Source organism: Oncorhynchus masou, chromosome 30 (assembly GCF_036934945.1).
Source record: "Oncorhynchus masou masou isolate Uvic2021 chromosome 30, UVic_Omas_1.1, whole genome shotgun sequence".
Classification (NCBI taxonomy): domain Eukaryota; kingdom Metazoa; phylum Chordata; class Actinopteri; order Salmoniformes; family Salmonidae; genus Oncorhynchus; species Oncorhynchus masou.
In genome coordinates this window covers 20,292,324-20,436,502 of record NC_088241.1, presented here as the reverse complement: position 1 = coordinate 20,436,502, position 144,179 = coordinate 20,292,324, and the positions used below count along the sequence as shown (strand labels likewise).

General features: G+C 41.3%; 1 protein-coding gene across 2 annotated transcripts; it reads right to left on the bottom strand.

Moving 5' to 3' along the window:
- Window positions 1-79,964: 79,964 nt before the first annotated feature.
- LOC135522298 (inactive phospholipase C-like protein 2) lies at window positions 79,965-141,395 on the bottom strand. Of its 2 annotated transcripts, none has more exons than XM_064948410.1 (7): window positions 141,308-141,395; window positions 139,997-140,447; window positions 100,134-102,617; window positions 96,186-96,389; window positions 90,620-90,695; window positions 85,761-85,870; window positions 79,965-81,934 (listed from the first exon to the last, which is right to left on the bottom strand). In XM_064948410.1, exons 2-7 carry the CDS (start codon window positions 140,243-140,245, stop codon window positions 81,728-81,730), a joined length of 3,330 nt encoding a protein of 1,109 aa, XP_064804482.1. In that variant the 5' UTR covers window positions 140,246-140,447; window positions 141,308-141,395; the 3' UTR covers window positions 79,965-81,727. The 2 variants fall into 2 exon arrangements, with proteins under 2 accessions (XP_064804482.1, XP_064804481.1); XM_064948409.1 differs by having other exon boundaries at window positions 141,037-141,375.
- Between the last annotated feature and the right edge of the window lie 2,784 nt (window positions 141,396-144,179).

Genomic DNA, 144,179 nt, shown 5'->3' with positions numbered 1-144,179 from the left:
TCACACGTGTTGTCATGGAGGTCAAGAAATGTTTGGAATTAAATGAAGGGGGTGTCAGTCAGTCTTGTATAATTTACAACGTTCCAACTATAGACGGAGTGTCATTAAAGTCCAAGATGCTGTGGTATGTACGCATGAGAGACCCTAACTCGAAACCACTTCCCGTAATCATAGGTCTCGCACGAATCTATGACTAAGAAGACAGTGTAGTGATGTGTCGTAATGCCATATGTTGAAAAATGTGAACATGTTGGATTGAATAGGACATTCCCTTACATAAATGGTGCCCCGTCTGAGAGTACCTTACAATGGTGAAAGGACATTGGTCACCTTACTATGCTATAGATTGTCGATTTCAAATGAGTTGCTTAGCATGTTAGTGACCTGAGGAAATGAAGGGGAAAAATAAAAGTTTGTGTTTTTATATCCATGTAAAATTAACATTTAATAATGAGTTCCAAATGTTAACTATGGAAAACCCAGGGGAAACGCTCTTTACTAAATAAAAGCATTCATACATTTAGAAAATAATTCTGTAATAGACAGCCCATGATTTACAAACTCATTTAAAAAAAAACATAAGCCTATATGTTAATGTTTTGTAATGCAGGAAGTTTAAAGGGGGAGGTTTGTTTGAAGACGAAAAGACATAATAATGTGAGAATGAAGGATCCGGTTTGCTGCAGCAAATTGGGTAAGAACCACTTTGGAACAAGCAGCATATGTGAATACGCTGCTCTGTGGCTCGAACAAAAAAAAGAAGAAATAAACTTGGTGTGCTTAAAGATTGTGTATCTGGTGTTTAATTACAATTCAGCCTGTGACTGTCCACAAATTCAAAACACAGAGAATACCAATTTGAATCTTTGACGCATTCTTCATTTTCTACAACCACAGTAAAGGGTTAATGGATATGTACTAGATTGCAGTACATACATTTTTGTTTTCTGCTATTGAGCTGATTGAATGTGTCTGTGTCCTTGCATTGTAAGGGTAAATGCGAGTGCATAATGGTTCAAATAGTGCATTGAGAGACATACTGTAGCTTAGGGGAATACCATTTCAATTTGGACTTAAGTCTTAACAGGAAAAATGTTTTATTCAGACAAAATAAGTAAATTGATAAAGAATAAAAACATTACGTTGCCAATGTACTTGATAACCTGTGATAATATTTTATTGCTTAACATTTTTTGAGCTTATTGTTTTATTGCATGAAAAATTGTATTTCGTGGAAAAGTTTGTAGTCATGCGCACATCCTTTACAAAAATGGCCTATCATGCACTTCAGTTAGATCTACCATAATGCAATCAGGCTGATGTAGGCTAAAAAGAGTTTGATAGTAATGATCAGTCGTTTAATTTAGGATATTTTTAGACACAGCCATTATATTAACTGCAGTCTCACAAAGTTAAATGTCTCGTAATTGGATACTGTATGCAACAGTAGATGTCCCAAAGAGAGAGGATAAAACTTGTGTTAGCAATGTTAGTAAGGTATAGGACTGTAGATTGGTTATTTTTGTCATAAACACGCACGCACGCACACACACACACACACACACACACACACACACACACACACCTTCCTGTGAGTTGCAACTCAGCGTGTATTCTGTCCTTGGAACAGAGGAAACATAGGTTACCTGAGGACATAGGTAGTGATTATTTTAAAGTAACTGTCCAGTAAAAATCTAATTTCTGAAAGTTCATAATCTGTTACCTCATACCAAAACAATATTGTCAACTCATCCTATACTCATATTTGTGACCAAAACATAAATTGGAGAAAACACACTTCCAAAACCCCACCTCAAAATGTATCTCAAATAGACATTTCATAAATGCTTGCTATTTCCTCATGCTGTAGAGCATGATGTCATCAGCGGTCTGCTTGCATTACTTTTTTAATGACTGGTATATGGCCACCACACCGTTCTGTTATTGTGGTTCACCCACACCATTTAAATAAAGAAAAGTAATAAATGTTACATACTTAATAAAACATTTTTGCAAGAAAAGATATTTCACTTATATTATAATTAATTACAGGTCATATTTCATAGAAATCTGGAAACACTGGACAGTTATTTTAAGGTTTTAAAGCATTTAGCAATTTACAACTGTACTTAAAACCTAAGGACATTCTGAATGTTTTTTTGGAAAGACGTTATATAGGTTATTAAATTTATTAACACGTTATTAATGTTTCACAATGTAAAATAAAAATAATTCCACATTTTAGAGAAAGTTAACATTGAAATAAATGTTTAAAATAGGCTGTGTAGATGGGAAAACATTTTGCTGTACCCATGACCTGTGAAATGTGCCTTCCTATCCCATAATTATCCCTTTTTTCACAACATGGCGGCTGTGTGTAGGGAGAAAGTGAACAAAAAAACATCTATTAGGCTAGTAATTGCAGCACGATTAGCAGACGTGGTGTATTTGGCATGGTTCGAGGTTTTTCCTGAGTTTGGAAGAAATACACCTACTGGTGCCTACTGATACAATAGAGCTGCTTCAGCGGTCATACATCCTGCATGTCTTCCTCTCTCGCTCTCCTTTGCTTTCTCTCTCTCCACCCACCCCCCCTGGGTCTCTCCCTCTATCAATCCTTCCCCCTCCTCTACATGTCTGGACTGGGACCAGCTGGCTTCATTAGGGGCCTCCTCCATTCCAGATCGTCTGTTTTGTCTGTTGCACATTTTTTGACTGTTTTATCTTAAGCGCTGTCCATCCCGGACCTCATTCATATTTTCTTGGCGTTTCTGCATCCGCACACTGGCTTCTAATGAAACAATTCATGTGTCCATTGTACAGTTTGTTTTTTAAATTAATCTTTGTGTCCGGCACCTTTTTTGGGATCCGCATTGTTTGCAATCATCATGAGTGAATGGATGGATTTTAATGGATTTTAATGGGTTGAGTTGGTGGATTTGTCTGCACCGATTTGAAAGAACGTTCAAATTCAAAGCAGTACCTGTTATGATGTCGATTCCTTGTTCAAGCAAGAGTAATATTATATGTGATTTATGAACTACTATAATCACAGTGCTTGTGTGATGTCAGTTGTGACATTTACAACTACAAAATTGAAGCCTACAAATGTTTTGGACTAGACAGTCTGGTCTGCAAACCACTAGCTTTGCCTGAGGCTAATACATTAACGCCACCTCATTGCCCACATTAAATATACTCAATTATTCATCCTGTTCCCCACCCTATCTCCATTATCTAAGAAAACTACAATTTCCATCAATCAATTTTGTTAGATCATTGAGACCTACTTACATCTTGAATTCACTCGTTCGGAAAAATTAAAGAACCAATGGTACACTGCACTGTCACTGCTCTTAAATCACTGTAGGGTTAGGGTGGTGGTGATGTAATTAATGGACTGGTGACAAAATTGAAACCACTGATGGCTCTGTAGATTGTAGTTCTGTTTCTTGATAGACTAAGGATGACAGGCAGATGACACTGGGAGTGGGACATCCTAAAGAGTGGCAGAGACTTGGGTACCACTCTACCACTGGCACCAGTAACCATTCCATGACCTTCCTCTCAAAGGTCAAGGTGTAGAGCATATGCACACTGAAAACGTACTGCGACCCAAAGGGGAGTTCTGAAATCACCAAATGTATGAGGAAAAGTATGATTTGATAGTATATACAGTATAAAAATATTTCAGATTTTAAATTCCATTTACTGTGACACAAGTAAATGCCAAATATATCTTGAGACATTGTTAAAAGGAACAATTGAGAATTATTGGCACCATTGTTAATAATGAGAATTGTACCACAATAATAATCTCGTCTACACTGGGTGTACAAAGTGTACAAAACATTGAGAACATCTTCATAATATTGAATTGACCCCCCCCCCTGCCCTCAGTACAGCCTCAACTCGTCAGGGCATGGACTCTACATACAATGTGTCGAAAGCATTCCACAGGGATTCTGGCCCAAATTGACTCCAATAGTTGTCCCATAGTTGTGTGAGGTTGGCTGGATGTCCTTTGGGCGGTGTACCATTCTTGATACGCACAGAACATGTTTAGCGTGAAAAACCCAACAGCGTTGCAGTTCTTGACAAAAACGGTCATATTTGGAGTTAAAAACTGAATTTCTCGGTTTAACATCTTTGCTGCAACACAAAGCTACTTTCTGAAACAATACAAAAGCAGGACTATAGCTATGCTATTTGTTTGTGTTGCTTCTTGCATGAGGTTGCCTGGTGGAATGATTTAATCTGATGCGTTATTTATGGTGTGTGATTATTTATTTATTTGATTATTTTGTAAATTATTTATCTCTTGAATTATTCATTCATCTTCATGACATGCCTTAAATTATTCATGACTTCATTTGAGATTATTGCATCTACATGCTACATTGTTGTAGTGTAGGATCGCCTTTTCACATCAAGTCAGACAAGGAAATTAAATCCACCTCTGAGGCTATTTTGTTTTGAATTGAGGAGTAGAGAAATGATCCTGTAAGGATGCTATTTACACACAATCTGTGGTCACACTGGAAAGAGATGGACACATTTGTCTTATGTACATGTTGTTATGTCCTTCTTTTAGGTCACTATTTTCTTCATTTCCTGACTAATCAAAGTTTGTGAATCCAATATAGAAATGCAGGAAGTGTAGAATGTAACTTTAATGCAGAATGTGCTTACCTTTTTAAACACCTGAGGAAAATGAATATGATAATCAGCTGGTTGTGTGTGGTATTGGGTGCCATTTTGTTGAAGGCCTGTGTCCTGTTGCTTCCTGCATTTAGATGGCTCAGAACAAAACGACAAAAGCTACGTTTTGTGATCAAGACAGCTGTCAGATAGACAGAATGTTGGGCATGCATTAATTCTCGATGCATAGAGCTTGATTCTAAATACGACATGTTAGTCCCAAACTGTCAGGTTCCCTGATGACATTTTGCTTCATATCCATTGACATCTCTGTACATGACATGCGGGATCATCACTAGCTAGCTAGCAAAGTACAAAATGAAAGAGAGTTGTCATGTTCTATTGAGAGGGAAGAGGTGCATCATCCCAGACTGATTTATGTGTAGCAGAGATAAGAGTCCCCTGACAACACACAGTAGCAACAGGATGTTCCTGTTCATCACTTCTACTCCATTGCTGGGACTGTTGTGCATACATGAAGTATAAAATGCCACTTGATGTTAACATCGTAAAACTGTCTTAACCATTTGTAACTGCTTAATTTTGGTTGAATATGTTGTCGTGTTACAGATGAATTCTCTATAGAGACATAATTCCTTGTAATATACTGTAATGGCTCACTCATTTGTCTAGAGCGCAATATGTTTAAAAAAACAACAACCTTTTCTTCTTTCTCAATCTAAATTGGTAGTCATTACTGGAATTGTTTAAGTTCAGTATGTTAAGCATTGTGAAATCAATACTTATATATTATATAAAAGCAATATATTATACAGTATGTTCAAAAGATAGAATGATATCATACTGTGTATTTGTGTGAGTTGACGAGTTCACTTAAGGTGTGGTATGTAAAATACTATAGAATATCCAAAATAACAAATAAAATGTCTTGAAAAACATCTGCCTAATGACAATTCCTCAACTCTTCTCATTTGAAACTTGAGATTGACAATAAAAAGTAGATGAAACCGTAAATCATGCAACATATTGTAAAATGTACTTCTGTCTTCTCGCGCTCTATAATGAAGCAGTCATTATGATTATTTTATAGGACTGAAGTTTTTTAAAACTACAAGAATGCATTACTCTGCATAATGAACAGATGTTGTGGCAACAAGCACATACATTATGCATAAAAAATTATTTCAATTTTGATTGTAGATGCTGATTTATTGAGACAAGTCTAGCTTACAACAGTAATGGATTTAGGATATGCTTTTGTTGTGTTATTTCCATAATTAATAATAGTGAAGCATAACATTATATATGCTTTGTATTTATAAGGATGAGAACACTTTAGCTATAATAAATAAAATGCTGCTCGCTAAACTTAAAAAACATACCAAGTTAATTATACATAAAACCTAAACCATTCTGACTGAAAAAATGCCTAGTTTTGGAAATGGTGTTGTTTTGGCTTTGCTTCCTGCTTTTCAAGGTTCGTTCTCCATTTCCGAATGTGATTAAGAGACTATGTACAATCATGTTAAATTTGACAGAAATCCCTGCAATAGCTTTAGTGGTAAGATCATGGGGCAAAGTGGGTAATCTGTCAGGTACTTATGAGAGTGTGGGTCAGTTTGCCTAGAAGAGTAGAGAAAGTGACTGATGTTCTGGTAGTACTTAAGGTCATCACTTCATCGGTGACAATTGAGGTACTGCAATAACCATTCTGTCGAGAGAGTCACAAAAAATCTTCCAGAAAGAACTTTGGGAAACAGTTCTCAGTTTTTGGTACACCCAAATGCCATGTGAAGTAGAATGAAGTTTGGCTTCACACAGTAGAATTAATGATTTGAAGGCACATAGTTGGTAAATAATTGATTCTAGCCCTGAGGATGGTTAGGAGCTGAGTAAAAGACTAATAAATCATTTGTGGTGCTGCCAGTTGTCACTTCCAATTATTTCTGGGTTTGTGATAAACTGCCGCACCTGCCAGCTGCTGGACCTGCCATCCCTTGGAGCAGAAAGGGACAACTTTGCCCAAACTTTGCACCCTTGCCTTGCCACAGGTCTCCCCAGGCTATTGCTCTTGAACTTCTAGGAGCTTGTGTCAGCTTGGTAATGTTGATCAAAAGAAAGATGCATGGTACACCTTATCCAGGAGAAGTCATCTGTGATTCCTACAGTTCGTTTAGAGACGGCTTCATTTGGTACAGTAGTATGAATTTGGGTACTCATATTGCATGTCACATTCAGTTTGGAAAACTGCTGAGCCAGTCTAATATGTCTGAGGGATATAAAAAATATTGTGGAAAATATGAAATATGTACCTATTCAGTCAGCCAGGGATGACAAGTTTTCTGAGAAAGGTTCTACTTTTCCCCACTTGATGATCCACCTACAATAATGAACCCTCAAGCGCCCTCGACAACCTAGGAGCATTCAGTCCCCCGGAGGACATCTTGCCATAGCGTGGCTCACGGAATAGTATTCCACATTCCAGATATAAAGAGAGAGAGTGATTCAAATGTTAATGAACTAGTCCTTAAAGAAGGCGACCTCCGATTTATTTGCCACCTGTGCTAGAGCGAGGCGGAATGGCCCTTGAAGTCGGGAAGTGTTGCGCAAACAGTCCTCCGCACCAGGTGCAATCAACACTCCGGGAAAGGGTCTCTGGTTGGGAAATATCCGTGTGGGAGCCGTGTATGGGATCTTATTAGGTAATGGCAGAGTAGGAGGTAATCAAGTTGAGATTGTTGTTCTTCCGAAAGGGGACAAAAGGAACCACTGGAATTGAGTAGCTGATTCTTTAAAAAAATTCAAATATGAATATATATCTGAATTGAAAGCTGGATTTATTTTTTTGGGGTACTGTGATGGATCTTATGTTGGTCTTAATTTCTTTTGTTTGCAGTTGCCCTGAAGAATTTTATTTCAACCTGTTATCTGATGAGAGAAAAATACCTTATGTATCTGAAATTATTAAGCCAAAGCTCATAATCATTGCTTCTTAAAAACAGGTCTATCACCCCCCCACTGATTAACACTTGTACATTCACATTTATTTTCACTTTACTTCAATACAACAGATTGCGTTTTGTAGCAATGTGAGAATGTGTCTAGGTGTAATAACATATGGTTAATTCTGTGCAACAGCAACACTTTGCCATTGTTAACATATCTGAGATGTGTCAAAAATGCTCATGTTTTGTCACACGTTCAAATGAAACTAATGCACAATGTAAAACAATGGATAGCATGTCAAGTGGATAATTAAAGTGCTTCTATATGAAGACACTGTGTTGCATCGTTGGATGTTTGAAGAAGACATTGTAGAGCTCATACATTCTCTTTTAAAAGATTTATAAATATGTTTTTGCCTTTGCGATCAAACCTAATTTCAGTATACTGTACCAGAAGCAAAACACTATTATTGCTGTCTGTGGACGATAGGAGAAGATCTGCTATATAATTAAATATGAAGACAATTATTTGATATAATGGAACAGTTTGACCAGAATACACATCATGTGTGCCACATTACTCCTATGAGTCAAGTAATGTTGTCTCTTTGGTTGTAATGTACAATGCTAACATTGTGTTTGACAGGTGATAAATGGAGAGTAGGAGAGCGTTAAATAGACAGTAGTGCAGTGCAGTCCATCTGTGAGGCTGAGCCAGAGATGAAAACACAGAACGTGGTAGAAACCCAGAGGAGAAGGAGCAGACTCCAACAGCATTAGCGAGAGGTGTCCCTGCCTTCACCACAGCTTTCACGCTTCACTCCTCCTCCAATGCAAATGAGAGGCAACACAAGTTATCCATTTGAGATATTGAGTTGGTATAGAGATAAAACACGCGCTTACGCACCCCGGGCATGAGAATAATCAACAAGGGACCGGCCGTCTGTTTATCTGTCACCCGCATTAGTGCAAGCAGTCGCTCGCTGCAGGTGGCATAAAATATGAAAGTGTAACCTCGTTTCGCTAACTGACCAGAGCAAACATTCCACTTGTGTGTGTCCTGGGTCGGAGAAAGTGAATGATTTATTGATGTTGTTTTTTAACAAACGGGGGGGCCTGTCCCCTGTTTACAGTGTGAAGGTCTCTGATTCTCATTCCTCTCTGTGCTCTTCCTGAGATTGGAGCTTTGACCTTGTTTTTTTTTTTTTTCATTATTTACCTTTATTTTACTAGGCAAGTCAGTTAAAACAAAATCTTATTTTCAATGATGGCCTGGGAACAGTGGGTTAACTGCCTTGTTCAGAATGACAGATTTTTACCTTGTCAGCTCGGTGATTCGATCTTGCAACCTCTTGGTTACTAGTCCAAAGCTCTAAGCACTAGGCTACCTGCCACCCCACGTTGTGACATCATTGGGGGATCATCCACTTTTTAAAGCTCATTTAGGACGCTTTCACATATCCCCTTATGATCTGGATCCTGGAGCGTTTGGTACCCTGATCCGCACTATAAAGTATGTGTGTAAAGGAACCCTGGCTGAAACGAATCCTGGACCTGCGTGAGTACGAGGTCCAATATCCAGAACCAGAGTACCAGATATCGTGGCGCGAGTCGTGTGACACTTTTTTTGCCCGTTGTTAACAAGCTAGCTCCTAACGTCATGTAGAATGTGCATCTTACTAATCGCGCCCTGAAACGCTCCAGGAAACTGAACCAGGGTTCCGAATTTCACATGTGAAAACACCCTTAAGAATAGCCTCAATTGTACTTTGAACAGTCAACCCAAAGAGGAGTTCTGAAGGGCTACTAGAACTACATGTATTCTGTCTTTTAGAGGCATAACACAATCTAATAGATGTGTAGTTCTCACAATGGCAGTGTGTCACGTGTTTGATTATTGAACAGAGTAGATGGGTCAACCAACGGGTAGATAATAGCTGACGCCCAGGTAATCATTGAATTTGTTGTCATATTGTTCCCTGTTGGCTCCTAGTGGAGCAGATAGTAAAGTGCATAATAGGCCCACAGAAAACAAACCTGTTACAGCACTATCATAAATGTATTCACTGAAGCACAAAAGTAAAAAGCACGTGAACTGATTCTGAGCAGTGCTTCTCTGACGCAGGACGTCAGCGCTTCACAGCTTGCCAGGGAAGCTGGACACGTCTGTGTGAGATGTGCTGATGATTTGGAGTGAGTGGCGGTGAAGGGGAGGGAGGGGGGTCGGCAGGCAGTTATCTGGGATCTGCGAGGAACAACAGCGTTGCTCCTATGCGCCTGCTCCCTGACACCTCTCTAATCTGATAACGGATGAGGACAGGTTGCCTTCCCTGTACCTGGCAAGTACCTTCCCAACCTGCACAGGCGGATTTCTGTGGATAAGGCCCAGTCTTGGCAAACGCCAGGATTCTCTGGAGAATAGTTAAAGGGTGATTAATCATTGTTTAGGTGCGGAATGCGCCGGGAAGAATGGGAAAGCACCATTCCACACACTCGGAAGCAATTAATCCCTGTGATCTCCTCCAGGTTTGTCTTGTAGATAAGTCAGGGTACAAAACTGTTCCTAATTCATCAACCCACTCATGCCATCCGGCATAAAACACACCATTTATTTCCAAATCATTTATAGTCCAATTTTTTTTTTTAAATAGTGACTTCGGCACATCCAAGTGTGCCTTATATTAGCTTCATATAAACGAAGTACGGTAGATTACAATGGGAATCTTGTTTTATTGTGCACATCTGGTGGAGTCACAATGCATTTTCGCATTCGCTGGCTGAATTTTTTAGTGATTGTGGCATAAATCATTTTGCTAATCAGAAACATAAGTGACGTGGAGCCATCTCCCCTGTTTGAAACAAAGGAACAACATATGGCTCAAAAAGAAGTCAGGCCTTTTATTTCCAAGGTATATAACCTGTGTGTAAATCCAACATTCATTTACTGATTTGCATTTTTCTTTAATTCTGGGATTTTTTCTCCTATCTCCTATCCTCACCGATGACTTCAATAGTGGATTAAGAAAACATATCTTCTCCGTCATTATATATTTTATTCACAACTTGAGTGCAGTTATGTTAAACATAAGACATATCCATATCTGTTTTAAGATGAATTAATTAATGTACTGTACAATACATTTTCACTTAAATGTTACAAAATCTGATCGTATAGTACCCTGTGCATAAATACATCAAACATCACAAAGCTAGTTACTCCTTTAATAAAGTGCATTGACAGACTAATCTAAAATGACACTGATATGAAGAGATAAATTCCTTTATTACAAGTGTGCCTCTTTCTGGGTCTCTGCATAGCTTCCAAAATCATATTTTCCTCTTAAAATGGGGGGGAATAGACGTGGGTGCCAATAACAGTAAAATGGCTCCTGTTTTAATTGCATCATTACATACCCAATATCAGCTGCCTGCCTGCCAATATCAATATTGCCATAGCATGGGTGGAATATAGATGACCCAGGGTATGCGTGGGTCTTCCATGAGTGCCTTCATGCCAGGCTCATCCCACTACCCACTGTGCAGGGAATGGAGCAGTAGGCTGGATTGCAGCTCGTCTTCCTAATGTCCCCCCGTATTCCCTTAATTGCTGACGGATCTTGTTTGGATTTTGATGGCAGCTCGGAATCGCTAGTTGCAACACATAGGAATTGTTAGGTCTGCTGGGAAACATCATGTTACTCTAACAGTGTGTGTGCGTGTGTGCGTGTGTGTTTGATGTTGAAAAATACTGTATACAGAGCAAGAAGGTATGTGCACGTACATAGCATACTACATGTACAGACTTTTAGTGTGTCCTGAACATGGGTCTTGAGTGCTGGAGTAGTGTACTGTATGTCATCCATGCTGCTTTAGTGTGTAGCCTACAGTGCAGCATAATGGACGATGAGAGGGCCACAGCCACAGAAGTGTTCCTTACCAACATCACCAGTGTTATAACAGAGTAGATGAGGCCTTTAGTCTCAGTCTAAGAGATTCAATGACTGTTCTAACTTTTGACTTTCCTGAGAAATACCCCCATCTGATGAAGTATTCTATTGACAGGAATGCAAAGGGGCTAATTTACAGTCTGTACAGCAACTGTGTAAATATGGGACAGTAACACAACTGTTCTGATGAAAGCAAATTGCATCTTGGAGGTCCCACCACGAAGGCACTTTACATCTTCACATTAATGCATTCAAGACCGGAGAATGAAAGATAAGATTTCTCTTTAAATATTTCATTCTAGCTTAAAACGTGGACCATAATTAGAGCTCCCTAATGGCGAGAGCATCCAGTTTGTCCGTTTTAATTAGGTTGTTGTCTACCTATTAATTATATATAATATCTTGTCATATAGTTTTGATGCTAACAGATGGCGCACAGAGCTAGCAAGGGTTAGAAGCAGGTTAGGACTTGGCATTGTGCTGTACATTATTAGTGAGAGCCATCCCTGCTCTAATCCACTCCCAATCTCAATTTCCTCACTATAAAACAATACGCTTGGAAAGTGGATTAGGCTATGTCACAATCGGTAAAATGTGAACACAACTGAGACACCTTGTCATTTTTGGAGACAAAGGTTTTTGACTTAACATCTCCCTATTTTTTTTTTTTAAGATGGAGAACAAGCTACAGTATAATATGAAAAATACTGGAATTTTGGCGCAGGTACAGCAAACTAGCGTTAACTGACTCTACCAACTTGGAGTCAAAAAAAGCAATAAGGCACGAGGGGGTGAGGTATATGGCCAACAAGGCACAACGCAACCTCCAAGATGCCTTATTGCTATTATAAACTGTTTACTAATATAAATGTTTTGTCATACCCGTGGTATACGGTCTGATAGACCACGGCTGTCAGCCAATCAGCATTCAGGGCTCAAACAACCCAGTTTATAAGTATCAATATAATATAGTCTAAAATAATATTGCGATGCCTCCAAAACTAATAAGGAGTCTCCTATAATGTTTATATTTGTGACATCTCAATTTTCTAAGTGTATTTCCTTGGTCTTTGTTTTGCTCTCAAAAGGTCAAATAGGGGGTGCTTATATTTGTCCTTTTTCACTCCATGTGCAAGTGGGTAACTTGTACAAGTGTGAAATTGAAATGTGTTTTTTTTGCATATCCCAACTCGTCTTGAGACACCCTCGGAGAGTGGGCTCACAGCCAGCAACCCTGGAGCATTTAGTGTTAAGTGCCTTGTTCAACAGATTTTCACCTAGTCGGCTCGGGGATTCGAACAAGCGACCTTTTCGGTTACTTACCCAATGCCCCTAACCTCTAAGTAACCTGCCGCTCTACTCTGAGGTGGGCCTTCAGTCGCAACCAACCGCATCTGTCTGGCTACTGAAAGTGCATTCTATAAAACTAGTTGTCCCGCCATAGGGAGCATTGAGTGATTGAATCAAATTTATTGACTCACTTTGTCCTTCAGAGAAATGTGTATTTTATTGATTTCATAGATCATTTGAATGGCTTAACTAACTGCATGTTTTTGTAAATGCCATTTTTCTTTATACTTCAGTTATTCCCGTCCATGTTTCTCTCTGACTTGACAGTGTAATAGGGCTTGAGGGATGGATAGCTTTGAACCCTTAACAATGGCTTCATAGCAATTTATTTGCTAACAATCCCCATTCTTCATAATGTGACATGACATCCCTATTAGATGCATGAAGGCCTCCTTGAGTTCACGGGATAATCTTTTTTTTTCTCTCAATGAAGGTTGAAGGTTACAGTTTGCTCCAGGAAAGATAAATGTGCATGCAAATACAAACTACTTTATAGAGCCATTTGTTCAGTCAAATTATGAATTCAGATTTCCATCTAGTTTGTCCAAGTGCTTTACCATTCACGTCTTTACCAATGACGGAAGTAACAGTTTGACGATAGTATGATAAGAATGGGACCTGTGACTGTAAAGTATCAGGAGTTGAATCATGTTGGTGTCTGGTTGTTGTTGTTGCATCTGCTTTAACTCTGGGGCTGTATATCTGGATCTGGCTGACTGTTATTGTTGTGTCTCTTGACGATGGTTCTGTGATTGATGGACAAGGTCCAGGACATCTCGATCGACAGCTGTTGATAGCTCTGAAATGGAGAGCAGCAGTCGGAGCGTAACAATGAGCTCATTGCTCTCTGGGCCTGGTTTGGTCGCCAGCTGAGAAGCGCCGGCAGAGGGGCACCTCATGAATTTCAACTGGGGCCACAAGCGTGAGCAGTGAGCACACATGGCGACTAGGAAAGAGGGAAAGAACTACTCGCTCTTCAACTACTCTCCTTACTCATCCGTCTGTTGAAAGACACAAGATTGTAGTTTGTTACGTAAAAATCATACAAACATCTGATACAGTCAATGACCAGATCCCAAGTTAAAGTCAAGACGGAGTTGGAGCCTGAGATCCCATTCAAGGAAGAAACAGTCTCCATGGTATAATGTTATAAAGACAGACACTGGAGCAGACCTTGCAATAAGCTGTTGTTCCATAGATTTCATACATATCCTCAGAGGTTAGAACCAAAGCCAAATTTGTATTCTGGTGGAGTTGATTTCTCCCCAAGCTTAATTAAGGTACATTCTAAATTGCAGTTCATCAATTGTTTTATATAATTATAAAACAAGTTGTGTTTATGTGGCAGCTGTTTATTTCTTATATTAAAAAAGAAAACATTACACTGGATGATTTGGCATCTCCGGATTTTGTGTCTTAGCTCCATATTATGGGAATTCTTGGTTTGCACAATGATTAAATGCTTAATAAAAAATTAATTGTTGTTGCCAACATCTGTATTGTAGGACTAACGGCTCACTGGAGTGTGCGAGTGTTGTAAAGTTTCCAAAACCCGTCGTTGAGAACCCTGGAAAGTTCACCGAAGAGTATGCCTTCCTCATTACCAAGCTACTTCTGCATCTGCGATTAGACGGAGAACATCTTTAATTGCTTTAAAATCTGAATGCATGATAAGAATGGATTAATTTGATTTTTCTGTTTCTACAAGTAGCAGATGGTTTATGTCTTCGTAATGCTCATGTTGTAAAATGAGATCCCCAGCTTGTCTGTGATTGGTCACTGTTAATGAAGCATACTGTGCTGATTATTGATTTAGAAAATGAGGATGACATGAGTATTGTGTGTTGCTGTAATAAATTAAAGATTATGCTTTTTTTAATAGCCGGCAGAAAAACAACTTAAATAACATAAAATATTAGATTTTCCATTCAGGTGGTCTCTGGCCCGTCAAAGTACATTTATTATTTATAAAAAATAAAAATAAAGTTTTTTATAGTTGCTGCTAACAAGCAGATGGTCGACTTGACTTATTAGTGTTTTGTGTTTCTGAATGACCGATCAGATGCATGAAATGCAATGAGCTGCTTGTCAGGAAAGAAACAATTCACAGGAGAGGGGCCGCCAAAGCTGTGTACATTTCCAATTTACTCCCCAGTTTTAAGGTTAGTCATTTTTTTGCATTACTATTGGCTGTTGCGAGAGCAGCTGTTCCACAGCCCCTTCCCTTCCGAATTACCCTCCTCACACTGACAGACAGGCAGGCAGCTGATGGGGAGACTGTGTGCATGAGGAAATCCAATTGAGCCATGGAAATAATGTTGTGTCTGACTGGCTGTCCTAGAGGATGAGCTGAAGATCGTCATTGGGTTGAAACCCAGTCGTTGTGAAGACCAAGGGGTGGTCTGGGTTAATATGGAAAGCAGGTTGCCTCTTGTTCGCCATGATTTGTGGACTTTGATCAGAGTTTGCTGGTCCTTCCACTCCATAATCTGATTTAGTGTACAAAATAAGACCTGGCAGTCTGTAACTCCCTAAAGTGTATTGCCTTGGATGGGAATTAGATGTTGAAATACAGACACTTATTCACATTACTTTTGGGGAATAGTTTTCTCTTGTTTGTGTAATTGAATTGGCAGGTAATCAGTGAGTGGCAGAGGTGTGAATCTAAGCATGTTTTTTGTTTGGAACCACTCGCTACCATGGCTCCTTAACCTTACAGTAACCCTAACACTAACCAATCACTAGCATGCTCAATACACACATATAAAATCATTTAACTATGCACAAACTCATGAGATAGTGTTGGTCAAACAATGTCTACTTCTACAAGGGTAACACCAAGGAATACTCTTCCTACAGTAGGGAACATATTATTTCAAAGCGAATCACTGCATTTGCTGACATCACTGAAAACCAAAGAAGTGCTCATCAGCCCTGTCCTCACGTAAAGGACGTCACGCTGCTTGCTTAGCGAGTACCTCTTCCTCCTGATTCGACCTCTGCCTTGCTAGCAGACGTGACCAACCTCCTGAAGTTTCTTGCCAGACGGTGCCACGTGAAAAGCTAGCAATTCGGTGGCGACACTTCAGGCTGAGGCGTAAGTTTCACACAACCCCATTAGCACAGCGACCCCAGCATTGAGCTGAGTGCAACTGTAGATCCGGGTCACAGCATCATTGTAAAGGACGTCACGCTGCTTGCTAAGCTACAGTGGTATAAAAAGTACCCAATTGTCACACTTGAGTAAAAGTAAAGATACCTTAATAGAAAATGAGTCACCCAGTAAAATACGACCTGAGTAAAAGTCTACAAGTATTTGGTTTTAAATATACTTAAGTATAAAAAGTAAATGTAATTGCTAAAATATACTTCAGTATCAAAAGTAAAAGTAAATGCTATAAATGATTTCAAATTCCTTATTTGAATCAAATCAAATTTTATTTGTCACATACACATGGTTAGCAGATGCTAATGCGAGTGTAGCGAAATGCTTGTGCTTCCAGTTCTGACAATGCAGTAATAACCAACAAGTAATCTAACTAACAATTCCAAAACTAATTTCTTATACACAGTGTAAGGGGATAAAGAATATGTACATAAAGATATGAATGAGTGATGGTGCAGAGCAGCATAGGCAAGATACAGTAGATGGTATCGAGTACAGTATATACATATGAGATGAGTATGTAAACAAAGTGGCATAGTTAAAGTGGCTAGTGATGCATGTATTACATAAGGATGCAGTAGATGATAGAGTACAGTATATACGTATACATATGAGATGAATAATGTAGGGTATGTAAACATTATATTAGGTAGCATTGTTTAAAGTGGCTAGTGATATATTTTACATCCTTTCCCATCAGTTCCCATTATTGAAGTGGCTTGAGTTGAGTCAGTGTGTTGGCAGCAGCCACTCAATGTTAGTGGTTGCTGTTTAACAGTCTGATGGCCTTGAGATAGAAGCTGTTTTTCAGTCTCTCGGTCCCAGCTTTGATGCACCTGTACTGACCTCGCCTTCTGGATGATAGCGGGGTGAACAGGCAGTGGCTCGGGTAGGTGTTGTCCTTGATGATCTTTATGGCCTTCCTGTAGCATCGGGTGGTGTAGGTGTCCTGGAGGGCAGGTAGTTTGCCCCCGGTGATACGTTGTGCAGACCTCACTACCCTCTGGAGAGCCTTACGGTTGTGGGCGGAGCAGTTGCCGTACCAGGCGGTGATACAGCCCGCCAGGATGCTCTCGATTGTGCATCTGTAGAAGTTTGTGAGTGCTTTTGGTGACAAGCCGAATTTCTTCAGCCTCCTGAGGTTGAAGAGGCGCTGCTGCGCCTTCTTCACGATGCTGTCTGTGTGAGTGGACCAATTCAGTTTGTCTGTGATGTGTATGCCGAGGAACTTAAAACTTACTACCCTCTCCACTACTGTTCCATCGATGCGGATAGGGGGGTGTTCCCTCTGCTGTTTCCTGAAGTCCACAATCATCTCCTTAGTTTTGTTGACGTTGAGTGTGAGGTTATTGTCCTGATACCACACTCCGAGGCCGTCTCGTCGTTGTTGGTAGTCAAGCCTACCACTGTTGTGTCGTCCGCAAACTTGATGATTGAGTTGGAGGCGTGCGTTGCCGCGCAGTCGTGGGTGAACAGGGAGTACAGGAGAGGGCTCAGAACGCACCCTTGTGGGGCCCCAGTGTTGAGGATCAGCGGGGTGGAGATGTTGTTGCCTACCCTCACCACCTGGGGGCGGCCCGTCAGGAAGTCCAGTACCCAGTTGCACAGGGCGGGGTCGAGACCCTATGGTGTTAAATGCCGAGCTGTAGTCGATGAACAGCATTCTCACATTTTCAGATTAGCCTTGTTTAAATCCCCAGCTACAGTGAATGCAGCCTCAGGATGTATGGATTCCAGTTTGCAAAGAGTCAAATAAAGTTCGTTCAGAGCCATCGATGTGTCTGCTTGGGGGGGAATATATACGGCTGTGATTATAATCGAAGAGAATTCTCTTGGTAGATAATGCGGTCTACATTTGATTGTGAGGAATTCTAAATCAGGTGAACAGAAGTATTTGAGTTCCTGTATGTTTCTGTGATCACACCACGTCTCGTTAGCCATAAGGCATACGCCCCAGCCCCTCTTTTTACCAGAAAGGTGTTTGTTTCTGTCTGCGCGATGCGTGGAGAAACCCGCTGGCTGCACCGCCACCGAAAGCGTCTCTCCAGTGAGCCATGTTTCCGTGAAGCAAAGAACGTTACAGTCTCTGATGTCCCTCTGGAATGCTACCCTTGCTCGGATTTCATCAACCTTGTTGTCAAGAGACTGGACATTGGCGAGAAGAATGCTAGGAAGTGGGGCACGATGTGCCCATCTACGTAGTCTGACCAGAAGACCGCCTCGTTTCCCTCTTTTACGAAGTCGTTTTATTGGGTCGCCGGCTGGGATCCATTCCGTTGTCCTGGTTGATAGGCAGAACACAGATCCGCTTCGCGAAAGTCATATTCTTGGTCGTACTGATGGTGAGTTGACGCTGATCTTATATTCAGTAGTTCTTCTCGACTGTATGTAATGAATCCTAAGATGACCTGGGGTACTAATGTAAGAAATATCACATAAAAAAAAAAACTGCATAGTTTCCTATGCACGCGAAGCGAGGCGGCCATCTCTGTCGGCGCCGGAACAGTTGACCAGACGGCACGATTTTCATTTTTTTAAATTTACGAATAGCCAGGGGTACACTCCAACACTCATACATAATTTACAAACGAAGCATTTGTGTTTAGTTAGTCTGCCAGATAAGAGGCAGTAGGGATGACCATGTGTTCTCATGATAAGTGCGTTAATTGGACCAATTTCCTGTCCTGTGAAGCATTCAAAATATAACAAGTACTTTTGGATGAATTGGGACATATATGGAAGTAAAAAGTACATTTTCTTTAGGAATGTTGTGGAGTAAAAGTTAACGTTTATATTAATATAAATAGTAAACTAAAGTACAAAAACCCCAAAAATGACTTAAGTAGTACTTCAAAGTATTTTTACTTAGTTACTTTACACCACTGCTTAGCGAGTACCACTTCCTCCTGATTCGGCTAACACAGAGGCTTGAACCCAGGACCTCTGTCTTGCTAGCTCACTTGACCACCCTCCTGTAGCGTCTTACTAGATGGCACCACACAAAAAGCTAGCAATTTGGTGGCAATGCAAGTGGGGACACTTCAGACTGAGGGATATGTTTCACACATCCCCATGTGCTACACTTGCACGCTCTTATCTTTATGGCTGTCTATATTGATATTCAGTGCAAACACTTAATGGTATCTTTATCTCTATGATGTCAGCCCTCCTTGAATAACCTGCAGTGGCGTTTTACCACCTGTTACTTATCGCTCTGTGAATCGTCACCATTCGACTCATGATTCAAACCAACAGTGGGCGCCCACAAAGTCCCTCCAGGAAAGCAGCAGCCGGCTGCGGTGCAGTGTTTGCAAAAGCCAAGGGACCGGCTTCATGGATTTTTTGCATCATTAACTATTTATGAGTTGCCACTTCATGTTATTTACACTGGACTGATGGTAATGCTATTCAGAGCTGAAACACCAGGCAGGGTCCCACTTGGGGGGTAGTAGGGTGGGGGTGGGGGGGGGGGCAGCATGTGTGACTCCTTTAAATATTGTACAGAAACACTACCTGCAGACGTGAACATGAAGTAAATGAAAAGACACTGACAGGATGAGCATTGTGGAAAGTATGTCTGCTACAGGACAAGCACATTTTCCATTTAGTTGGACTGTGGTCATTCAAACCGTCTCAAAATGACCACATCTGGTGCAATTGAGCACATGCATGCACACATGCATACTGTACACAGAGACACATAAAAAGCCGCAAGGAATTTTCAGTTGACCTGGTTTATCTTTTGTTTTAAACCACGAGTTGAATTTGTCACCAGTTTTCAGAATTTGAGTCAAAAGATGAGAAAATGTGTCACGTTCATGCAAAAGTTCAAAAATACCCCCCCCCCCCCCACTCATATTGATACATCTGTATTGAATAAGCTCTTCAGTTTGGAGTTTTCCTCTTATCTTATTTTTTAGCTCTTGAATTTAAAGGCCAAAGCACAATATGTGCCGTTAACTAGAAATTCTTCAGCACTGAAATGTGTCAAAATCATGTTCGCAACATGGCATGCAAACTGCAAATGGAACACTTGCTCAGTGTCCAATCAGACAAACAGCTGTCACACTTACTCTTACTGAAGCAGATGCTCCAGAAAAATGACTGGACTTGCAAAAATGAATGAATTCAGATTTTATTAATTATATGCCATGCCTGGCATAGTGGAAGAGTCTACCTTTTTACCTCAAATATGGACAAATGAAGAAGTATTCATGCATGTTGGTATAGATACACCAAACTGTTTGTGCCCTCTTTGAATCCAAAAGGACTATATTTGGAAGCATTGAAAGGCATTATATGTATTATGGCACTCTGTATGTGAACATATTGCCACTGTCAGCCCTTCAATGCGATGCTCCAATGTAGTGTTGGATTGAAAGACAAAACAAGGTACACCTCTCCCTCCACAGCTCCCAAGAGCTCCACTTGTTTGCCTGTTGCGTGCCAAAGTGCTACCTTTAGGGTCTCTTACAAGAGCTGTTCATTTCATGAGACTGTGTTTGTATCCTCTCTTAAAGCTGTAAAGAGCTCAGTTCCTTGAGAAGGTGATTGTTTTTGCCTCCAAAGGTGCTGGTGTGACCTCAGGTACTGTATAGTTCACGCACCTTCTCACCTGCTGATACATGTGGTCATATACACACACAGCGTATTGTCAACCCTCCTATGTTCGCCTCCACTTGCTCTCACCTGCATCCTCTCGATAGCGTTGAGCTCAGCCACAGTAAGTGCCCATGAGGGTCTTTGTGTTGGCTCATTAAGTTCTGCACTCTTGTCTGTAATTTATGCTCTTTCAACACACAGTTTCATGCTCTTAATATTGTCAGTGTTCAGCCTGCAGAGGAAAACGACAAGAGTATCGTCAGGGAAACCCCTGGTGTTATGATTTTATAATGTACAAAGAGTATAATTTGACCAATGTGATTTGGGACGTTGCAGTTTCTTACCACAAAAGCCTGAGTCATTGTACTATGACGGAGGGTCCTTAATCCAGTGTCGCTCAGGATTCCCTTTGAACTCTGCTGATTGTGGGCTAATTTTTATTAAGTAAGTGTGCCACTATTGGTGGCAGTCGCTGAAGCTTCAACGAGTCGTTGTGACAAGCAGCGCCCAAGAGCTTAAATTACCAACTCCCTGTACTACCATGACTATAATTAGCCCCAAATTAACAAGAAATGTTTTCTTTGGTGAAATTATTCTGAACATTTATTTCACTTGTCAGGGGCTTAGATCAAATTGTTGTTTTAATGTACGATTTAGCAATCAACGGCAAAGAATTTTGCTGTTTCACTTACAGATGAGTGTATGCATGGGTTTATTCCCCTTTAAGTGTTCCATCTTTTTTGTCTGTAGTCAAATTATTTGATTTGTTAGATCCATTGTGTCATACTGTAGCAGTTACTTCCAGATAATATAGTCATTAGGAAAGGATTGTAAACATCTTCAACTACAATATGGATGTAAACCGTGTGAACGTCCAATGATCATCCAAGGCAGGCACAGTATCGGAAGCAACTCTCTTTAAGTATTGCCAATTCCATGGCCTCCTCTGATGTATGTAATAACACTTTGGTTTGCCACAGCAAGTGCCTTCGGATAAGGGTTTCACATATTATACGACACAAAACATACTAGAAAAAATGTACTACTAGTAGCTTGTGCAGAACATTGTCAAATTGCATGACATAGATGCTCTGGGATAGGCTTAGGCAAATATGACATCAAATAGAATGTGGATCCATATATAGTCTTCAACCCCCAAACATTTAACATTTAACATTTTTATTAGATGCTCAGTGACAGTCTATTGGGATTGTATCGGCCTATTGATTGAAAATAAAAATGAATCCCATGTCGATTAATTTCGTGACAAATCCAACCAATTGATTGCAGATGAATTCATTGAAGATGACATTGTCTTTGGTTGAAACACAATGGAAGTTTGTCACTTTAGTGGCAGCCGTTATTAAAAGAGCAGTAACCTGAGGGGACTAAGTAATGTGGTTGTTACACTCTAAATGCAGACCGTGTGTTAATATACAACAAGACGGAAAAATACAGCTCCAATTTTGATTTTTTAGATTGACGTGCAGATAAAGCTGATACAGTATAATACAGTGATGGTATGACAATCTTGATGTTTGTTTCATGGAGATGAATCATTTCAAATCCTTTTATCATTGACACCTCACAGAGCATTTAGGTTATGCTCTTGTTAATCCTGTTGAATATTTTTGTGATTTTTGTTTTCTCGTACTTGTCTATATTTGTCTTGGAAATAGGCTACTGAATATTTATCCCTGACGAATTACAATATGGCTTAAATCTCATAATGTGATTAAAATTCTTAAATGTTTTCTGTCTGTAACGTTCTTTAGCCTATTTGGTATTATTGCGTTAGTTGTATTGACAACTATTGTTTTGATTAAGATGATTATGCGATTTGATATTGTATTGATACAACACGATTGTGTGATCATTGTACAGGCCAATTTATATTGTAGATCCAATGTCCCATTAATTTAGTATTTGAGAACACTGAAGTCAGACTGTACATGAGGTCATATCCTCACAGAGAGGTCAATCAACAAGGGCAGTCCTCTTGATAGTACTGCAACACAGTAAACCAAGCTACACAGTACAGTGCTTTTATCAAGATGCTTGAATAAAACACTCTATATAAATGTATCCTCAAGGTAGGCGCATTGTGCCAGAAACCAAAATGTTGCTGGTTTGAAACCCGGAGCCAACCATATGAAAAATGTGTCACTGTGTCCTTAAAGGGAAACTCCACTCAAAAACAATCTTTTGGTATTTATTTTCATTAGGTCACTGTTGATATAGTCCCAAAATGTTTTGGATATTAAGAAGTCAGGTTTTCAAGATATTGGACTTTCAAGAAGCAAAGTATCACTGGGGGGGGGATATTACATACATATTTTCCTGAATGCACATGCTATATCTTAGACCGTATCTTCCACTGAATGTGAGAGGGTGAAACTGCAGATGTGCTTTGATGGTGTTGTGCGTTGAGGCAACATTGAAGCCTCACATTATTGTAAACACTACACATGAACACAGCACCATGTCCTTTAGTAGGTACGGTACTTTAAAACTGATCTCAGGCTTGATATGTTTCCCGGTATATCAACCTTGGCAACACTTTGGTACTGTAGGGCATTGGGCTCCGCCTGTGCAGGTTTGGGTCACAGGGGGGAGAGAACCGTGCTGGCCTGGTGAGCATTATTACGTTTTCGGTGACATGAATTATGATAGATTATTGGTCAATAATTTAACATGTGTGTTAGATGGACTATATTTACAAGACCACCTGATGTTGCCTGAATAGAGGTTACACTATATGAAGTAAATAAATAATACCTCTCTTTTAGGCTGTGCTTTAATACCATTAAATATTCAGCTATTTGGATGATTAAATTCACTGCTAAATTACAGCTTCCCTGTTGATAGGACTAGGTGGAGAGGTGGTCGGTGTGTGCTGGGATGGGAAACTGGCCAGAAGTGAAGTAATGCACACACGCACTCACACACGCATGCACCCGCACATACGCACGCGCACACTCTCTTTCTCTCTCTCTCTCTCTCTCTCTCTCTCTCTCTCTCTCTCTCTCTCTCTCTCTCTCTTTCTCTCTCACACACACACAGACACACACACGCATACGCCCACCATCCGGGTGGCATATGCCAGAATAGACTGGTTACCTGATGATACTGTATGCATCAGTTGGCACATCTAGAATAAATGCAAAACTATATTAACCCATGGTGGGCATGTTTAAATTGAGATTATTCACTGAATTGATCGCTTTCAGTCTCACAATACAGGAATTGTTTTATTTTGTATTAATCATATGATAGTAACACATCCACCTTTTTTAGACCATAATATGCAGTGTGATGATCATACTGTCCAGGGAAAGAAAAGGCAATGCTTCAAGACCTGATTCAGCTCCAACTCTATACATATTTTGTCTACCTGAAAGATTTGCCTTGGTGTTGATATTTAGCACAACAATGATTACCAACAATATTTTGGCATCTCGCCTCTGATTCCAGAATTGGTAACCAAAATGAGAAATGGTGCAATTAGAGGGGTTCACATACATTATTTAGCTCTCATTAGCTTCCTGTGACATTGCAGGCTCTGGACCAATGAAAAGTGTTGGCCGGGCTTAGGCAATTAGTACAATTAGCGGTGTCGGATTTGGCGTTGGTTCAGGACACATGGCCCGGAAGATACCAGCCTGGTGTCACTTGTGTAATTTGTAACTTTGCATGGGAAATAATGGGTTTGAAAAATCACTGCTGGTAGAGATCTGTCAACGTATTATTCTGTGCAACAAGGGTTGTATCTCGGGGTACAGGTTTCCTACAGGTTCCTGGATGGTGAGAGGGTGGTGGAGAGTGGCCATTTTGACTGTGATGATGAGGAATAGGGACAGCAGTCCAACCAAGTGGTAATTAGCAGTCTGGGTTGTGTTTGTTTTCGTTAACGTGTGTTTATGCTGATAAAGTTGGACTTGCCAAAAAGTCCCAGTCCCACGTTGGTGCCCACTCAAGCTGTTCTGCGTTCTACTTCAGGAATGATGGGAAGTCTTGCTCAGTGCTACTGGTCACACTCGTAGTGTTTGTGTTAATCAGGGATTACTAGACATGTTACAGTAAATACCCTTGTTTTCTTAAATAAATAACAGACTGATCTTTATGTACAGATGTAGGATCTTAATTTGAGCCAGTTTGCTACAGCAGGAAAATAGTCCAGCAGCAAGAGGAAATGTGAATTATTATGTGGATTCTAGTTAATGGACATTTTGTGTTGGGATTGATACATTTTTCATTCGCGCAAATCAAGTCTGACATTTTAAAGTGGAAATTACAAACTTGAGAAGCATTTTTAAAACTGGAATACATTACAAGTTTGTATTTCCTGCACATATTCTCAGAAACAAAAGAGGGATCAAATTAAGATCCTATACATGTTCAGTGATAAAGCATGTCTAGCAATCATAACCAGTCGTGAAAAGTCTCATTAGGTTTACCGTTTTTAAATAGTCCACCATAAGTCATATTACTATGTTATTCCAGATCTCGGTCATGAAGTTCACATCCTGCTTCAAATGATTAGGTCCAGATTCAATACAAACTCATGACTGAACATTATTTAAGAGCTCTGTTGTCATTATCAGTTGGGGGAAAAAGAGCGAACAAGCAAACAAAGTAAACAGGTGTTGTGTACTTTAGAAAAAGCTAAAGCTAACATGTTCCAGAATAGCGAGGCATAATTATACTGTGCTGGATTATGGAAAACATTTTGCATGTTAATTAAGCCAGGTATGTTCATTGATTTTCTGTTATAATACTTCAATTCTCCATTAATAATTCATATTTCTTCCAGCCCTTCCATTTTTCACACACCTGGGTTGTTGTTGATTTGAATTAAGTGGGTTTAAGATGTTTCCTATAGCAGTGACATTGCAGGGGATGGCTATTAACTACATTATGTAAAATAACTTTTGACAGTTTTGACACCCACATTATTATTATTATTTGTCATTTATAAATGGAACATGACACAAGTGACTTGTTCTTCACATTCACAGATTAGGGGGAAATTGAACAACACTTCACAATATTAGTTCTAATACTTCAGAGGGTCATCGGCATCATATGGTTCAGAGAAACTAGAAAGCTCGAGCCAAAAATGTTTTTGTTTTTTTAATTTCATTTTTCAGGTTTCTGAAAAGAGGAGACAAGTTATTTCTTCTCTACCAACCTCACTTCTAGAACTCCAAACTAGTAAATCAAATCAAATCAATGTTATTTGTTACATGATCCGAATACAACAGGTTTAGACCTCACAGTGAAATGCTTACTTACAAGTCCTTAACCAACAATGCAGTTTTAAGAAAAATAAGTGTAAAGTGTATTTACTGAAATAAACTGAAGTAAAACATAAATGCATAAAAATTATTTCTAGGAAGACAAACGTCAAATTAGACAAAACTATCAGTTTGTGTTTTTTGGCATGCTCTTGAATGCAGGTGTTTGAACGATCCCTGCTTGTCCATTTCATCTTTTAACCCTATGTTTAACAAGATAGACTCTCGTCCTCACAGCCTAGGAACCATGTCCTCGTGCTGTCAAGCTAAAGGACTATATCCCTCAAGGAGCCAACCTGTGAAACAATGATGGAACAAACAAGCAAACAAACCAACAACAACGGCCACAGCCGCAATCAAGTTTGTCCTTGAATTTCCACACCTGTGCGCGTGGAACATGGCAAGGCCATTTGTGAATTGGAGGAATGCGACATGTTTGTCCAGCGTCAAATCTGCGTGTGTTTATCCCCTCGTTTTTCCCAGCATTGTTTGTCTTCTCTTTGTGGTGCAGAAACGCTCAAATTGCATTTCTCAGATGTTTGTTCCCTGGAGGTGTGCGCTTGGCGGCAGGTGTCTGCGGGAAAGAGAAAGAGGGGGAGAGAAAGAGGAACAGAGAGAGAGCGAGAAAGATCTCCCACTCACTCCCCACAACAGGGTTTGAATTTATGCTGAGATGCTTCATACATCTGCCATAGATGCTCCTTAGCAATGTAAATGCATGCTGATGATCTTGCATTTCCAATGTGGCACTCTTACAGGCCTAGAACGTTAATTGTTTAGCAGGAGGAGAGAAACTACTAAAAATACTGTTTTGTAAGTGCAACTTCTAGTGCAATACTAGCATATGTTGCTTCCAGGTGCACGTTCTTTCTCAGTCTTAATTCAAGATACTTAAGATAACAGCTATAGATAACACCAGGGACATTTACACCACCAAATGCAGCAGAAACCACCTCCATTATTAACCAGATTCTCAATTCAATTAGCTAACCTTGACCTGAGCTTTATTGTATTCCTAGCAAAGAGCATTACAATACATTGCTGTCAACTCCTATCCTTTGAGCGGTCCCTCTGCAGGCTCTGAATAGCATATAATAGATATTGAACTGTAAATTTGAATTGAAAGCCCGGGTCATTGTGCCTCATTGACTTTAGACCACAAAAGCCAAATGATGTCTTAGTTGAGAGAAATATATCAAAGGATATCAACAATTATGAGTCATAAACACGCCTGGAAACGTGCCTGGCGGGCGTATAGCAGCAGGAATTAGCATGTTGAGCTGATAAATATGCATGTAAAGACGCTCCCAGAGGAATAACATGCGTGTGATTGATAGCTTTGGAATTGAAGGATGTGTAAATTCCTTTTATTCTGGGGTTGTGTTGTTGTACTGCCGAAATACATCTCACTTGTTAAAAGTTTTACCAACTTTATAATCCTTAATGCCACATCTGTTTTCTGTCTTTATAGCGCCTGTAAAACGTCATTAAATTATTACCACCAGCTGGCCTCATTGCACAATAACCTCACTTATCTGTTATTCTCCAGGAATACTTTTGATTTATAGACCCTCTTAGAATAAATGATATTTTATACATATGTATATATAAATAAACAAGGGGAAATGTGTTCTCTTAAATAATTCATGAGTTTTACTTTGAATAAGTTACTTGGTAGAAGTTTGAGTTGAGTTTGTATGGAAGATTTGATGCTAGATTCACCCTATGTGCATGATGGACTGAGCATGTGTCTAATAGTGATGTATAAATATTTGCAGTGCATTGCAGTGCATTTGCTGTGACATGCATTCAAATGGATATACATGTAGAATACAGTATGTGAAAATTAGCATTTTGTTCTTAAGGAACAAGTATGTATTTTTTTAAACTATATTGTAGAAGGTCAAATGCAAAATACCTATTCAATTTGGAATAAACATTATTTCCAGAATATTCCTAAATGCACTTTACTGTGGATTGTATAGTATTAGGATTTAGATTTGGATGTCTTTATTTTACTCATCTAACTCCTTTAAATTAAAAGTGTTATAAAGTTTTTAAAATGATATAAGATTTCAAGCTCTTTGTATCATCACAACTCAAATCAAACTCTCCTAAGCATTTCCCCTCTGAAGTATTCCAGCACCCCCTAATGTCAATATGACGTTATAGAAATGAAATGAGAAAGCATGTCCAAATAGAATATATTTCAACACCATTTACATTAAAACACCCCATTGCTTTATAATCTATAGCCAACATTGTACAAAACCGTTTTTACATAATTGTAGGGAAAGGAATCAGTTCAACTTTGGCAATCTTTGTGATTATGGGGGTGCAGATAAACATGCAGAAAAGCCCTGGAGTAGCAATAAAAGTTGTTTGTATAGCTGCTATACAGTCTGTTTATTTCTACCTACACACATTGGAGGTAATGATATATTATTGCTCAAGGTTAAGGGAGCGTCAACCTGCGTGTCCTTTGAGCACGGTCCTCTTGGGTTTCTGCTTCATAAGAGCTAAACTACAAGGAGGAAAAGCAACCATGTAAAGATGAATCAGACCTGTCATTTCATTGAGGTGTTATTTTTGCATTTTGTATTGTTATTTCTATTTTCTATATTTGTATCTTTATTACAGTTTTCTTTAAAGTATATGATCTTATAGTGTTGCTTAGTGTGAGGTCATTTAAAAAAAAAGCTATATATCAGCCATCAGAATCACATATTCAATTAATAGTGAATCCAGACACCTTGGCACTCTGCTGATTCATTGTATATTTTTCTGTCAACCAGGATGTTTGATTTAAAAAATTAAAAAAATACTGGTCACAACAACAAAACACATTTTGGCAGAAAGAATTCTAATTATAAAGGAGAACACACACACACACACACACACACACACACACACACACACACACACACACACACACACACACACACACACACACACACACACACACACACACACACACACCTATAACATCAGTCTGTAGCTGGGATTAGAGGAGACCATGGGCTTGGCCAGGTTTCCATGACAGAGGCAGTGTGTTTGTGGGTTTAAATAGGCTCTTTTTTCACACCCTGCTGTTTCCCCATGATAATTTCACATCCATATTCTTGCGTTTAGGCATGAAACCCTCAGAAGTTAATTCTTTGTGTTTGTAGTGTATGAGACTGCACATTGGGGTTGAGAAACACTCTACTATGGGTTCTCTGTAGTATGGCACACATAGTGCAAACCAATAATCCCACTGAGAGAGGTTAAAAAACATTACCGCCAATTTGTTCTCCAACCGTCCTCTGATTTGGCATTTTGTTGTATCATTTAGATAATTGATTTGATCTGTTATACATTTGGATGTGCATTGATGAAGAAGTAATAGTTATTAAAGTTGTTGTAAAGTCGGCCCATCTACAAACCAATGGGCCTTATTGCCTGTAGACACGCAACCTGATCTCAGAGCATTTCGTATTATTCTGTATACAAATCCGAGACACTCCATTTTGTATGATCTGTTACGATTTACAATTTGTATTATATGTTCCGAATTTGCAAAACGTACAATATGGTACAAATTCGCAAAACGTATGGTATTTTACGAATTCTAGCTAGGTGGCTAACTGATGCTAGCTGGGGTTAAGGTTAGGGTTAAGTTTAGGAGTTAGGCTAAATAGTTAGGGTTAGTGTTAGCTAAAAGGTTTAAGGTTAGGGTTAAGGAAAGGGTTAGCTAAAATGGTTAAGGTTAGGGTTAGGGTAAACTAACATGCTAAGTTGTTGCATAGTAGTTAAAAAGTAGTAAGTAGTTGGAACGTTTCTAATTCTCAAAAATGCCTAAGTTGTCCGGGATGAGATTCGAACTTGCAACCTTTGCGTCGCTAGACGTTTGTGTTATACGCCCACCCACCTTTCGTTTTTGCCTTATAACTTCTTAGGGCTAGGCCCCTTTTTTTCTCAATTTCCTCCTGAATGACATGCCCAAAGTAAACTGCCTGTTGTGCAGGCCCTGAAGCCAGGATATTCATATAATTGGTACCATTGCAAAGAAAACACTTTGAAATTTGTAGAAATGTTAAAATAATGTAGGAGAATAAAACACAAAATCCCCCCAAAAAACAACCAGATTACTTTTTGGAGAGACCATCCTCTTAGAATGGCAATTCGCTCCCTGGATGCAATGACTATAGCTTCCACAGGGTGTCAGCAGTCTATGTTCAAGGTTTCAGACTTGTTACTTCAAAAACTAATAAGAAATATCAGTTTTAGTACAGGGACACAGTCTTGGAAATTCGTGTTTGTGCGCCATGAAGACAGGACGCACCTGCTAAAATCATTTTCCTATTGAACATACTTCTTTCTGTAGGAAATATTATAGTTTGATTACATCTGAGAAGTAAATATAATTGTATTTTGACTTGTTGAAACAAAGTTTAGGGGTAGATTTTCGGATTCCTTTCTCTGCATGTTAAACGAGTGGATTACTCAAAACGATGGTGCCAACTAAACTGACTTTTTGGGATATAAAGAAGGATTTTATCTAACAAAACGACACTACATGTTATCGCTGGGACCCTTTGGATGAGAAATCGAGAAAGATTTTCAAAAAGTAAGTGAATATTTAATTGTTATTTGTGAATGTATGAAACCTGTGCCGGTGGATAAATATTTTTATGTGGGGCGCCGTACACAAACAATCGCATGGCATGTTTTCGCTGTAATGATGACAATTTTTTTGAATTGCGCGCCCTCCAGTTTCACCGGAAGTTGTCCTGCTAGCGGGACGCCTAGCCCTAAGGGTTAAGTAACCATCTGTCTATGTAACCATACCAAACGTAACATATCATACTAATTGAAGTGTTCCAGATGTACATTTACTATGTTACGTCTAGTCTTTGAGACCAGGCTGGTAGACCGCATAGTGTGAATCCCTTCCCTTTAATTTGTTCCAATAAAACAACTATTGTTCATAAAATGTTCTTGTCGGTATAAAATGCATTGGCTCCATAAAGGTGGGTTCTGTCCCTGTGCGGCCGACACATGACACAAAACCCTCGTTCACGACCCTACTTGATACCCGCTCTCACTCCTACTATGGTCTGGTAGTTGTCTTCTCTCCACTCACACAGAGGAACAGCCATTCTCTGTGTACATGTGTTTGTTTTTCCCGAGCGGTAAACACACTCATTTGGTGAGAGTAGCACAGCGTCTGATTTCCCATGGGGCCCCTGGGGCCCGTTAGCACTACCTGTCAGCACACCTGAGCTCCTCTCCTCTGCATTACCCAGCAGTATTGCTGACTCCACCGCCTGTGCTCACACAGGGGGGCTGTATGGTGCTGTTCAGTTTTTACTGAATGCTGAATTGGGGAGTAAGTTGTTCTTAGTGACCAAAAATATGCAACATGAACTCCGACCTGTGAGAGGCAGCAATACGCAACACAGCATCTAGTCTGCCGGAAAGCCACAAAAAGAAGAATAAGGGTAAGTTATTCTGAGAATATTTCTACAATGTTCAGTAATTATCATGAAGATGTCGTTTATGTCCACTACACTGTATGCGAATATGCAGGATTTTGACATTCTGAGGCTAGTCAATGGATGTGTAAAGACATAGGCTATAGAGTATTATGCTGTCACATGCAGTGTTCATACAGTGGCAAACGGAGTGTTTGATGTTCCCTCTGAGCATTGCCTACTTACTTATCATGACATCTCCTGCCACTGCCAGCATTTCACAACTATGTGTAGCATTGTCATCTATTTTTAGGGGCAAAATGTCACAACATAACCAAGACTTTGATTTGTGAAAGAACATGGCGTTTACTACACCCAACACGTCCTTGAACCAACTCTATAGGCCTAATTTACAAATTAAGAGAAATAGATCTTTTCAATGCATCAAATCTCTGAGAGGTGGAATATTTTGAGATAATGTTGTGGTCTAGCATATTTTTTTCTATTCGACTTAACTTGCCCTTTTGATGGTTAAACTGATACTCATTATTTGCACAAACCACTCTTGAAAGGTATAACAGATTCAGCGTGAAAACATCCCCTCTAAGGTATTTTACAAGGGCTTGAGGAAGAGTTAATCTGGTAGCTCAGATGTTCTTTTACAGTGGTGCAGAACAGGTCAAATGCTGTAGATTATCATAATCAGATTGTGTCATATCTCTGAGCAGATTCAGAACTTTCCCACAATACAGCTGTCATATCACTCAGGTCTGGTTTATCTCATTAATCCATGTCACCTACACTTATCTTCAACTGTCTAAACAGCACAGCCTTTGTTTATGGCTTCAATAGTTACTGTGTCAGGAAGAGGTCACTGTTTGAGGGTTGACTGTACACACAAACAGGACAGGTTGTGAATGGATGAACATGCTACTCTCTAATTACAGTATCATACATATTAGTATATTCATACTGCACCAAAATGTGAACAGATCTTTGGCCGTGAGAATTATGAGTAAAAATGTATCTTTCCGCTTGGTTTCAACTGTTGTGCAAGACAAGTCCACGGAGTGGCTTCATAGAACATTGCAGCGAGAAGAAAAGAGTACCTCGCCCACAAAGACCCAACTTCTCAGTTTAGAAACTAGAGCGTGACTGCAACATTTGAATATGAAATAGCAGCAGATTTTGTTTCAGACACCTTGTACTGTGTGCAAACAAAGCCACCAATTCTTCCGGAGAAAGGGAGAGAATTTAAAGCGGCCCTTTGTCGTTGTTCAGAACAGTGTTGTCTTTGTTTCCACTTGTCTCCTTTTCGGGAGAGAATGGGATGAAATATTTTTAAACAGTAATTACCTGGCTGGGATCCGGCAGAGAGGGATTAATGGGTGATTGTGGTGCATCAGGTTCTGCACCGTTTGTTAGAAGGTAAGAAGAGGGAAACTGTGTGTACAGCAACAATCAAGGAACTGACGATTTCTGGTGTAACCGTCTTTTCTGTATCCAAGCACAAGTCTCACGCCAAGTCCGTCACAAATGAACAAGACCGATTTAGCCCCCGCCTCCCTCCAAATCCATTTGGAAGATGATTCTGTTTTTCCACATCCTGTTTTTTGTGTGCTATTTTTACCTTCATTGTTTATGCCTGTTTGTCTCACAACTTGTTTCAGAGTACACAAATGTGAAATCATGCCTCTGTATTTTTTCAAGAACCCTGTTTGGGTATATGTTACGCTCCTCGTTAGGAAAATGACCGGACCAATGTACGGCATGGTAGGCGTACATTTTCTTTATTAATGTTCCTCCAAAAACCAATAAACAACACAACGAAAGTAAACCTTTGTAGTGCTAAAACAAAAACGAAAGCGCACAGTTCTGTAAGGCTGAGAAACTAAGAAAGAAAATAATAAGGGACTCTAAGGTCAGGACGTGACAGTACCCCCCCCCCCAAAAAAGGTGCGGACTCTGGCCGCAGGGGAAGGTCCGGGTGGGCATCGACTCTCGGTGGGGGCTCTTGTGCGGGACGCAGACCCCGACCCGCTTTAGGCTCCCCCCACTTTGGTGGCGCCTCCGGTGCAGGGATCGTCGCCGGGCCCTCCGGACCGTAGATCATCGCCAGAGGCTCTAGACCGTAGACCGCCGCTGGGGGCTCTGGACCGCAGACCGCTGCTGGAGGCTCGGGACCGCAGATCGCCGCTGGAGGCTCTGGACCGCGGACCGTCGCTGGATACTCCGGACTGGTGACCGTCGCTGGAGGCTCAGTGCCATGGATCATCACTGGAGGCTTCATGCCATGGATCATCACTACTGGAGGCTTCGTGCCATGGAGCATCACTGGGGGCTTCGGACCATGGATCACCACTTGAGGCTTCATACGTGGAGCCAGAACAGGTCTCACTGGACTGAGGAGACGTACTGGAAGCCTGGTGCGGGGAGCTTCCACAACACATCCTGGCTGGATACCCACTCCAGCTCGGTGAGTGTGGAGAGCTGGCACGGGACACACTGGGCTATGTAGGCGCACTGGAGGCATAGTGCGTAGAGCCGGCACAAGATATGCTGGGCCATGGAGGTGCACTGGAGGTCTGGAGCGCAAAGCTGGCACAACGCGTCCTGGCTGAATCCCCCCTGTAGCAAGGCAAGTGCGGGGAGCTGGAACAGACCAAACTGGGGATACCATGCGTAGAGCTGGCGTAGGATATCCTGGACCGAAGAGACGCAGGAGCGCTGAGCCTGCACAATCCGTTCTGGATGAATGCCCACTCTAGCACGGCAACTGTGGGGAGCTGGAACAGAGTGCACCAGGAATGAATGCGTACTGGAGACTAGAGGTCGCCCGATTAATCGGAATGGCCGATTTCAAGTTTTCATAACAATCGGAAATCTGTATTTTTGGACGCCGATGTGCCGATTTTTTATTTTTTTATATACCTTTATTTAACTAGGCAAGTCAGATAAGAACACATTCTTATTTTCAAAGACGGCCTAGGAACGGTGGGTTAACTGCCTCGTTCAGGGGCAGAACAACAGATTTTCACCTTGTCAGCTCGGGGGATCCAATCTTGCAACCTTACATTTAACTAGCCCAACGCAATAATGACCTGCCTCTCTCTCGTTGCCCTCCACAAGGAGACTGCCTGTTACGCGAATGCAGTAAGCCAAGGTAAGTTGCTAGCTAGCATTAAATTTATCTTACAAAAACAATCAATCATAATCACTAGTTAACTACACATGTTTGATGATATTACTAGATATTATCTAGCGTGTCCTGCGTTGCATATAATCTGACTGAGCATACAAGCATACACGTATCTAAGTATCTGACTGAGCGGTGGTAGGCAGAAGCAGGTGTGTAAACATTCATTCAAACAGCACTTTCTTGCATTTTGCCAGCAGCTCTTCGTTATGCGTCAAGCATTGCGCTGTTTATGACTTCAAGCCTATCAACTCCCGAGATGAGGCTGGTGTAACCGGAGTGAAATGGCTAGCTAGTTACCGCGCACTAATAGAGTTTCCAACGTCACTCGCTCTGAGCCTTCTAGTAGTTGTTCACCTTGCTCTACATGGGTAACGCTGCTTCGATGGTGGCTGTTGTCGTTGTGTTGCTGGTTCGAGCCCAGGGAGGAGCGAGGAGAGGGACGGAAGCTATACTGTTACACTGGCAATACTAAAGTGCCTATAAGAACATCCAATAGTCAAAGGTTAATAAAATACAAATGGTATGGAGGGAAATAGTCCTATAATTCCTATAATAACTACAACCTAAAACTTCTTACATGGGAATATTGAAGACTCATGTTAAAGGGAACCACCAGCTTTCATATGTTCTCATGTTCTAAGCAAGGAACTGAAATGTTAGCTTTCTTATATGGCACATATTGCACTTTTCCAACACATTGTTTTTGCATTATTTAAACCGAATTGAACATGTTTCATTATTTACTTGAAGCTAAATTGATTTTATTGATGTATTATATTAAGTTAAAATAAGAGTTCATTCAGTATTGTTGTAATTGTCATTATTACAAATAAATAAATAATCGGCTGATTAATCGGTATCGGCTTTTTTGGTCCGCCAATAATCGGTATCGGTATCTGCGTTGAAAATCATAATCGGTCGACCTCTACTGGAGACACCGTGTGTATCACTGCATAACACAGTGCCTGACCAGTCACACGCTCCCCACGGTAAGCACGGGGGGTTGGCTCAGGTCTAAACCCTACCTCCACCAATCTCCCCATGTGCTTCCGTCGTTGCCTTGACTCCTCGTATCATTGCCGTTCCTCTTTCGCTGCCTCCGCCTACTTCCATGGCAGGGTCTCGTCCCCTGCCATTACCTCCTCCCAGGTCCAGGTTGTCCTCCACTCCCTTGTCTCCCGGGCCCAGGATCCCTGTTCCTCCTGGCCACACTGCTTGGTTTTTTGGTGGTGGGATCTTCTGTTATGCTCCTCATTTGGAGAATGAGGCTATATACATTGTCAATGTGCGGGGGCACTGGTTAGTTTATGTAATTGAGGTAATATGTACATGTAGGTAGAGTTATTAAAGTGGCTATGCATGGATAATAACAGAGAGTAGCAGCAACGTAAAAGAGGGGGGGATGCAAATATTCTGGGTAGCCATTTGATTAGATGTTCAGGAGTTTGATGGCTTGGGGTAGAAGTTTTTTAGAAGCTTCTTGGACCTAGACTTGGCGCTCCGGTACCGCTTGCCGTGCGATAGCAGAGAGAAAAGTCTATGACTAGGGTGGTTGGAGTCTTTGACAATTTTTAGGGCCTTCCTCTGACACCGCCTGGTATAGAGGTCCTGGATGGCAAGCTTGGCCCCAGTGATGTACTGGTCCGTTCGCACTACCATATGTAGTGCCTTGCGGTCAGAGCCTGAGCAGTTGACATACCAGGCAGTGATGCAACCCGTCAGGATGCTCTCGATGGTGCAGCTGTAGAACCTTTTGAGTATCTGAGGACCCATGCCACATCTTTTCATTCTCCTGAGGGGGAACAGGTTTTGTTGTGCCCTCTTCACGACTGTCTTGGTGTGCATGGACCATGTTTGTTGGTGATGTGTACGCCAAGGAACTTGAAGCTCTCAACCTGCTCCACTGCAGCCCCGTCGATGAGAATGGGGGCGTGCTCGGTCCTCCTTTTCCTGTAGTCAACAATCATCTCCTTTGCCTTGATCACGTTGAGGGAGAGGTTGTTGTCCTTGCACCACACTGTCAGGTCTCTGACCTCCCTATAGGCTGTCTCGTCGTTGTTGGTGATCAAGTCTAGCACTGATGTGTCATCAGCAAACTTAATGATGCTGTTGGAGTTGTGCCTGGTTGTGCAGTCTTGAGTGAACAGGGAGTACAGGAGGGGACTGAGCACGCAGGATATACGTGCTTTTAGTTCGTCCACTTTATTATACAGTGATTGTACGTTGGCCAATAGTACCGATGGCAAAGACAGATTAGCCACTCGTCACTGGATCCTCACAAGGCACCCCGATCTCCTTTCGCGAATCCTCAGTCTCTTTCTCCTGAAGGATGGGGATGAGGGCCTCTTGTCTTGAGTAAATCCCTCTCGTCCGACTCATTCAAGAAAAATACTTTGTCCTATTCAAGGTGAGTTATCACTGTTCTGATGTCCAGAAGCTCTTTTTGATCATAAGAGACTGTAGCATCAACATTATGTAGAAAATAAGTTACAAACAATGCAAAAAACTAACAAAATAGCACGGTTGGTTAAGAGCCCATAAAACAGCAGCCATCCCCTCCGGCCCCATCTTGAAAAGACAAATACTTTTTCCTTCAGTGTTTGGTGGGCCAAGCTTAAAGGACACAATTTTTAACATGTGGGTTGTTATTATGAAGTATTCAGTGGTGTCCTGCACAGTTTTAGTGTAATTCTATGATTTCATATCTATTGACTGTTTAGTGATGAGCAAAACGGTCATTTTCAGTCATTTTCAGCAATCTACTGTATATAACCCCTCTCTAGTTTTCGGATCATATTGGAACTCCCTGCTATGTTGCTCTGGTTGTCTTTGTCTAATAACATTGTCAATATTTTAAATATATGCTCAAAAAACTATGGAATGATATTTATAGTCAGCTTCCTCTAATTCCTCTAACAGGGCTATTACTTATGACATAATAAGGAATATATTTAGACTAAGCTTCATCTGGGCTCTAGGAAGAGTGTTGGTGGTTCCAAACTTCTTCCATTTAAGAATTATGGTGGCCACTGTGTTCTTGAGATCCTTCAATGCTGTGGAAATGTTTTGGTACCCTTCCCCAGATCTGTGCCTCGACACAATCTTGTCTCGGAGTTCTACCAACAATTCCTTCGACCTCATGGCTTGGTTTTTGCTCTGACCTTATATAGACATGTGTGCCTTTCCAAATCATATCCAATCAATTGAATGTACCACAGGTGGACTCCAATCAAGTTATAGAAACATCTCATGTATGATCAATGGAAACAGGATGCACCTGAGCTCAATTTTCTCATAGCAGAGGATCTATAATACTTATGTAAATAAGGTATTTCTGTTTTTAATTTCTAATAGATGTGCAAAAATAAAAATAAACTGTTTTCGCTTTGTCATTATGGGGTATTGTGTGTAGACTGATGAGAATAAAAATATATATATATTTTTAGAATAAGGCTATAACGTAACAAAAGGCTGAAAAAGTCAATGGGTCTGAATACTTTCCAAATTAACTGTATACTGTAATGAAACAGGCAGGGAGCACGGCTCGAACCCTTAACCCTCTGGCCTGAAGGCCATCGCGCCATCAACTGTAGCACAAAAGCATGCTCAAGTGGCAGAGTCGATATCCGCGCTTATAAACTAGGGTCGCAACAATACTAACAGCATAATAATTGGTTATAACGTGCTGAGATTGTCCTTTAAGTTGTTGAAGAACACTGCTAATCCACATGATAAAAGAGCTCGCTAAGACCTGTTTTTCGAAATGTCTCTCAGCTCTGTACTGTAAGGCATTTAGAAGTACAGGGAATGAAAAGTCATGCTGATGCCAGAAGAAGAGGTGCTCTCACAGATGGTGTGTGATTCAGACAGTGAGTACTGTTACATGCACACAATACGATTTGTGAATAGTCAGATTAATATACATTTGATTTAAACATTTACATGCTTTGCAAGAGGAACGATTTCACTAGTAATCCTATTTACATGAACACATCTGAAATTAGGCTACCTGATGGGACTTTGATAAATGCAGAAAATCACCAGTCAAAATAAACGTTCTACCACAGCGAACATGTCATTTTTATGAAGCATATTTAAGGTCATATTAACATCCAGCTCATCTTTCAACACTAATTTTCTTTACTTATCCGTAATGTGTACAGTATTTATTGTCTGTTTGTTGACTGTGACCGTCAACCAGATCATGATTATGAACCAATGGAGGCTTCCTCAAAATGATACATCCAGAAGTGTTTTTTCTACTCTGTCATTTGGGAAATGTTCTCCCTGTGAGTGTTGTCTCTGTAAGTTTTTGATAAAGTGACTACCTGTTTGGAAACGAGGGCCATGGAATTCCTTTTCTTCTGCGTGACTTTCATCACTTCTGTTCATCTAGCTGCAGTTTTGTGAAATTGTTCCTCAAAATGAGCATACTTCAATGTTCAGGTGAACTTTCTCTTCATGTGCAGCATCTACAAGCTAATGAATCAAAACGGATAATCACTTTATAGTGGGAAATGTCACAGTTTGAAACATCAGTGGTTGTCTTGGCAGAGCTTCAATAGACTAAACAAAGCACGGAGACAGAGAAAATCAAAGCACATATGTTTGGACAGTTTTGATTGTTATAGAATTGTTTTGTCTAGTCTTTGAACAGAGACAGGGAAAATGTCAAGGTTGTTTTACGCTTTGTGAATTTGGTTTAATTGCCCACCTTTTCAGTGAAGCTGTTCTATGTAGGTTCATGACATTAGTTTGTATTGCAAGTTGAGTAACAAGGAAATGAGTAACACTTAGTATTGCAGGCCTAATACCAGACTTAATCATGTGGAATGAAGACGTTAAATAGCCCTCAACTGATTGTTACTGTTAGTTTGCAAGACGAGGACAGTCTTAAGACAGGACAAAGGATTCACCACAATATCACATACCTTTTACTTTTTGGCATATTTTAACATTTCACTACATTTTCTATTTTACCCTAGCTTCCCTTTTAAAGGCTTGAAAGAAAGTTTCACTCTGCTTTCTGCCAATAAAGGTCTGTTTAAAAAAAAAAATCATTACAGAAGCGACATAAATAAACTTGATTTATAGTAGGCCATAAAGCAAGCAGTGCATCCCATAACCCGCCACTGCAATCTACACTCTAATTACAACTCCAATCATAAAAGATCAGAAGAAAATGTAATATAAACAAAACTTCACATAAAGTAAGCAATATTGTAATGATGAACACAGATGGAACGATGCCTTTAAAGTTGTTTTTAAATTTACCGGTAGATATCACAGATTATTATAGAAAATTGTCAGAAGTGTTGATGTAACTAATTATGATGGAAATTCAAATTTGGGAAAATACATTGTTGTTTTTCTCTGGTGCCACTTTCTTTAACCAGTGTACATGTCAACACGTGAAACAATTAGATGAGTAAGATTAAGACAATTAGAAATATATACTGAACAAAAATATAAACGCAACATGCAACAATTCCAAAGATCTTACTGAGTTACAGTTCATATAAGGAAATCAGTCAGTTTAAATAAATAAATTAGGTGCTAATCTATGGAATTTACATGGCTGGGCAGGGGTGCAGCAATGGGTGGGCCTATGAGGGCATAGGCCCACCCACTTGGGAGCCAGTACCATAAAATACGGCACATTTTAGAGTGGCCTTTTATTGTCCCCCTGCAAAAGGTGCACTTGTGTAATGATCATGCTGTTTAATGAGCATCTTGATATGCCACACCTGTCAGGTGGATGGATAATCTTGGCTAAAAAGAAATGCTCACTAACGCCATTTGGGCGTATGGAACATTTCGGGGATCTTTTATTTCAGCTCATGAAACATGGGACCGACATGTGACAGTGCAATTCTTTTGTGTGAAAGGGCTAGTCAATTATTTTACACGTTCACTGATAAGATAGTAATGCAGACTGGAGTCATCATTTGTTTAACCCTTGAAATGAAGTGAAGTCGACATTAATGTACTCTTTGGCAGATGCAGGGTACAGATCGAATACAACAATCCCACTACTTTTCACTGCCAGTGGAACCAGTTCTTTCCAGATAAAGAAGTCTCATCAGAGGGGTAATCAGACACAGCGTTACATGGGAATTCAACATGGATATCTGCCATTAGGATCGCAAATCAACAACAACAACCAGCAGACAAATGAAGGAGAACAAAAAAAGATGTGCAGATAGAGGAAGTGTTTACCTTCTGTGTTGTGTCTAATCCTGTTGAGAGGTGTAAAATACCTACCTTATCCACCACCTTACAAAGTGCCATTCAGTCACTCTCTGGTACAAACTCAAGCAAAACAAGATGGCTTCCTACACCTCCCCGTTAATGACAATGTCAAAATAGGTTGTACAAGTCTATACCTTGCCATGTAGATTAAATGCAATTAAATTAGCAACAATACAAACACATATAAACATGTCAATGATGCATTGTAGTAATTCATTTTTAAACAGTTATTTACTGGTTGGTTATCTACTTAGGTACAAAAAAAAGCATAGCTGTCTTCATATCCACAAGCATTTTTTGATCAAGTTGAACAAAATTCTTCCCCTTTATCCGTCCTCAATTATAGGAGAATTATTAGCATCTGTTATATGGACATCAGGATAAGTAACACACACTTAATGGCCTCTTCATGTGGAAAATGTACAATTAACCAGATATAGGATGTATATCTAAGGCACAGTGATGCCGAAACGTTGGTAAATACTCAATAAATCACTGGGAGTTTACATATGGAGTGTGCGACTCTCTTTATTCTGATACTCCGAATTTCATCCAACATCCATTTATTTTGATGTTTACTACAGCAAAGTTTTTTTTTTTTTATTTTTTTTTACCTTTATTTAACTAGGCAAGTCAGTTAAGAACAAATTCTTATTTTCAATGACGGCCTAGGAACAGTGGGTTAACTGCCTGTTCAGGGGCAGAACGACAGATTTGTACCTTGTCAGCTCGGGGATTCAAACTTGCAACCTTTCGGTTCCTGGCCCAACGCTCTAACCACTAGGCGACCTGCACCATGAAACAGCCTCAAGAGACCCTCTCAATCTGAAGAGAAAACATTAATGTGTGGTGTTCAGTATATCCTGGAGTGAATGACACTGGAAATATTGTTTGTTGACTCTACAAATACTGAACTGGACATCACAAATGATGAGCTGCACACATGCATGCACACACACACACACGCATACTTACACATACACACACACAATAATGCACAAACCCTTGCTGACATCATATCGTCATGCTCTCCAGCACTCCGCAGGTAGCTGTCTCAGACATCCTTCCAATACAGAGCCATAGATCATTTCTAAGATTCAAAAGTTACTGTTGACCGACCGCCTTCTTGGCTGAGAAATACACACAGGGTGTGTGTGGGGTTTTATCGACAAAGCCACCATCTGGTGTCAATGCTTTAGTCATTCACCATGACCAATTGTGTTATTGGAGTATTGAATAATTAGTGGGTTGATCATGACTACACAAAGCATGCATTTCCACTGTCTTAGCTGTTTTGAAAGAGGTCAAAGCCAGTGGGAATATTCACGTGACAAGTATAAAAATAGATTAGATAGAAGGTTAACAATCATTCATCCACGTCTGATTGTTTGTCAACCAAATTGATTGAACCAGGCTTTCTAGACCATGTTTGATTGCTATATCACATAGAGGGATATGTAGCTTTCAGACAGAATATTCTCTTTACTGGACTGAAGGACTGCTCTAAATGAGTTCTTAGCTACAGTATGACTCACATACTGTTCTGGGCATTGAAGGATGTTTTATTAATGAACTCTGCACTTTGTTTCAGGTTAAATTCAGCCTGAAACGATAAGGAACTATCTTTAAAACCACCCACTGCCACACCATCAAGGTAGAATGAACTAAATGGTATTTTATGTAGAAAACTTCTGTCTAGTGGACGTCAGCATGCATTTTGCCAAAATCATGAGTAGTTTGTCGGTTGTGAGTAGATTTGACAGTTTGTGGTTTACACAAGTGAGATATTGGTAGACAATTGCACCCTCCCAACTTCTCAAGAATGTCACCTCTTTTGAGGGCTTGAGCTTCAAACCCCCCCCCCCCATTTGCACAAAGACCCCCCTCATATTTCACAAAGACCCCCTCATATTTCACAAAAACCCCCCTCATATTGCACAAAGACCCCCCTCATATTGCACAAAGACCCCCTCATATTTCACAAAGACCCCCTCATATTGCACAAAGACCCCCTCATATTTCACAAAGACCCCCTCATATTGCACAAAGACCCCCCTCATATTGCACTTTAACTGTTAGTTAAAAAAATGCATTTAGACAGGAAGTAAATGGACGTTTTAGATTTGTATGTTGGCCACGTCTGCAAAAACAAGGCAGGTACAGGTGACATCCAGAGTGAAACTGAATCACATTACAGAATACTGTCCCTGGTTTAGGTGGACATTTCTGTTGGATTCCATTTATCTTTCAAACATTCTTTTGTATTAGCAGCAAAATTGTAATCTCCTGATCCTGTCGACTCCAAATGATGGTGTGGGAAGCTGAAGAATAAGTATTACATATAAGAACTAATGAAACACCTCAATAACAAGTTCACAATGGCATGTGGAGGAATTCATTTGACGGGCGTTACGAGTTATTTTGGTAAACGCGTTTGTCCTTTAGCTTGTGTACGGGCTGTGTTATATTCCTGTCATGGGGCCTTATGCTCCACAGGGAGTATGAAAGAGGAGAAGAAGTGACTGAGTAACATTCCTGTCATGTACGCCTCTTTTTCATTCCACCACATTATTTTGAATAGTGAGTTGAATTGCTGCGTCTATGGACTGTTATCTTGTCATCCGTATTTGACAGCTTCTCTGACTCCAAGGCTGAGGGTTTTATTGTAGTTTGAGCCTCTCATTGAAATGATTTATGTGGATGGCACAGATGTTGTTCAGATCCTGCTTTTTCATTCAATTACTGAATCCATCTTGCTGTTTTAATGATCCTATGAAAAGCCCATATCCCTCCTCTTCGACTCCTCTCTTCAGCCCGTATTAAGGCCCCTGATGGCATGGCAATGTTGTTATCAGGTGCTTCTATGTTGCTCAGAAGTGAGTCGACTAAGGTTGGAGGATTTGGAATAAAACTATTAAAGGTGCAATATGCAGAAATCAATCTGCCATTTCCTGGTTGCTAAAATTCTAATAGTTCACCTAATTCTCATAACAAGCAAAGTATAGTGTAGAGAATCATTGTACCATCCAAACCACTGTGAAATAACCACAAATATTGTATTTTTAGCTGTTTGAAGCTGGTGTACAACACCGAAAGTAACAGACACAAAAAGGAAATGTAAGAATGGAATACATCGAAATATTTCACATACAGTAGAACAGATCTACTGCTTCTTAGACTTGCTTTCAATGAGAATGAAACAGATATATAAGTCACATTTCTACAGTATGCAAATTTGGTCGGGTCACCCAAAAGGTTACATATTGCAGCTTTAAAGAAATTATACCTGTCTTATTATACACGGGTTAATGACAATAATGTCATTTTTATCTGTTATAAATTGTATTAATGGTAAATCAGTGCAGTTGCTTTGTTGCAGGATTTGTTCAACCGTATGTAACATTAATAGACCTCTATAGGCCTACTCTTTTTCTTGCTTGAAGTGTAAATTATATGATTTTTGTAAATAATTTCTAAGGTTAAAAACATAGTTTTGAAGGCTAAAGACAAGTTATCTCTCCTCACTTGTGTAAAAGCATTTCGCTACACTCGCATTAACATCTGCTAACCATGTGTATGTGACAAATAAAATTTGATTTGATTTAAAAAATTCTAGCATTTTTGAAACAGCATTTGGACTCTCTTGTCTGTCAACAGGTTTACGAGTGTTTGTTGGCATAACAAATGCACTGCCTCCCTCAGTTCTCTAAGCAGTGCAATACTCTCCTGTGAAGATCTCTCCTCCTGGTCCTTGGGGTATCAGATTCCAAGCAGAAACTAGCTACCTGCTTCCTTTTCTCTGGGAGTTTTTGTTTTTCTCTCTTAAGTGGCAGAGCTCTCCACGGTTCCAGGAGACCTCATGCATTTTTATTGCCATCTGGAAAATTCCAACAGGTCTTAACAAGAGGACTCGCTGTAAAAACTGCTTACCGTAAAGCTGTCATTTGACTGGCCGAGACCCTGTATGAGAGAGAGAGGATAAAAAGCATAGGTTAAAATAGTTTGAATCTCCTAATAATCTCACAGAGAGAGAAATGATGTGTTTGAATGTCACACCACAGCAGATAATCCACTAAGTACCCCTCTTCCTCCTTCCCTCTTCCTCCCCAAGAGCACCAGAGTTTGATGAGTCGTCCCAGACGCTAGTTGACATTTTGTCCCCATTCTGAACTGGATGCTGCATGAAAAATGCAGTCAAGCAAGGAGCCAGGAGGAATACCCAGTCCCCCAGTGTGTGTCTCTCTGTGGGGAGTGCAAGGTGAGCAGAACTTGAGCTTGTCATGGCTCCATGCTCCTGACAAACATAAGTAGATGCTAATGGCAAAATCGTGACAGAGCAGAGTCCCACCACCATATGGCTAATTGCCACAACAATATCTTCTGTGTTATTAATCACGTTTTCATAGCGTGCCATGATAATTGGAATAATTAGAGAGGGAGAAGGCACTGGGATGCCTCTGCGACAATGTCCCCTGCTCGCCAAAAACAGACCTGCAAAATACACTATGTCACTTTTCCCCTTACCCTTAACCTTGTCTTCCCTGGGCCCTTCTTATTCCCCTTCCCCTTCTTCATCTTATTGTCTTTCCCTCCTCTATTCCACCTACCTCTATCCTTCCTTCCTTCTCTCTTTCCATCTCCTCCCTTCCTCCTCTTCCTCCTCTTTTATCTCACTAATCGCTCTCGAGTCCCCCATATCCCCGTGTTGTTTACAGTTTTGCTGTGAGGAATGGAGGGAGTAATTAATGAATACAGTTCCTTGCCTGTCAGAAGGACCTTGGTTGCTAACTTGCTGCTAGCTGTGGGCTGTGGTGCGGGCATCTCCGGTAGCTGAATGAGGCCACATGTCCCACACATAGACAATGGAGGAGATACTTTTAACCCTTTCTGGTCCAGTACACTGCTGTCACATTTGTTCAGGATGTGCCCTTGTATGTTTGTGGTGGTAATAAAAGGCCTGTGAATCTCAATGGTTTATTCTAAAGACATTAGTATCTCAGACTGGCCGTATATAGGCCATGATTAATAGTGCAAAGAAACATTCAGATCCTTGAGGTAATGACACTGTAAATCTCTCAATGTTTGTGCAGGAGCAGCCTCAATGTCTCTGCTACTCAAACGGCCATTTAAATGCCTAACTTTATTGATTCTGACAGTGAGTCAATCAATAGGACATCTGTAGCATTACAGCTCTATTCCCGTCCTTGATGGATACTTCTGCCAAAATAACCGGAGAGAGATCCAACTTTTTCCGTTCACTCGTAATGAAGACATCTTCCCTTGACCTGCACAACCTATGTCTGGAAATAATGAGAGGAGGGTTAGGATAGATAGAAAAAGATCAACAGAGAGAGGGGAGGGAGAGATAGAAGAGCTGCGGGAGAGAGAGAGAGAGACTGTTACAGAAGAGTGAAGTCATGGGTAAAAGGAGCAATAAGCCACAGGAAGATAGAGAGCATCTGCCATTATAATGTTCTGTAGGAGAGGTCAGGCAGAGATAGAGAATACAGTACTGCTGTCTACAGTGGATACAATTATGAGGAAATGATTTAACCATTGTTTGTTGTCAAAGTTATTACCAAATCACATAGTTTGATACTCGGATGAGAGCAACAAATGAGTGCACAGTATGTTTTCCATTTGTATGTATCTACTCTCTAAGAGAGTTAACCCTCTGAAGCCATTCTTTTTAAACTCATCCTGCAAGGCACTGATTTAGGATTACGTTTGACTGAAAAAGTAGTTTTGGCTCCACGTTCACTGTTGTCTCTAATCACTTGAGGTCTCGTTAATGACTTGACTCTTCATTTCAATGAGTCCCATCCCCAAGGCCTCTTGTTAACACCATTCACATCTTGCTCAATATCTCTTATCAACACTTCAAACCATGCTGCCAAAGCCCTATTTTTTGCTCCCGTCGTCTGAAGGGGAAAAACCCACTGCAGTTTGTCGGTGACATGATCTGTTTATGATTGACTAACGGAGGTGTGGATTATGCAGAATAAGCAGAAAGAGGGTGTAACACACAGCTGGAGGGAGGGGCCAGTGCTACTTTTCTCTCCCCTCACTGTTGTATCAGACTGTAAATGTCAAAGCAGCTGCTTCTCTGACCATAAACCAGAGAGCTGGGCCCTTAATTATTTCTCTGTAGAGCGGGAAAAATCCCCAAAAAGACCTCCCCTGGGAGAGGGTTAGTGCTATCTGGGATCCTTTGTGCATCCCTACCTTAACCACTACCCTAACCTTAACCCTTACCGTAACCATTTTAAATGTAAACTTTAATCTGTGATGCTTGCATTTTTGTATACAACATATTTTGTTACATGTTCTGTAGTTTGATAAGATTGAATGTTTATCCATTAATAGCATATCAAAACACATAGGTTAAAAGATCTTGAATAATCTCACTGTAAAAGCTTCAACCAATAGGGATATTCACATGTTCAAGGCTGGACAGTGAGTTGTAGCTCTGAGAGTACATGGGAAGGCTTTCCGTCTGCTGTTGAGTGTCAGCTCTGGGAGCTCGGCCTGTGTGTTCACCATACAGATAGCAGCTCTTCTCTATAGAGGTGAGCTCTAGGTGCCTCCCCATATTAGTTTGCTTTCCACTTAATGAGGCAGCGGAGCATGAAGGTCCAAGCACTGCTAAATGCTGTGTTCATTAAACCAATGGTGCTTAATGATGACGGTAAAGACAGCCACGACCTGCTCTGCTCACACCTACTGGGGACTGCCATTATGGTTACCGCCAGCCAGCTGGAGGACAACATGGGAGGGTAGAACACCCTGGGAGTATAGGCTGCCACGGAGGGACATTTAGCTGGGATAAATGACCACTCTGGCAATGGTAGTGTTTTTCATATAGAGATATGGTACAGTTGTTTGGGGAAATAATGGATATTCGTTTTAAGTTATTGTTTTGAGTTTATTTGAGTAACTTTAAGGGGGATAATTTGAGGCGTGTTTGAGGCATTTCATAGACACTTGCAGGATTTCAAATTGCTTTCGAATATTTTCTGGTTAAGCAGTTGTCATCATAGAATGTAATATTTGTGCCTTTTTAAGGGCAGTGTAATATCGAGTGACATCAATATGTACGTTGTGCCATGTTGCTGGCTAAAATAAATAACATGCTTACCCAGCTCTGCATCCACAACCACCTGCACTATACCCTGTTTAGTTCCGTGGGCTGGTGACCTTCTTACTTGTAAAATAAAGTTACTCTGTGACAAAGTGCAGAAAGCCATCGGGAACAAAAATATCCTCTTTCCAGTAGTGTTCCATCTTAGCCCACTCTGTATTTTGCTTGGAAGAGTGTGGACATTGGAGTCTGTGGACTGCATCAGTGCCCACACACTGCCAGCCATCACCACGGGCTATGTGCTTCATGCAGATCCCAAAGGACACACTAATGTATCCAAATATATTTACAACAGATGTTGCATTTTATTTTTCATGATAAAAACCCATTTTTGAAAATGTACTTCATAATGGGTATTGTAGGTTATTTTGTGTGCGTGAGGGTGTGTGAGGGTCTTCAAGTATAGCGAGCGAAGTACCCCACCTACTGGTGGTAAATTGCACTTAACTTTTTTCTGTTAATACCAAGACTTTTCTTATATTGATGGCCCTGATTTGAAATTAAATCGATCAAACAATTTTTGAATGAGCTGTGTGCCTGTGTGCCTAGTTTACCTACTATGTGAACTGTCATCATGCCATCTGGAATGTTGATCCTGCAAATTAAACTGTTATCAGGTGATGTTGAATTTCATAGGCCTATCCCACTGGTGTTCATGAGTAACATGTTCTTTGACACAAATCAAGAAAATATGTGATTAAATCAATGTGTTCAATTTATGTTATTAAATCAAATTAAGCATTTTGCTATTTTGAAATTGGATTAAATCTGAATCAGATAAAACAACTATTCTGTACAGGAACATACTGGGTCTGAGTAGTAAGTAAAGCCTCCAACTTCACACCTTTGAGTAAGTAGTTCAAGGACTTTGACGAAGAACACTTTTCACAGGTCTCCATCAAACTCCTACGCCGGTATGTGTGCTTGTGCATTCTATCACTTGTGTTCTAATCACCTGAGTCAGACTTGGATGATTAGACAACGGGAGAGAAGAGTGGGATACGAGGGGGAAAAAATAAACAAAGGACGCATGGAGAGTGAGAGAAAGAGGGGGAGGATTAGGTGAGGAAGAGGGCAAGTAGCGCTCTCATGGAGCCTGATGTGGCTAGAGAGACAGAGAGAGAGGCAGAGTGAAGGAGAGCAATGCTGGCTAAGTGAGCCCTTTATAAATGAAAGCAGATGCCTGGCATTATGAATTTGTTTGTGTCGCAGATGGAGCGTACAATGATGATCGTGATCGCTCACTCACAAGCCCTCGACTTGTACATGTTTCCCCCCTCTGAAACACAAAAAGAATCATCCCGGAATACAAGCGAGCAGGGCGATAAGGAGGAGGACCTTTCAAACGAGTGATTAGTGAGCCTAACAAGGCCCTTCTTAACGAAGAGGGGAGAGAAACACTTCACGTCTTTTCCCCTCCTTTTCCTTCCTCCTCTGCTTTTTTAAAGCCTGAGCATTGATTGATCTTGGCGTTGGTGCTCAGTGATTGATTGGATTGCCTGCGGAACATCATCCCGCTAACTCTGCGAAAGGGGAGTTTGTCAGTGCCATTGATCTTGTTGTAAAATGAAATGTTCCATTTCCAGTGCATTTTATTGTTAAATGCAGTTCATTAGCTACACAGAGATATATCACCAGTCTTCTCCAGGCTAGAGAGCGCCATGCAGATAGAAAGGAGTGTTCACTGTCTCATCAGTGATGCCTTGGTTTCTCTAAAGAGGGTTGAACTGAGGTAAGGATGAAAGAGGAAGAAGAGTGATTTAAAGTCAACTGATCCTGGGTTCAAAACAACAGGGTACTTGGGATTTTGAATGGTCATCCAACTCGGAATTCCAAGTCAGAAACATTTTTCTAGAGCTTTTACTTTCTGACCTGAAGATCACTGACGTCATGATATGAGCTAACTTTTTCCCCGAGTTCCAAGTTGTCTTAAAAGCACCATTTGGTACAACATTGCTGCAACTTCCTCGAAATACCCAACATTCTGCTTCTCAAAGTTCGTACAACTGAAAAATTACATTTTACAACGCATATAACTGTGGCGTTTACAATTGTCCTTGCATAATATGGGTCTCTCTCTGTCTCTATCTCTCAAACGCAGGCACGCACGCACACACACACACACACACACACACACACACACACACACACACACACACAACATTCACAGCCCAATTAAAAGCTGTCATTTGAAGAAATCTTGGGTGTCCTAGGCTTCCTGTCTCACCAGATGTTATTGTGCACCTGCAGGCTACAGTGCTACTCTCTCTCTCTCTTCTTCTCTTCTCTCTTTCTGCACTTCATCCTAACTGTGAATAGTCTTTTTAGTATAGTTGGCCCTCTGGGGACCGGCTGGCACTCGCAGACACATCAAGGATAAAGCTGCACCTCTGTTTGCCCCTGTCAAACAGTCTGTGTGCAGGGACAATTACAAAAACAAACTTTCCCCTCACATGGAGCCACTGGGTTTCCACAGAAGTACAGGCATAATGCAAGTTATGAAAAGCAACCACTTGTTGATTTAATTAGTAGGCAGGCCTTCTCTGGAATGTGTGTGTGTGTGTGTGTGTGTGTGTGTGTGTGTGTGTGTGTGTGTGTGTGTGTGTGTGTGTGTGTGTGTGTGTGTGTGTGTGTGTGTGTGTGTGTGTGTGTGTGTGTGTGTGTGTGTAATACAACTTTGGAGTGTGCTTATATTTGTTCAATTTCACATATGTACAAGTGTACCTGCTGTCCTGTGTGCGTGCATGCGCACCTATGCACATGCATTGAGAGCTTACACACGTGTGTGTTGTGTGTGTGCGTGTGTGTGGAAGCCACTTTTGTGCTGACTTTGACAGTAATTGATGTGATCAAGTCTTCAAAAGATTGCAGGACTGTTATAGACACATGCACTTGTTAATAATCTAATTTCAGAATGTTGTGCATGTTTTGTAACTTATCAAAACTCGGTGTAATTGACATGGGTAATTAGCAAGCTGCTATTGTTGGACAGACTGTGCTTGAGCTGTACCACCTATATTAGTTCTGATGTACACAACCACCCACACTTATTAACTAACACATTAGTGTACAGTACATTCCAGTTATTATAGTGCTTTACACTGTCTTAGCTTAGTGTAGATGCAATTTGACATTTAAGATGTAAGAGCCATAATTTAGGCCTACCACTAAAATGCCGTATAATGTACACGGTAAAATATCACAGTATTTAAATAAGAGCCTGCGGTTTAATTTGATTAGAAAAGGGACACATTGGAAATATCTTGCCTTCCACACTTAGTTTTGGTGATGTCTTGCAGTACCGCGCGTCGTCAGCCATAACAAATAGTACACATTGTCACAGACGTAGCCAGCTCCTCATAGGGCTACACGGGAGCCTAACATTGCGCTCATCCATATTCATCCCTTGGAATTGGGGATGGTGACATATGGTTGGTACTCTTGTACATCCCCCCCTGAACGAGAGACACAAATTTGAAATTGGATTTAACACTTGAATTCCCCGTTGACCAGCACGGCTGACACAATTACCATCCTGGAGATGCCACACACACAGGCCTAATCCAATTAGAACACAACCACTGTGTGTGTGCGTGCGTGTGTGTATTTGTGTGCATTTGTGTGTGTGATTAAGAGAGATGGAGAGTCTGGTACTGGTACTAATCGTTCTGATTGTGGGCTGGTCAAATCACTCTCCCAAGTGAGCCATCCTTCGTCTATCTTTATTTTCCTCTCTCTCTCTCTCTCTCTCTCTCTCTCTCTCTCTCTCTTTCTTTCTCTGTCTCTCTCTCTGTCTCTCTCTGTCTCTGTCTCTCTCTCTGTCTCTCTTGTCTTTCTCTCTCTCTTTCTCTCTCTTTCTTTCTCTCTCTATTTCTCTTTCTCTCTCTTTCTTTCTCTCTCTTTCTCTCTCTTTCTTTCTTTCTCTCTTTCTTTCTCTCTCTCTCTCTCTTTCTCTCTTTCTCTCACTGTCTCTCTCTCTCTCTCTCTCTCTCTCTCTCTCTCTTGTCTTTCTCTCTTTCTCTCTCTTTCTTTCTCTCTCTCTATTTCTCTTTCTCTCTCTTTCTTTCTCTCTCTTTCTCTCTCTTTCTTTCTCTTTCTTTCTCTCTCTTTCTCTCTTTCTCTCACTGTCTCTCTCTCTCTGTCTCTCTTTCTCTGTCTCTCTTTCCCCTATTCTCTTTCATTCTTATCTATTCTGTTCTTAATCTTATATAGTGTGGCACTTTGGTTTCCCCATGCAATGGAACTTTAGCAATTTCTCACTGATAAGAATCAATTACTTTAAATGATCAATGTACCGCTACTTCATAAACAGAACCAATGCAAGAATGAGTGCCATGTGTCTACAGGGCAGTAGATGGAGATATATGCTATATCTCATCCATTTATCTCTGTCTAGCTCCTGTTACACGTGATTCTATCATGGAACAGACGGAACCATAAACATCACATGTTGTGGACAGTCTCACCAAGTGTTTGCACAACGCATGTACCTACAGTACCAGTCAAAGGTTTGGACATACCTACTCATTAAAATGGTCTGACTGTGAAGTGGACATACTCGGTATTCATATCCCGAAATAAAAAAATATCTCACTATAATACATTTTAATAGAAATTTAGCAAAAATAGATAAGATCTTGTTACTATTGACACACCCTGATCTGTTTCACCTGTCTTGTGCTTGTCTCCACCTCCCTCCAGGTGTTGCTTATTTTCCCCATTATCCCCTGTGAATTTATTTATTTATGTTGTTTTTTTTACCCCCAATTTCATGGTATCCAATTGGTAGTTACAGTCTTGTCCCTTCGCTGCAACTCACGTACAAACTCGGGAGAGGCAAAGGTTGAGAGCCGTGTGTCCTCTGAAAGCCGCACTGCTTCTTGACCTGGAAGCCAAGCCCGCTTAACCCGGAAGCCAGGCGCACCAATGTGTTGGAGGAAACACCGTACACCTGGTGACCGTGTCAGCGTGCATGTGCCCGGTCCTTCACGGGAGTTGCTGGAGCGCGATGGGACAAGGAATTCCCAGCTGGCCAAACCCTCACGATGCTGGGCCAATTGTGTGCTGCCTCATGGGTCTCCCGGTTGCATCCAGCTGCGACAGAGCCTGGACTGGAACCAGGATCTCTAGTGGCACAGCTAGCACTGCGATGCACTGTCTTAGACCACTGCGTCACTCGGGAAGCCACCTGTGCAGTTATACCTGTGTTTTCTGTTTGTTTGTTGCCAGTACGTCTTGTCTCGTCAAGCCTACCAGGGTATTTTTCCCATACTCCTGTTTCTCTCGAGCCCTGCCTGCCATTCTATACCGGTCTGACACTGCCCTGGATTACTGACCTCTGACCCTGAGCCTGCCTGCCGTTCTGCACCTTTCTGACTCTGCCCTGGATTACTGACCTCTGCCTGCTCTGACCCTGAGCCTGCCTGCCGTTCCCCACCTTTCTGACTCTGCCCTGGATTACCCGACCTCTGTCTGCCCTTGAGCTGTTGTCTGCCTGACCCCTGTTTTGTTAATAAACATCTGTGATTTGAACTGTCTGCATCTGGGTCTTATCCTGAGGTCTGATAACTATGGAAAGGAAAATACCTGTCTATTTGTGGAAAAATCACCCTGATTAACTCTTTAGTCATATCCCAGTTTACCTATTTGTGTATGGCCTTGCCTACACCTATTATTCAATTTTATTTGGAGCGGCAAGCCAGACAAAATTAAATGGGCCTATTTATATAATGAATATGAATTCAGAGGGCAGAAATGATTAAATATTAAAACATTAGACCTCTCACTAAAGGCTTCAGTCATAAAAATGTTATACTTACATCTGAACAGGTTCTCGTGCAGATTAGTAAGAATGTCTAACCCCTCACTTTATTTAGACTACAACCTCTCACTTTCGGTTATTTGAAAATGAAATATAGCTATTTTTGTTCACACCACCAGCCAGGATATTGGATCTGATTCCATAGGCCGACCCAAAACAACGTCGCCGCAGAAGAGGTAGACGAAGCAGCCTCTTAATCAGACTTCGAAGGCGTGCACACCACCATCCGCTTCCAAGTATTTAACTCGCCAATGTCCAGTCTCTAGATAACAAGGTAGACGAAATTGGGGCAAAGGTTGCTTTCCAGAGAGAAATCCGGCATTGTAACATTCTCTGTTTCACGGAAACATGGCTCTCTCAGGATATGTTGCCGGAGTCTGTACAGCTCCCGGGAATCTTTATGCGTCGTGCCCGACAGAAATGAACAGCTCTCTGGGAAGAAGGGCGGGGGTGTACGCTTCATGATTAACGACTCATGGTGTAATCTTAACAACATACAGAAAGTCAAGTCCTTTTGTTCACCTGACCTAGAATTCCTTCCAATCAAAAGCCGACCATATTATTATTGTTGTTTTTTAATTTAACCTTTATTTAACTAGGCAAGTCAGTTAAGAACAAATTATTATTTACAATGACAGTCTACCAAAAGGCCTTCTGTTGGGACGGGGGCCTGGGATTTTAAAAATTATTACAATCTAAATATAGGACAAAAACACATCACAAGAGAGACACAACACTACATAATGAGAGACCTAAGACAACAACATAGCAAGGCAGCAACACATGACAACACAACATGGTAGCAACACAACATGGTAGCAGCAAAAAACATGGTACAAACATTATTGGGCAAAGTCAACAGCACAAAGGTCAAGAAGGTAGAGACAACAATACATCATACAAAGTAGCCACAACTGTCAGTGTTGTGTGAGAGTGTCCATGATTGAGTCTTTGAATGAAGAGATTGAGATAAAACTGTCCAGTTTGAATGTTTGTTGCAGCTCGTTCCAGTCGCTAGCTGCAGAGAACTGAAAAGAGGAGTGACCCAAAATAATTAAAATTATCTCCCAAGAGAATTCTTGTCAGTCATTATCACAGCCTTGTATATCCCTCCTCAAGCCAATACCACGACGTCCCTCAAGGAACTTCACTGGACTCTATGCAAACTGGAAACCATATATCCTGAGGCTGCATTTATTGTAGCCGGGGATTTTAACAAAGCAAATTTGAGAACAGGACTACGTAAATTTTATCAGCATATTGATTGTAGCACTCGTGTCAGCAATACACTGGATCACTGCTATTCTAACTTCCGCAATGCATACAAGGCCCTCCCCCGCCCTCCCTTCAGCAAATCCGACCACGACTCCATTTTGCTCCTACCGTTCTATATGCAGAAATTCAAACAGGATGTACCCATGACTAGAACAATTCAACGCTGGTCTGACCAATCGGAACCCATGCGTCAAGATTGTTTTGATCACGTGGACTGGGAAATGTTCCGGGCAGCCTCTGAGAATAACATTGATTTATACGCTGTTTCGGTGAGTGAGTTTATAAGGAAGTTCATTGGAGATGTTGTACCCACTGTGATTAAGGAAACCTACCCTAACCAGAAACTGTGGATAGATTGCGGCATTTGCGCAAAATTGAAAGCTTGAAACACTGCTTTTAACCATGGAAAGATGACTGGGAATATGGCCGAATATAAACAGTGTAGTTATTCCCTCCGCAAGGCAATCAAACAAGCAAAATGTTGGTATAGGGACAAAGTGGAGTCGTAATTCAACGGCTCAGATACGAGACGTATGTGGCAGGGTCGACAGGCAATTACGGAACTACAAGAAGAAAACCAACCACGTCACAGACACCGACGTCTTGTTTCCAGACAAACTAAACACTTTTGCCCGCTTTGAGGATAATACAGTGCCACCGATGCTACCAAGGACTAACCCTCGCAAGGCTGCCGGCCCAGACAGCATCCCTAGTTGTATCCTCAGAGCATGCGCAGACCAGCTGGCTGGTGTGTTTACGGACATATTCAATTTCTCCCTATCCCAGTCTGCTGTCCCCACATGCTTCAAGATGGCCACCATTGTTCCTGTACCCAAGAAGGAAAAGATAACTGAGCTAAATGACTATCGCCCCGTAGCACTCACTTCTGTCATCATGAAGTGCTTTGAGAGACTTGTCAAGAATCAAATCAAAGTTTTAAAAATTAAATCACCTCTACCTTACCTGCCAACCAAGACTCACTTCAATTTACTTACTTACTTACGCCCCAATAGGTCCACAGACAATGCAATCACCATCACACTGCACACTGCCCTATCTCCTCTGGACAAGAGGAATAACTATGTAAGAATGCTATTCATCAACTACAGCTCAGCATTCAAAACCATAGTACCCTCCAAGCTCATAATTAAGCTTGAGGCCCTGGGTCTCAACCCCACCCTGTGCAATTGGGTCCTGGACTTCCTGACGGGCCGCACCCAGGTGGTGAAGGTAGGAGACAACATCACTTCGCTGATCCTCAACAGTGGGGCCCCACAAGGGTGCATACTCAGCCCCCTCCTGTACTCCCTGTTCACCCATATGACTGCGTGGCCATGCACGCCTCCAACTCAATCATCAAGTTTGCAGACGACACAACAGTAGTGGGCTTGATTACCAATAACGACAAGACAGTCTACAGGGAGGAGGTGAGGGCACTCACAGTGTGGTGTCAAGAAAACAACCTCTCACTCAACATCAACATAACAAAGGAGATGATTGTGGACTTCAGAAAACAGCAGAGGGAGAACCCCGAATCCACATTGACAGGACAGCAGTGGAGAAGGTGTAAAGTTTTAAGTTTCTCGACAGGATGCTCTCAATTGTGCATCTGTAAAAGTTTCTGAATAGGGTAGGTTTTAATAGTCACAGTGGGTACAACATATCCAATGTAACAGCGCCTCTTCAACCTCAGGAGGCTGGAGAAATTTGGCTTGTCATCTAAAACCCTCACAAACTTTTACAGATGCACAATTGAGAGCATCCTGTCGGGCTGTATCACCGCCTGGTACGGAAACTGCACCGCCTGCAACCGCAAGGCTCTCCAGTGGGTGGTGCGGTCTGCACAATGCAAACTACCTGCCGTCCAGGACATTTACAGCACCCGATGTCACTGGAAGGCCAAAAAGATAATCAAGGGCAACAACCACCCGAGCGTCTGCCTGTTCACCCTTCTACCATCCAGAAGGCGAGGTCATTACAGGTACATCAAAGCTGGGACTGAGAGACTGAAAAACAGCTTCTATCTCAAGGCCATCAGTGTGTTTTTAGTTATTTTTATTTTTTATTTCACCTTTATTTAACCAGGTAGGCAAGTTGAGAACAAGTTCTCATTTACAATTGCGACCTGGCCAAGATAAAGCGAAGCAGTTCGACACTTTTACTCCATGTGTAACTCGGTGTATAACAAACATACAGTCAATAATACAGTATAAACAAGTCTATATACGATGTGAGCAAATGAGGTGAGATAAGGGAGGTAAAGGCAAAAAGGCCATGGTGGCAAAGTAAATACAATATAGCAAGTAAAACACTGGAATGGTAGATTTGCAGTGGAAGAATGTGCAAAGTAGAAATAACAAAATGGGGTGCAAAGGAGCAAAATAAATAAATAAATACAGTAGGGAAAGAGGTAGTTGTTTGGGCTGTTAAACGGCTGTCACGGTTTTCTGTAGGTGAAAGAGAGTCGGACCAAAATGTGGGTGTCTATTGCGATCCATGTTTAATAAAACTGAAGAAACACGAATCAATACAAAAAACAATAAACGTAATGAAAACCGAAACAGCCTAATACTGGTGCAAACTAACACACGACAGACCTAAGGACAAAAGGACAGGAAAAGGAACAATCACCCACAAAACCCAACACCAAACAGGCTACCTAAATATGGTTCCCAATCAGAGACAATGACTAACACCTGCCTCTGATTGAGAACCATATCAGGCCAAACACAGAAACAGACAAACTAGACACACAACATAGAATGCCCACTCAGATCACACCCTGACCAAACAAGACATATAAACATACAAAGCAAACTATGGTCAGGGTGTGACAATGGCCATACAGACTCGAAATCATTGGACACTTTAATAAATGGATCACTAGTCACTTTAATAATGCCACTTTAATTTTTACATTCTTGCATTTCTCATCTCATATGTATATACTGTATTATATACCATCTATTGCATCTTGCCTTGCCGCTCGGTCATCGCTCATCCATATATTTATATGTACAAATTCATCCCTTTATTTAGCTTTGTGTGTATTAGGTAGTTATTGTGGAATTGTTAGATTACTTGTTAGATATTACTGCACTGTCGGAACTAGAAGCACACGCATTTCGCTACACTAGCATTAATATCTGCTACCCATGTGTATGTGACCAATAACATTTGATTTTTATCAAAATCCAGAAAATGGCATTGTTTGATTTTTAAGTAATTAATTTGCATTTTATTGCATGACATAAGTATTTGATACATCAGAAAAGCAGAACTTAATATTTGGTACAGAAACCTTTGTTTGCAATTACATACTTTTCCTGTAGTTCCTGACCAGGTTTTCACATACTGCAGTAGGGATTTTGGCCCACTCCATACAGACCTTCTCCAGATCCTTCAGGTTTCTGGCTGTCGCTGGGCAATACGGACTTTCAGCTCCCTCCAAAGATTTTCTATTGGGTTCAGGTCTGGAGACTGGCTAGGCCACTCCAGGACCTTGAGATGCTTCTTATGGAGCCAGTCCTTAGTTGCCCTGGCTGTGTGTTTCGGGTCGTTGTCATGCTGGAAGACCCAGCCACGACCCATCTTCAATACTCTTACTGAGGGAAGGAAGTTGTTGGCCAAGATCTCAAGATACATGACCCCATCCATCCATTCTCCCCTCAATACGGTGCAGTCGTCCTGTTCCCTTTGCAGAAAAGCATCCCCAAAGAATGATGTTTCCACCTCCATGCTTCATGGTTGGGATGTGTTCTTGGGGTTGTACTCATCCTTCTTCTTCCTCCAAACACGGCGAGTGGAGTTTAGACCAAAGAGCTCTATTTTTGTCTCATCAGACCACGTGACCTTCTCCCATTCCTCCTCTGGATCATCCAGATGGTCATTGGGAAACTTCAGACGGGCCTGGACATGCGCTGGCTTGAGCAGGGGGACCTTGAGTGCACTGCAGGATTTTAATCCATGACGGCATTGTGTGTTACTAATGGTTTTCTTTGAGACTGTGGTCCCAGCTCTCTTCAGGTCATTGACCAGGTCCTGCCGTGCAGTTCTGGGCTGATCCCTCACCTTCCTCATGATCATTGATGCTCCACGAGGTTTAGATCTTGCATGGAGCCCCAGACCGAGGGTGATTGACCGTCATCTTGAACTACTTCCATTTTCGAATAATTGCGCCAACAGTTGTTGCCTTCTCACCAAGCTGCTTGCCTATTGTCCTGTAGCCCATCCCAGCCTTGTGCAGGTCTACAATTGTATCCCTGATGTCCTTACACAGCACCCTTGGCCATTTTGGAGAGGTTGGAGTCTGTTTGATTGAGTGTGTGGACAGGTGTCTTTTATACAGGTAACGAGTTCAAACAGGTGCAGTTAATACAGGTAATGAGCTGAGAACAGGAGGGCTTCTTAACCTCTAGTGTCGAGCAATCCAGTATCCGGGAGCGTAATCATAGCCTCAAGCTCATTAGCATAACGCAACGTTAACTATTCATGAAAATCGCAAATTAAATTAAATAAATATATTGGCTCACAAGCTTATTAGCCTTTTGTTAACAACACTGTCATCTCAGATGTTCAAAATATGCTTTTCAACCATAGCTACACAAGCATTTGTGTAAGAGTATTGATAGCTAGCATAGCATTAAGCCTAGCATTTAGCAGGGAACATTTTCACAAAAACAAGAAAAGCATTCAAATAAAATAATTTACCTTTGAAGAACTTTGAATGTTTTCAATGAGGATACTCTCAGTTAGATAGCAAATGTTCAGTTTTTCCAAAAAGATTATTTGAGTAGGAGAAATCGCTCCGTTTTGTTCATCACTTTTAGCTAAGAAAAAACCCTGAACATTCAGTCATTACAACACCAAACTTTTTTCCAAATTAACTCCATAATATCGACAGAAAAGTGGCAAACGTTGTTTAGAATCAATCCTCAAGGTGTTTTTCACATATCTATTTGATGATAAATCATTCGTGGCAGTTGCTTTTCTCCTCTGAACCTAATGGAAAAGTGGACGCAGCTGGAAATTGCGCAATAATTTCGACGGAGGACCCCAAGCGGACACCTGGTAAATGTAGTCTCTTATGGTCAATCTTCCAATGATATGCCTACAAATACGTCACAATGCTGCAGACACCTTGGGGAAACGACAGAAAGTGTAGGCTCATTCCTGGCGCATTCACAGCCATATAAGGAGACATTGGAACACAGCGCATTCAAAATCTGGGGCATTTCCTGTATGAAATGTCATCTTGGTTTCGCCTGTAACATTTGTTCTGGGGCACTCACAGACAATATCTTTGCATATATATATAATATCTTTGTTTTGGAAACGTCAGAGTGTTTTCTTTCCAAAGCTGTCAATTATATGCATAGTCGAGCATCTTTTTGTGTCAAAATATCTTGTTTAAAACGGGAACGTTTTTTTATCCAAAAATTAAAAGAGCGCCCCCTATATTGAAGAAGTTAAAGAAAAACTAACAGGTCTGTGAGAGCCGGAATTCTTACTGGTTGGTGGGTGATCAAATACTTATGTCATGCAATAAAATGCTAATTAATTACTTTAAAATCATACAATGTGATTTTCTGGATTTTTGTTTTAGATTCAGTCTCTGACAGTTGAAGTGTACCTATGGTAAAAATTACAGACCTCTACATGCTTTGTAAGTAAGAAAACCTGCAAAGACCGTAGAGGGAGTATACGTGACAGGTACTTTTCATATTTAGCTTGTTTTTTGTCATATGTTCAGGAATGGCTAAAGAATTGCAACATTTACGGAGTTAACTCTGCAAATAGCACTGCTGGGTGATTTGAAAAGTTGCAGTCAATCGATCACTAATATCTTCTTAGGGCTGCAATCCAATTAACGGGATGATATGACAACAGCCAGTGAAGGTGCAGGGCACCAAATTCAAAACAACAGAAATCTCATAATTAAAATTCCTCAAACATACATGTATCTTATACCGTTTTAAAGGTAATCTTGTTGTTAATCCGATTTCAAATAGGCTTTACAGCGAAAGCACCACAAACAATTATGTTAGGTCACCACCAAGCCACAGAAAAACACAGCAATTTTTCCAGCCAAAGAGAGGAGTCACAAAAAGCACAAATAGAGATTAAATTAATCACTAACCTTTGATGATCTTCATCAGATAACACTCATAGGACTTCATGTTACACAATACATGTTTGTTTTGTTTGATAAAGTTCATATTTATATAAAAAAAAAAATCTGAGTTTACATTGGCGCGTTACGTTCACTAGTTCCAAAAACATCCAGTGATTTTTCATAGCCACATCGATTCAACAGAAATACTCATCATAAATGTAGATGATAATACAAGTTATACACATAGAATTATAGATATACCTCTCCTTAATGCAACCGCTGTGTCAGATTCTTTTTTTAATTACGGAAAAAGCAAACCATGCGATAATCTGAGACGGCGCTTAGAAAATAAATACGATTTTCCGCCATGTTGGAGTCAACAGAAACCAGAAATCACATTATAAATATTCACTTACCTTTGATGATTTCATCAGAATGCACTCCCAGGAATCCTAGTTCCACAATAAATGCTTGATTTTTTCGATAATGTCCATTATTTATGTCCAAGTAGCTACTTTTGTTAGCGCGTTAGGTGCACATTTCCAAACGCTCGTGCAGGTCCAGCCGAACGTCGGACAAAAACTTCCAAAAGTTATATTACAGGTCGAAGAAACATTTCAAACGAAGTATAGAATCAATCTTTAGGGTGTTGTCATCATAAATCTTCAATAAAGTTCCAACCGGAGAATTCCTTTGTGTCTAGAGAAGCAATGGAACGCATGTCGATATCATGTGAAATGCGTGTGACCAGGGTATGGCTCTCTGCCAGTAACCTGACTCATTCAGCTCTTATTCAGGCCCACAACACAGTAGAAGCCTCATTCAAGTTTCTAAAGACGGCTGACTTCTAGTGGAAGCAACTTCATCCATATACCACTGTGAATTCAATAGGGCCTGGGTTGAAAATCGACCAACCTCAGATTTCTCACTTCCTGTTTGGATTTCTTCTCAGGTTTTTGCTTGCCATATGAGTTATGTTATACTCACAGACATCATTCAAACAGTTTTAGAAACTTCAGAGAGTTTTCTATCCAATAATAATAATAATATGCATATATTAGCAACTGAGACTGAGGAGCAGGCCGTTTACTCTGGGCACCTTTCATCCAAGCTACTCAATACTGCACCTGCAGCCATAAGAAGTAAGATCTTAAGATCTTTAATTTACAATTTGTAGGAACTATGAGAATAGAAAGGTTCAGAACCTTTGTGAAACATCACAGCACAGTTGAAAATAGAAAACCTGGATGGTCTTCAGAGATAGATGGGATGGGACAAAAAACAAAAGACAACTATTTTAAAATATACTGTCTAGGGAAAATGTATATAGTATGTACAGTATAAGCTGGAAGTAGAAGTCAAATGTTGTCCGTTAGTTTACTCCAATTCGACCATGAAGGCCTGATTCACGCAGTCTCTGAACAGTCGATGCTGATATGTGATTGTTACTTGAACTCTGAAGCATTTATTTGGGCTGCAATCTGAGGTGCAGTTAACTAATGAACTTATCCTCTGCAGCAGAGGTAACTCTGGTCTTCCTTTCCTGTGGTGGTCCTCATGAGAGCCAGTTTCATCATAGCACTTGATGGTTTTTGCGACTGCACTTGAAGTAACTTTGAAAGTCCTTGAAATGTTCCGCATAGACTGACCTCCATGTCTTAAAGTAATGATGGACTGTCATTTCTCTGCTTATTTGAGCTGTTCTTGCCATAATATGGACTTGGTCTTTTACCAAATAGGGCTATCCTCTGTATAACACCCATACCTTGTCACAACTGATTCGCTCAAACGCATTAAGAAGGAAATTAATTCTACAAACAAACTTTTAACAGGGCACACCTGTTAATTGAAATGCATTCCAGGTGACTACCTAATGAAGCTGAGAATACCAAGAGTGTGCAACGCTGTCATCAAGGCAATGGGTGGCTACTTATATATAAAATATACACTGCTCACAAAAATAAAGGGAACACTAAAATAACACATCCTAGATCTGAATGAATGAAATATTCTTATTAAATACTTCTTTCTTTACATAGTTGAATGTGCTGACAACAAAATCACACAAAAATGATCAATGGAAATCAAATTTATCAACCCATGGAGGTCTGGATTTGGAGTCACACTCAAAATTAAAGTGGAAAACCACACTACAGGCTGATCCAACTTTGATGTAATGTCCTTAAAACAAGTCAAAATGAGGCTCAGTAGTGTGTGTGGCCTCCACGTGCCTGTATGACCTCCCTACAACGCCCGGGCATGCTCCTGATGAGGTGGCGGATGGTCTCCTGAGGGATCTCCTCCCAGACCTGGACTAAAGCATCCGCCAACTCCTGGACAGTCTGTGGTGCAACGTGGCGTAGGTGGATGGAGCGAGACATGATGTCCCAGATGTGCTCAATTGGATTCAGGTCTGGGGAACGGGCGGGCCAGTCCATAGCATCAATGCCTTCCTCTTGCAGGAACTGCTGACACACTCCAGCCACATGAGGTCTAGCAATGTCTTGCATTAGGAAGAACCCAGGGCCAACCGCACCAGTACATGGTCTCACAAGGGGTCTGAGGATCTCATCTCGGTACCTAATGGCAGTCAGGCTACCTCTGGCGAGCACATGGAGGGCTATGCGGCCCCCCAAAGAAATGCCACCCCACACCATGACTGACCCACCACCAAACCGGTCATGCTGGAGGATGTTGCAGGCAGCAGAATGTTCTCCATGGCATCTCCAGACTGTGTCACGTCTGTCACATGTACTCAGTGTGAACCTGCTTTCATCTGTGAAGAGCACAGGGTGCCAGTGGAGAATTTGCCAATCTTGGTGTTCTCTGGCAAATGCCAAACGTCCTGCACGGTGTTGGGCTGTAAGCACAACCCCCACCTGTGGACGTTGGGCCCTCATACCACCCTCCATGCTCTGGACACTACGCTGACAGACACAGCAAACCTTCTTGCCACAGCTTGCATTGATGTGCCATCATGGATGAGCTGCACTACCTGAGCCACTTGTGTGGGTTGTAGACTCCGTCTCATGCTACCACTAGAGTGAAAGCACCGCCAGCATTCAAAAGTGACCAAAACATCAGCCAGGAAGCATAGGAACTGAGAAGTGGTCGGTCTGTGGTTATCACCTGCAGAACTATAATTTCCACCTGTTGTCTATTCCATTTGCACAACAGCATGTGAAATTTATTGTCAATCAGTCTTGCTTCCTAAGTGGACAGTTTGATTTCACAGAAGTGTGATTGACTTGGAGTTACATTGTGTTGTTTAAGTGTTCCCTTTATTTATTTTTTTTGTGCAGTGTATTTTAATGGCTTAAGGACAACAAAGTCAAGGTATTGGAGTGGCCATCACAAAGCCCTGACCTCTATCCTCCAACTGTATATCCACAGTAAAACCAGTCCGCAATCAACATAACCTGAAAGACCTCTCAGCAAGGAAGAAGCCACTGCTCCAAAACCGCCATAAAAAACCCAGACACATGGGGACAAAGATCGTACTTGTTGGAGAAATGTCCTCTGGTCTGATGAAACAAAAATATAACTGTTTGGCCATAATGACCATTGTTATGTTTGGAGGAAAAAGGGGGAGGCTTGCAACCCGAAGAACACCATCCCAACCGTGAAACACAGGGGTGGCAGCGTCATGTTGTGGGGGTGTTTTGCTGCAGGAGAGACTGGTGCACTTCACAAAATAGATGGCATCATGAGGTAGGGAAAATGATGTGGATATATTGAAGCAAATCTCAAGGTATCAGTCAGGAAGTTAAAGCTGGGTTGCAAATGTGTCTTCCAAATGGACAATGACCCCAAGCATACTCCCAAAGTTGTGGCAAAAAGACTTAAGGACAACAAAGTCAAGGTATTGGAGTGGCCATCACAAAGCCCTGATCTCAATCCTATGAAAAGTTTGTGGGCAGAATTGAAAAAGCATGTGTGAGCAAGAAGGCCTACAAACCTGACTCAGTTACACCAGCTCTGTCAGGAGGAATGGGCCAGAATTCACCCAATTTATTGTGGGAAGCTTGTGGAAGGCTACCCGGAACATTTGACCCAAGTTAAACAATCTAAAGGCAATGCTACCAAATACTAATTGAGTGTATGTAAACTTCTGACCCACTGGGAATGTAATGAAAGAAATAAAAGATGAAATAAATCATTCTCTACTATTATTCTGACATTTCACATTCTTAAAATAAAGTGGTGATCCTAACTGACCTAAGACAGGGATTTATTTACTCTAATTAAATGTCAGGAATTGTGAAAAACTGAGTTTAAATGTATTTGGCTAAGGTGTATCCTAAAAAAATATATATGGGGGATTGGAAAGGATGCAGACGATTACATTGATGGACGTTACAATCTATCTGTAATATTGAAGTTGACCCACCAGAACAGCTGAAACTGGGTATTTCTGTCTGTAATAAAGCCCTTTTGTGGGGAAAAACAAATTCTGCTAATGCCGTCCCAGCCTATGCCCTCTCCCAGGCCCACCTATGGCTGCACCTCTGCCCAATCATGTAAAATCCATTGATTAGGGCATAAGTCATTTATTTAAACTGACTGATTTCCTTATATGAACTGTAACTCAGTAAAATCTTTGAAATTGTTGCATGTTGAGTTAATATTCTTGTTCAATATAAATATGCTAGCTTGAAACAAACTAGTTTTTACTTGATATGAGATTGTGCTGCTTGTGAGATCTGCCTCTTACTAACAAACAGTCGAATTGCCCAATTCTTTGTCCCTAACAGGGAAAGACACACATGACAGATCCATCTCAAAAGTATCCTCATACCGGTATTCAAGTCTCCCCGCCCAGCGCCCACAACCAATGGCCACTGCATGCAAGTCAGACGAGTGCACTCTTGGGGCTGGAGGGCAGGGATGGGGAATTTTCAAAGATTCAGAAGCTTATGAAATTAACTAGTTTAATGTGCAATTCATTACCTTTAAAATAAAAACATTTAGGAGACTCAAAATCAAATGAAAAAGTAATTCATCAAATAAAATCCACCGAGCTGCGAGGGCCCTTTTTCGTAAGAGGGCCAAAGGGCACTGACTGAGCCCTATCTGTGCATGTGCCTGGTATTGAGCTAATACGAGCCGCCCCAGTCCACCTGATACCTGAGACAGAGGTAATACAGCCCGCATTACATCACCTTACCAGTTATAATGGGTCTGCTTGTTTGGGTTCTTTCCCTACCTGTATGTATGTCTGATGAAGGGGATGCAGCTCAGTGTGTGTGAGTACTGCGAGGCAGGTATTAGCACTGACAGATCGCACCGTTAATTGCTAATTGTGTTTCTCATTAGGTGCAGGGGTGACAGGTGTTGTTAGTGTGTTGTGTGTTGTTTTCCGGCGCTCTCTCATGACTTGTGCTATCTCCCCCCGTGCTCCACCGCTGATCCACACGCTAATGGCTCCCCCGAGATCTGCCATCAGCCCCTGCCCTGGGCTCGATGCAGCGAGAGGTCGACTTTAGATACACTGTAACAGCCGTACATGAGGTCGCAGTGGGATGTGGTTTCCTGTATTACTTTGTTTGTCAGTCTTCACATATAGACTCAATATATTTTTTTGAGTAAAGTAATATATACATATTAACATTTGAACTATGGTTCATGGAAGCATATTGGTTCTTAACTGTATACTTGACATTGACAATGCTCTCTTTCCTTTTTCTCCTGATACTTATACTTATTCAAAGAATACAACACCAACCAACTGTACTCAATGGTACATAGTGGTCACTTGGTTGCTTGCTTCAATGAATCCCGAATAAAACAGTATTTTGTCACACACAATCAGAATGATTTACTATGGAGATAAATCCTGTTCTCTTTACCTTTGACATCACAAGAAAGAGAGTTCTAATGTGCATACGATGTGAGGGTTTCAAATGAGTATTAGAAAGGGGGTTCCCCAAGGCCCCAATTTAGGGCCTGTTTTGTTCAGCATTCATCTAAATGATATCGGCAAGGCTGTGAAATACCATTTCACTGCAGAACCTATGACATTCTATAAAATGTGCGTTGAGGACAATAACATGTTTGAGTTTCCATGTTTCGTTCCCTGACATTACACAAATTGTGTTCCCTGATGTTCCTACGATGTCCCAAACTGTTTTAAAATAGTAAATAAATCGGCATGGCAGAAACATCCATGCCTTCTTCTACATTATCTTCCTGGATGCAACTGGCTTTAGCTCTGAGGTCCTGGCCTAACCACATGGCTGAATCAGTGGGTCAGTGGTGGCAGTGATAGTTTGTCTAATAGAATATCCTGGGTTGATTGTTTTGGTGATTGGTAATTATTATTGTTGCTGAGACCCTGGTGTCCCCGTTTACCTCTCCCTGCTCCTCTGGTGAGCTGTGTTTTCACGGGCTACTAATTACAACCTGAGGCTCTGTCCCCACACGGCCAGAGTCTGAGACGTCCCCCCCAGTGTCACCTCTGTGTCCCCCACCACTGCCATTAGCCGCACTTTACAGCCAGTATTAGCCCAGATATTAGCGCCTCGCCGGCCCACCTGCTGCCCTTATGGGACGCTCTCATTGGACCCCTATGTGGGTCTGTTCTGTGCTATTGGGGAATGGGGACTATCGGGGCACATTGCGTTAATAATAATAATGGCCCCCCAGGCACTATCCCAGTCCCTACGTACACAATCCCGCTAACGAAGTGTCTCAGTCAGGGTCCTGTGCGCCAATAGGCCCTTCCCCAGGGAACGGCATGTCTCATCCACACAATGCACAATAGCGCCAACCCCTCATCCCCTGATCCCCTCCTGCTTTGTTAGATTGACTCTTCCTCACCCCCACCCCACCTCCTTCTCTCTCTTTCTATGCTCGTTGGTCTTCCTTTGATGTCACCTGAGTAGGTTACTCTTGACTTTGTCTCTGTAGTAGACACTCCCTCCATTTCTCCCTTGCTCCCCTTATGAGAGTGACTCCAGGGAGACCCCCCCCCCCCACCTCCTTTGTCGTGAGATCACTCTGCCCCTCTGGGTATTTTTATTTTCCTGTTCACACAGCAGATCCATCCAGTGCCAATTACCTCATCATTTCCACCAACTAATTCATCAGCCTCAGCAGTGTGGCCTTCTTTCTTGCCACTGCAAATTCATTTTAAGATATATGATTTAGTGTTATATTTCCATAGAAATGTAAAGAGCATTTTTTTATTGTTTACTTACCTCGTGTTTACTTTTGATTAAAAATGCTCAATGGACAGGACAAACATCTTGTTATATTGCCCAAGCCGAAAAGTGTTTAACTAAGCTTTTGAGGTCGACATCAAGTGTTCTGATTAAAAATCTTATGCAAAAATTGAATTTATATATACTGAAGAAAAATATCAGTGCAACATGCAACAATTTCAAAGATTTTACTGAGTTACAGTCAATTGAAATGAATTAATTAGGCTCTAATCTATCAATTCCGCATGACTGAGTACCAATATGCATCTGTTGGTCACAGAAACCTTCAAAAAAAGGTAGGGAAGTTGATCATTAAACCAGTCAGTATCTAGTGTCACCACCATTTTCCTGATGCAGCGCGACACATCTCCTTCGCATAGAGATGATCAGGCTGTTGATTGTAGCCTTGTGGAATGGCGTCCAACTCCTCTTCAATGGCTGTGCGAAGTTTCTGGATATTTACGGGAACTGGAACATTCTGTCGTACACGTCAATTCAGAGCATCCCAACATGCTCATTGGGTGACATGTCTGTTGAGTATGCCTGCCAGAGAAGAACTGGGAAATTTTCAGCTTCCAGGAATTGTGTACAGATCCTTGCAACATGGGACCGTGCATTATGATGCTGAAATATGATGTGATGGCGGCAGATGAATGGCATGACAATGGGCCTCAGATCTCATCACGGTATCTCTGCATTCAAATTGCCATCGATAAAATGCTATTGTGTTCGTTGTCAGTAGCTTATGCCTGCCCATACCACAACCTCACTGCCTCCACGGGGCACTCTGTTCACAGCATTGACATCAGCAAACCTCTCACTCACATGTCTGCCATCTGCCTGGTACAGCTGAAACCAGGATTAATCAGTGAAGAGGACACCTCTCCAGCATGCCAGTGGCCATCAAAGGTGAGCATTTGCCCACTGAAGTTGGTTACGATGCCGAACTTCAGTCAGGTCAAGACCCTGGTGAGGACGACAAGCACACAGATGAGCTTCCCTGGTGGATTGATTATCTTGGCAAAGGAGAAATGCTCACTGAAAGGGATGTGAACAAATTTGTGCACAAAATTTGAGAGAAATACTTTTTTTTGTGTATGGAAAATGTCCGGGATCTTTTATTTCACACCTTATGAAAAATAGAATAAAGTGCCCGTGCCAACTCCTTTCAGTAAAACCATGAATATCTGTGATAAAGGAACAACCTCTACTGTACTTCAAATAAGCCATACTGTTAAAGCTGTGACAGGTGTTAACAATAGAACAGTACCATGGATCTCTGAGAGGTTTTCCTGGAGTGCCACAACGCCACTCACTCTTTGATCCCCCCTGGAGGCTTGAACAGGCGTCAGTAGAGGCTGGTACGGTGCACAGATCTGATTGAGTATGACAGTAGATCCCTGAACAAGGCTGAAGTGTCCAGACACATCTTTGTCCCCATCACACAGACCGATGTGTCGAGTAGATTTAAGTTATCTACTGCGTGTCTATACAACTTCAATCTAATCGGATATGTCACGCATGTCATACTCAAACTCTCAATGAGGTGACCTGGCAGTACACGACAAAAGAGTCTGCGATATGACTTGTGTAACATTGTTCTCACACCTATATGTGGTGTGGATAGACATAAACAGCTACCGTACTACCAGTGAAATGTTTATGTTTGGATATAACACCATTACATACTGTAGTGGAGAACTTTTTTCAAATATAATCTCTAGCTTTGTCTTGACACTATCGCATTGGTCTTTTTCTAATGATAAGGGGAGGATTTCACAGTAAATTGCATTTTAAGTTGTTTCTGTCACTTTATTTGGATAGTCCCATATAGAATATGCCACATAGATCTACAGATGGTCACACTATCAACAAACTATCTGTTGATAAGCAAATGCTCGCTAAGGTTATGGTTCGGGTTAGGGTTAGAATAAGGGTAAAGGTTCTAGTTAGGGCTAGGGTTAGGCTAAGGGTTAAGTTTAGGGTTAGGATAAGGGTCAAGGTTAGGGCTAGCGTTCGTGGATAGTTAGTTGAAATGTTGTTGACAGTTATTGAACATCTACTTACCATCTACTTGGGACTATCCAAATAAAGTGTTACTGTTGTTTCTTTTAACAGACGTTCAAGCTATCTATACTGTGATTGATATAGAATTTGTCCATAATAATGTTTCACTGCCATTCTGCTCCTAGTTTACTCCTTGCCATTCATCGTGTCACTTCATCACTTAAATAGCCAATAATCTGTGCAACACAACAACAGTCTATTTAGATCTTCTCTTTCTTCTGGCAAATACTATTTAAACAACCTGGTAAACATGTCTGTCTTAATTCATTATTCTCCTCCCCATCATGATCAAGCCTCTCGATTTAATGAGGCAAATAGATATTTCTGCAGTGATTGTCTCTCTCCCTCAAAGTATTAAGACTATTAAATGGACACATCTGTTTTTAATTAGGAGCTAAAGTCACCTCGACGCTGCCTTCCATTTTAATGTACTTTGAGCAGTGATTCCATCATGCCCCCTCCCCCCTGGCAAACAATGCAGTGTTTCTCTGCGGCTCTCTGTAAACAATGGCCTAAAATTAGATAAGTAAGGAAGGATGAAACAATTCTACTGGCATACAAGAGACACTGCAGTGCACAGAAAGGTCTATCCTGCTCATTCATTTGATTGTCGGGTTATGTCCAACAGTATAATGATGTACATTAGATAATTGTCCCATCCTTCTATATGTAATTATAGACAATAGCATCTCAGGGATTTGTCGATAGAGAGAGTAGGCAATAGCTGTTTCGGTTTGGTTCCTGTTGCTAAATCAAATCAAAGTTGATTGATCACGTAAACAGTTTTGCAGATGTTATCGCAGGTGCAGCGGAATGCTTGTGTCTCTAGGTTCTATGTGGCCTAATAGCACCTTGGACGTTTGCGTCAGAGATTTATAGGCACAAATATCAATACATTTTGTTTTGTGGCCTTACAAATAATGCCAACATATCAGTGATCCTCAAGATGCAAAAGCATCTGCTGATCATTTGGTACTCCTATAGGGTTGCACTACCCCTCCAGTAGTGTAACCCTGTAGGGGTACCATGATAAAGGTTAGTCGATGAAGCATGATGTTGGTTTTTGAACATGAGGCATGTGTGCATACGGCTGCAAGCAGTCAGATCCTCACTGAAGGGAAAGGTGGTGCATTGTGGGATGCTGCTTTTGGTTAGTTGAGGAGGGAAGCAAGCAGTTGTGAGACTCTGGGAGGCAGCCCTCAGAGCCAGGTCCCTGTAGAATAACCCATAATTGGAAGGCAGAACTCATGAGCACCTTCTGTGTAGGGATGCTCCGGCCCTTGATTTAGCTCCACCTGCCACCTAGTGGAGTAGAGGAGCTTTTGTGAGAGAGACTGTTGTAGCTCAGGCTTTTACGTTTTAACCAGTGCATACAGTATATGAAAGCTAGTATCTCAGGTCTTGTGCACTAGATATTAGTCTGGCCATTTTGAGTAACTGAAACTAATTGTTTGTCCTTTTGAAAGGCTTTGTTGGTGAGGTGTTCTTGATTATTTTCATTAAAAGGCATGTATTATTTATGTGGAACACATGCTGTGTAATTGTTGGGGGTCTGAGTTCAATGGGCTAATAGACAGGCTGAATCCTGCATACACTATAACAGATACAGGTGTGTTGTAAGAATTTGAATTACAAGTGGGCCTGTTGTGTATGCAGGCAGAGAAATAATTATCTGCAGGGCAAATCATGTTTCTTTTAGAGTCTTTCACAGAGGAACCAAAATTATGCTGTTTTTTCTGAGATAGCATCCAAACAATATAAGATGCCTTATGTGCTCTTTATAGAGGAACAACATGTGAATATATAACCCACACATCCATAACTGACATCCCAGTCAGTATGCAACTGTCCCCCTGTATGGATGTCTTAACCTTCAGTTTATCATATTCCCTTGTGACAACATTATGCCTGCAGTACCACCTACGGCCACTGAGGGTCAATACAACACCTCTTATTGAAACGTTCTTACGAGGAATGTGGAGAGCATTGATTATTACCTTAAACATCACAGGCACATGACAAGGATTTGGTACTACCAAACATGTTCTAGTTTGGAAAGTACAGCTGTTTTAATTGTTTAGTTGTGTCCCACATTTTCGTATGTTTGTTTTGGTAGGCTACTATACACTGAATGTACAAAAAATTAGGAACACCTTCCTAATATTGAGTTGCACCCCTTTTGCCCTCGTCAGGGCATGGACTCTGCAAGGTGTCGAAAGCATTCCACAGGGAAGCTGACCCATGTTGACTCCAATGCGTCCCACAGTTGTGTCAAGTTGGCTGGATGTCCTTTGGGTGGTGGATCATCCTTTATACACATAGGAAACTGTTGCGAGTGGAAAACAAACAGCAGCTTTGCAGTTCTAACCAGACTCAAATCAGTGCACCTGGCTTCCCTCACTAACTTTAAACATCAGCTATCTGAGCAGCTAACCGATTGCTGCAGCTGTACATAGTCCATCTGTAAATTGCCCACCTCATCCCCATATTGTTTTTATTTACATTTCTGCTCTTTTGCACACCAGTATCTCTACTTGCACATCATCATCTGCTCATCTATCACTCCAGTATTAATCTGCTAAATTGTAATTACTTCGCTACTATGGCCTATTTATTGCCTTACCTCCTCACGCCATTTGCTCACAATGTATAGACTTTTGACTGTACGCTTGTTTATTCCATGTGTAACTCTGTTGTTGTTTGTGTCGCACTGCTTTGCTTTATCTTGGTCAGGTCGCAGTTTATAAATGAGAACTTGTTCTAAACTAGCTTGTCTGGTTATATAAAGGTGAAATAAAATTAAGTGGATTTAACAGGTGACATCAATCAGGGATCGTAGCTTTCACCTGGTTAGTCTGTCATGGAAAGAGCAGTGTTCCTAATTTTGTGTACACTAATTTTATATGCCATGGGTGGGTTGTAAAGTGGTAGCCTAATGTGATCTAGGCCCTTTCTCTCAAAGTAACTTTGATCCTTCCCCTAAACACCCTGACCCACACTCCTTTTCACATTTGTAAAAGCATTCATGGCCACATAAGAAATCTATATCCAGTGAATTTCTTTTTGATCACTCAAAAGCTTTCACAAGTCCTTTAAAATGTCTATTTTTGACTCAAGCCAAGTCACTTTGAGACTAATCATTGAACGATCTGAGGCCTAAGAGGAAGAGAGTCGGTCATGTCTAAGGATGACACTCTCACAGTTCTCAGAGATCCAGTCAAGGAGAGATAATGATATTTATGAAAGAAAGTAGAAGTATTGGTGTGTTTTCAACCTCCACTCCATCTAGCCTGGAATACAAACTGGAATACCCTGTTTCACTTCAACAGTTTAGATTCCAGGCTATGTTATAATAAATAATTGATTAGATGTATATAGCACTTTCTACCAACTGAGGTACTCAAAGTGCTTTACATAGTAAGAGAGAAACTCCACCACCAATGTACAACAACCATGTTTGTGCCTTAATGCTCACCACACAGCAGCTGGAGAGGAGTGACATATGTTAATTAGGAATGAGGGGGATGATTAGGTGGCCATGATGGAATGAGGACAGGTTAGGAATTTAGCCGTGACATCGGGGTTAATACCCCTACTCTTACGATTAGTGCCATTGGATTTTTAATGACCACAGAGTTCCATCTGAAAGACTGCACCCTACGCAGGGCAATGTCCCCTTCACTACCCTGGGGCATTGGGATCTCCTTAGACCAGAGGGAAGAGTGCCCCTGCTGGCCCTCCAACACCACATCCAGCAGCATCTGGTCTTCCATCCAGGGAGCGATCAGAACCGACCCTGCTTAGCTTCAGAGGTAAATCAGCAGTGGGATGCAGGGGTGGTATGCTGCTGGTAAATGTGTCCTATTGAAACAATAGATCATAAACCAGACAGGAACCAGCTGCTTTAGCAATTACGTTAATATTCTTCCTCACGATTATTGGTTCACCCACCATTCTAATCAAGTAAGGAACAAGACTATCACAAACGGTAACTGACACTGTAGGTAATTTCCCTCTGGTTTGATTGAGAACAGAAGAACAATGTACTATACAGAAATAAAGTGTTATGACATTTTCATAGCACTTTATGTTTCTTTTAGAGTCTTTCACAGAGGAACCAAAATTATGCTGTTTTTTCTGAGATAGCATCCAAACAATATAAGATGCCTTATGTGCTCTTTATAGAGGAACAACATGTGAATATATAACCCACACATCCATAACTGACATCCCAGTCAGTATGCAACTGTCCCCCTGTATGGATGTCTTAACCTTCAGTTTATCATATTCCCTTGTGACAACATTATGCCTGCAGTACCACCTACGGCCACTGAGGGTCAATACAACACCTCTTATTGAAACGTTCTTACGAGGAACGTGGAGAGCATTGATTATTACCTTAAACATCACAGGCACATGACAAGGATTTGGTACTACCAAACATGTTCTAGTTTGGAAAGTACAGCTGTTTTAATTGTTTAGTTGTGTCCCACATTTTCGTATGTTTGTTTTGGTAGGCTACTATACACTGAATGTACAAAAAATTAGGAACACCTTCCTAATATTGAGTTGCACCCCTTTTGCCCTCGTCAGGGCATGGACTCTGCAAGGTGTCGAAAGCATTCCACAGGGAAGCTGACCCATGTTGACTCCAATGCGTCCCACAGTTGTGTCAAGTTGGCTGGATGTCCTTTGGGTGGTGGATCATTCTTTATACACACAGGAAACTGTTGCGCGTGGAAAACAAACAGCAGCTTTGCAGTTCTAACCAGACTCAAATCAGTGCACCTGGCTTCCCTCACTAACTTTAAACATCAGCTATCTGAGCAGCTAACCGATTGCTGCAGCTGTACATAGTCCATCTGTAAATTGCCCACCTCATCCCCATATTGTTTTTATTTACATTTCTGCTCTTTTGCACACCAGTATCTCTACTTGCACATCATCATCTGCTCATCTATCACTCCAGTATTAATCTGCTAAATTGTAATTACTTCGCTACTATGGCCTATTTATTGCCTTACCTCCTCACGCCATTTGCTCACAATGTATAGACTTTTGACTGTACGCTTGTTTATTCCATGTGTAACTCTGTTGTTGTTTGTGTCGCACTGCTTTGCTTTATCTTGGTCAGGTCGCAGTTTATAAATGAGAACTTGTTCTAAACTAGCTTGTCTGGTTATATAAAGGTGAAATAAAATTAAGTGGATTTAACAGGTGACATCAATCAGGGATCGTAGCTTTCACCTGGTTAGTCTGTCATGGAAAGAGCAGTGTTCCTAATTTTTGTACACTAATTTTATATGCCATGGGTGGGTTGTAAAGTGGTAGCCTAATGTGATCTAGGCCCTTTCTCTCAAAGTAACTTTGATCCTTCCCCTAAACACCCTGACCCCTTTTCACATTTGTAAAAGCATTCATGGCCACATAAGAAATCTATATCCAGTGAATTTCTTTTTGATCACTCAAAAGCTTTCACAAGTCCTTTAAAATGTCTATTTTTGACTCAAGCCAAGTCACTTTGAGACTAATCATTGAACGATCTGAGGCCTAAGAGGAAGAGAGTCGGTCATGTCTAAGGATGACACTCTCACAGTTCTCAGAGATCCAGTCAAGGAGAGATAATGATATTTATGAAAGAAAGTAGAAGTATTGGTGTGTTTTCAACCTCCACTCCATCTAGCCTGGAATACAAACTGGAATACCCTGTTTCACTTCAACAGTTTAGATTCCAGGCTATGTTATAATAAATAATTGATTAGATGTATATTTTCTACCAACTGAGGTACTCAAAGTGCTTTACATAGTAAGAGAGAAACTCCACCACCAATGTACAACAACCATGTTTGTGCCTTAATGCTCACCACACAGCAGCTGGAGAGGAGTGACATATGTTAATTAGGAATGAGGGGGATGATTAGGTGGCCATGATGGAATGAGGACAGGTTAGGAATTTAGCCGTGACATCGGGGTTAATACCCCTACTCTTACGATTAGTGCCATTGGATTTTTAATGACCACAGAGTTCCATCTGAAAGACTGCACCCTACGCAGGGCAATGTCCCCTTCACTACCCTGGGGCATTGGGATCTCCTTAGACCAGAGGGAAGAGTGCCCCTGCTGGCCCTCCAACACCACATCCAGCAGCATCTGGTCTTCCATCCAGGGAGCGATCAGAACCGACCCTGCTTAGCTTCAGAGGTAAATCAGCAGTGGGATGCAGGGGTGGTATGCTGCTGGTAAATGTGTCCTATTGAAACAATAGATCATAAACCAGACAGGAACCAGCTGCTTTAGCAATTACGTTAATATTCTTCCTCACGATTATTGGTTCACCCACCATTCTAATCAAGTAAGGAACAAGACTATCACAAACGGTAACTGACACTGTAGGTAATTTCCCTCTGGTTTGATTGAGAACAGAAGAACAATGTACTATACAGAAATAAAGTGTTATGACATTTTCATAGCACTTTATTTCTGTATAATACATTGTTCTTCATCTCTGTGATGAACAAGTCTAGCTGTTACAGAAGTTACGTGAGGAGGATCAGGTGGTTCATCACGTCCCGGGTTCAAATCCCAGGTTACTGCTTTTGCCCAAGGCAGAAGGATGAATGACTTCACCACCCCATCAAACCATTACATCAACTGTCGTCATGCTTTGTCCTGTACGTTTGCATTGTCCTCTGAGAATGTGGCGTTATGTGGAAGTCAAAAACAGAACACAGTTGCAGTTTGTTAGGGAGCAGGTAAGGGAAGCCAGGCCTAACAGCACTGCACCAGCCACCAGCCCACACGGAGGCACGATGTTCATTGGCAAGAATAAGTAGTTCTTGTGTCGTGCCATGATAAAACTGGAGTTCGTGCAGCAGTGTGACAGTGAAAGGAAGACCAGTCAACGCTGGATCCTTTGTCAAGGTTCTGCTAGGTTAGTTACCAAAAAGATGCACAGTATTCCTCTGACAGATTTTAGGGTCAAGATGGTAGCTTGGATAGGTAGTCTGACATGGCATCGCCACTTCCCCAGGTATCTCATTTGTATGTTGATATGTAAATACATGACTGTTTTATGATCAGTGTGTATGGTACACATTGGTCGACGTGGCGAGACAACTTCATCTGTGAGACAGACAGCATGAGAACATTGGGTGGTCAAGCTAACAAGGAGAGCTGTTCCCTGGACATGCCAGCCACTAGCTAAACTGATAAGCAGCTAGCGATCTACACATCTCTTTTTTTGGAGGCAGAAAAAGACTCTCGGTGTTAGCATTAGCTCTGGGAGAGCTCTATTTATCTGTTTGTGGGCCTATTTCTCTGAACTCTTTCTAGTCTTGAGGCTTATGCCCCCGGGCATGATTGCGGTGGTTAGTCTGCAGAGAGGCGCATAGCACTGAGTGCTCTGGATGACCAACACAGGCTTTCTACAAAGGGGACCGTCGATCGAGAGCAATACGCTCTGGGACGTGCAGTTTAGTGAGAGCATGAATTATTCACCGTGAAAAGATAGTATCTTTCTAATACAGGGCTACTGTTTGTTCCTCTGGTTATTCCTAGAGAACGTTGCACAGAAGCCTGACCCATAAATCAGTTATGGATCAAAAGTCTCTTTTCTCTGTGGGTTAATAAATGTAATTTATCTTGCTCATAACAGTGGCAGAATAGGAGTTTTGAGTGAGCATTGCAAAGGGATGAACGTGGATCGATGGGAGCAGAGCAGAGCTGAGAGAAGGTACTGGCTGACTTTGGCTCCATAGCCTTAGCTCAGTCCAAGGCATCTCCAGGCCATCACGCCATGGCATGCCGGCCGGATGTAGCTCCCGAGAATGAGGCCTGGTCCACAGCTAGACTAATGGCCTCCACTGCTTCATCACAAAGACCACAGGGAGAATCGCTTCTCAGGCCAGATCAGCGACCAGAGGATTGCACGTACAAGTGCATCTCGGGCCAGCTCACAAGTCTATAGTAGTCTACAGTGCCTTGCAAGCACAACTGCATAAACAAAACAAACACATACAGCATGAGAGGCTGTCTGTCCTAAAGCAAACGTTGGCCAATGCATCACCCACTAAATATCTTAACTTTAGACCTTTCACAATGTTACAAAGCAGATCTATTCCAAACGTTCAGATTTATTTATGGGGAATGTGTCCTCACTGGTTGTTGACGTGATCTGCGAGGCCCTGTCTTGTCTGTGGTGCGACTGACACTAACCAGACACTGTCCAGGGCATCCAGAATAGCATTTGAATGGAATCCATTCCCCTCTCTTCTTTGAGATTGTTTAACAGTAAAGTTTGTATTAGTTTATAAACAGGTTGCCTTGTTTTCAGGTAGTCATAAAAAATAAAAATAAACATTATACCCAGATAGATGGTGCAGCTGAACTGACATTATTCCCAATTCTCCATATGAGGACTGTATGTATTATTTATAAAAATGTATGACAAAAATACTGTTCAAAAGGTTCATCCTCAACACCACCGGGGGAAACACACTACCTGCCCTCCAGGATCATCAAGGACCTCAGCCACCCGAGCCACGGCCTGTTCACCCCACTACTATCTGGAAGGCAGAGACCGTATAGGTGCATCAAAGCTGGGACAGAGAATGAGAATCCGCTTCTATTTCCAGGCCATCAGACGGTTAAACGTTCACCACTAGCTGGCCTCTGCCCAGTACCATGCCCTGAACCTTAGCCATGGTTCTAACCGGGTACCACCCCGTACTCTACCCTGCATCTTAGAGACTGCTGCCCTATGTACATACTGTAGTCATTAAACACTGGTCACTTGAATGTCTACATACTGTTTTACCCACATATATATATACTGTATTCTAGTCATGGCTTATCCTATAGAATGTCTTTTTAATGATTTTTTTCTGGAGTGTTTTTTTTATTGCAAGGTATTACTGCACATCTGCAAATCTGTGTACGCGACCAATAAACTTTGCTTTGATCTATTCTAAATGCTAGTTTGTGGTGCTGTACTCTGGTTTGACTTACAGGGGACAATCTTTCTGCTTTTCTAAGAACATGTCCTGGGGCCTTTGTCCTGTGATGTGTTGGGGTGCTTGTTTTTCTGTGCCGACCAGTGACCACAATGCAGTGGTCTATCAGGGAAATAAAGTGGAAACAAACAGTGACAAAAAAATAAGAATTGTGTCTGTTTTTCTGGGTTATCAGCTGTGCGTGCAGGTCTGTGTGTATCTGAGAACATGTGCCAGACACGCCTGTGGTTCGCTAGATATCCCTAGGCTCTTTCCACTCCTATCAGCACACTAAACGAATCTATGGAGATCCTTCAGTTCCTCCAGCAGCTCCATGCGATGCCTGGGATATCTAGAACCTGAAGTCTCTGTCTGCCCTTGAACAGTAATAGCATTAATACAACAGAAAACAGCACACTGTAGAATGTTAATGAATGTTCATTCAGTCGGTCATTGAATCTGACACCAGACACCAGAAACGATCTAACGTGGTTTATTCTGAAGGTTTCAGGAATTAACAGAAAAGCAAAACCTGTATTTTTTTCTTCTTTTTCTCTCCATCGGTAAAAATGGTTAACAACAGTTATAAATACAACAACTGTCACAGCACTGAAGTTTGTGAATTACTTTTTGTCCCAGTGTGGGCCCAGTTAAAACACTGGTGGGTGAGATCCAGAGGTGGTGGTGGGTGGCTAAAGTTGACCAGGAGCAACGCTGTTTCAGCACTGTGGAGAGAATGACCAAAATACAAACTAGAAGCAACTGGTGGGCAAAAGCAGGTTAAGACGGATGGATGCGAGGAAGAGCAGCTCTTTCCTCACCATCCATCCCTTTTGTTGACTGATTTGTAGCAATGAGGCACAGTCATATATGAAACTGTATTCATGAATAGGGTACTAGTTTGTTACCAGGACGGGTTGAGAAGCTATTATTACTTTGTACACCTTACTCAAGCCTCTCACATGGAATGGTGAAATGATACCAAAACGTAGACCTAACAAGTTATTCTCTCCATGGTTCCTTCCCTAAGCAGTTGCTGGTTGTGTTTAAGACTCGACTGCCACCCTTTGGACCACACACTGAGGTTGAAAGTCTTTATCAGTCCCTCGTCTCGACAAAGGAACTCTCCAGTGAGAAAGTGTAAAGGACACCACAATTTCACATCTGTACAGACAAATAAAATAGTTATTTTTCATGGACGAGCCATTTCCTTTACAAAATAAATCTTATTTCTCAAGAATACAATAATAAAATGAAGCACGCTGCAAAAAAAGGAACAGAACTCCATATATAAACATACTATTTTGGCAGACAAGAACAAGTTAATTATTGTAAACAGCTCTCGCCTCCCTTTTCTTCTTTCCTTCTCTCCATTGTTCCTGTTTCCTATTACATTCACAGCTCTAATTTCTGGTTGGTCAGAAACCCGTAAATTGTACTTAAGAAATCATTGGACCCTTTAGAGCGGCTCTCCTAGGGTCAGACCCTGGGGTCTGCCTGTAAATAAGTGCACTCTCTCAACAGTAGGTCACGGCTTTAAGACTGTCCCGTGGCTGCAAGTTCACTTGACCCTCCTAGTTGACCTGCAACATCTTGCTGTTGGACGTTGAGGTGGGCAGGAGGGGTTAAGGGCTTTTTGTGTGGTACCTGGTTAAGCAAAGGGAGGTTTGAGTGAGACTGGGGTGGGAATGGAATGGTTGTATACGACACTGGAATAAGAATAGTTGTGTGGCAACGGCACTAGAACAGGTATACTGTAGTAAGGTTTGAGTGGGACTGGAGTGGGAATGGAATGGTTGTATACGGCACTAGAACAGGTATACTGTAGTCAGGTTTGAGTGGGACTGGAGTGGGAATGGAATGGTTGTATACGGCACTAGAACAGGTATACTGTAGTCAGGTTTGAGTGGGACTGGAGTGGGAATGGAATGGTTGTATACGGCACTAGAACAGGTATACTGTAGTCAGGTTTGAGTGGGAATGGAATGGTTGTATACGGCACTAGAACAGGTATACTGTAGTCAGGTTTGAGTGGGAATGGAATGGTTGTATACGGCACTAGAACAGGTATACTGTAATTAGGTTTGAGTGGGACTGGAGTGGGAATGGAATGGTTGTATACGGCACTAGAACAGGTATACTGTAATTAGGTTTGTGTGGGACTGCGGTAAGGAGATTTATGTATGCCACTAGGGTAGGGCAAGGGGCTTGGAGGTATGTAGGGTTTAGGGCGTAAGCCTTCAGTTGTCCTCCTCAGAGAGCTCGTCCTCCCCCGTGGCTTTCTCAGGGATGGCGTCCAGGCTGCGTGGTCGGGCCCTGGACTCGGAGCCCGCCGTGCTCCCTGAAGGCCCGTCCTTACTGAGGTTACATGTGAGGGCGGCATAGTGGATCTGCTTCAGGCTCTCCTGGACCTCACTCTTTGCGTGCTTCAGCAGGTCCGCCTGGCCCTGGAGGGGAGGAAGGGACATGACAGGAATGGCAATATAGAGACAATGGAGCATGTATTAACAATGTTAATCTCCAGTTTAAACAGAAAGACACAGGGTGAAACCAATTGTACCTTCAAAAAGGTCACGAAGCGAGAGAGTAGTGTGGTACTAACTGTTTAATCTTAGTTGTACGCGGTCAGACATTGGAGTCCTACACCTCCCCAATACCCACGGAGCGTAACCGCTGCTTCTGTGTATAATGAATTATGCAGCGTAGCCAAACACTCACCAGGCACCAACTCAATTTCCCAGGGACCATGTATAAATGATGAGCCCAAACGCTCATGAGGTGAGCATGCAATTAACGCATGCAAATATCACAAATAAATATGCGGTAGGTCATTCCTCGATAATTACCCCTTGCATTGACACAGGGATTAAATGAACGGCATGAAGACAAATACATCAGACAGTGTGTGCAATCTAACTAGCTCAGACATAGGCTCTTATTCCACCATGCTGCAGCTGAAAAACAAATGTCAATTTAAACCTAGCTACCTTATGTCCCTTCTGTAAACAAACTCAAATAGTTTTTTCTTTATTTAGTGAAGCTCAACTGCATGGTGGAATCATAATCTCTGAAGTGTTTGCTCTGAAGTTGTTTCTTGAATTTAAATTCACTGCTTATGTCGGTCCTCAAAACAAACATTAAGTTAAACCTCTTACATGTAACTAAATGTAATCGAAAATGTAATCATCGTAATCCCCAAAAGTAATTATTTATCATGAGATAAACAATAACTAGTAATGCGGCATACTACAAGGTTAAACTCTCACTTTTCTAGTAAAAATAGTTATAAATTGCAGAGGTGTAGTCACTATTGAGGACACAAGTTTAATTACACAGATCATATTTTGATTATTTCCTATTCAACAAAACTGTATGTATAAGGCTTGAAATTACATTTTTTCAAATCCATTAAGATTTCACCTTAGAACTGTAAAATACATATTTGTATATTTACTGTTAGAGAAAATGTAGTGTTAGAAAAGTTTCTAAAGGTCTCTCGATCAAAACATCGGCCCCATCGCTTTGAACATCTCTCGGAGCTCTAGCTTCACTTCCTGAACCTGTTAGGAACTCGCCTTTCATCTCATTTTAATATTCTCCATCTACGACAAACAAAGTATTTGTAAATCTATTAATTATTTTAGAAATATTACATAAGTATTCAGACCCTTTACTCAGTACTTTCTTGAAGCACATTTGGCAGCAATTACAGTCGAGTCTTCTTGGGTATGACACTACAAGCTTGGCACACCTGTATTTTGGGAGTTTCTCCCATTCTTCTCTGCAGATCCTCTCAAGCTCTGTGAGGTTGGATGGGAAGCGTTGCTGCACAGCTATTTTCAGGTCTCTCCAGAGATGTTAGATTGGCTTCAAGTCAGGGCTCTGGCTGGGCCACTCAAGGACATTCAGAGTCTTGTCCCGAAGACACTCCTGCATTGTCTTGGCTGTGTGCTTAGGGTTGTTGTCCTGTTGGAAGGTGAACTTTCGTTAAGGAACTCTCTGTACTTTGCTCCATTCCTCTGCCTCGATCCTGACTAGTCTCCCAGTCCTTGTCGCTGAAAAACTCCCCCACCGCATTATGCTGCCACCACCACACTTCACCATAGGGATGGTGCCAGGTTTCCTTCGGACGTGACCCTTGGCATTCAAGCCAAAGAGTTCAATCTTGGTTTCATCAGACCATTGAATCTTGTTTCTCATGGTCTGAGAGTCTTTAAGGGCCTTTTGGCAAACGGGCTGTCATGTGCCTTTTATTGAGGAGTGGTTTCCGTCTGGCCACTCTACCATAAAGGCCTGATTGGTGGAGAGCTGCAGAGATGATTGTCCTTCTGGAAGGTTCTCCCATCTCCACAGACGAACTCTAGAGCTCTGTCAGAGTGACCATCAGGTTCTTGGTCACCTCCCTGACCAAGGCCCTTCCCTGATTGCTCAGTTTAGCCGGGCGGTTCCGGCTCAGTTTGGCCGGGTGGTTGGTGGTTCCAAACTTTTTATTTTATTTTTATTTCACCTTTATTTAACCAGGTAGGCTAGTTGAGAACAAGTTCTCATTTGCAACTGGCTACCTGGCCAAGATAAAGCATAGCAATGTGAACAGACAACAACACAGAGTTACACATGGAGTAAACAATTAACAAGTCAATAACACAGTAGAATAAAAAATAAAAAAGAGTCTACATGCAAAAGGCATGAGGAGGGAGGCGAATTACAATTTTGCAGATTAACACTGGAGTGATAAATGATCAGATGGTCATGTGCAGGTAGAGATATTGGTGTGCAAAAGAGCAGAAAAGTAAATAAATATAAACAGTATGGGGAAGAGGTAGGTAAAATTGGGTGGGCTATTTACCGATAGACTATGTACAGCTGCAGTGATCGTTTAGCTGCTCAGATAGATGTTTGAAGTTGGTGAGGGAGATAAAAGTCTCCAACTTCAGCGATTTTTGCAATTCGTTCCAGTCACAGGCAGCAGAGAACTGGAACGAAAGGCGGCCAAATGAGGTGTTGGCTTTAGGGATGATCAGTGAGATACACCTGCTGGAGCGCGTGCTACGGGTGGGTGTTGCCATCGTGACCAGTGAAATGAGATAAGGCGGAGCTTTACCTAGCATGGACTTGTAGATGACCTGGAGCCAGTGGGTCTGGCGACGAATATGTAGCGAGGGCCAGCCGACTCGAGCATACAGGTCGCAGTGGTGGGTGGTATAAGATGCTTTAGTAACAAAACGGATGGCACTGTGATAAACTGCATCCAGTTTGCTGAGTAGAGTGTTGGAAGTTATTTTGTAGATGACATCGCCAAAGTTGAGGATCGGTAGGATAGTCAGTTTTACTAGGGTAAGTTTGGCGGCGTGAGTGAAGGAGGCTTTGTTGCGGAATAGAAAGCCGACTCTAGATTTGATTTTAGATTGGAGATGTTTGATATGAGTCTGGAAGAAGAGTTTACAGTCTAGCCAGACACCTAGGTACTTATAGATATCCACATATTCTAGGTCGGAACCATCCAGGGTGGTGAACTTCTTCCATTTAAGAATGATGCGAGGCCACTGTGTTTTTAGGGACCTTCAATGCTGCAGAAATCGTTCAGTACCCTTCCCCAGATCTGTGCCTCGACACAATCCTGTATCAGAGCTCCACGGACAATTCCTTCGATGTCATGGCTTGGTTTTTGCTCTGACATGCACCGTCAACTGTGGGACCTTATATAGACAGGTGTGTCTTTCCAAATCATGTCCAATCAATTGAATTTAGCACAAGTAGACTTCAATCAAGGTGTAGAAACATCTCTAGGATGATGAATGGAAACAGGATGCACCTGAGCTCAATTTTGAGTCTCATAGCAAAGAGTCTGAATACTTACAAAAATAAGGTATCTGTTTTTTGCTATTAATACATTTTCAAAATATTTCTAAAAACCTGTTTTCGCTTTGTCATTATGGGGTATTGTGTGTAGATTGCTGACGAATGTGAATAAAGTCAAGGGGTCTGCATACTTTCCGAGGCCACTGTAGGCTAATTCAATGGTAGGACTGTTGCAAGTAGTGTCAGATTTCACATCCTGCTTCATACAGGCAGAAGAGACATACTTCCTGTGTCAGAATCAGGGCTACCACTCAATGCAAGCCATTTTGATCTACGGTGTCCACAGATCGATTTATACGTGATGGTTTTAAACGGTTTATTGGTAGCTAAAATAGATTAAACAAAAGCTAAAAACTGTCACAAAGAAAAGATTGCAGAAACAAATTACTCAAACTAGGTGGTCATTATCCTTACCTTGAGGATGGTTATGTTCCAGGTGAAGCTCTCCACAGCCTTGGCCAGCTTCCTGCCCTTCAGGCCCTCCTTTACCGCCATGTCATGGAGGTTCTCATGGAACGCCATCGCTGGGGAGAGAGGGGTCAGGGGAGGGGACATGAGTTTTACGCTCTGTATTCACACACATTTGTCACAGAGGCTAGCATTGACGTACAATGCATTTATATGCTAGTTTTGCATGAAATGCCAATTGGGGTTAGGCAAGTGTCAGCACTATGAGAAAAGTCTTAAGTTAAGGCCTACGCACATTTGGTTTCATTCTTGACGTGTGAGACAATGATAAAATACCAACACACTTTAGATGATCATACGTTAAGTATTCATTTCGGATTCAACCATCAGCCCGTCAGTTTTGTATGTTTGTCTCTCAGTGTACATAGAAATTACACCAGCCTGAAAACAGCTGCCCAGCAGACAACATGAGGAAGGAAGCAAAGCCGGTGAGGTCAAGATGGAGTGAGAGACATATTCTTGAGAGCATGAGAGAAAGAGAGAGCAAGACTAGCATGGGCAGGGCAGACAGACACGACATCCCCTCACTCTGGATTAGCTTCAAGGTGCTGAGCAGAGGAGGGACTTGTCTCCCGAGGAGCTCCCTTCCTCTCCTTCCCCTCTTCCCTCCTCTCTCTCGGACTGCGTGCTGCTCTCCAATAGGATACACAGACGAACATTGCTGTGTGTTTCATTTGAGTCACGTTGCAGTGGAGTCCACAACATCAGAGCAACAGCTGAGGGTCTGGCCTTAAGGTGCTCTGTAACGGGAGCTTGGTATACTACTGATAGTAGTCACCAGACTCAGCTGATGGCAGACACACACACACACACAAACAAACACAAGCTGAAACGGTAGGACTGAGCATGCTCAGATCTATCACGGCGCTCTATCAGCTCTGGGTTAGTTCCCAGCCCTGTTAGCGTTGTTTCCATGGCAACACCTAATACCATACATTTGAGATATACGGTGGGTGTGGGTTGGATGGATGGATGTTGAGGAGATTCTGAGGTCTGTGATATTGGCACTCCAGCAGTTATCACATAGCTGACCTAGTTGAAGAGTCTAGACAGAAAATGTCCCAATTTTTTTTCACAAATTAGGCCCTGGTTGAGGCTATTATTGTATGCGTAGGGCATAGACTTTTTTTTGGGACCATACACAGTGCTAATAATCTGTTCCTCCCAGCCATTTTGAATTTGTGCACTGTGAAACATCTGAATGATTCCGGAATGATTATCCCCCACCCTCAGGTGTTGTGCTGCTGTAACTACAGTCACTACTGTTGTACTCATGAAGCATGACTGTGCTGGAAAGACACACACAGACACACAAACTCTCAGCAGGGGTTGCTTAGCAACGCAGTGTAGAGTTGGGGGGGGCGACTAATTCTGTAATTCTGAGCAAACCCTTTCAAACTCAATTCCCTGCAAGCGTATGCTCGCTGACAGAGACTGTATAGAGCCACCAAAAGGTTCTCAGTCACCTTTGACAGTCCATAACCGAGCGGCAGGTAGGAAAGGGGTTTTCCGTGGCCAATAACAATACAACAGGGATTAGCTTCTTTATGATGGTGGTGATGGTGTAATCTTCTCCCTCGTCTGCCTGCAGCTCAATAACTCAGCATAATGAACTTGGACCAGAGTGCCCAGTCATAGGAAATATTCATGAAACTGTTTCCCCAACCTGTATTGTAGCCTAGGCTACAATGTTTACTAGCTTTATTAATAATGGATTGAATCGCAAAAGCAACACATTGATCGAGTGTCCCCAATCCTCCTGAATAGATGATGCATTTGACCCTGTAGAATAATCACCTACGGCATTTAATGGCCATTACTGTAATGGTGTTTTTCCATTCATCTTATGTTCCACATTTTCTCTTTAGCTTGTTTTTTTTAGGCAGTTTGTAAAAGTTAACCTAGGTGGGACCTGTTATAAGCATTACTCTGTCCAGACTATGTGTATTTTGGGGTTCAGCTAGTGAATTGTCCCAGATGTTATTTGGTACCCGTGTGAGTGTCAAGTATTGCATTTGATCTGTGCGCTTTAGACAGTAAGTCTAAAGGTGCGGCAGGATAGCCTAGTGGTTAGAGCATTGGGCTAGTAACCGAAAGGTTGCAAGTTTGAATCCCCGAGCTGACAAGGAAAAAATCTGTCGTTCTGCCCATGAACAAGGCAGTTAACCCACTAGGCCATCATTGAAATTAAGACTTTGTTCTCAACTGACTTGCCTAGTTAAATAAAGATTTTTTTATTTTATAAGTACTGAGCTTTGTTTATTGTTACCCAGAGGGTCTTTTGAGGTGGTTTGCACTCTGAGCAGTTATGATGGATTACTCCGAACTCCAGTAGCTTTTTGCTAGAATGTTCTGCTCACTGTCCGGAGGGAATACAGTTTGTATTGACCCATTTTCCACTCACACTCACAGCTGACAATTACGTATCGATGATAATACAACATCTGGTGTGTCCTATTTTGCAAAATGTCAGTGGTTGAATCCAGCCCAGTAGATTTGATATGGTGCCTGGTAGTGACCTGCCTTTGGCAGCTAATGTTGAAGCCCATGTTTAACTTGATTAGTTGTCTTGAGATCCCATATTAAGTAAAGAAATAATACAAATACTTATGAAGCATTTCCTAGCTTCAGTAGCCTATCGCTCAACTGAGTGGCCTAGTTAGGTACATTTTAGGGATGTGAATTTGAAAGAATTTCTGTGTTTGAGTACTCATGGAAATAATTGAGTACTCGCATGTTAGCGTGAAATGGGGCTGAAGGCAAAAAAGTTTGCGCTATGCTGGTTGTTCTGATACAGAACTGAAAACCAAACTTAACACATTTTTCACTGCACTTGACATACTTCAAAAGAATACACACACCTTACTCGAGTTTGAAATTGTCCGTGCTTATAAATGTAACCAACTAAATAGTTGCATTTGTGAATTTCGAGTACTTGTATTCGAATAATTAGTAAACAAATGCAAACCTTAAGTCGAGTACTGTGTACGTGTGCCCATCCCTAGTTACTTTTAGGTTCATTTTTCATAGACATTTCAAAGATTAGAGGCAAATAGCCATACATTGAAAAAGTGTGATGGTTTCATAGCAACTTTGAAGAGGAATGCTTTCAGACTATGGACACAATATACTGTAATACTATAGATCTAGTGAACACCAGAAAGTGAACCATCTGAGCACAATTCCGTATCACCCTGCTGCCGAGAGAAATAGTTGTTTTTGTTGTCCCTTTCATCACCATTCCTTTCGGCAGTTCACATCTTAACTCTCAGACTACCAATGGCTAATGTCTCGGGCAGCAGCTTGAAGGTAGGTCCTGTAGTTGTTGTGATGAATACTAAGAGGAGACGATGGCGAGAAGCCGTTGATTTGCGACGCACACCTCAGTTAAAAAGACACACTCCTCCACCCCCCTGATGAGCCAAGACAATAGACTATGAATATTTGATATGTCATCCATCTGGAAACCAATAAATCCCAGCCCCCTGGAATGACGGCCTGTTTTTCCTCACTCGGCGCTCCAAGCAAGTTACTCCATGATAAATGAAACATCTACAATGCTTAGATGGAAAACATTGCTGAAATACGCTGCATTAGATTAAAGACACAGACATCTAAATGATCCTGTCATTGAATATGATTTGATTTGTACTGTAGTAAATCTACAGGTCAATTTTATGCTGCTTTTTAAAGCACACAATTTGGTTTTGAAGAGTTTGAACCACTAGAGCTCTTTCTGGAAATATCTACCTTGTTGAGTTCTCCTCATAATGGGGGAAGGAAGAGAGAGTGAACATTGACAGCTTCTCAAGCCAAGACTCTCCCACCTTGGAGCGAGGGGTGGGATCTCTGCCAGCTGCCAATCACACTATCAAGGCTCCAAGATCCTCCCGATCCCCCACGCCCCAGAGCAGACTGGATTAACACTGCCCCTGCCCAGTGAGTCAACACATTATGCAGGGCCAGAAGGCTATTCTCAGAGACTCACCAAAGGAGTGGGATAAACAGTGCTAATAGCACAGATATCATAAAATTGCAAGAGCAAACAAGCTGCAATATTCATATCAAAGTGCAAACGCAGAATTATCCTAACAATGAGATGAATTATTTTCCAATTAATTGCTCATACAATCCCGTTCATTTTGTTATAAAATGGGATTGATCTCGTTCTGCAGGTCTTGTAGCGGTGCGGTTCCTGGTGGAAACCAGGCATAAAGGGACTGCTGCCGCCAGCCACTCTTTGATGTTGTTCTGTTCAGAACCTGGGTGTTTAACACCTCAGCTGCAACCCTCCTAATTAGAGGAGCAGCGAGGCCGACGCCGTGAGAATCATCAAAAACCAGGCAGAACCAAAGCAGCGTTTCAAAGCATCCGGGTCACAGAAATGAGCATGAATCAAATGTTAATAACTTTTATGTAACAGGGCCGGCATAAATCAGTCCCTCTTTTTTGTTAGCTGCCGCTCTCCATGGCAGACTTCAGAGAGGGGGGATGATTGTACATGAAAGGAAGAAGGGAAGATCTGAGGGACAGTGGATCTTTGCAGAGAAATGGGCTTTTCATGTTAAACGCTCTTTATTCAGCTCTATCCCTCTCGAGTGTTGGGCCAGTAACCAGAAGGTAAAAATCTGTCGTTCTGCCCCTGAGCAACACAGCTAACCTACTGTTCCCAGGATGCCAAAGACGTGGACGTCGATTAAGGCAGCCCCCCTGCACCTCTCTGATTCAGTTAAATGCGGAAGACACATTTCAGTTGAATACATTCAGTTGGACATATGACTAAGTATCCCCTTTCCCTTTCTTACCTGCTTTCTGGGTTAGCAGTATACGGTCGTAGACTCCCTCAGAGTTCTCCAGCAGAGTCTTGCTGGTCTGGATCATCTGTCAGGAGAGGAGAAAACAGTCCATTTGAACCTCTTTATTCCCTTTACAGCAGCCTGGCATCCTGCGGTGGTGAGCAATCTTCATTTTGCGAAGTATGTATCCAGTGCGGGGGAGAAAGCAGCCTAGGCCCTTATTACAGAGACAGAGGGCCAAGCAGCGGGAGTTGTGCTGAGGCACGGTAAAAACAGAGGAAGGGGAGTGTATCAGAGCATGTTATTGAAAGTTGCAAGACAACTAGGGTATTACAGTAATTGCATGTTACCGTTATAAAAAGTCCTGTTTCAGAGTTGGTCTGAAAACACATGATTTCAAGAGTAGGTTTTTATTGTTTATTACAGCAATCTGTTGTAAATAGGAGAGGCCTTGTTCAGAGGCGTAACACAGCCTTATCTGTGGCATTACAGCTGGGTAGCGGACCGCTAAATGTAGCTCCCTGCCTTAATTGAGTGCACACACTTCTGACCTCCATGACTTAGTTGAAATTGTCATGGTGGCTCTGATCACAGATAGAGGCCCATTTCCACTTCTTATGCCTGACCAAAAAATAACCACCCCAAAATACATCCCTGGTACATCGGGGGTATTTCGGGAGGTTCATGATGCGTGTGTTTACTGTCACTGTAAATACCCACTGCACGACCCAGGAGCCATACACACGGGTACGACCATCTGGATCTTTCTCCCTTCTTACCGCCTCTCAGAGTGCAATTAATATGATCATCTGAAGGAAATGATGTATCATCTAAAATTAGAATAGGTTTCTTAATGCGATTCTGGGGCGAGATGACAGTTACGGCAGCCTTCCGTTTCAATTAGTGCCACGGGTGCTGGGCTTCATGTTCGCTGCTCTGGCGTAATTGACTTGTACATTCCCTTAGTGACTTCAGAGCACTGCAAGGTCACATAATAAAAGCAGGTCCTTGTTCCATTGCCAAGGCAGACCGTGCAGGGGGCTTGGGGTGGTTAGAGTGGGCAGCTGTTTCAGCAGAGCTCCAGTTGCCAAGTCAATCTCTGACGGGCAGCCGGTGACCCAACAACATGCCCCCACCCCCCGAGATCGATGCCTGTTGCGGTGCCAGTTTTCCAACCAGTGAGAAAGAGGAGAGTACCTACTTAGGAGCATTGAGAGCAATGTGACTGGAGCTAAGGGGATCAGCAGCACTGTGACTGTGTGTCTGTGGCAGCCTGTCCATGGTGGACTGCTGGGCTGGGCGTTCCACTTCAGGCAGTGAAGAGAGATATGAAGGTTTCAAACAGAGACTCCAGCCCTCTAAACCCAAAAGGGGACATTAGGTAATAAAGATATTAGAAAATGTTCTTTGGTGATACATCATTTGAAAATTAGGAGTGACTTACAAAATTAGTTGAAAGCACTGACAATTAATAATATGGCCTATATATTTATTGAGGTGGGCATCAAACCTAGTTTTATGAGGGCAACCCAGAGCATTCCTACAGTCTGTGATGAGTGTAACACGTCGTGACTAAGCTGAGGGAGGCGGGCGTGGTGTGTGAGGGAGGAGGGGGGCTGTTTGTGACAGTCCACAGCTGCAGTAACAAGGCTGGAGGCTGTCAGGCACACTGATTACTTTACTAATGGGTGAAGAAATTACAGCCTTGGTGACAGACACAGCAACATGGGGAGGTATTTATAGTGGATTGAGAGGTAAGCAGCTGAACTGAACGCTGGCTTTGCTCGCTAAATACTAGCTATGGTGATTTGTGTATTTTGTGGTGCTACTGGGAGTGTTTTACAAGGCTTCAAAATGGTAATGGTTATCATAAACAAACTACTACTTTGTAAAACATTGGTACTTCCCTACATTTTTTCTAGTAAAATCTACACAATACATTTACAACACGAAGAACAGCACTTTCAATTAAGACAATTTCTGCAGAGGAGCACTTTGAAGATACTGGAAGAGTCCACATTTACTTTTCATCTGCAAACAAAACCAGTTGAAGTCTGAAGTTTACATACACCTTAGCCAAATACATTTAAACACTGTTTTTCACAATTGCTGACCTTTAATCCTAGTAAAATTCCCTGTCTTAGGTCAGTTAGGATCACCACTTTATTTTAAGAATTTGAAATGTCTGAATAATAGGAGAGAGAATGATTTTTTTAAGCTTTTATTTCTTTCATCGCATTCCCAGTGGGTCAGAAGTTTACATACACTCAATTAGTATTTGGTATATTGTGTAACTTGGTCAAACGTTTTGGGTAGCCTTCCATAAGCTTCCCACAATAAGTTGGGTGAATTTTGTCCCATTCCTCCTGACAGAGCTGGTGTAACTGAGTCAAGTTTGTAAGCCTCCTTGCTTGCACATGCTTTTTCAGTTCTGCCCATAAATGTTCTATAGGATTCAGGTCGGGGCTTTGTGATGGCCACTTCAATACCTTGACTGTTGTCCTTGAGCCATTTTGCCACAACTTTGCTTGCAAGTATGCTTGGTGTCCTTGTCCATTTGGAAGACCTATTTGCGACAAAGATTTAACTTCCTGACTGAAGTCTTGAGATGTTGCTTCACTATACCTACATAATTTCCCTCCTCATGATGTCATCTATTTTGTGAAGTGCACCAGTCCCTCCTGCAGAAAAGCACCCCCACAACATGATGCTGCCACCCCCATGCTTCACAGTTGGGATGGTGTTCTTCGGCTTGCAAGCCACCCCCTAACGATGGTCATTATGGCCAAACAGTTCTATTTTCTCAGACCAGAGGACTTCTCCAAAAAGTACAATCTTTGTCCACATGTGCAGTTGCAAACCGTAGTCTGGCTTTTTATTGTGGTTTTGGAGCAGTGACTTCTTCCTTGCTGAGTGGCCTTTCAGGTTCTGTCGATATAGGATTAGTTTTACTGTGGCTATAGATACTTTTGTACCGGTTTCCTCCAGCATCTTCACAAAGTCCTTTGCTGTTGTTCTGGGATTGATTTTCACTTTTCACCCCAAAGTATGTTCATCTCTAGGAGACAGAATGTGTCTCTTTTCCTGAGTGGTATGACGGCTGCATAATCTCATGGTGTTTAATCTTGCGTACTATTGTTTGTACAGATGAACGTGGTACCTTCAGGCATTTGGACATGGCTCCCAAGGATGAATCAGACTTGTGGAGGTCTTCAATTATTTTTCTGAGATTTATTTTGATTTTCCATGATGCCAGGCAGAGGCACTGAGTTAAGGTAGGCCTTGAAATACATTCACAGGTACTCCAATCTCCAATTGCCTCAAATGAGGTCAAATAGCCAATCAGAAGCTTCTAAAGCCATGGCATCATTTTCTGTAATTTTCCAAGCTGTTTAAAGGCACAGTCAACTTAGTGTATGTAAACTTCTGACCCACTGGAATTGGGATACACTGAATAATAAGTGAAATAATCTGTCTGTAAACAATTGTTGGAAAATTTACTTGTGTCACGCACAAAGTAGATGTCATAACAGACTTGCCAAAACTATAGTTTGTTAACAAGACTTTTGTGGAGTGGTTGAAAAACGAGTTTCAATGACTCCAACCTAAGTGTATGTAAACTTCCGATTTCAACAGTATTTACTTAGTCGGCTTGTTGTTGTGTATTCTATGCAAGATAAATATTCCTCACAAGGCGCATTCAAGTTATGAGTGCCAAAGGGAGGGAAACCTGCATTCTGACAAGCAGTCAATGCACAACAATTCTTAATTCAATCGTGGGGGAAAATAACCATTTTAAATAGCATTTGTTAAAAAAAAAAAAGAGGTGGATCCCAGCTTTCCATTCATACTTATTTCTCTACTCCTAAATATGCTGAACTGCACCATTTTAAACCAAGAGTTTTTAGCAGCGGCATGGTTGAGCACGTTACTGCTCTGCAATTCACCTTGAGTGCATAGGGAGAGTGGACCTAAACGTAACACGGGTCAATTGTAAGGGTAACTTGGGGTAAAACACTTCCCTACCTCATCATTTTTGGGAGTGATGAGACAGATTACATATTTAGTTGAGCAAGAGGAGTGGCAACCAGGGAAAGTGTTGGAGGGGGGAAAAATGGTACATGAAGTGGTTTCTGTGAGAAGTACAGGCAAGGGGCGTGTCAGCATAATGTATTTATTCCTTATGGATGTCCTTTTAAAATGTCACCCAAACTGAGCTTCTCAGTCCTTCTACATAAAATGTATCCGGGGGACGACGACACACGACTGGATCTTCGTTCACTTCACATTTTCCTGAGGACACATTGAATAACTCATGATCCAAACTTTACTGACGTCTGTCCATGACTCTCAATGAGTGGGACACTTTTGAGTAGAATTACGCAAGACTCATTTGTTCTCAGGTTAGTTAGCACATTACCTTCATGCTCTGTGTGGGGGTTCTAAAGTCAAGAGAAAGACATTATGAATACATTAGGTAAATGACATGCAATGCTATGCTAATGGTGTACTAATGCAGTCTGTGGCCTTTGACCTGTGTTTCTACAGTGGATAATAAGCTTCACCAATACTTCTCCAGGATTTATGCTTTGTACACGGCAAACATGTCTGACACAAAAAACAGCTGGTGTCAAATAGAAATATCAAAAGTATGAATATTTTAAAGCGTATTCAATACATATTCAGAGCAAATAGGCTACAGATTTGAGAATGAAATATCAGATGTCCCTTTTTCCATGGCCACGTTGGATAATCTAGCAGAGCTTTCAAGTTGTTGTTAACTTGCGCTCTGTATTGTAGCATATACATTAGATAAGTAATGAAACATTCAAAATGGGGATGAAGGGCATTCTATAACACTCTTGTACTATTAAGGTACATTGATTACGGTGAGGTGTAAGGCGTAATAGGTCTGTATTGAAATAGCCTCAATGACGCATTATAAACTGGGTGTTCAGCCCTGAATGCTGAATGGCCGACAGCCGTGGTATATGAGACCATATACAATGGGTATGACAAAACACATATTTTTACTGCTCTAATTACATTGGTAACCCGTTTATAATAGCAATAAGGCACCTCGGGGGTTTGTGGTATATGGCCAATATACCACGGCTAATGGCTGTATCCAGGCACTCCGCGATGTGTCGTACATAAGAACAGCCCTGAGCCATGGTATACTGGCCATATATAATTAAGGCCCGAGGGGTTGAAATATAACTTCAGTCCTTTGTCAACATTGATTAAATTACTTGATTAAAACAACTCTTCCCCTGCCCTATTACCTAACCCTCTTAACCCCATGTTACCATTCAAATCCCACTAAACCCTCCTCTTGACTTGATTAGAATCAAACTAATGTTCTAGGTGTTTTGAGGTTGTTTTTACAATCAGCACATTAGTGGTGGTCTTAATGAGAATGGCTTTTATTAAGATTAAAATATGCAGTAAGATCCCGGATTTCAAGTCCTGGTTCTAAAAAAGAATGTCCTTGTTCAACTAAACTTGTAAAACAAAGAAGAAGAAAAAAGAAAAAAACATGATACTGTTCAAACAAAAGACTTCCTGTACTCACCATGTCATAGGTGGTGACCACCTTCTTCAGGACATCTGGTAGCTGGCCCTGGGGCTCCATGGTGGGGTACTGGTCCTTGAGGTTGAACACCAGGAGGGGGTTGTTGTCAGCCCCTGTCAGCCGGGAGGACAGGGCCAGGATGCACTGCTTCAGGTTGGCCACCGCCGAGAGGCCACATAGTTCCTTGAAGGGCACTATGGCATTCTGCAAAGGATCATGAAAGCTTGGGTTGGTGTCCTGATGATGAACTAAAGACTAAGCATTTTGTTGTATTGAAGACAAAGAACACTGGACAAAGTGGAAGATGAAAGCTTGAGTTGGTTTCTATAATGGACAAGATGCAGCATATTGTACTGCAGACTAGGGATGTCACAAATTAAACAATTTTGTTAAAACAATAAGAAAAATTTATCGAATTCCATGTGAATTCACAATGCAGATGCGCTGCGGCCAGCAACGGTTTGGGAGTCCCTTTCAGATGGTTAAGCATTGCACCTGTACTGCCATTAATGTACCGGAATTCCACCACGCAATGTTTGCATTTCCTTCTCAAAGTATTGCCATACAGAACTTTGCTGCTCTCGCCTTTCTCTGCCATTTCTCCAACTGTTAACGATGATGACGTAGTGGTGGAAAGTAGACTTCAAAATAATTGATTCCTCGACTCCCATTTCTGAGTGTCAAGAGTCCATTCCTCTAGGAATTGACTTCTAAGATTTTGTATTTTTAGAACGGAGGAGACTAGTTTCTATACTTCTGAAAACAATCAAACACTTGCATCTTTCATAGCTAGCTAGCGAGGGATGGAGAGAGAGGGGGGGAGGGCACAGTATAGGCAGGTCGACCAACAGGCAGACAGCCTAGTTCACGGTTCTGACTTTATCTATCAGCAATCAAAAGCTCTCTCGCAATGCAATGCTGTATCTCACAATGTCTGGGCCTGCAATGTCTCGCAATTTGAGTAAAGCAGGGCCTATCATCAATGAATACGCTAGGATATAGAGATGAGAGAGATGCAACACGTCACTCTCACACAGTATCGGCACATATGCATGGGTTCGCTTCACGCTGTTTACTTTCTGGATCTACATAAAAATAAATAAAAAATTCGGTTAGGATCCCAATTTCTTTAACATTTAAAACGTCCACACCCCTATTGCAGATAAAGTTTCAAAACCGTATTAGCCTCAAAGATACTGGGGCATGAATGACAAGTGAATTATTACGGTTCAGAGTTCCTGTTTGTTTTCATTTCAGTTTGGTTTTAGTCATTTAAGATAAAGCTCACTGCCGTGACAGTTCACTTGAGTAATTATCTCATTAAGCTGGTTCATTTAATTCATTATGACTGAAGATCAGTGATTAGATGATTCCTAATGTTTTCAATGATCTATCATAGAAAATAACTGAGCTCTTAAGTTACCTAAGTTAATGTGGCCTATGTAGTTACTAATAAACAGGCTAGAAGCAGAAGTACAAGTACAGAGAAACACCCTGTGATAGGAAGTAGTTAAGAGTACTTGTTACCTTCAAGGACCTTTGTTGGTTTTTGTTAGTCATTCGATAACACACACACACACACCACACACACACACTTCCTGTGAAAGGCCCAATTTAAACAGCGTGTAAACAACCGGGAGGACAAACAGCACAGAGAGAACGCCCAAGATGTGTTAGTCTCAGGGCCAGTGGCCTGTTATCCATAATGACTACAATGTAAACAGAATGACCAAAATAAACCCTAATACACAATGCATAATGCACCACAAAAGACCAACCACAGAGTGGGGAAACAATAGAGTATGCGACTTCCTTCTGACACATTGCTCTGTATTGCTTCAGTGGGAAAAAGATGGCGAAGATCAGAAAAGACCAGCTATTTGAAGTAGACTAGCTCATGCGGGGCCTAGTGGAAAGCTAGTGAGCACACAGGAATGCACAAAAGCAGATGGATCATCTGAACAGGCAAATTGTCATGTGGGTACTGGGTAAGAATAGCCTACTGTTCATCTTCTGGTCGATATCTTTCTGTTATGTCCTGTCTCAACCAATAAAAGACTGATCATTGCTCCTAACAGCTTACTGAGTGCAAATTTAAAGTAAAACACCATATCCGTTTTTTGCTCTTTTAAAAATAGGTGACGCACTAGTCTCGTTTCCACTCCAATTTAACATAATTTGTGGTAATCTGTCCCTTAGACTGCATACAGTAATCTCCTTCTAGAAATATTACTGACAAGCCCATAAGCGCCACAGTGATGTATTACATAACACGTTTTCCATTTGATATATTAGAAGGTATGCTCATAAGCCACTACCTGGATATCTGAATATCAACCCCAGGCCTCAGTGCTCCAGTGGGGATGTCACCAGACTGCCTCTGAGCTTCGAAGTCTCCTTGAGTCTGTCTCGACTGTTGTGCAATACACATGGATTAGAGCAAATCTGATTAAATCAAGCCTGGTCGTTTTGTTTCCTCTTGCCAAAAGGGGCTTTCTTTTTAGATGCTACACAGCCTTTGTAGTAAATCTTGCTGTGATCCCCGCTTGACTCTAGGGGTCAGTGTTCATATTCTAACAAAAACATGCCCGTGTAGGCGGATGAGTAAATAAACTTGATTCAAAACGACTCATCCAAGACTTTATTAAAGCATGCACATTCGCCCCAAAATATTACTTAATATAGGCTAGCCTGGCCAATATAAACTGGGCATAAATTGGTGATGTTTTTACAAGTCAATCCTTAGGGATGGATCGAAATTGACAGAATGGTTACCCAGGCCTAGCTGTTTGACAGACTAAATTAGGCTGTAGGCTGCTATAGCCATAGATTTGTCAGTCAATTCCTCCACCCATCATGCATTCTTTAAATATCCTACCCAGTGTCAGTGAAGGGCTGTTAAATTAAAACCAACACTCAAATCAAGAGGGTATACCATAGGCCTACCTTTTGTTTAAAAATGGCAACAATCACAGGCCTACCTCTTGTTAGCGTAAGATTATGAAGAAAATAAAATGGGATCCGATTATGTAAAGTGATCTATAACAGCGTTTTGGTCCGCAATGTTTTATGCTAGAAACAAGCTGTAAAGTACCCAGGAAAGACACGACTCCGATGGATCCTTTCTTTGACATTAAGAGGCTGAGCTACAACCTTCTATAGCCGATGAGACAAAACAGATTTTGGTTGGGAGATTAAATCTAATTCTGTCACTATCAGTTGATTAAGCTGTTCACTGTGTACAATAGAAGATGTTTAAACCCAGACAGCCTTTAGGGAAACACTTCTGACCATCTCTCGTTGGGTTAAACCAAGGGAAAAAAGTGGCCAGCAGATAAAGCTTACCTTTGAAAGCGTCGGTACTCTGTCTGGGGTGGAAAGGTAGGCCTAACCTTTAAAAGAACCAATGCTCAGATTCCCAATCATTTGCAAACACGGACAGCAACGTTGCAAACCAGACACACTGATTTGGCATTGGATAAATATGATAAGATGAACACATAAGCTATCTCCCAGTCCATTCTTAGCCTGTAATTTGTGTGGTATTAAAAAAAGATATCAATGTGCATGACATTTTAATAAAAAAATGTTGTTTCCCCCCCCTCGGACCTGCAAGAGAGAGATCTTTCTATCCCTACTGTTGTCCATGGTGGTCTGCCAACCTATAACCTTCTGGCCCGCAGGCCTGTGCGCTATAAAGAATTCCTGCGTTGCAATGCAATGCTCTGGTCTGTCCAAGACATGAGGGTAAACGGTAGACGTGTTCTCTGCTATCCACTTTGCTTTAATTATTATTTTGGGTATAGGGGAGGGTCACTTATTTTTATAATTTATTTTGAGGGATTAGGTAAAATATATTTTGCTTAAGGGAGGGCCATCCAGTTTCATTTCAGATGGGTCTGATTTTCTCCATGTAACCCTTATTACAAATAATGTTCAATCCCTTACCTGCATGTTTTCTCTGAGGTCGGTGGCTTCCCTCAGTGGCAGTATGGCTGTCTTGAAGATGTCGTCCACAGCCTTGATGACCAGCACCCTCATGGTGGCATACTCCCGACATCTCTTGCCCTTACGCACAGACAGTCCCCTCTTGTGAGGCTTGCCCCCGCCCCTTCGGTTGGTGATGGCCACATGGACAAACAGCCAGGCGTGGGGAAGGACTTCTCCCGTTAGCGATTGTAACGGTGTGTGCCGGAATCCCGGCTGGAGACACTCGAAGGGGATTGTGTACTGGCCGATGAACTCGTCGCCAATGTAGTCATCATCAAGCACCACAAAACGCACCATGGCCAGCTCAGGTAGATTTATCTGAAACTCAAAGCTTTCGTCAAACAGTGGGTTCTCCCCATTCTGATTGACAGTTTTAGTCCTTTGCTCTGCACAATCAGCAGGGATGCCATGGATCTCCACATAGACGTAAGGGTCAACAACATCTCCTTTGGCGCCTGAGCCTTTTGGTTTGGGGAAGTTTTGTCCACTTATGATCTTTATGTGCAAGAGCTGAGGAGACACACCAGGCACTGAGTCTTTAGTGTTGGCACTGAAATATGACACCTGCTCCCTCATTATGGCTGGTCGCAGCACATAACCACAGTTCCCATTCTGACGGAACCAGCCAATGTTTAGGTCCATCATCAGGCCGGGGGTCTGGTAGTTCATTGCCACGATCTGGCAACCACACTTCCAGAAGTCCTGAGGGTTCATGTTACTGGAGTCAATCCGCATTGGGCTGGGATAGACTCTCGCCAATAATTTCTTGTTGTAGTTAACAAAGTCGCCTGGGAATTCACTGGCACAGCGACTGGCAAAGACCTCATTGAACGAGCAAAGTTCCCAGTGCCTCTGGCTTTGGAAAGCTGTTGGGAAGTCTTTGAACGCAATCGATTTACACAACGTTACCAGATCAGAGAGGTCCTTAGACAGCTGGAACTTTTTTAGTGGTATGCTCTGTTGTTCGTCGGCTTCAATGTTCATTCTTTGGGACATCTCAGCCCCCTCATCCTCATCAGTCACTTCGCCCTCCGAGCCGATGCAGATCGCGCCCAGCTTCTTCCCCTTCAGCAGGATTTTACACTTGAGGTCAAAGGGTGAGGGCAGGTAGCTGTCCTCAGATGAGGGTGGATTCATGTGAATCTTATCACCAAGAATCTTTTTCAAGTGCTGAAACATGACCCTCTGCTGCTTTAAAGAGCAGTGGTTCTCCAGACACAATATCAGGGGAAAGTCAGATGCAACAAAGGCATATTTGTTGATGACGTCACAGACACTGCGGAAGACTATCTGCGAAGTCATTGTGTGGCCAGTGTAAATGACAGGCTCATTATCTGGTCCATCCCAGACATCTAGTTCTACACTACGACAGCCCATCTTGAGGGCACGGATGTACCCTGTAACGTCAGAGGGGCCTCTAAACTGATCCTCGATCAGGTATGTGTTGTGGGAAGCGTTGATGTAATAGTGGGACAGGGGCTGGTTCATGTCCTGACATACTGTTTTTTGTTCAGGGTCAAAGATGTGGCACTCTGGCGACATGAGATAATTGGTAAACCCATCAAGGGAGAGCCAGCCCTTGAGCTGCCCCTCTTTGGAAGGTTCATAGCTCTGAATGACCTCCAGACTGGTGTCTTCACTTACTTGTGCCATACCCTGCTCAGCCTCCAGAAACATAGTTAAGTCCTTGGTATCTAGAAATTCCTTGTTGCTAGAGAACTGGACAAGAAGGAAATACATTTCTGGTCTTGTGCAAAGGTCATGAAAGACTTCAATGAACTCCTCCTTAGTCACACCACATCCCACCTTATCTTTAGATTTGTGAAACTCCTTGAACTTGAGTTCAATCTTAATGTTTTTGAGACCAGGGTTTAGGTTTTTAATTAGCTGCACAGCAGCACATAGACTGATGTGCTTGCTGTTGTTGGCATCAGCCTCCTCAAAGAGGTCACCGAGCCAGGAGGAGCGCATGTTGTTCTGGTTGCTTTCAATCATATTCAAGGTGTGTTTCCCATAGGATATCAGGTATCTAAGCCCGGTCACCCATATGTTGGCCATATCGGCAGAGTTTGCAACCAAGTCCAAAGACTCATAGTTTTCACCATAGATGATTGAGAAGGCACAGTCCTCTGATATCTGATCATATATTCCGTTGGTCCTAAACGTTTCTGTGTTTTTCCCTGTCCGCACCTCTTTGATGGACTTGACATCAATTTTGGCTTTCTCTGACTCTTTTTTGGAGGGTTCCCACCTTAGAGACTGCATGTCGGCGTCCAGGAGGAAGTAGCGGTGGTAAACGCGGGAGTTGGAGCGGACCTTCTTCAGTTCCGAGCCGTCCACCATGGCGTTGATGCAGTCGCTCGCACTGCTGATCTTCTTCTCAGTGGGCATGCTGCTGAACGAAACCGTCTTCTTCCTCTCTCTGCGCTGCCTCGAGCCATCCTAAGGAAGAGAAAAGCAAAAACCTGAATACCTGATCTGTAAACCAGTGGAAAATAAGTACATCACTTTAGATTTAGAGGTAAAAAAGAGGAGCTGAATACTCTTTCAATCACTTCTCTGAGCAGAAAGAAAAATATTTGATTTGAGATATACTTACTATAGGCCAACTGAAAACATGGGAGTGGGGTTATTCTAGACTCTGTATGACTAAGCATTTGCACGTGTCTGCATATTGAAATGGGTTGATTATTTCACTGAAATATTTTTAACGCCTTAGCAGTCCTTGGTGATTGGAGCTGCCTAATGTCAGTGTTTGACGTCTAACTGCATTATCGTGAGCATTGCTTTTCAGAGAGAAAACAGTTTACTCAATTAATCGCTATAAAACAGTATTTTACCTCTCAGGCATAACCCCTGAGGAACTATGTATTCATTAATTAAGCACCGTTTCAGATGACCAAAAATACACTGATATCATTTCTTAAAAATAGCCATGAGGAGCTTTGTGAAGTATAAAACATAATGTTCAAATATTGGGCATAATGCAGTGCTATGGCAGCCTGCTAATTCTCTTTGTCCATGTTGCTGCTGGTGATGGCAGGCCTTTATGGTCTAGAGGTCCTCAATGTTTCCTTTTCAGCCCTACCTCTCAGAGCCCAGAGGGAGAGAACTATCGAACTAAACTTGGCTCAAGAGAAAATTACAACATTTCTGCGTACAGTAAAACCTTGACTCTGTGGAAGCAAGTCACACTCAAATCAAAGAGGAAGAGGCCAGTATATGGGACATAATCAGTTGTGCTTAGGGAGCAGGTATGGGGATATTAAATCATTTCACTATACGAATAGTATCATTATTTTTGCCATTTAGTTGGATATTCTAAATACATGTGCACATTTTTAACATGAGCACTGCTGCTGCGCGAGGGAGAGAGGCTCAAACAACCTTTTATTGGTTGTGTACACAGATTGGCAGATGTTATCGTAGGTGCAGTGAAATGCTTGTGTTTCTAGCTCCAACAGTGCAGCAATATGTAGCAATAAAAAATAAAAGACAATCCAGAAAAATAAAGATATATTAGAACGCAATGTCAGAGACTGGAATATTAGAGACGGGAGATGAGAGAAAGAGACATCTTGGCTAATTTAGCTAGCCAAGACTAGCTAACTTGTAGCAGCCACAATGTTATTTATCATCCCATACAACATTACCCGTCTTGACTGGAGCAGCCTAGAGAAGCTATAGCTAGCTAGGCTAAATGCTGCGCTTTCTCCCCAACCCCATTCAGATAAAACAATAGCCTACCTGTTGGTTGCTTGTTGTAGCCTACTCCTTTTCATTTTGCTAACTTTTAATTCCATAATTGTATTCCATCTGGCATTGGATTAGTGAACACTCACTCCATTTGCTACATATTGAGCCTTCGTTGCCACTTCGAATGCCCCACTGTGTGTGTTTGGTGTGTGTGAGTATTATATATATATATATATATATATGAATCAGTCGTCCTGGTCCCGTTGCAGAAAAACAGCCCCAAAGCATGGATGTTTCTACCCCCATGCTTCACAGTAGGTATGGTGTTCTTTGGATGCAACTCAGCCTTTATATATATATATATATATATATATATATTATATATATATGAAGGCTGAGTTGCATCCAAAGAACACCATATATATATACACACACACAAAAAAAAAATTTAAATTGTATTTTATTATTGTAATTATATATTTTGATTATTTTTTTTAAACCTGTCACATCTGTGAATGTGGAACGTGTTTTGTTGGTTGATTGAAAAACAACTTAATACAACTTTAAATATAAAAAGAGCCTAGTGTTGATTTTGTTATAACACTAGAGGTTTGGACACCAAATCTATTATACTATAAGATTTAGCTAAATAAGAATCACAGCCTGTGAGTACACTACAGATGTCATAGCCTACAAACAATAGTAGGCAAGGTCACATATTTTCTTTAGTACGGTATATGAAAGTGTTGACCCGTCTGACGCTGTGGTTCTCCGCCCTGGTGAAAGAATAGCAACAAGCATCCTGACATGTTATCTATTCTAGTCAGCTACTTCCTGCCCCTCGCTCTTAGACTTGAGGTTCAAATGAGAAAAAGGAAAACCACAGTAAGCCATGATTGCACTTTAAAAAATACAGACAAGCCTCTGCAGGCAGCGCTAGAGCTTTTCTTTCATTCTATAGTCTGCAGTTGTACACAGAGGGTTAAAAAAGGTGCAACTCAAAAAGTATTTCATATTCAAAACAGTGCTGGACGAAATGTTCAGAGATCTAGGACTACACCACAGAGAAATTAAAAGATCCTCCAATACACTCTATAGGTCTACATCTTAATTGTATGATCGGATTCCAAAACGTAAGCCATTGCAAAAATGTTTGGGTGGTATGGTCCATAGATTGTGGCATATGTATCTTCTACCTTTGAGAAAGCTTCAGTATTCATATGAATAAGTGGCTATTGTGATGAAGAACTGCTGGTGAGCTATTTTGTTTAACACCATTACTGGCAGAGGTCTAAACTTCACTGTCACCCCCAATCGTCTGGTCTTGTAGAAAAATGACTGCAGAGAAAACTGTCCAACAAGAAATCAGCACATCTTTAAAAGCTACACATGAGCACATATTTACACGTTAGACATTGCATAACAGCTCATCATAGCGGTTTTAACTTTTTATGGATAGGGGTCTGTATTCGGAAGTTTGGATGACTGAGGTGCCCAAAGTAAACTGCCTGTTACTCAGTCCCAGAAGCTAGGATATGCATATGGTAGTATTGGATAGAAAACTCTAAAGTTTCTAAAACTGTTAAAACGATGTCTGAGTATAACCGAACTGATTTGGCAGGCGAAACCCAAAGGACAATCCATCCAGGAAATCATTTTTTTTAAGTCATTCAACTTTCCAATGCTTTTCTATGGGAAAGCCTAATTATTAGTACCCAGATTGCAGTTCCTATGGCTTCCACTATATGTCAAGTCTTTAGAAATTGTTCTGTTGTTTTGGTGTTGTTGAAAAATGAAGTATTCTTATTCTTTCTAAGTGTCCCTCAGAAAGACTCTAGAATTGTGGTGCGCGTGAATGACTGCGCGGTCCTCGTTTTTATCCGGGATTGAAACAGTTTATTCCGTCTTAAATGTTATCGATTATTTACATATTAGGGTACCGGAGGTTGTATTAGAAACATTGTTTGAAATGTTTGGACCAAGTTTACAGGTTACTTTTTACATTCCTTTGTAGGCATGTATTAACATGTGTATTTCTGAATCAAACGCGCCAAATAAAATACATTTTTGGGATATAAAGAAGGTCCTTATCGAACAAAACGACCTTTCATTGTGGAACTGGGACATTTGAGATTGCAAGAAGATGAAGAGCTTCAAAGGTAAGCGATTTATTATTTCTGACTTTCGTGATGCATCTGCTTGGTTGGAAAATGTTTGTGACGCGCTCCGGTGAGGGCGCGCCCTTGGTAATTTATCTCCGGTATTGAATATACTATTTTCAGTCTTAAATTGTATCATTTATTTACATATTAGGGTACCTGAGGATTGATTAGGAATGTTGTTTAACATGTTTGGACCAAGTTTATTGGTAACGTTTGGGATTCATTTTGTATGCACTTTGAACGGAGGGGAAATCGGTGGATTATTGAATGAAGCGTGCCAAATAAACTTAGTTTTTTGGGTTATAAAGGACTTTATCGAACAAAAAGGACAATTTGTTATGTAACAGGGACCCTTGTGATTGCAACCAAATGATGGTCTTCAAAAAGGTAAGGGATTTATTTTATCGCCATTTCTGACTTTCATGATGCGTCTGCTTGGTTGGAAAATGTTTTTAATGCCTTTGTATGCTGGGCGCTGTCCCCAGATAAATCGCATGGTGTGCTTTCCCCGTAAAGCCTTTTTGAAATCTGACAACACGGCTGGATTAGCAAGAAGTTAAGCTTTAAATGATGTATGACACTTGTATTTTCATGAAAGTTTAATATTACAATTTCTTTCATTTGAATTTGGCGCTCTGCAATTTCACCGGATGTTGTCTAGGTGAGACGCTAACGTCCCAATGATCCGTAAGAAGTTAACAAAGCCAGTCAGTGAGAAATTAGCTGAAAGGTTGTTGTTTTTTTTTTTAATTGCCCAGTCATTCTAAATTAGACTTGGCTCTGTGCGTTAAAAAAAAGGACTGTTGCATCACTATTTGTTTCAAAACGCCAAATTCTAGATTGAGGAGCGCGCTATAAAAATATTGGCCAACACTGCATTAGATAGAAACAAACTCATCCACAAGTGTCTGTTGTTGTTAAGGAAAAAAACATTAATACAGTAGATTAGCACGTTATTTTCTTTGCCGATTTTATATTGATACTGTGACTCCAAGTATCGATTTGTAACGACAGCGATCGCTAGTCAGGTGTACCTGCCCCAACACTCTGGGAACTAGCTATAGGACGATAAATACCAATCCTTTTCATTGTTTTAAAATGGTGAGCCAACATGTTTTGAGTACTTTTACCTCTCACGGCTTTCTATTGTCCCTCTGCAGCAGACATGTAGTGAGCAATGTGTTTGGAACAGTAAATCACAATAAAATCACAGTATCGAATTGCAACACATAGAATTGTGATACATAGGTGCCGATACGATATGTGTTGCGATTCTAAGTATTGTGATAATATCTAATCATGAGGTCCCTGGAAATTCCCAGCCCTTGCTAGGAGAAACATTTTGTTCATGTGGAGACACTCTTTAAAATGTTACTTGTGCATTCAATTATTTTTGGCATTTTCAGGAAATGCCTTTAAATAGCAAGTCGGTTAAGAACAAATTCTTACTTACAATGATGGCCTACCCCAGCCAAACCCTAACGACGTTGAGCCAATTATGAGCTGCCCTATGAGACTCCCAATCATGGCCGGTTGTGATACAGCCTGGAATCGAACCAGGTTCTGTAGTGAAGCCTCTAGCCCTGAGATACATGCCTTTGACCAATGCGCCACTTGGGAGCCCCAAGACATCTTTTATTCTTTCTAGGAGCGGAACCCCTCGACAACATTCCGCTGAAAAGGCAGCGCGCAAAATTCAAAAATATGTTTTAGAAATATGTAACTTTCACACATTAAGTCCAATACAGCAAATGAAAGATAAACATCTTGATAATCTACCCATCATGTCCGATTTATAAAATGCTTTACAGAGAAAGCACAACATATGATTATGTTAGGTCATAGCCAAGTCTAAAAAAAAAAGCAGCCATTTTTCCAGCCAAAAGATAGGAGTCACAAAAATCTGAAATATAGATCAACTTAATCATTAACCTTTGATGATCTTCATCAGATGACACTCATAGGATATCATGTTAAACAATGCATATATGTTTTGTTCGATAATGTGTATATTTATATCTGTCACGTTCTGACCATCGTTCGTGTGTGTTTTCCTTGTTTTAGTGTTGGTCAGGACGTGAGCTGGGTGGGCATTCTATGTTGTGTGTCTGGTTTGTCTATTTCTATGTTTGGCCTGATATGGTTCTCAATCAGAGGCAGGTGTTAGTCATTGTCTCTGATTGGGAACCATATTTTGGTAGCCTGTTTTGTGTTGGGTTTTGTGGGTGATTGTTCCTGTCTTTGTGGCACCAGATAGGACTGTTTTGGTTTTTCACGTTACTTGTTTTGTAGATTGTTGTACTTTCATCTTTATTAAAGATGCACAAAACTAACCACGCTGCATTTTGGTCTGCCTCACTTTCCCCAGAAGAAAACCATTACAATATCCAAAAATCTGAGTTTACATTGGCACATTACGTGCAGTAATGTTTTGATTCCAAAACATCCGGTGATTTTGCAGAAATACTCATAATAACCATTGATAAAAGATACAACTGTTATTCACATAATTAAAAGGTAGACTTCTACTTAATGCAACTGCTGTCAGATTTTTTAAAAACATTACGGAAAAAGCATAATCTGAGAACGGCGCGCTGAACCCAAAACAGAATGGCAGAGGAATATCCGCCATTTTGGAGTCAACAAAGTTAGAAATAACACCATAAATATTCACTTACCTTCGATCTTCAAATCAGAAAGAAGGCACTCCCAGGAATCCCAGTTCGACAATAAATTACTGATTTGTTCCATAAAGTTTCATCATTTATGTCCAAATAGCCACTTGTTGTTAGCGTGTTCAGCCCAGTAATCCATCGTCATGAGGCGCAGGCACTTCATCCAGAGAAAAACTCAAAATGTTCCGTTACAGTCCTTTAGAAACATGTCAAACGATGTATGGAATCAATCTTTAGGATGTTTTAACATAAAACATCAATAAAGTTCCAACCGGAGAATTCCTTTATCTTCAGAAAGGCACTGGAACGAGAGGTAACTCTGTCGGGAGCGCGTCATGAGACCAAGGCACTCTGCCAGACCACTGACTCAGAGGTCTCATGAGCCCCTCCTTTATAGTAGAATCCTCATTCAAGTTTCTAAAGACTTTTGACATCTAGTGGAAGCCGTAGGAAGTGCAACTTTATCCATATCTCAATGTGTATTCGGTAGGCCAAGCTTTGAAAAACTACAAACCTCAGGTGTCCCACTTCCTGGTTGGATTTTTCTCAGGTTTTCACCTGCCATATGAGTTTGGTTATACTCACTGACATCATTCAAACAGTTTCAGAAACTTCAGTGTTTTCTATCCAATACTAATAATAATATGCATATATTAGCATCTGGGACAGAGTAGAAGGCAGTTCACTCTGGGCCCGCTATTCATCCAAAAGTGAAAATGCTGCCCCTATCCCAAAAAGGTTAAGGAAAGGACCTGCCTGGTGTGTTCCTTGTTCTTCATGATGCTCTCTGCGCTTTTAACGGACCTCTGAGACTATCACAGTGCAGGTGCATTTATACGGAGACTTGATTACACACAGGTGGATTGTATTTATCATCATTAGTCATTTAGGTCAACATTGGATCATTCAGCGATCCTCACTGAACTTCTGGAGAGAGTTTGCTGCACTGAAAGTAAAGGGGCTGAATAATTTTGCACGCCCAATTTTTCAGTTTTTGATTTGTTAAAAAAGTTTGAAATATCCAATAAATGTCGTTCCACTTCATGATTGTGTCCCACTTGTTGTTGATTCTTCACAAACAAATACAGTTTTATATCTTTATGTTTGAAGCCTGAAATGTGGCAAAATGTCGCAAAGTTCAAGGGGGCCGAATACTTTCACAAGGCACTGTATATCCTGAAAATACAATTCTGTGTCTTATGTCATGGCCAAAGTCAGGAGGGTGTTTTTAGTTACTTACACATGATTTCATTAAGGCTCAAAATTATCCTGAAAGAGAAACATTTCTTGAAACTAAAAGGAAACAGAATCCTCAAGAACATAATTGTTAGTGATGATAACCACAACCATACAATCTCCAACGTTTTAATTTAGCCTACTTGCTCAGCAGAGATACTTACTTTTTTGCTTTATTAGCAGCATACTGGTACACAATCCATTTCATTAATAGATTTTATTTCTGAAGTAACACAAAATCTGTGTTTTGTTGTTCGACGATGATGCTGTATCCAGACAATCCCAGGTGTCTGCTGAGCTGCTGTCGTAATTAAGAATGACACAGGCCCAATTATCATCATGCATAGGCCTGCGTTGGCAAAGCCTGATTTCCTTTGCAAATGTGTAGGCCAAATACATAGGCAGGCCAGATTCTGCAAAGGTCTTCACCTGGAGTTCCAGTCATTTTGTACATAGGTATTTCTGGGTAAAGTAAAACCAGAGACATGATGTTTGATAAATGTAATAACATAGGCCTAGCTAAACCTGTGCAGGGCTTAGTGGCGTGGGGAGATTTGGAGAGTATTTGTCTCCCCGCATTACATTTAAGTGTGTTTGGCTGCAAAAAACTCCCATAGAATTCTGAATTCCCTAATAGACTGAAACCCCCTTTACTGGTTCAATGAGCAGTTCAGGACAGTCTGTACATCTGAAGTAATCACAGGGGACCCATTACAGTTCAGACCATGCGCATTGTATAGAGCTAGCAGTTGAGCATCACACAAGAGACCAACCACAACTGCTGCATAATGCGATCATCAATATTAGTCTACATCTATGCTAGGCTAAATAGTATTGAATAATCAACACCGATATTTGACTTTTATAAAACGTTTTAATCATTCAAATGATAATGTTACCAAGCGACATTCAACAGCAATAAACTCCAGAAGAGCAGATAGGTTGGCAGCTAAATGTGTAACCTGAAATCCTATTATAGCATAAAGGGGATATTGCTCATACTTTTGTCCCTTATCAGGCTCTCGTCTCAATAACATCAAACGCTCAAAAGGGAAAAGAGCATTGGCTTTGACATCTGAGCCTGAGACATCTGGACCAGACTGTATTTCCCCCCGATTATAACGTGAAGAAGCCTCCCTATGTGGAGAAGGCTCGTGCCCCCACTCTGTGACTGCATCCTCATCTACCACTCTGACCTCCAAACACCAGGGTTCATTCACATCCACAGAGCAGACAGACCATCACATGTTAAAGAGCACATCTGAAAACAGCCATTAGGAGTCAGCCATGCTGGCTTAGGTTTTACTATATATAAGAGGGGGATTTAGATGCATTAATAGGCTCGGAGTCACAGCAAATATCAGATATGTTCATGGTAGGCTATTTCCAGCATTGATCACATTGGCAAACAGTGCTTTCAAGAATATTTCATATGTAGGAACATGGTGGGTGTTGGATGTAGGAAAAGCCTGTTTTAGGAGGGACATATGGGCCGATGCTTAAAATACAGGACTTTCAATCCCCAGCTGGGATGTGGCTGTTATACCACTGAGGAACCTGACAAATGTCCAGCTGTTCATGCTGTAATTCAGTATCAGACCTCAGAGTCAAATCAACCATAAAATAAATAACTAACTAGCATGGGAGCCATAGAGTAGATTTCCTGAATTGTGTGCCCCTGAATTGACGTTAATTAGCTTAAAAACCCTGTTTTGAAGCTAAAGCCATGGTCTTTAAGAAATGAATATTGCAATGTCTGCTTAAGCGCCAGGATCAGGTGTCTCGCTCAAAATTGAGGGCTTAGTTAGTGTCTAGTCCCTGTAAGAAACTAGACCCCATTTGCAAATGTTCATGCAAAATGCATGCTTTTAGTGTTAAGGAAAGTTATTGAGGGTGAAATGAATCAGAATCAGCTTCATTCACCATGTACATTTGATTGTACGGGAATTTGACTCTGAAATTGTGCTGTGCAGTTACAGATAGACAAAAACATTTGAGGTAATAAAGCTAGAATCCTTCATTTTTCTAGGAGCACATTGACCATACATACACATCCCAACCAGAAGTCATGATTACAGGTAACATCCGAGGTAAAGGCCAGAGCTGCCTCTTTCAAGGAGTGGGACTCTAATCCGGACGCTTAAAAGAAATTGTGCTTATCCCTCCAACGAACAATCAAACAGGCAAAACGTCAATACAGAACTAAAATTGAATCCTACTACACCAGCTCTGAAGTAATAAAAACTGTTCTCTCTGCTACCGCATGGCAAGCGGTACCAATGCACCAAGTCTGGAACCAACATGACCCGAAACAGCTTCTACTCCGAAGACATAAGACTGCAAAATAGTTAATAAACTTAACAAAAAAAAAATCAACATCCTCTCACTGTCAACTTCTTCTATTTTCAGAAGAACTTAACATGTTGAATCTTATGTTCATTCAAATATTTCCACAACAGACATAAACTAAACAAGTTCCACAGACATGTGACTAACAGAAATGGAATAATGTGTCCCTGAACAAAGGGGGGGTTCAAAATCAAAAGTAGCAGTCAGTATCTGGTGTGGCCACCAGCTGCATTAAGTACTGCAGTGCATCTCCTCCTTGTGGACTGCACCAGATTTCCCAGTTCTGGCTGTGAGATGTTACCCCAGTCTTCCACCAAGGCACCGCTGGCCATGGCAGAACACTGACATTCCTGTCTTGCAGGAAATCACGCACACAACGAGCAGTATGGCTGGTGGCATTGTCATGCCGGAGGGTCATGTCAGGATGAGCTTGCAGGGAGGGTACCACATGAGGGAGGAGGATGACTTCCCTGTAATGCATAGCGTTGAGATTGCCTGCAATGACAACAAGCTCAGTCCGATGATGCTATGACACACCGCCCCAGACCATGACGGACCCTCCACCTCCAAATCAATCCCACTCCAGAGTACAAGCCTCGGTGTAACGCTCATTTCAATGACGATAAAGGCGAATCTGACCATCACTCCTGGTGAGACAAAACCACGACTCGTCAGTGAAGAGCACTTTTTGCCAGTCCTGTCTGGTCCAGCAACAGTGGGTTTGTGCCCATAGGCAACGTTGTTACAGGTGATGTCTGGTGAGGACCCGCCTCTCTCAGCCTATTGCGGAAAGTCAGAGCACTGATTTAGGGATTGTGTGTTCCTGGTGTAACTCGGGCAGTTGTTGTTGCCATCCTGTACCTGTCCCGCAGGTGTGATGTTCTGATGTATCGATCCTGTGCAGCTGTTGTTACACGTGGTCTGCCACTGCGAGGACAATCAGCTGTCCGTCCTGTCTTCCCGTAGCACTGTCTTCAGCATCTCACAGTACAGACATAGCAATTTATTGCCCAGGCCACATCTGCAGTCCTCATGCCTTCTTGCAGCATGCCTAAGGCAGGTTCACACAGATGACTTTGGGAATCTTTCTTTTGGTGTTTTTCAGAGTCAGTAGAAAGGCCTCTTTAGTGTACTAAGTTTTCATAACTGTGACCTTAATTGCCTACTGTCTGTAAGCTGTTAGTGTCTTAATGACCGTTCCACAGGTGCATGTTCATTATTTATGGTTCATTGAACAAAGCATGAGAAACGGTGTTTAAACCCTTTACAATTAATATCTGTGAAGTTATTTGGATATTACAAATTATCTTTGAAAGACAGGGTCCTTAAAAATGGACATTTCTTTTTTTGCTGAGTTCATATACAGGGCATTCAAAAAGTACTCAGACCCCTTGACTTTCCACTTTGTTTTTTTCCTCAGAAATCTACACAATACACCATAATGACAAAGCAAAAAAAGAAATCTGAAATCACACATTTACATAAGTTTTCAAAACCTTTATTCAGTACTTTGTCAAAGCACCTTTGGCAGCAATTATCCTCAAGTCTTCTTGGGGATGACGTTAAAAACTTGGAATACCTGTATATAACACCTGGGGGGAAATGGTGACATGAAGTGGTTTCTGTGAGAAGTACAGGCAGGGGGCATGTTACCACATGTGCCATGAGACCCCAAGTTAACATACAGTGGGGCAAAAAAGTATTTAGTCAGTCACCAATTGTGCAGGTTTTCCCACTTAAAAAGATGAGAGAGGCCTGTAATTTTCATCATAGGTACACTTCAACTATGACAGACAAAATGAGAAAAAAAAATCCAGAAAATCACATTGTAGGATTTTTAATGAATTTATTTGCAAATTATGGTGGAAAATAAGTATTTGGTCACCTACAAACAAGCAATATTTCTGGCTCTCACAGACCTGTAACTTCTTCTTTAAGAGGCTCCTCTGTCCTCCACTCGTTACCTGTATTAATGGCACCTGTTTGAACTTGTTATCAGTATAAAAGACACCTGTCCACAACCTCAAACAGTCACACTCCAAGCTCCACTATGGCCAAGACCAAAGAGCTGTCAAAGGACACCAGAAACAAAATTGTAGACCTGCACCAGGCTGGGAAGACTGAATCTGCAATAGGTAAGCAGCTTGGTTTGAAGAAATCAACTGTGGGAGCAATTAGGAAATGGAAGACATACAAGACCACTGATAATCTCCCTCGATCTGGGGCTCCCAGAACCACACGGGGGGACCTAGTGAATGACCTGCAGAGAGCTGGGACCAAAGTAACAAAGCCTACCATCAGCAAGGGCATTGAAGATGAAACGTGGCTGGGTCTTTCAGCATGACAATGATCCCAAACACACCGCCCGGGCAACGAAGGAGTGGCTTCGTAAGAAGCATTTCAAGGTCCTGGAGTGGCCTAGCCAGTCTCCAGATCTCAACACCATAGAAAAATGGGGTTGAAAGTCTGTGTTGCCCAGCAACAGCCCCAAAACACCATTGCTCTAGAGGAGATCTGCATGGAGGAATGGCCCAAAATACCAGCAACAGTGTGTGAAAACCTTGTCAAATGTTTTCTGTAAGTCTTCACCTCTGTTATATACCCTTTGTTGGCAATGACAAAGTATTGAGATACACACTTGTTATTGACCAAATACTTATTTTCCACCATAATTTGCAAATAAATTCATTAAAAAATCCTACAACGTGATTTTCTGGATTTTTTTTCTCATTTTGTCTGTCATAGTTGAAGTGTACCTATGATGAAAATTACAGGCCTCTCTCATCTTTTTAAGTGGGAGAACTTGCACAATTGGTGGCTGACTAAATACTTTTTTGCCCCACTGTAACATGTAGGCCTACATTATATTCACTGTGTATATACAAGTTTTTTTGGGGGGACATAAAATGAATCAATAGGATACTAAATAGTTTAAAAGATGGCATAAATACAGATCGGCAACCCCAGCCTAGTTATTTATAGATGTGCTTAATTTTAAGAAGTTATATGCCCACTTTAGTTGTGATACAAACCTTCTCAAAACATATAGGCCTATACTACGAGGTGTGCGACTATGATTCGACAAAGTCGCACAAAAAAAGGAAAAGAAAAGGCATTGTTTCTTGCCTTATGCTGGGCATCATTCAGTGATAATATATAATTCACAAATGATAGTCTGATGGGTGACAATATTAGCCTATTCTTAATTTAATATTGTCTTTACATATACTTAATAATTTGTGTGAACTTTGTTTTGATTTAGAATGGACCATGAAATCATGCACCTGTCTCGAAACAGGGGCAGCGGAAGAAATACATGTAATCTATTAAATAGCAAATAGAGAATGCTTTTCGCCATGGGTCATTTTCATGCCAGGCAGGTAGGCTATACTCCTGTTGTAAAGGTAAGCAATGTGCTTAATATTAGGAAAGTGGAGAAAATAGTAGGCCTAGCCTATGGAAAGCTGATTGGATCCTCTTTTTAAGTAGAGGCCATCACTCTGTTCTCACACAATTGTATAGCCTATAGAAACGTTGCACAACATAAGCTTATGAAGTGTTTGATTAGATTTTCAATTACATTTGCATTGATGTCAGAGTTATTAGAGGGACAAGAGTGCTGAGTACCAGGCAGTTAGCAAGTTTGGTAGGCTACTAATGATAATCAGCAGCATCAGAGCTTGGAGAAGCCTAATTACCACGACTAAACGGTCACGTAGAATTTGACTGCCTTCATGACTCGTACAGTCACCGCATCAGCCCCAACTACAGGTGGTAATGCTTATTGCTATTAGCATACCTGATAATATGGACCATGCGTAGGCTATATGTATGGTCCAATATGTTAAAATAATTGTAACAAAAACTAAATACGTAATTGGAATAATTTCTAGAGGAGGAAATTATATTTTAAATGTGTCAGCATCATTTTATTTTTCATTCATTTTGGAATAGAATGTCCTGTTAAAAAGTCCTTAAAGTATCCTATAAAAATTATCTGGAGGGGATACCGGAACCCCAAAACCAGGGGGTGAGGGGCGTGGTGAATAAAACAGATGGAATGTATTTTCATCACCTGCTAAGTCAACAGATCAAGATTTCGCCAGTAAAATGACATCATTGCACCAATGTTGTTTGACGCAAAAGCATACAGCTCTTGTACACCATCAGCCCAGTATAGCTGGAAGCCTGGTATATCCACAGCAGCTTCAGGTGTGTAGTCATTTAGCCAAGATTCAGTGAAGCAGAAAGCAGAAGTCCTTTTTTGTTCTAATCAGAAGTTGTAGCATGTTGATTTTGAGGTGAGTGAATGCACATTGGAGAGGAAATGACCTAGGAGCAGGGAACAGGAGACCTCGCCTTCTCCCTGGCGCATCTCCCCCTCTTTCTCCAAAGCACAGTCGCATAGCCTCAGTTAGAAATCCGACTCATGGTCTGGGGTTTCCAGCAGTATATCGTCGGATGAGGACAGAATCTCAGGACAAAAAACACCTGGTAACTTGTCCCTAATATTCAGTATCTCAACCTGGGTGAAAGAAATTGCAATCCAAAAAGTGAACTAACACAAACACACGAGCAGCTCCAAAGCCCTGGTGGCTTTCTCACTGGGTGCCTCACACACATGACAAAGCATGTGGTAATTGTTGTGGTAATTATTTTGGCCTGGTTCTTTTCTACTGCAGTATTCAGATTGCCATTTCAATTAGTTCACAGCTACTTCAAAAACATTGACTATAGAGATACATAAATTCACATGTGGACTGGAGAGTGTTCTAAGACGAAGCAATTACCAACACCAGTGAATTGGGCCATTCCTACTACACCAGTGTTTCCCAAACTCTATCCTCGGGACCCCATGGGGGTGCACGTTTGTTTTTTTGCCCTAGCACTACACCATTGATTCAAATAATCAAAGCTTGATGATTATTTGAATCAGCCATGTAGTGCTAGGGCAAAAAAAAATGTAAATACTGAGCTTTAGGAAAGCAGAATGACAAAGGGCCAAGCTGGGTTACCAATCAGACAGGCATTACAAAACAGAGACAGAAGAGAACTGCTGCAGCTGCAGGATGTCGATAGAGCCCCTGAAGCTACCCAAATCCACATTGATTGATTTAGCTGCAGTCAATCCCTGATGCACTCCTCACACAGTGTGATTTGAGTGATGCAATCAATGCATACACCACTAGTCTGTGAGGAAGCTAAGCACTTTCACAGCTAGTCTAGCAAGAGTCCTTTAATCCAGGTTTATTTTTCCACATTAGAAAAAATGTCCCCGCCCCAAATCAGAGAAAATCCTGTGACCCACCAGGAAACTTTGGCGACCACCTGTGGGGGGGGGAGACCCATATAAGGGCTTGACATTAACTACTTTAGATACTTGTCCTTTGGATGACTGATTTCGTACTTGTCAACAAGAAGTCTGTAACACCATTTTTACATCACTGTATGATGTAAGAAATCACTTTACAAAATGAAATCAATTACTATATTTCTTAACATAGAGAACCAGATAAAAATGTAGGCTACTCTGCATATTGGCTTCTTTGCATATTCCAGCCTGTCTCAAAACAGAACACAACCCTTTTAAGACTCTTAGATGGTTGGCTACTCTTGGTAGCCTATAAAATATTGCAATATTACTTTTTATGCCTTATAAAATAAGTTCCTCCATGGCTCGAAATTGGAAGCGATAAAAAAAAATGTATTTGGTTCAAAACCGGCTTTAGGGATAGTTCAGGGAGGACAGATCGTTTAGCTTAACATTTTTTTTATTTTTTTTTATTTTTTCATATTATAAGCTCAACAGTGCACACACATGGCTGTAGGCGACACGCAAATGTTCCAAAATGCAATTCGAGGGAAATCGCCATTCTCAAAAGCTATGACTAGGATTATGCCTTTGGCTGCTGGACAATAAAACAAAATGGATTTTTTTTAACAGAACATGAGAAAAATGCTGGTTTCAATAGCATGTTGTTAACCTCTTGCGCACGGAACCCGGTAGCGGGCTGAAATTCCACAACATGCGGTGATCGCTACATAAAGTCATATTAAACATTCATGAAAATACAAGTGTCTCACATGTATCGAAAGCCTAGAATCTTACTAATCCAACTGCGTTGTCAGATTTAAAAAAGGATTTACTGCGAAAGAATGCGATTATCTGAGGATAGAGCCCCATAAAAAATAAAACTATTTCAACCAGCACAGGCTAACAAAATCAAACTGCATTAAAATAAATCGTTTAACTTTGACGATCTTCGTCTGTTTGCAATCCCAATGCTCATTGTTACACAATGAATGATCTTTTGTTTGATAAAACCTGTTTTTCTAGCCTAACAAAAACATTTTGTGAACCGCTTGTGTCGTGAATTCCGTCTCATTCCATTTGACGACACATTCGAGGCTAAATACCCACACAAAACATGACTGCAATCAACTGGTTTGTTTGTAACACAATCAAACCTGATGGGACATTTCGAGGGACGTATTGACTGAAAGAAACCGATTTGAAGACAACAAGTAATGACATCACTGTGCACCAATGATATGACCACTGTTTCATTGATTGACTGTATTTTAACCCAATGACCACTGATCGTCTTGAAATCTAGCTGGGTAGATAGCCAATGAGCTGAGGTAAACGGCAATATGCAATGGTTATGTGTTGGAAGACCAACCCATGTAGTAAACTCCGGCGTAAAGAGTCATTCGCTATTGAAGTTTTATACCGGAAGGAGCTACTCATATTACGCACAGCATTGTTTGGTAAACGGGCAGATTCAGCTGTTAATATATCAATCAGTATGGCGACTAAGTCAGGGAAAGCTAAATCGAAGTCTAGATATACAGGTGTACACACAATTTTAGAAGATATTGATCGGAAAAGTGAGACAGAGATAGTAGGACGATTCATTTAGCGATTCCCAAGTGGAGGAATATATTTTGAACGGAGAGGACAAGTTCTCCTCATGCTAATGCCCTTTTTTGCAATTAATAATATAAAATATGTAATTTTTTTAAATTTTAGAAGCAATATATAAAAATGTAATGTTATGAAATGTGAGATGCGTGTGTCTGCCGCCCCACCCCAACCCACATGAAATAGCCTATTTGAGGCTGTTGAGGGGAGGGCAGGCCCACAACAATGGCCAAAGTGAAATGGAGTCAGTAGATCTAGCTGGTCTGTCATAATATAATAGAGACAGTAGATCTAGCAGGTCTATAATAATATATTCAACCTTATGTTCCCTGTACTCATATATATATATAAATAATACCTGTTGATACCCACTTTACAGCAGAAAGAGACTGCTATGGCACCTGGCATCAGCAGCACAATATTGTGTAGAGCTTTGGCAAAGTGGGCCGGGTTATATCCTTCCTGTTTGGCCCTGTCCGGGGGTCACATCGGATGGGGCCACAGTGTCTCCTGACCCCTCCTGTCTCAGCCTCCAGTATTTATGCTGCAGTAGTTTGTGTCGGGGGGGGGGGGCTAGGGTCAGTTTGTAATATCTGGAGTACTTCTTCTGTCTTATCCGGTATCCTGTATCCTGTGTGAATTTAAGTATGCTCTCTCTAATTCTCTCGGAGGAGGAGGACCAGAGCCATAGGACCATGCGTCAGGACTACCTGGCATGATGACTCCTTGCCGTCCCCAGTCCACCTGGCCTTGCTGCTGTTCCAGTTTCAACTGTTCTGCCTGCGGCTATGGAACCCTAAACTTTTCATATTTACTCGAGGTGTTGTCCTGTTGCATCCTCTACAACTACTGTGATTATTATTATTTGACCCTGCTGGTCATCTATGAACGTTTGAAAATCTCGGCCATGTTCTGTTATAATCTCCACCCGGCACAGCCAGAAGAGGACTGGCCACCCCTCATAGCCTGGTTCCTCTCTAGGTTTCTTCATAGAAAGGCCAAAACCTAGGGAGTTTTTCCTAGCCACCGTGCTTCTACACCTGCATTGCTTGCTGTTTGGGGTTTTAGGCTGGGTTTCTGTACAGCACTTTGAGATATTAGCTGATGTACGAAGGGCTATATAAATACATTTGATTTGATAGAGGACTGTTGCCCTCATGTTTTTCACTGAACGTTTGTTTTATCTTGTTCGTTTTAAAGATGATGATACCACAATAACAATTAAAAAAAGTGTTTTTTTTTCATTGTATTATCTAAACCAGATCTATTGTGTCATGTTCTCCTACATTCAATTCACATTTACACAAACTTCAGTGTTTTCTTTCAAATGGTACCAAGAATATGCATATCCTTGGTTCTGTGCCTGAGCTACAGGCAGTTAGATTTGGGTATGTATTCAGGCGGAAATTGAAAAAAGTAGGGGGTAGCGCTAAGAGGTTAAAACTTCTTATGGCTTGAATCCCGCTAACGGGATCGATATGACAACAGCCAGTGAAAGTGCAGGGCGCCAAATTCTCAGAATCTCATAATTAAAATTCTTCAAACATAGAAGTATTTTACACCATTTTAAAGATAAACTTGTTATTAATCCCACCACAGTGTTTGATTTCAAAAAGGCTTTGCAATGAAAGCACACCAAACGATAATGTTAGGTCTAAACCTAGTCACAGAAAAACACAGCCATTTTTCCAGCCATTTAGAGGAGTCACAAAAAGTAGAAAGAGATAAAATGAATCACTAACCTTTGATGATCTTCATCAGATGACACTCATAGGACTTCATGTTACATAATACATGTTTTGTTCGATAAAGTTCATATTTATATACAAAAATCTGAGTTTACATTGGCGCGTTAATGTTTAGTAGTTCCAAAACATCCGGTGACTTTGCACAGAGCCACATCAATTTACAGAAATACTCATAATAAGCATTGATAAAAGATACAACTATTATGCATGGATTATAGATACACTTCTCCTTAATGCAAACGCTGTGTCAGATTTCAAAAAAGCTTTACCGAAAAAGCACACCATGCAATAATCTGAGTACAGCGCTCAGACAACAAATCAAGCCATACAGATATCTGCCAAGTTGTGGAGTCAGAAGTCAGACATAACATTATAAATATTCACTTACCTTTGATGATCATCAGAATGCACTCCCAGGAATCCCAGTTCCACAATACATGTTTGATTTGTTCGATAAAGTCCATAATTTATGTCCAAATACCTCCTTTTTGTTCACACGTTTAGTCAGGGAATCCAAATTCATGACGCGCGAGCAGATGAAAAGTCAAAATGTTCCATTACAGTCCGTAGAAACATGTCAAACAATGTATAGAATCAATCTTTAGGATGTTTATCATAAATCTTATACAATAATAATATAATGTTGGAACAATAATGTTCCAACCAGAGAATTCCTTTGTCTTCAGAAATGCAATGGAACTCAAGCTAACTCTCACGTGAACGTGCGTGGTCAGCTCATGCCACTCTGCCAGACCACTGACTCAATCCCCTCTCATTCCCCCTCCTTTACAGTAGAAGCATCAAACAAGGTTCTAAAGACTGTTGACATCTAGTGGAAGCCTTAGGAAGTGCAATTTGACCCCATAGACACTGTATATTCGATAGGCAAAGAGTTGAAAAACTACAAACCTCAGATTTCCCACTTCCTGGTTGGATTTTTTCTCAGGTTTTTGCCTGCCATATGAGTTCTGTTATACTCACAGACATTATTCAAACAGTTTTAAAAACCTTTGAGTGTTTTCTATCCAAATCTACCAATAATATGCGTATATTAGCAACTGGGCCTGAGTAGCAGGCAGTTTACTCTGGGCACCTTATTCATCCAAGCTACTCAATACTGCCCCCAGCCATAGGAAGTTAAGGGTTTATAAAATAATACCTTCAACATTTATAAAAAAGATTGAATTGTAGCTACGCTACTTTGAAATAAGGTAATACATGCTTCATAAAATGACATAAAACAACCAGGTTTTAAACATTTATGATTAATAGTTTTAAAATGCTGACCACCTCCGCTCAGATTCAAGTTGTCCTGGACAAGAGGACAACCGTTAATGTGGAGCCCTGCCCTAATTGGGAACCTCTGCTTTAATCTGACCTGAACCAGATTTGTTTTAGACTATAATGTGATTTGAGAAACAATAGCCAATACTGTAAATGAAAGATAGACCTATGTGCAATATCAGGGATAACATTGCTTTATGATGGGAAAGTGACCACTTCTGTTTTTTCAATGGTCTTCAAGCGAAAAATACATACAAATGAGATATGAAATCAAAAATCTTTATAAAATGCATTGGGTAGAAGTAAATTAATCCACAAATATAAATTCATATACACATCTCAAATGACCATGTTTTCATTAATTTGATTATATAATCTTAAATCCCATTCAAAACAGTATGGGACTGGATCCAGGAAGTAAGGCAACATGTGCAGTCATCGTATTGCATAGGTCCAAACCCGTGCTAGCAGATAGCGCAATGACGAAGTCTATGGGTAACGCTAGTTAGCATTGGCTCACGAAACTGCCTCCAACTTCCTTCATACTGGACAGACAAAAATGGTACCCACAATTCATCTGACTCTTACCAAAATATCACTTTAAAGAAGCAAGCAGCAATAAATCATAGGTGTCGTGTCACACAATTTACATCCATGAAGGAGAGTGAGCAGCTTCAATATAGTTCAGCATCTAATGAGGCATCTTTAATGAGACTAGCCTAACTCATCCTGCTGGAAGGCTTCTTAAGACCACAGTATTGCATTGTGAATAAAATTAGGCCCTACTGCTTAGTTTTTGCCATGGGTATCAAGATGCCCAAAGCCTGCATAAACTTTGTGATTACGGTTTTGCTAATTTATCGGCTGCATAGCTGGAAGAGCCCAAAGGTCAAACAGGAGAAGAGAACGGTGCTGAGGCAGAGGAAATGTGGTCAGGTCAAAGAAATCCATATGCCAATCATGAACAAATTAGGATGTGAGAAGAGAAATCTTGTGAGATCAATAAATTGTACTAAAGTTCTACAGTACAATGCCAATGCGTTGTGACAGTGACTGTCTTTCTAGCGTTCAATCACAGATCAAAAGATGCCGGCCGTGTTTGAGATCGATTAGCCTTCATTGCAGTCAGTGACTGCAGACTGAGAAAAATGTACGCTATCGAACAGTTGTCATATCCTGTGCCAACTCTTGAAGATGTATGGCAGGGGTCAGTAACAGGCGTCCCGTGGACCAAAACCAGCCTGTGGGTGATTCCCCCCATCCAAAGATTTTTGTCAAAAAAAAAAAAATTGTAAAGACTAATATCACCAAGGAATTCAGTTTTTCTGCAAAAAAATATACTTAAATCACCAGGAATTCAGTTAAAATGTATATCAAGTATTCCCACAAATAAAAAGACATGTGATCGTGTCAATATAAAATCAGGTACAAAACTGTTTTCAAATACAATATATTTTTGGGCTTACTACTTGTGGTCAATTTTGCAGTGTACAAATAATTATGTTCCGGACCCCCGAACATCCGCTCTAACAAAAATCAGACCGCAGCTGAATCTAGTTGTCTATTCCCTACCACTATACAATTCAAAAACGGACTTGGGTTTAAAGTGAACAGCTGCTAAGATCTGTTAATAATTGAAGGTGTCAGAAATGTGTATACCTGCGTTATGGTGCTCTTATGCACTTCCCTTCAATTAATGTTGGTCTACTATGAACATTACCCTGGTAAAGCCACTTGAGTACTGCCAAGTCATCTGTGGTCCCACTAAAATAACAGGTTATAGCCAGTAGCTCTCCGTCAAGTCCCCAGCCCTGTAAATGAGTGACACCTGAGTGGATGAATGAATAAATGATACTGGTACATGGGGGATGGACAGTCTTCCAGTGGTGTGTATTCAGACTTCCCCAAAAAATTACCAAGAAAGAAAACATACCAAAAAATGTATATTTGTTTTTCATAATTTTCCATCAAATCACAATAGGTTGAATACATCTCATCTGAGAAAGCATCCAAGCAAGTGAAACAGCGCACCTCTGTCTCCATGTGTAGGCCATCTGATGCGGTCTTGTCCAAAAGAGTATGACGCAGCCCGTAGCTTTGAATGCCAGGGAAGCCAGCAAGTATTTGGTCTCTCTTTATAAAAATAGTATAAAATAATAGCTAATCAGCGTCAGCTCAACTGTGAATGGTCCTGGCGCACCCCAAAAAAATACAATTAAATAAATACGTGTCAAACCTATCAAATCGCATTGAGAGCAAACGTCATTGACAGAAACAACTTGAATTGTTGCATCTCATTGTGTTGTCCTCCGGTGGCAAGCAAACTAAAATTGTCCCTTTCCTAAATTAGCCATGGAGATAAGGATTTGGACATGTGGTTTAACTTCATTCTCCGCACTGGTCAATGCTTATAACGGCGATTCTAATCCAACCATTAATTCATACATTGTGCCCCTGGCCTGAGAGGATGGAAGTTCAATATGAAGCTAGATGTAGAACGCTAATGTTAACTAGCTAACATTACCCATGAAAGGAAGTTAGGCAAGCGAGCAAGCATTTTATTCAGGTAGCCTAGGACCACAAAAAAAATAAAAGAGTGTATTGTATGACAGAGTGATAGACTGTTTCAAATCAAATTTTATTTGTCACATACACATGGTTAGCAGATGTTAATGCGAGTGTAGCGAAATGCTTGTGCTTCCAGTTCCGACAATGCAGTAATAACCAACAAGTAATCTAACTAACATTTCCAAAACTAATATCTTATACACAGTGTAAGGGGATAAAGAATATGTACATAAAGATATGAATGAGTGATGGTGCAGAGCAGCATAGGCAAGATACCATCTACTGTATCGTGTACAGTATATGCATATGAGATGAGTATGTAAACAAAGTGGCATAGTTAAAGTGGCTAGTGATACATGTATTACATAAGGATGCAGTAGATGATAGGGTACAGTATATACGTATACATGAGATGAATAATGTAGGGTATGTAAACATTATATTAGGTAGCATTGTTTAAAGTGGCTAGTGATATATTTTACATCCTTTCCCATCAATTCCCATTATTGAAGTGGCTGGAGTTGAGTCAGTGTGTTGGCAGCAGCCACTCAATGTTAGTGGTTGCTGTTTAACAGTCTGATGGCCTTGAGATAGAAGCTGTTTTTCAGTCTCTCGGTCCCAGCTTTAATGCACCTGTACTGACCTCGCCTTCTGGATGATAGCGGGGTGAACAGGCAGTGGCTCGGGTAGGTGTTGTCCTTGATGATCTTTATAGCCTTCCTGTAACATCGGGTGGTGTAGGTGTCCTGGAGGGCAGGTAGTTTGCCCCCGGTGATACGTTGTGCAGACCTTACTACCCTCTGGAGAGCCTTACGGTTGTGGGCGGAGCAGTTGCCGTACCAGGCGGTGATACAGCCCGCCAGGATGCTCTCGATTGTGCATCTGTAGAAGTTTGAGTGTTTTTGGTGACAAGCCGAATTTCTTCAGCCTCCTGAGGTTGAAGAGGCGCTGCTGCGCCTTCTTCACGATGCTGTCTGTGTGAGTGGAACAATTTAGTTTGTCTGTGATGTGTATGCCGAGGAACTTAAAACTTACTACCCTCTCCACTACTGTTCCATCGATGTGGATAGGGGGTGTTCCCTCTGCTGTTTCCTGAAGTCCACAATCATCTCCTTAGTTTTGTTGACGTTGAGTGTGAGGTTATTGTCCTGACACCACACTCCGAGGGCCCTCACCTCCTCCCTGTAGGCCGTCTCGTCGTTGTTGGTAATCAAGCCTACCACTGTTGTGTCGTCCGCAAACTTGATGATTGAGTTAGAGGCGTGCGTTGCCGCGCAGTCGTGGGTGAACAGGGAGTACAGGAGAGGGCTCAGAACGCACCCTTGTGGGGCCCCAGTGTTGAGGATCAGCGGGGTGATGTTGTTGCCTACCCTAACCACCTGGGGGCGACCCGTCAGGAAGTCCAGTTTCACAGGGCGGGGTCGAGACCCAGGGTCTCGAGCTTGATGACGAGCTTGGAGGGTACTATGGTGTTAAATGCCGAGCTGTAGTCGATGAACAGCATTCTCACATAGGTATTCCTCTTGTCCAGATGGGTTAGGGCAGTGTGCAGTGTGGTTGAGATTGCGTTGTCTGGACCTATTTGGGCGGTAAGCAAATTGGAGTGGGTCTAAGGTGTCAGGTAGGGTGGAGGTGATATGGTCCTTGACTAGTCTCTCAAAGCACTTCATGATGACGGAAGTGAGTGCTACGGGGCGGTAGTAGTTTAGCTCAGTTACCTTAGCTTTCTTGGGAACAGGAACAATGGTGGCCCTCTTGAAGCATGTGGGAACAGCAGACTGGTATAGGGATTGATTGAATATGTCCGTAAACACACCAGCCAGCTGGTCTGCGCATGCTCTGAGGGCGCGGCTGGGGATGCAGTCTGGGCCTGCAGCCTTGCGAGGGTTAACACGTTTAAATGTTTTACTCACCTCGGCTGCAGTGAAGGAGAGACCGCATGTTTCCATTGCAGGCCGTGTCAGTGGCACTGTATTGTCCTCAAAGTGGGCAAAAAAGTTATTTAGTCTGCCTGGGAGCAAGACATCCTGGTTCGTGACTGAGCTGGATTTCATCTTGTAGTCCGTGATTGACTGTAGACCCTGCCACATACCTCTTGTGTCTGAGCCGTTGAATTGAGATTCTACTTTGTCTCTATACTGACGCTTAGCTTGTTTGATAGCCTTACGGAGGGAATAGCTGCACTGTTTGTATTCGGTCATGTTACCAGTCACCTTGCTCTGATTAAAAGCAGTGGTTCGCACTCATCAACATGAATGAGGAGGATGGCATTGGCCTTTCTCTTCAAATAGGGCGAGTCAACATGTTCTCTCTACTTGCACGAACGCACATGCACACAGAAATCAGAACCGTGGACAGCCATATCATATTAGCTTACGTTGATTGGACTAAATCTTTTTTGGTAGTCACTGTATTAGACTAAGCATACTGTAGGTGATTTGATGATGATGAAGTTGAAATGGTGCGGGAATAGTGGAGGCAGCTCCTGTTTTCTTTGTGACTTGCGCCAACTCTCCATGGTTCTAAATCAATAGTTGTTTAGTGGCCCGAAAATGTCAGAAACATTACTTTGCTTGACCATGCTGTAGGTCATGTAACTGTCAGTTACAGTGGGGCAAAACAGTATTTAGTCAGCCACCAATTGTGCAAGTTCTCCCACTTAAAAAGACGAGAGGCCTGTCATTTTCATCATAGGTACACTTCAACTATGACAGACAAAATGAGAAAAAAAATGCAGAAAATCACATTAGGATTTTTAATGAATTTATTTGCAAATTATGGTGGAAAATAAGTATTTGGACACCTACAAACAAGCAAGATTTCTGGCTCTCACAGACCTGTAACTTATTCTTTAAGAGGCTCCTCTGTCCTCCACTCGTTACCTGTATTAATTGCACCTGTTTGAACTTGTTATCAGTATAAAAGACACCTGTCCACAACCTCAAACAGTCACACTCCAAGCTCCACTATGGCCAAGACCAAAGAGCTGTCAAAGGACACCAGAAACAAAATTGTAGACCTGCACCAAGCTGGGAATACTGAATCTGCAATAGGTAAGCAGCTTGATTTGAAGAAATCAACCGTGGGAGCAATTATTAGGAAATGGAAGACATACAAGACCACTGAAAATCTCCCTCGATCTGGGGTTCCATGCAAGATCTCACCCCGTGGGGTCAAAATGATCACAAGAACGGTGAGCAAAAATCCCAGAACCACACAGGGGGACTTAGTGAATGACCTGCAGAGAGCTGGGACCAAAGTAACAAAGCCTACCATCAGTAACACACTACGCCGCCAGGGACTCAAATCCTGCAGTGCTAGACGTGTCCCCCTGCTTAAACCAGTACACGTCCAGGCCCTGTCTGAAGTTTGCTAGAGAGCATTTGGATGATCCAGAAGAAGATTGGGAGAATGTCATATAGTCAGATGAAACCAAAATATTACTTTTTGGTAAAAACTCAACTCGTTATGTTTGGAGGACAAAGAATGCTGAGTTGCATCCAAAGAGCACCATACCAACTGTGAAGCATGGGGGTAGAAACATCATGCTTTGGGGCTGTTTTTCTGCAAAGGGACCAGGATGACTGATCCATGTAAAGGAAAGAATGAATGGGGCCATGTATCGTGAGATTTTGAGTGAAAACCTCCTTCCATCAGCAAGGGCATTGAAGATGAAACATGGCTGGGTCTTTCAGCATGACAATGATCCCAAACACACCGCCCGGGCAACAAAGGTGTGGCTTCGTAAGAAGCATTTCAAGGTCCTGGAGTGGCCTCGCCAGTCTCCAGATCTCAACCCCATAGAAAATCTTTGGAGGGAGTTGAAAGTCCGTGTTGCCCAGCAACAGCCCCAAAACATCACTGCTCTAGAGGAGATCTGCATGGAGGAATGTGAAAACCTTGTGAAGACTTACAGAAAACATTTGACCTCTGTCATTGCCAACATTGTTATATACCCTAAGTATTGAAATAAACTTTTGTTATTGACCAAATACTTATTTTCTACCATAATTTGCAAATAAATTCATTAAAAAGCCTACAATGTGATTTTCTGGATTTCTCTCTCTCATTTTGTCTGTCATAGTTGAAGTGTACCTATGATGAAAATTACAGGCCTCATCTTTTTAAGTAGCACAATTGGTGGCTGACTAAATACTTTTTTGCCCCACTGTATATACAATATGCTTTGTGGACTTCACTCGACAGAGGTTGCTGTCCGTTGGTTTGATGAAAGAAAGGTGTGGTTGAATTTATTCTGCTACTGTCTTCTTATTGCCTCTGCCTTTAGGTATATTTGTCACAGTTGCAAGGCCTATGAAGTAACAGGTTAAAGAGCAAACAACGCAATTACCAAAACACATAGGTTGTAATATAGCTTTTTTTCTGGCTTCCCCTGTGATTTTACCCACGCACCACTACTGCTCCTCTGACCTATGACCAAGTAGCTTAGCATGAAAATGGGTTGGTGTTCAAACTTTTTATGTCCTACACATATTTTCCGGCTTTTCACTGACAGCAAATGTTGCGCAGCATACTAGGCTAAGATGCCTAGGCTCTCTCCTTTTAACCGAGGCAGAATATTGCCGTAGTGCTTAATTTCTAACATTCTTGCAGCCATTTATATAACATGGTGAAATATTAATTACAAAAAAATATGACAAATAGTGATGCACAGTACATGTGACAATTATGTATGCCTACATGCATCCGATGGCCGATTACTGAAACCATAATATAGCCTACCCAATGATAAGTAATTACAGGATAAACGAGGCGAGGCATTGCTCCCGCAATCCATTTGCTCCATGTTCCCTTCATAGCTCTTAGGGTTGACTCCATTAAGTTGACTGGTCAATTGTTTGGTCGATGGTCGACCAACAGCCTAAGATTTTTTTAGTCGAGCAGTGGCAAATATTTAAAAAAAAGTGTATGGCACACGAGGCAGCCGTCTGATTCACGCCCGTCTGAGTGGACTAATCCATTGCAGAGGCCGCAGGGATGGCACACCAGTATCACCAGTAGTACATTTACCAATTAGTTCCCATTATTTCTAAAAATCTACAATGTTTTTTGGTTAAGGTCATTTCTGTTTATGCATTCAATATATTATTACTACAGTCTTACCATTGTCATTGTAGGAGTGGACACATTGTTTGCAGAGTGCACAAGAAAAATCTTTCTTGGTAAAAATGTCATGCTCTGATCCGGTATAAACGTCATAAAATAGACCTACCTGATTACTTCTTATCCCGCAAACAGCCTACAGCTGTGTCTGTCTCTCCGGAGCTCACTGGCACAGGAAACTAAGGGCCCAGAATATTTTATACAATGTTACAAGTTTGCTAGCAGGAGCTTTGGACCGGACCAAGCTAAAAGTTGACAATGTTTCAAGTTCTTTACAGACAGGCCATGCATAGCCAATGTGATTCATAGGATATTTTCTACCTGCGGACTGCAATGTTTTTATTTGTTGGCTTTATGTACGCTATTTTCACATATCAGCAATGGCAACAGAAGTTAAGTTTAAATTTGAATAGTTTTCATTCAGATAGAATTTTGATTAACCACATTACATTGATTGAGATATATAAAACTGTTCCATGAAAATGTGCATTTGAAAATCATAACTGGCATGCAGATCAGTAGAAATAGTATGATAACTTGGACCTCCAAATGGAAAAAGTTGCCGACCACTGGTGTAGCCCATTACCGGAAACTTCAGGAGCATAAACTGGTATAATCTGCAAAGGCCAGCAGCAACGGGAGGAAGAGTGTCAGGAACAGGTTTTTATTCTTCTGGTTAGGCTATATTGATTTCTGGCTCCCTCTTCAGTAATTTGTGTGTCTTCATTTTTAAATTGCAGTGCTTAAAGCATCAGACAAGTTCAGTAGCCTACATATAGTTGACTGTATTCAAACATAGGGTGTGTCTATATATGGAAAAATACATGTTTTACATGTAGAACAGACGACTCTCGATCGACCAAGATTTTTTTGGGTCAAGGACAGCTCTAATAACTTTGCACATTTTAATCATGAGCCAGTCTGTTGCAAATTGATTTAATTTGGAGAGTAGCTCGGGATGGGTACAGTTATTCAAATATCTGAAAACATATACATATATATATGTTAGGGCTAGGAGTTAGGTTAGGGTTAAGGAAAGGGTTAGCTAACATGCTAAGTAGTTGAAATGTTGTTAATTAACTAAAATTGTCCTTGATGAGATTCGCACACAACCTTTGGGTTGCTAGATGTTAGGGGTCAAGGTTAGGAGTTAGGTTCGGGTTAGCTAAAAGGGTTAAGGTTAGAAGAAAGACTAGCTAACATGCTTAGTAGTTGCAAAGTAGCTAAAAAGTGGTAAAGTAGTTGCAAAATGTCAAATTTTGCTAAAATGATAAATGGGATTCGAACACACAACCTTTGGGTTGCTAGACATTCACCTTATATACCCACCCCGACCATACAAACCCTCCTTTAGTTGTCTCATGTAATCTTCCATCTTATATAACCATAGCAAATGTAAGATATCAATCCAATTTCAGTGTCCAGGATTTACATTTACCATGTTACATCTAGTCACATTCAACTGGGTTTGGTTAGCACTAGGGTGCAAGAAATATCAGGCATCATAAACTGGTGTAGGATTGTGTCATGTAAACTACTCAATATTGACAAATAACCCTGATCTTGAGAAAAGGGAGAAAAATAAATTGCTGCAAGGGATTCCTAAGCTAACTAAGTAGCAGTATAAGGCTCCCCTTGAAATAAGGAGCATCTGAATTGGAAGACAATGTTTTGCTACTTTTGTTCTGCCTGGACCAGATCAGAAGACTTATTTGCAGTGGACAGTTGAAAAAAAAAATCCTAGGCCAACATTTTGCTTGGTTGATCACTAATCAGGGACATGCTCTGAGCTGTGGTTTGGCAACAAGATATAGAAGAGAATTGATAGCTATCAAACAATGGAGGGACCTTGTTAAGTGAACTATCTGTAATAATTTAGCCACAGGTTCATTCAACTCATTCAAAAATCAGTAATTTCCAGTTGTTGGTCAAAACTGAACAGATCATTTTTAACTGTTAATTAACTGACTTTCACTTTTACTCAAGTAGTTTTCTTTGAAGATATCTTTACTTTTACTCAAGTATGACAATTGGGTACTTCTTCCACCACTGCTGACCACATCCTCCCATCACTGCAGAAAAACTATCCTGCTTTAGTAGAGAAATATGTTATTATATTACTCAGGGATTGGAACCTTTTCAAATAACAAAAAAAAAAATAACAAAACCATTTTGAGGAACAGAAACAAAAGTGATATCTAGTGTTCGGGTCAGAACCATTAGTTTCAAATCTTAAGAACCGGTTAATAATGTTTTCCTTGTTCCATGTTCTAAACATATTACACATTTTTAGTGCATCATTCTGTAATAATGCATGTAATATCCTAAACACATTCCAATTCACATCACGATGTTCAGTGCTTCATGTCAAGCCCCTCCATTGCCCACCCCGCTCTCTCCCCACATCACAGGAGCCAAATGGAAGGAATGAAGCAAATGGAATAGCATCAAACATATGGAAACCATGGGTTTGACGTATTTATCTGCACTTATCTGACCAATCAAAACATGGAAACAAATATCTTACCCGTTCCACAGAAAGCCGTTCTCTCAGTGAAAATTTGTTGAGTAAATAATCTAAATGTAAAAACAATGTTGATTTCAAAGGTTAAAAAATGACGGAAAACTTTCAACTTGTGCAAATGGGGATTTGCGCTCCATAATACAGTTGAAAATCAGCAGTCATTTTATGAGTGAAGACAAAGAGAAAGTGGCCACAATCCACAGGCCACAATCACCAGCCAGATCAACTATATGCGAAGGATATGCATCACGCTGCATGAGGCAAATGGTGGTCACACCAGATACGGACTGTTTTTCTGAACCACACCACTAAGCTTTTCATTTTATTATTATTATTTTTTACATTTTTTTAAAGGTACTGTATCGGTGACCAACAAATGCATATCTGTATTCCCAGTCATGTAAAATACATAGATTAGGGCCTAATGAATGTATTTAAATTGACTGATTTCCTTATAAGAACTGTAACTCAATAAAATCTTTGAATTTATTGCATGTTGCATTTATATTTTTGTTCAGTGTCATTTCAAAAAAGCATGGTGGCATCACTTTCTAGTCACTCTGACATATTTGCAAGGCTACAGTGTAAGGTGGAAGTGGAATGGAGAAATGTGAGCATGTAATATGGCTGCACAGTTATGAACAGGTCCAAGACCTGAAGCAGAACCCACTGCTACTATTGGGGGTTGTCCATTTTAACTCTGGTCTGACAGGGCCAGCATGATTAGCCTGGAAATTTGCCCAATTCTGGTTTGCATATGGACCAGTGTTGTATTATACCAACTTGTCAAGACTGGCAGAGAAGGCTGTTATTGTGTAGTCTTACAGTCCTTTATTGCATTTGGGACATTGGTGGTAAGCCACATGTGCAGCCGTCTTCATCGACCTGGCCAAGGCTTTCGACTCTGTCAATCACGGTATTCTTGTCGGCAGACTCAACAGCCTTGGTTTCTCTAATGACTGCCTCGCCTGGTTCACTAACTACTTCTCAGATAGATTTCAGTGTGTCAAATCGGAAGGCCTGTTGTCCGGACCTCTGGCAGTCTCTATGAGGGTGCCACAGGGTTCAATTCTCGGGCCGACTCTTTTCTCTGCATATATCAATGATGTCGCTCTTGCTGCGGGTGATTCTTTGATTCACCTCTACGCTGACAACACCATTCTGTATACATCTGGCCCTTCTTTGGACACGGTGTTAACCTCTTGAAACTCTAGGGGCGCTATATCATTTTTGGATAAAAAGACGTGCCTGTTTTAAGCGCAATATTTTGTCACAAAAAGATGCTCGACTATGCATATTAATTGATAGCTTTGGAAAGAAAACACTCTGACGTTTCCAGAACTGCAAAGATATTCTCTGTGCGTGCCCTAGAACGTGAGCTACAGGCAAAACCAAGATGAAACGGCATCCAGGAAATCAGCAGGATTTTTGAGGCTCTGTTTTCCATTGTCTCCTTATATGGCTGTGAATGCGAGAGGAATGAGCCTGCCCTTTCTGTCGTTTCCCCAAGGTGTCTGCAGCATTGTGACGTATTTGTAGGCATATCATTGGAAGATTGACCATAAGAGACCACATTTACCAGGTGTCCGCCCAGTGTCCTGCGCCGAAATTGGTGCGCAAATCTCAGCTGCAAGTATTTTTCCATGGAATTCAGAGAAGAAAGCAGGCTTCCACGAACGATATATCAATGAAGAAAAAACACCTTGAGGATTGATTCCAAACAACGTTTGCCATGTTTCGGTCGATATTATGGAGTTAATTCGGAAAAAGTTTGACGTTGTTGGTGACTGAATTTTCGGTTCGTTTCGGTAGCCAAATGTGATGTACAAAACGGAGCGATTTCTCCTACACAAAGATTCTTTCAGGAAAAACTGAACATTTGCTATGTAACTGAGAGTCTCCTCATTGAAAACATCCAAAGCTCTTCAAAGGTAAATGATTTTATTTATTTGGTTATCTGGTTTTTGTGAAAATATTGCGTGCTAAATGCTACTCAAAATGCTAAGCTAGCTCAGCATGCTCTTACACAAATTAGTGATTTGCTATGGTTCAAAAGCATATTTTGAAAATCTGAGATGACCGTGTTGTTAAAAGAAAAGGCTAAGCTTGAGAGCAGGCGCATTATTTTCATTTTATTTGCGATTTTCAGAAATCGTTAATGTTACATTATGCTAATGAGCTTGAGGCTATAACTGGATACAGGTTTTTTTCATAGCCAAACGTGAACAAAACGGAGCGATTTGTCCTACACAAATAATATTTTTTTGAAAAACTGAACATTTGCTATCTAACTGAGAGTCTCCTCATTGAAAACATCTGAAGTTCTTCAAAGGTAAATGATTTTATTTGAATGATTTTCTTGTTTTTGTGAAAATGTTGCTGGCTGAATTCTAGGCTTATAGCTATGTTAGCAATCAATACTCTTACACAAATGCTTGTTTAGCTATGGTTGAAAAGCATATTTTGAAAATCTGAGATGACAGTGTTGTTAACAAAAGTCTAAGCTTAAGAGCAAATATATTTATTTCATTTCATTTACGATTTTCATGAATAGTTAACGTTGCGTTATGCTAATGAGCTTGAGGCTATAAATAGAATCCCGGATCCGGGATTGCGCGACGCAACAGGTTAAACCCTCTTTGGGCTAGGGGGAAGTATTGTCACGTCCGGATGAAAAGCGTGCCCAAAGTAAACTGCCTGCTACTCAGTTCCAGAAGCTAGGATATGCATATTATTACTAGATTTGGAAAACACTGAAGTTTCTAAAACTGTTTGAATAATGCCTGTGAGTGAGTATAACAGAACTGATTTGGCAGGCGAAACCCAGAGCACAATCCATCCAGGGGAAAAAAAATGTTTGAGGTCAATGTGTTTTCCATTAGTTTTCTATGGGAAACCCTTTTTAATAGGAATCTGGATGCAGTTCCTATGGCTTCCACTAGATGTCAAAAGTCTTTAGAATTTGGTTGATGTTTTTCTTTTGAGAAATGAAGAAGTAGTCCTGTTCTTTCCATGTGTCACTCAGATGGACTCAAGTTTTTTGTTGTGAATGACCTGGAATGCGCTTCACGTTGTTTTTATCCAGTATTGAATACAGTATACCCAGTCTTAAATTTTAATGATTATTTACGTTTTAGGATACCTTAGGTTGGATTAAGAACGTTGTTTAAAATGTTTGGACCAAGTTTACAGGTAACTTATTAGATACTTTGTAGGCATGTTGAGCGAGTTGAAACCGGTATATTTCTGAATCAAACGCGCCAAATAAATTGACATTTTTGGGACATAAAGAAGGACATTATCGAACAAAAGGACCATTTGTGATGTTTCTGGGAAATTTTGGAGTGCCAACAGAAGATCTTCAAAAGGTAAGGCATTAATTATATCGCTATTTCTGACTTTTGTCGCACACCTGCCTGGTTGAAATGTGATTTTCATGTGATTGTATGCGAGGTGCTGTCCTCAGATAATCTCATGGTCTTGCTTTCGCCGTAAAGCCTTTTTGAAATCTGACATAGTGGCTGGATTAACAAGAAGTTAAGCTTTATTTTGATGTAGAACACTTGTATGTTTTATGAACTCTTATTATGAGTGTTTTTGAATTTGGCGCACTGCAATTTCACTCGATATTGTCAAACCAATCCTATAAGGGATCCCTAAGTTAAACGGGATTCAACATCAGGAATGCTCTTCAACAGATAAAACGCATGCTCTTCAACAGATCGCTGCCCGGACAAGCCCGCCCGACTTGCATCACTACACTAGACGGTTCTGACTTAGATATTTATAGTTGTCCACAAATTCTAGGTGTCTGGCTAGACTGTAAACTCTCCTTCCAGACTCACATTAACCTCTCTGGGCAACCCGACGCGCTAGCGTCCCACCTTGCCAACAATAAATGCAAATGCACTATGCCAAATGCTAATAGCACTCGTTAAAACTCAAACGTTCATTAAAACACACATGCAGGGTACTCAATTCAAGCTCCACTCGTTGTGAATCTAGCCAACAAGTCAGATTCTTAAAATGCTTTTCGGCGAAAGCATGAGAAGCTATTATCTGATAGCATGCAACACCCCGAAATACCTGAAGGGGACGTAAACAAAAGAATTAGCGTAGCCGGCGCTACACAAAACGCAGAAATAAAATATAAAGTCCTACCGATCCTACCGACTTCAGCAATGTCATTTACAAAATAGCCTCCAACACTACTCAACTAATTGGATGCAGTCAATCACAGTGCCATCCATTTTGTCACCAAAGCCCCATATACTACCCACCACTGCGACCTGTATGCTCTTGATGGCTGGTCCTCGATACACATTCGTCGCAAAACCCACTGGCTCTAGGTCATCTATAAGCCTTTGCTAGGTAAAGCTCTGCCTTCGCTCACTGGTCACCATAGCAACACCCAACCATAGCACGCGCTCCAGCAGGTATATTTCACTGGTCATCCCCAAAGCCAACACTTGCTTTGACCGCCTTTCCTTCCAGTTCTCTGCTGCCAATGACTGGAATGAATTGCAAAGAAAAGACACAAAAACACTGAAGTTGGAGACATATCTCCCTCACTAACTTTAAGCAACAGCTGTCAGAGCAGCTTACCGATTGCTGCAGCTGTACACAGCCCATCTGTAAATAGCCCATCCAACCAACTACCTACCTCATCCCCATATTTGTGTTTCTGCTCTTTTGCACACCAGTATTTCTGCTTGCACATCCTCAACTGCACATATCACTCCAGTGTAAATTGCTAAATTGTAATTACTTCACCACTATTGGCCTGTTTATTGCCTTACCTCCTTACTTCATTTGCACACACTGTATTCAGATGTTTCTATTGTTGACTGTATGTTTGTTTATCCCATTAGCTTTATCTTGGCCAGTCGCAGTTGTAAATGAGAACAACTGGCCTACCTGGTGAAATAAAGGTGAAATAAAATAAATTTAAAAATTGTATAATTTGCTGACTGGATCCTTTGGCAGTAGACTACCTTCAGACCAGTCAGTTCTTGCACGACAAGTGCATTATGCTTTGTTCAATAGCAATAAGAGGTTTGTTGACACAAAGGGTTTCCTAAATGTGTGCTTCCTGGACCAACCAAGAGCTTGGTGAGTGAAAGTATGTGCAATACATTTTGGGGGGTAAATACAGATTTCTCTGCTCTCCAATACATATAATTGACCTATTAACAGAGGATATTGAACCTTGTGTCACAGGAGTGGACATCAGATAAAATAAATAGTTCTTCACAGCTGGGAAATGAGACAGGTCCTTGTGTGGTGAGAGATTACTTGGAACTTTACATAGCAGAAATGTCAATATTACCTACATCAATCTCCAGGCAGAGAGAGAGCATGAAAGTTCAACGCTTTCAATGTGCCAAGAAAGTGCTGCCCACAAAACCTGGCTTGGAAAAGAGCTTAACTGGAAAGAACTGTGTTCATTGCTGGCAAATCAACAATAACACAATGAAAAGGCTCACAATGAATAACAGTTGATTGAGATTTTGGACAATAACAAGTACGAGCCTCATCTATAGTTGGTCCAGAAATTACCTGATCTAAAGATAGTGATGCAACTTTAGTCACAGTGTGGACTATCCATTCATAAGGCTACACAGCTGACTTGCAGATCTGATAAGTTTATCACTAAGAAGGCTAGGAGCATGGATGGGCAACTCCAGTCCTCAGGGGCTCAGTGGTTGTTACACTTTTCCCCCAAACCCTAGCAAACACATCTGATTAAACTAATTGCATTCTAAACTAAAGATCATTAGTTGATTTTTGGAGTCAGGGGTGTTAGCTGGGGCAAGAATGTGAAAGCAATCAGGCCACAAAGGACTGGAGTTGCACATCCCTGGGCTATAGTGTAAGCCATAACCAGCTTAAAAATCTAAAGATACCAAGCAATATGGGAGAGACCTAGGCCTACATGAGCCGTTTCCATTAACTTGTGCAGCAATTTTGTTGTTGACATTTAGAAGGTTTGCATAGAAATTGCAACAACTGCCTTTGTTTCTACTGAGCTGTCTTGTCATTACGGTCTGCTGTATTTGTCACGTCAACCCCCTCCCCCAAAAATTACAATGTTCACAAAAACCTTGAGTGCCAAATAAAAAATTAAGTGGTTGAACTGTTTCCATTATCCATTTCGGGAATTTGCGCATTAATAAATGTGACAGTCTGTATGCCTTCCCACCTACAGTATGTTTCATGTCTCAGGTAGCCCGCAAAGGCCAGCATGGATAGAATGCAAGAATTTACTCATCTTTGCCATATTCTAATAATTCTCATGTGCCAACGTATCGCCATGGTCTGTGCTATTGTGAAACTTGCACTCCTGTAGAGCTGAAATAATTGGATTGTAAAACTTGCATCCAGCCAACCAGAAAAGCAAGGCAAAACAATTCAAGCATTCTTGAAAGTCAAGACAATCCTTGTTCTCCAAATAAACATTTGTATAATTGAAGAAAAAATGTTTTTTGCAAGCAGTAGACATTTAGAATTAAAATGTTACTATAAAGCCTCACTACACGTGTGACATCACATGACCAGAGTACCTTAAATTATTCATTTATTCTGAAAAACTGTTTCCATCATCATTTCTTGCAATGAAGAAAGTTTGACTAGACAAATCCACCCGTTGAATGGATAAAAAAAATGTTGTTGATCTTTAGAACATTTCTTCAATAACTGCCGTTTCCATTACACGTCGCAATGTTTTTTTTTTGCGACATTGACCCAGGTTTATTCAACAAAAGCAATGGAAACCTGCCTAGTGAGCGGCAATAAGAGAAATACAAAAAAGCTGAGTTTAGCAATGTGATAGCCTCAGTCTGCAAGACCTAGGCTACAATAAAATGCAATTTGTAGGCCTATTTAGGGATTTGTAGCCTTCACTTACAGGGAAAACAAAACAACCTTGCAAAACAGTCAATATGAGGAAATAGGTGAATGCATAATTTCCTTCATGAGGCCATCTGTTGTTGGCTAATATTGAGGCCAACTGACAACACTATCTAAATGAAGACAACGGAATTCAAAGCTGAAAGGTCTTGATGAGGAAAAGCTGTCTCTCATGTGATGAACTGCTTACCAAACCAATGTGTTGGGAAGCAACAATGGCATCAATTTAATTTGGAAACTGTTCTTAACCACAGGAATTGGTCCAGACTTTTCCAAATGTTGAATGGCAACATATGGTAAACGTCAAGCACTCAAAATTGCTGTTTGAAAGATGCCGCAAACGGATCACTTTTTTCTCTGAAAGGTGAATTGACACTTGCAATGAAATTCAGACAAGACCTCTACTTTCACCTGACTGTTTGCATTGTCAATGTGTGTGTGAACAGTGATTTTTGGATTGCAAGTGGTCATTTGGTCGAGGTTGCTGAACCAATGTGCATAACATGTACACTTAGTGGAAGATCAAATCTAAGGATGCATCCACGAAGCTAACAATCTAGCCAACCATGGACCTCTTTGTGTTCTCAAATCCCTGTAAATCTGCATAAAAATATGATTTACCTTTATAATGCTGCTCCTGCGTGTTATTCCGGATTTGGAATCCAATCTGACAGAGGAGTTGAAGGCGGTTTCAAGCCCTGGGCTGTCATGTAACGTTTCTGATCCAACCATGTCTGCCGGTATCCCACAGTCCCCATTGAAGACCGATACTTCGCACTGCGTCTTCCCGTCTGTTTTATCACTGGGCAAAGCCACCGAATCCCCAGTATTCGATGGAGATGAGCCGTCGTTCTCTCCAAACTCCGCCATAGGCACTCCACGCACACAGACAGACCAAGCTTAGCTGTCAAGCTGCTATGTAGGTGTTTCACTTGCAACGCTGTTGTATTTATCCAATGTCCTGGCTTGCTAGCTAGCTACCTCGTTATAACAACTGCACAAAAACGTTCCGTATCATTTTCTTGGTCCATATTTGACTGGTATTTAATGTCGCATCTTCCATGGTTGTGCTCTGTAAAACAAAACATCAACAAGAGACATTGAATACCAATAGATTAAACTGTTCAATGCTCGACATTATCTAAAATTGTATGCAGACGATGTCTAATAATGTGACTTTGAATGGTAACGTTAGCTGACGAACGTTAATTACGTACAAACAGTTCAATTGCATTCAATGGCATTTTCAATTTGAAAAAGCTGTCGGTATAACATTGCAAAATTATTTCATAATGGATGCATTATCTAGCTACATCGTCTCATTTGAAATTATGTCTGGTAAGTCATTCGTAAATTAGTTTAACGTTAGTCAACAAGTTGGCCATATTTGCGTTCGTCCGGGATAGAAGTGGCTTGTTTGTTAGCTGCTGTGTTCTATATCTGGACTAGAGCTAATTTAGTTATAGCTAGCAAACTTAGTTATACGTCCTTAGTCATGTTACGTTAACTGACATTAGCCCACGTTTAATTAACTTGCCAATAGTTAGCTAACATTAACTAACCTGGCAAACTAACACTAATGTTACAAATGTTTTAACTAACCCTCTCGTATCTGTTCTACAGCCACACATGCCAACATAATTTCATGTTATCACACTTGCCTTGCTTGATAAAATATTGTCAAAAGAGAACGAAGTTCCATTCTGTTGTGCTATCCAGCTGCAACGACGAGACTACTGTTCAGTCCATGCATCACCACCAGTTGCTGTATTAGTTAGCTTGCAATGCAGCTAATGTTAGTTAGCAAGTAGTCACCGACTAAACCCAACTGTTAATAAATTTGCTATCTAAATATGTATCTAGCGAGCTACCCGTTAAGCAAAAGTCAAAAGGTGAACGAACTACTTGTAACAGGCAGCAACGACAACGAACCTTATGTCAATCAAACCTTGCTCATAGAAGAATATATGTCTTATTGAAATACATGAACACTGCTTTCATCGATCAAAACCAGTGCTTTATAATTACACTAGAAGACAGCCCGGGGCACAGTTTTGAAGCCACCGCGCCTACATCTTGGCACGCACCCAACACAGTAGAAAAAAATACATTTTGGAAGCTATAGAAATGCATTTATTAATGTCTAAACACTCCCCCCCACCCACGTGTATTCTATTACAAACACCTTAATGCATACTTTACAATTAAATTATGTGAGTTAAACATACGTTATATAATATATATATATATATTTAAAGTATAATTCTTGAAAGTACTCATGTTACTGTCCCCACGACAACAACAAAATACATATGCATGTAATTCTGTCCTTGATACATTTAACTGAAATACTGCAGAAATTCATTCATTCCTTTGGAGGACTCCTTCTTCTGTGGAGTGCCAATATGGCCGACCAGTGGCTTCAAAGAGTCTCTTTGGCCAATATCCAGAATATTCCATCCAGTGCATTCGGAAAGTATTCAAACCACGTCCCCTTTTCCATATTTTGTTAGGTTACAGCCTTATTCTAATATTTGTTTCCCTCAATCTACACACAGCACCCCTTAATGACCAAATTAAAACATGTTTGTAGAAATTTGTGGACATTTATTACAAATAACAAACAGAAATACCTTATTTACATAACTATTCAGACCCTTTGCTATGAGAAATTGAAATGAAATTGAGCTCAGTTGCATCCTGTTTCCATTGATCATCCTTGAGATGTTTCTACAACTTGATTGGAGTCCACCTGTGGTAAATTCAGTTGATTGGACATTATTTGGAAAGGCACACAACTGTCTATGTAAGGTCCACAATTGACCGTGCTTTTCAGAGCAAAAACCAAAACATGAGGACAAAGGAAATGGCCGTAGAGCTACGAGACAGGGTTGTGTCGAGGCACATATCTGGGGAAGGGTACCAAAAAATGTCTGCAGCTTTGAAGATCCCAAAGAACACAGTGGCCTCCATCATTCTTAAATGGAAGAAGTTTGGAACCAACAAGACTCTTCCTAGAGCTGGCCGCCCATCCAACTGAACACTCAGGGAGAAGGGCCTAGGTACGGGAGGTGATCAAGGACCCGATGGTCACTGACAGAGCTCAAGAGTTCCTCTGTGGAGATGAGAGAACCTTCCAGAAGGACAACCATCTCTGCAGCACTCCACCAATCAGGCCTTTATGATAGAGTGGCCAGACAGAAGCCCCTGCTCAGTAAAAGACACATGACAGCCCGCTATGAGTTTGCCAAAAATCCCCTAAAGGACACTCAGACCATGAGAAACAACATTGTCTGGTCTAATGAAACAAAGATGGAACTCTTTGGCCAGAATGCCAAGCATCATGTCTGGAGGAAACCTGGCACCATCCCTACGGTGAAGCATAGTGGTGGCAGCATCATGTTGGGGGGATGTTTTTCAGTGGGAGGGACTTGGAGACTAGTCCGGATCGAGGGAAAGATGAACAGAGCAAAGTACAGAGAGATCCTTGTTGAAAACCGGATCTAGAGCGCTCAAGGTTCACCTTCCAACAGGACAATGACCCTAAGCACACAGCCAAGACAATGCAGGAATGGCTTCCTGTCAAGTCTCTGAATGTCCTTGAGTGGCCTAGCCAGAGCCTGGACATGAATCCGATCAAACATCTCTCGAGAGACCTGAAAACGGCTGGTCCCCATCCAACCTGCCAGAGCTTGAGAGGATCTGCAGAGAATAATGGGAGAAAATCCCCAAATACAGGTGTGCCAAGTTTGTAGCGTCACACCCAAGATTTGAGGCTGCAATCGCTGCCAAAGGTGCTTTAACAAAGTACTGAGTAAAGGGTCTGAATACCTATGTAAATATGTTTTATAATATGTTTAAATATGTTTTACCTATGTAAAATATGTTTTTATTTTTAATACATTTTCAAAAATGTCAACCTATTTTTGGTTTGTCATTATTGTGTATTGTGTGTATATTGCTAAGGAAAAAACTTTAATCAATTTTTGAACAAGGCTGTAATGTAACAACATGTGGAAAAGTCAAGGTGTCTGAATACTTTCCGAATGCACTGTACGTCATTGATCAAAACACATGGTGAAACTGAAACATCACTAACATCACACTCACCACATTCTTTGGGCGAGATTGGAAACCCAAATTGGTTTACACGGACTGGCCTGGTTTAGATTTTATCTGTCGGAAAGATATCAGTTTGTCCTCTGACAAATCAACTGTAAATTTCAGTGTTCCTCAAGGTTCTGTTTTAGGACCACTATGGTTTTCACTATATATTTTACCTCTTGGTGATGTTATTCGGAAACATAATGTTAACTTTCACTGCTATGTGGATGACACACAGCTGTACATTTCGATGAAACATGGTGAAGCCCCAAAATTGCCCTCCCTGGAAGCCTGTGTTTCAGAAATATGGAATGGAAGTTGATGGCTGCAAATGTTCAACTTCTAAACTCGGAACAAAACAGAGATGCTTGTTCTAGGTACCAAGAAACAAACGGATCTTCTGTTGAATCTGACAATTAATCTTGATGGTTGTACAGTCGTGTCAAATAAAACTGTGAAGGACCTCGGCGTTACTCTGGACCCCGATCTCTCTTTTGACGAACATATCAAGACTGTTTCAAGGACAGCTTTTTTTCCATCTACGTAACATTGCAAAAATCAGAAACTTTCTGTCCAAAAATTATGCAGAAAAATGTATCCATGCTTTTGTCACTTCTAGGTTAGACTACTGCAATGCTCTACTATCCTCTACCCGGATAAAGCAATAAATAACCTCAGTTAGTGCCAAACATGGCTGCTA

Bases quoted from the DNA above. Each gene is read 5' to 3' on its own strand.
- LOC135522298 (XM_064948410.1), bottom strand. From the start codon at position 140,245: ATGGCGGAGTTTGGAGAGAACGACGGCTCATCTCCATCGAATACTGGG. The intron at 102,618-139,996 runs GTAAATCATATT...TCTCTTCCTTAG, and splicing joins GCAGGAGCAGCATTATAAAG to GATGGCTCGAGGCAGCGCAG. The intron at 96,390-100,133 runs GTAAGGGATTGA...GATCCTTTGCAG, and splicing joins ACCTCAGAGAAAACATGCAG to AATGCCATAGTGCCCTTCAA.